General features: G+C 44.8%; 6 protein-coding genes and 1 long non-coding RNA gene across 16 annotated transcripts; 2 read left to right on the forward strand and 5 right to left on the reverse strand.

Annotated features, from left to right (window-relative positions):
* Positions 1-10834: 10834 nt before the first annotated feature.
* On the reverse strand, positions 10835-16276 carry LOC308581350. Its single transcript, XR_014004998.1, has 3 exons — positions 15432-16276; positions 11770-12031; positions 10835-11361 (listed from the first exon to the last, which is right to left on the reverse strand). It is a non-coding gene; the product is annotated as an uncharacterized lncRNA (long non-coding RNA).
* Positions 16277-19114: 2838 nt separating this feature from the next.
* On the forward strand, positions 19115-91512 carry LOC308581122 (C-type lectin domain family 2 member B-like). 3 transcript variants are annotated; one of them, XM_081183614.1, is made up of 7 exons: positions 19137-19331; positions 78728-78785; positions 83324-83593; positions 87344-87454; positions 88426-88616; positions 88718-88824; positions 90853-91512. In XM_081183614.1, the coding sequence occupies exons 3-7, from the start codon at positions 83449-83451 to the stop codon at positions 90962-90964; spliced, it is 666 nt and encodes a 221-aa protein (XP_081039740.1). In that variant the 5' UTR covers positions 19137-19331; positions 78728-78785; positions 83324-83448; the 3' UTR covers positions 90965-91512. The 3 variants fall into 3 exon arrangements, with proteins under 3 accessions (XP_081039739.1, XP_081039740.1, XP_081039741.1); XM_081183613.1 differs by lacking the exons at positions 78728-78785; positions 83324-83593; positions 87344-87454; ... (1 more) ...; positions 88718-88824; positions 90853-91512 and adding exons at positions 21536-22061; positions 25100-25213; positions 25955-26148; positions 26251-26357; positions 27652-29903 and having other exon boundaries at positions 19115-19331; XM_081183615.1 differs by lacking the exons at positions 19137-19331; positions 78728-78785 and adding an exon at positions 76642-76692.
* LOC308581248 (killer cell lectin-like receptor subfamily F member 1) lies at positions 27891-118408 on the reverse strand. 2 transcript variants are annotated; one of them, XM_081183778.1, is made up of 8 exons: positions 116188-118408; positions 107555-107644; positions 102903-103028; positions 100525-100607; positions 97386-97469; positions 96614-96723; positions 93261-94526; positions 30283-30455 (listed from the first exon to the last, which is right to left on the reverse strand). In XM_081183778.1, the coding sequence occupies exons 1-7, from the start codon at positions 116270-116272 to the stop codon at positions 94406-94408; spliced, it is 699 nt and encodes a 232-aa protein (XP_081039904.1). In that variant the 5' UTR covers positions 116273-118408; the 3' UTR covers positions 30283-30455; positions 93261-94405. The 2 variants fall into 2 exon arrangements, 1 of the variants encoding a protein (XP_081039904.1); XR_014004885.1 differs by lacking the exons at positions 96614-96723; positions 97386-97469; positions 100525-100607; ... (1 more) ...; positions 107555-107644; positions 116188-118408 and adding an exon at positions 27891-27998 and having other exon boundaries at positions 28067-30455; positions 93261-93947.
* On the reverse strand, positions 32381-43598 carry LOC308581133 (killer cell lectin-like receptor subfamily F member 1). The gene is made up of 6 exons (XM_081183631.1): positions 43202-43598; positions 38124-38213; positions 36716-36841; positions 34804-34958; positions 34004-34110; positions 32381-32591 (listed from the first exon to the last, which is right to left on the reverse strand). The coding sequence occupies exons 1-6, from the start codon at positions 43284-43286 to the stop codon at positions 32468-32470; spliced, it is 687 nt and encodes a 228-aa protein (XP_081039757.1). The 5' UTR covers positions 43287-43598; the 3' UTR covers positions 32381-32467.
* LOC308581134 (killer cell lectin-like receptor subfamily F member 1) lies at positions 45535-56386 on the reverse strand. The gene is made up of 6 exons (XM_081183632.1): positions 56036-56386; positions 51436-51525; positions 50025-50150; positions 48161-48315; positions 47288-47397; positions 45535-45743 (listed from the first exon to the last, which is right to left on the reverse strand). Exons 1-6 carry the CDS (start codon positions 56118-56120, stop codon positions 45623-45625), a joined length of 687 nt encoding a protein of 228 aa, XP_081039758.1. The 5' UTR covers positions 56121-56386; the 3' UTR covers positions 45535-45622.
* LOC308581065 (killer cell lectin-like receptor subfamily F member 1) lies at positions 57745-71983 on the reverse strand. Its single transcript, XM_081183518.1, has 6 exons — positions 71314-71983; positions 66335-66424; positions 64931-65056; positions 63080-63234; positions 60414-60523; positions 57745-58103 (listed from the first exon to the last, which is right to left on the reverse strand). Exons 1-6 carry the CDS (start codon positions 71588-71590, stop codon positions 57983-57985), a joined length of 879 nt encoding a protein of 292 aa, XP_081039644.1. The 5' UTR covers positions 71591-71983; the 3' UTR covers positions 57745-57982.
* Positions 118409-120564: 2156 nt separating the features above from the next.
* Positions 120565-136891, forward strand: LOC308581154 (C-type lectin domain family 2 member D-like). 7 transcript variants are annotated; one of them, XM_081183664.1, is made up of 9 exons: positions 120565-121836; positions 125409-125569; positions 127228-127284; positions 128106-128174; positions 130115-130207; positions 132048-132243; positions 133758-133861; positions 134257-134290; positions 134394-134510. In XM_081183664.1, exons 3-8 carry the CDS (start codon positions 127266-127268, stop codon positions 134274-134276), a joined length of 501 nt encoding a protein of 166 aa, XP_081039790.1. In that variant the 5' UTR covers positions 120565-121836; positions 125409-125569; positions 127228-127265; the 3' UTR covers positions 134277-134290; positions 134394-134510. The 7 variants fall into 7 exon arrangements, with proteins under 7 accessions (XP_081039790.1, XP_081039788.1, XP_081039789.1 ...); XM_081183662.1 differs by having other exon boundaries at positions 120592-121836; positions 132048-132232; positions 134394-136891; XM_081183663.1 differs by lacking the exon at positions 134257-134290 and having other exon boundaries at positions 120607-121836; positions 134394-136891.
* The last annotated feature ends 1611 nt before the right edge of the window (positions 136892-138502 follow it).

The following is a 138502-nucleotide window of genomic DNA, read 5'->3' on the forward strand; positions in this document are numbered from 1 at the left end:
CCACAGGACCTCTGTCTTCGATCCTTGGGGTCCTTCCAGCTCTACAATTCTGTGATTCTATGAGTGGGGAGGAGTAAAAGTTAAAGGTAAAGGACCCCCGGACAGTTAAGTCCAGTTAAAGGCGACTATGGGGTTGCGGCAGTCGTCTCACTTCCAGGCTGAGAGAGATGGTGTTTGTCCACAGACAGCTTTTCTAGGTCATGTGGCCAGCAGGACTAAACAGCTTCTGGCGCAACGAGACACTATGTCGGAAACCAAAGCTCAAATACCTTATAAGCTGTATTTTTGTTTGACTAATGAGACGGAATTACAGAAGGGTGCATGGCACGTAGGGATAGGGAAGAATTTCTGTTTTGTTTGCATTTTCATGAGAAACTACGCAAATTGCACTATTCAAAACAAAACAAAACTGTCTTTCAAAATTCGCACTTGTTTTTGAATTTTGCAATGCAGTTCTTCAGTACATGGAAACGCCATTTATCTTCCTGCCAAAGTGGTACCTATTTATCTGCTTGCACTGGCATAATTTCGAACTGCTGGGTTGGCAGGAGCTGGGACCGAGCAATGGGAGCTCACTCCATTGTGGGGATTCGAACCGCCAGCCTTCTGATTGGGAAGCCCAAGAGGCTCAGTGGTTTAGACCAGTGCGCCACATCCTACATCTGCCTATGCACGGGCTCTCTTGAAATGTAGGTGTTCGTCAGGGAAGGAGTTTTCCACCACAACGACTTTGCTTCTTTGTAATGCTGTATATAGGTTGGGCCCCCTGCCACACTATTACTATTTTATTTATTATTTTGAAATCATTTTTTTTTTAATTTTACAAATACAAAATTATAATAATCCAAATATATATCCATATGCAGAGACTTCCCCCCAACCCCGCTATGGAGTTCCATTTTGAACCTTTACAACTGCATATACTTCCAAACTTTTATATCAGTCCATATTGTCCATTGTAATTGTTACAATACAAGTGGAATAAAAATCCTGCTAGTGTTTCCATCTGCTTACAGTGGTCTCCTATATAACTTATAAAGTTTTCCCATTCTTTTATAAAGTTTTTGTCCTCTTGGTTCCTGAGTTTTACAGTCTGTTTGCCATTTCGGCATAGTCCAACAGCTTGGTTTGCTGTTCCTCTCTGGTAGGGACTCTGTCTTCTTTCCATCTCTGGGTTAGCAAGATCCTTCCTGCTGTTGTCGCATACATAAAAAGTATTTTGTTCTCCTTTGGAATCCTTTGGTGGACTTGTGAGGTAATAAAAGCTTTCTGGGAGATGATATATAATGAAATGAAGAAAATGTTTAAAATAACCTTTAAAAAACAACAACAACCAAAAGCGTTTTTATTAGGAATTGTAGGTACTGATAAGTCCACCACATATGATAAATGGTACCTTCTTTTTCTTTACATTTCCAGGAGGTATTTGAACTTGTTCTATACATTTTTGCACGGCACTATTTTCCCAATAGTGATGTATGGAAGTGAGAGCTGGACCATAAAGAAGGCTGATTGCCGAAGAATTGATGCTTTTGAATTATGGTGCTGGAGGAGACTCTTGAGAGTCCCAAGAAGATCAAACCTCTCCATTCTGAAGGAAATCAGCCCTGAGTGCTCACTGGAAGGACAGATCCTGAAGCTCAGCCTCTAATACTTTGGCGACCTCATGAGAAGAGAAGACTCCAGGGGTGCCGACTTATAAAAAATATTGGGGGGGGCCATACCGGGGTCCTGCCGCTGGTTCGCTCGGGTAGCCGGGAGAACGCAGTTCGAGGTGGCGGTGTTGAGGAGAGACCCTCGCTCAGGGCGCCACGAGACTTGGCGGCCGGCGGCCTATCTGGGGGGTTTTGCAGCGTATTTCGGCGGAGCGATTGGGGAGGAGGGGGCTTGTTGCCGGATTCTTCAACTGGGCCGGAGATCCGCTGCTGGGGGGTCCCTGGGCCGAGTTGTGAGCACGGCCTGCTGAAGGGAGATCCAGCCGATTGCGTGACGGGGACGGCCGGGGCTCTCCGGCTAGGGCGCGCGGCTGGCTGGCTGGCTGGCGAGGTAGCAGGTGGGGAGGAGGCGGGGGTCCTGATACAGTCGGGGGCAGAGGCAGACAGGGCCGAGGGGCGAAGAGGGCAGGCGGGGCACGGGGCGCTTGCTCAGGAGCTCAGCTAACCTGTCCCAAGAGACATAGCCTAAGTACTCCTTCCTTCCTTCCTTCCTGTTTTTCCCCCTCCCTCTTTCCACTGCTCCCCTCTTTCTTTCTTTCTTTCTTTCTTTCTTTCTTTCTTTCTTTCTTTCTTTCTTTCTTTCTTTTCCTTCCTTCCTTCCTTCCTTCCTTCCTTCCTTCCTTCCTTCCTTCGTCTCATTCCTTCTTATTTCATTCATTTTCTTCCTTTCCTCCAACCCTTCCTTCCTTCCCCCACCCCTCCTCCCTCTCCCTCTCTCAATCTCACCCCTATCCCTCCCTCCTTCCTTCTCGCCTTCCTCACAGATTCACACTCTCCCCCCCTCACCGCCCGCCCTACAGCCCAGCTGAAACTCTCGCTCACCCTCCAGCCGCAATTGATTTTATATCGCTATTCTCCCTTACTCCCCGCTGCTGCTGCCGCCTCTCCCCTCACCCCCCGCTTCCCCCCGCCCACCTCCCAGCACTCGCCTTTCCCTGTGGTGTGTGTGTGAGAGAGAGAAAGGGGGGAGAGGGATTGAGAAAGAAAGGGGGCACACACCCTTGTCGATGCCTTCTAGAAATCACATTCATAATAGGAACCAGAGAAGCCACACTGAGGCTGGCAGGTGGGCGCTTGTTAGGAGCACGCTGGGAAGGTTGTGTGTGTGTGTGTGTGTGTGTGTGTGTGTGTGTGTGTGTGTGTTTGGGGGTGGTGTTGGTGGAGGGGGGCGGACAGACCGTAGCTGGACGCCGTGACGTCAAGGTGAGAGGGAGGCTGAGCCGAGGAGCAGAGCCGCGCGATCGGCGGCAGCGCTCTGCTGGAGGGGCGCACGAGATTATTGGGGGGCGGAGCCCCACAAACGAATTTTTGAGGGGGCTCGGGCCCCCTCAGGCCCCATGGAGTCGGCGCCTATGGAAGACTCCCTGGAAAAGACCCTGATGTTGGGAAAGATGGAAGGCACAAGGAGAAGGGGACAACAGAGGACGAGATGGTTGGACGGTGTTCTCGAAGGAGAGACCATCACCCTCCAAGGGACACCGTTCTGCTGATGAACAGCTCTTACTGTCAGAAAGTTTTTTTCTGATGTTTAGTGTTGGAGCCTATGCTTTTTAACTTGTTCATACATGATCTAGAATTGGGGGTGAGCAGTGGTTGAGATAGACATGCTTGCTTGCTCAAGATTGCTGTTGTTGTTGGAAGATGTTGCTGGCATCCGTCTGTCTTGTAGGGTGGTGAGAAGGAAAAGGGGATTGTGGGGCACTCCAGAAAGACAATTCTAAACTGGGTGAATGAAACAGGCAGAAAAATGGCAAATGCAATTGTATGTGAGCAAGAGTATAAGCAATGCATGGAGGGACTATATATATATAGTTCTGTGCAAATGTGGACCCAGTGTGCAACAGCTGGGGGGGATCATTAGGACAGGAATTGAAAATAAAATTGCCCATATCATAACACCTTTATTCAACTCTTTGGTGTGGCCACACTTGGAATACTGCCCAGTTCTGCTTGCCCCATCTCACAAAGTATATTGTAGAGATGGAAACAAAAAATGATCAAGGGGCTTTTTTAGTTTGGGAAACAAAGTTAAGGCGAAAACATGAGAGAGGTGACTAAGATAATGAACTATGTGAAAACACTGCCCACAGAAAGGTGTGTCCCCCCCCCTCACTCATAAGGCTAGAAATTGGAGCAACCCAATGCAGACGAATGTTTGGAGATTCAGGGAAGAAAAACAGAAATACTTCTTCAAGCAGTGCATAGGGAAGCTGTGGCACTCACTCCCAGAGGATGCAGCGAAGACCACCAACTGGCATGGCTTTAAAAGAGGACTAGACAAATCCATGGAGGAGACAGCTACCAATGGCTACTGCCCATGATGGGTTTAGTCTCGTTCTGCTGCAAGAGGCAGCTATGCCTCTAAATGCCATTTGTTGAGAATCAGAAGTGGGGAGAGTGGCTGCTTACTGGCTGCCCATTGGCCTGCACTGTGAGAATCAGATGCATGGGGCACAAGACAAGGGTTCTTCGAGGTGAGAATCTTGCCCCTTTAATATATTATAGTTCTGCCCAAATGAGATATCCTAAGAGATATGGACTAGAGGCTCAAGAGATCTTTGTTGTTGTCCAGCTCGCATTAGAGGATGTTATTAAAGTGTTGGTGGTGACCTTTAAAGCCCTAAATGACCTCAGCCCAGTATACCTGAAGAAGTGTCTCCACCCCCATTGTTCAGCCCGGACACTGAGGTCCAGCTCCAAGGGCCTTTTGGCGGTTCCCTTGCTGCAAGAAGCGAGGTTGCAGGGAACCAGGCAGAGGGCCTTCTCCGTAGTGGCGCCTGTCCTGCGGAATGCCCTCCCATCAGATATCAAGGAAATAAACAACTATCTTACTTTTAGAAGACATTCCCTGTTTAGGGAAGTTTTTAATGTTTGAAATTTTATCATATTTTTAATATTCTGTTGAAAGCTGCCCAGAGCGGCTGGGAAACCCAGCCAGATGGGCGGGGTATAAATATATTATTGTTGTTGTTGTTTAGCCATTTAGTCGTGTCCGACTCTTCGTGACCCCATGGACCAGAGCACGCCAGGCACTCTTGTCTTCCACTGCCTACCAAAGTTTGGTCAAACTCATGCTGGTAGCTTCGAGAAGACTATCCAACCATCTCGACCTCTGTTGTCCTCTTCCCCTTGTGCCCTCAATCTTTTCTAACATCAGGGTCTTTTCCAGGGAGTCTTCTCTTCTCATGAGGTGGCCAAAGTATTTGAACCTCAGCTTCACGATCTGTCCTTCCAGTGAGCACTCAGGGCTGATTTCCTTAAGAATGGAGAGGTTTGATCTTCTTGCAGTCCATGGGACTCTCAAGAGTCTCCTCCAGCACCATAATTCAAAAGCATCAATTCTTTGGTGATCAGCCTTCTTTATGGTCCAGCTCTCACTTCCATCCATCACTACTGGGAAAACCATAGCTTTAACTATACAAACCTTTGTTGGCAAGGTGATGTCTCTGCTTTTTAAGATGCTGTCTAGGTTTGGCATTGCTTTTCTCCCAAGGAGCAGGCGTCTTTTAACTTTGTGACTGCTGTCAACATCTGCAGTGATCATGGAGCCGAGCCCAAGAAAGTAAAATCTCTCACTGCCTCCATTTCTTCCCCCTCTATTTTCCGGGAGGTGATGGGCCCAGTAGCCATTATCTTAGTTTTTTTGATGTTGAGCTTTATTATTATTATTATTATTATTATTATTATTATTATTATTATTACAGTGGTACCTTGGTTTACTAACTTAATCCGTTCCAGAAGTCTGTTCTTAAACCAAAGTGTTCTTAAACCAAGGCGTGCTTTCCCATAGCAGCAGGGGTTTCAGTTTACAAATGGAACATACTCGACTGGAAGCGAAACATGTTCTGCTTCCAAAGGCAAAGTTCACAAACCAAAACACCTACTTCCGGGTTTGCAGCATTCTTACCCCTTCTTCCCTAGAAAACAGGGGACACAAAACGTGCTTCACTTCAGGTGCCAAAATGTCGTGGGCTGGCCCTGCTGAGGGATGTAGCTACTACATTATGAAGATTTTTGTGCCCACTGTGCGGATGGTGGCATTATATAGTTTTAGTCACTAGGTGGCACTGGACATCATTGTATTTGGGTAAAACCCGGGAGATTCTTGTTCTGCATTTATTGATGAGAGAAATTAATTCTTGCCTAACTTCCAAACCAATGTGTTTGCTAAACTGATTTTTTTAAAAAGAAGCTTCCACCAAAAATTCACAAATATAAAACAGGGACAGTGTTGTTGTTTTCTTAGAAATACAAGAAAGAGGGATTTTAAAAATAGGGATTGTCAATTACTTTTGCCTAGTGCCATTGCAGAAATCTTCCCTCCCTCCCTTGACATGGGTCTGCTACTGGAAAGCCACTTCTGACGTAGAAAGTAGGTGGGGTTGCGGGCTTCACCCTCCCACCATGCGTGCAGGGGCTGGCTCTCAGCCTCTGCACGATTGAGGGAATCCCCGACACGTCATCCCGTGGCCAGCCAATCGGCTGGCCTGGGGGGCGTGGCCTGACCATTTAACACAGGGGATCTCCCTCTTTGCTGCTTCCAGCTGCTCCAGTTTGTCAGAGATCTTATCTCTGCGTTGCCTGCTCTGGAGCACGTGTGCCTGCTTGTTCTTTTCCCCTTTGCTTTTAGTTGCTGTACCTGCTGCTGCCGCTTGCCTTTTCCGGCTGCTGCTTTCCCCCTTAAGAGCTGCTGTTTGCTGCTGTGATTAGGTGCTTTGTCCTGCAGCCCTCTGCTGCAAGTCTCTTTTCTGGGCTTTGGAGCCCTCCCCTCGTTTCAGGAGCCTTCGCCTCGACCCTGAGTGCTTTGGAGCCGCCGCTTCCTAAGGTTTGGAATCGGTGTGGGGCTGACCAGGAGGGACTGCAGAACGAGTTGGGGAGTAATGTGTTGCAGCAGCTTAAGCTATTGGTGCCTGGGTCGCCCGAGGGCTCAGGGTTGTGCCGGCAAAAGCCTGTTTGCTGTTGCAAGGGGCAGCGCGGCATGTGGAGCTTTTACATTGGTCACTGTAGAACACGGTCAGGGAGCGCTGGGGTTGCTTTTGTGTACATTATTCTTGTTTGGGGGGGGGGTGAGGCAAGCAGGAATAGGGGTTGTTTTGGGGACTGAATTACCAGCCCGTTTATCAAGTTTCAGCCTAATTCCCCTCCCCCCCCCATGGCTCACGTGCTGCTGGTTGTTTATTGTTGTCAGGGTTACGGCTGCCTGGCCGCCACCATTTTGTTTTCACCACGTGGTCCAGCACGGGCAGCTATTTTAGGAGAGGCAGTTTCTGACTGCACAGCATAAAAATAAAATAAAATTAACAATAATAGTAATAATAAAAAAATTAATTATATCATTGCAATTTTAATGCCTTTACGCCTGGCACAGTTTACTTGAGTACATTAATTTATTATAAGTGATTTGGAGTTATTTGTTCATAAAGGCCGGTATTTGTTTTAGTATCTTTCACGTCCCCTTTTGGGGGGGAAAGGTAATACAACTCTGTTCAATATTGAGTTGTTTATAAACTTGAAGCAGCTGGGTTACCTCAGTCAGTAGAGCATGAGGCTCTTAATCTCAGAGTTGTGGGTTCGAGCCCCATATTGGGCAAAAGATTCCTGTCTTGCAGGTGCTGGACTAGATGACCCTTTTAAAATACGTAAATAATGAACAAATTCATCTTCCTTTCACAATCTAATTAACCTAATTTACTAGTTGCCTATGAATTCTTACCTATATTTTGCCTATAAGCAGTGTAAATGGTGCTGAATTAGGCTTGCTGGTTTATAGTGTATTCTAACAAACACACACACAACCTCCCCCCCCAAAAAAAAAGCAAAAAAGAAAGAATAAATAAATAAAGGGGAAATGGGGGGTGGTTTAGGAAGGGAAGGTGAAGGCCTGCGGTCTTTAACCTGCGCACCTGGTCGTAACCTAGTTTCATTGGCCATTGGGGATTACTGATTTTTGGATCTGATTTCTTTCCAAGTGTGGTCGGTTTGACCAATTTGCACAATTAAAGTTTGGAGTACAAGGATTACTGTTGTGGCTGATATAATGGCTTCCGAGAGAACCCAACAGGCGCAACCTTCTGTTCCTCCCCAAGAACTCCCCAATATAAGTGGGTCCTGTGTTCAAGATGGGTCAGGGAAGCCTCCTGTGCCCTGCAACCCACAGGCTTTGTCGCAGTTTTTTCTCTTCTTTTGAAACCTTTTACCAACAATTCAGGCCCATGGTCACTGCGTCTTCTTCCCAAATAGTGAGTACTCCTGATTGCATACCCGTTACTGCGCCAAGCAATGAGGAGCTCCCTTGCACTTTGGCCTCCTAATTTAGTGTTGCACATTCAGGTAGCAATCCATCTATGCGTCCTCACACACGATCATAGTCTACACGTCCCCGGGCTTCCACTGCCAGATCCTCAGGTGGTAGGGCTCATGCTTCCAATTATAACCTTTCTGCCTCTCCGTCTACCCCAGACTTCCCCAGTATTCTGCAGGAGTTACAACTTCAGCCTTTACCGCGGAAGGGGGCTCTGAAACATCATCATCGGAGGAAGAGATGCCGGGGCAACAGGAAGTTTAAATTCCCAATATTAAGAGATCTAAAGGAAAATAGTGCCCTCTTGCTAAACCCGCCCCCTTGTAGACATTCGAAAGACTGTCAAATCAACTATGCCGGCTTCTGCCTGGCTTTTTTACAAATAAGTCTTGACCTCATCATTGTTAATGGGGCACTCCCCGGGGACAGAGAAGGCGAGTACACATTCATAAATACAAATGGAGCCAGCACAGTAGACTACTGTCTCACTAACAGGAAGGCTTTCAAATCAATTAAAAAATTCAACATCAATAATAGGACTGAAAGCGATCACCTACCTCTAATCGTCTCCACTACTGGCCAAAACTCAATTCAGCGCTCTTACATAAAGCACGAGGGAAATAGATAATGCAAATGATCTAGGATTGCACAGAAAAAAATGGACACCTGAGATAGCAATTGCAGCTGAGAATAGATTGAATTCACAAACTGCAATTAAGATCAATTATAATTAATAATCTATCAATAGATTCCTCCCTGATGGCTTACAAAAATTATGCATTGCTTTGAAATAATTTGTTGGGTCTCTGGACCGTAATAAAGCTTGATTGATTGATTATTATTATGACCAGAATGTAATTGAAACTAATAAGATTTTGGAATGCAGAAAGAAAGAAAATCATCTAACTGTCAAATCTAGCACGCGGGGGGGGGGGCATGTTATCTAAATTATACAATTTGGCATTTGAAGTAATTGTATTATAAATTGGTATCATTATAATGAATGTAATTGAAAACTAATAAAATTTATTATAAAAAACAATCATCCTGTTCTGCTTCTTGAAGGCTTTGCCAACATCAGAAACTGCAGAAACTGGCTGCTGGATTGAACCCATAATAATAAATTTATTATTTATGCCCCACCCATCTGGCTGGGTATGCAAGATAGAATGGGCCTCATAGAAAGTGGAGAGAGAGAAGTTTTTCTCCCTCTCTCATAACCCCAGAACTCCACGGAAACATCCATGGAAGCTGAACATTGCAAAATTCAGGAGGAAACAAAGTTCATCGTCATCCAGCGCATGGTTAAAGTATGGCGCTCTTTCGCCAGAGGCAGTGATGATCCCCCACTTGGATGGCTTCAAAAGAGGGTGAGAAAGGTTCGTGGGGGAGAGGGCTATGGAGAGCGTCTAGCCATGAGGTCTGTGCTTTGCCTCCTTCTGAGTTTCTGGAAACTGCAGACGGGCAGAGAGCTCTTCTGAGTTTCCCACAGGCATCTGGGTGGCCCCTGTGAGAACAGGGTGCTGGACTCCATATGCCCATGGCCTGATCCAGCCGGGCTATTCTGATGTTCTTATATTCTTATGAAGCTCAGGTTAATAAACAGTCCTCATGCCGAGTCAAAGGGGAATTCAGGGAAAAGGAGAGGCAGGGAAGGAAATCCCTCCCCTTTTAGTTCTGGCTTGCCCTGTTGGCTTCAAACCAACTAACAGTAGTTTTAGTAGCATGTAGAAATAACTGAGACCAACTACTGCAATAACAATTCCAGGAAATCAGTTCCAATTCCAGAAATCCAGGAAATTTACTAGCAGCTGCTGCCAACGAGCCTGTATACGTAAATTTGGCGCTAGCTAAAAACATTATAATCTGCTTTATTGTTTTAACTTTTATACGTTTTAAGTGAGGGCTGTTCCCGTGCCCGCCTGCCCCCCCCCCGCCCCAGGTTTTATCTTTTTGTAAACCGCTCTCAGGGTTTTTATAATCAAGCGGTGTTTCAGCCCCTCCGTGATTTGCTTCCACACTTTTGGGACATTGGGGGAGCTGGTCCCGACCCCCTAAAAATATTTAGGGGGCCCAAAAGGATTTGGCTCCCAGGAGCAGCCCTCATGCCAAGCCAGAGGGGAAGGCGAGACAAAGAAAAATGAGGGGGGGGGGAGGAGGGAAATTCCACCCCTTTTGTTCTGGCTTGCCCTGTTGGCTTCAAACAAACTAACAGCAGTTCCAGAATAAACATTTGGCTTGCTGCAAGCAGGGCCAGATTTGGGTTTGATGAGCCCCTAAGCTACTGAAGGTAATGGGGCCCTTTGTCAACAACAAATTGTTGCAGTTTTTTGTGTTTAATATATGCTATATGGTAATTTATAGATAATAGGTATCCAAAGCCATTTGCACATAACAAAATATGTATTTTATCAAAGTACATCCAGTTCCCCCCCCCCTTTACATTTTTTGGGGCCCCCAAGACAGTGAGGCTCTAAGCTGTAGCCCTAACCCCGTGGTGAGTGCTGCCCGGCATTTTGTCACTCCCCTCAGTGGTGACACCCGGGGCGTCCTGCACCCACCACACATCCCTTCCTCCGCCCCTGCTCCTAGGCTGAGACAGGCTGGAAATTAGGCTGTACAAAAATGATAAGAGTTTTGAAGAGACCAAAGACTCAGCTACATTAGTCAAAACAATGTTTTGAATGTGTTATAAACATGCAACGCCAGAGAGCAGAAAGGATTTCAATGCGATTTTTACATAGTGGTTTTGTTTTTGGTTTTTTTGGAGACAAGGCAATTAAGAATAGACGTTAGAGATGTTTATAAAATTACAGTCTTTGTGCCAAGCTTGAGCGATTAGCATTAATAATTGTATTATAAATTGGTATTGTTATAATGAGGCTATTATTGGAATGTAATTGAAAACTAATAAAAATTTATAATTAAAAATAATAATCACATTATGGATTCAGAAATACATGATGCGTTCATAAGGCTGCCGAGAAACTAGTCCTACTTATCATAATCAGTTATAAGACTGGTTTCTCAGTATACTAGATGGTGGTATCATTACCACACAATGGTGAAAATCAGGAGAGGAGTTAATGTCAGGAGGGGTGTGTAATATTTTCCCTTCATTATCTCTACCAGCAACATGGGGTTGGGGGAGGCTTGCTTAAGTATTTATTCTCTCCTGTGTCATCATATGAAGCATTACCAAACAGAGTAAAAGCTGCTTTATGTTCACATGATGTTAGCATTGACAAGACTACCCACCTCAAAATTAAACAGATGTCTGGGAACAAAGATATCAAAACTAACATTGATGTACTCCAGGTGGTGTGTATAATCTGGTCAGCCCAGCTGAAAGAGATGAAAATAGAAGCATGATTTCAGAACCAGTTCATGCAATGATGCGTGATTTTCTTCCTGGGCTTGGATTGCAGGTGTTGAGAAATCAAAGATCAAACATAACACAACACAATAAAATATAAATTCATAAATATAAAATAGACAATCGGAGCAGATTGCAGCAATAGCTCAAGGGTTACCATAAAAAAATTACCCTGAGGCAAAGATCACAAGACGACCTGGCTGGTAGCCAGATTCTGTGGCTTCAGCATTTCCCTAGTAAGCTATTTGTGTTGAGAAACCTATGTTAGGGTTCCCATCTTCCGAGCTGCAAAAACCCAGACACATTCGGGGCATTCCCCCTCCCCTCCCCATCCCACATCTCTGTCCCCCGGCCCCTCCCTGCCCCACCTAACCTACCTTTCTCCAGTCATCCTCCTTCACAGCCCTCTGGGAGCGTTGGGAGAAGTGGTACAGCATGGCCTCTACCTGGCAGAAGTGGCACAGGCTGGGTGATTTGGTGGCTTGGAGGCTTGGTGCTGGCGGCAGAGTGGCGGCCCTGGCGGTGGTGGTGTTGCAGACCCTGCTGCGGCACTTCCAGGCAGTGCGTGAAGGGGGTGGAGAGTGGCAGGCCCTGAAGAGCGCCTGCCCTCTCCCACTCTTCAGTGGCATATGCCTGCCCCTCAAAAGAACCCCTAGATATATATGGTATATCCCTAAACCTGGACATTTCGTGTAGAATGCAAAGATCCGCCCAGATGGGCAGGTCGCCCCCCCCAAAAGAAGACATGTCCAGGAAATCCCAGACATAGGGCAACATTAACCTATGTCTGAAAGTAATAATAAATAATAATAACTTATTATTTATACCCCACCCATCTGGCTGGTTTCCCCAGCCACTCTGGGCGGCTCCCAACAGAATACTAAAAACACACTACAAGGTCAAACACTAAAAACTTCCCTAAATAGGGCTGCCTTCAGAAGTCTTCTAAAAGTCAGAAAGTGGTTTATTTCCTTGACATCTGACGGGAGGGCGTTCCACAGGGTGGGCGCCACTAAGACAGGATGTTGTCTTATGGAAAGAAAAGCCATCTTTGAATGGAGAAAGGAAGCAGAGCAGGAAGAAGAGGAGCCTACCTGCCCCAACCCTACCATTAGGCAGAGTGGTAGGAGGTCCATCTCGAACCTCTAGGAGAGCTGGGATTTGGTGTTTTCCAGAACCAGGTGGTTCCTGGATAGATCAATTAAATTTGTGTACCACACTCTATCTGCAGGTCTCAGGGCAGTTCACAGGATAAAATCATGATATAAAAACACAGAATATATAATCAAAATAAAAAAGAACAACTCAATATCCCCCACCCACCATCATCTCCTTACTAATTCTATGTAGACTCCTGTTCCTTCTTAATAATATATAATGAGTCACATTTCCTTCATTTATTCATTATTTCCCTTCTGAGGAAGAACAACTTACTGTATGCCAACCTCCTCATAAACCATTGGACCTGCCTTGCAGAAAAAGCATGAAAAATGGTGCAATATCATGAAGTGGGTTGTCTATTATTATTATTATTATTATTATTATTATTATTATTATTATTATTTATTTGTACCCCGCCCATCTGGCTGGGCCTCCCCAGCCACTCTGAGCGGCCTCCAACTGTCTAATTGGTGCTCCACCCAATCCAAGGTGATTTCTGGTGGCCTGTGAAACCCAAACCCTCCAAGTGTTTCTATTTTCCAGAGATGTCCCTGATTTAGAAAAGCTGATTCGATCCCAGAATGTCCCACTTTTCCTTAGGATGTCCCTATTTTCATTGGCGAGATATTGGAGGGTATGGAGTTGTTTGACCCCTGAGTCATATGAAGGCAATCCTGTATAGGGGAGGTGTTGTTGTTTTTTAAATGCTTAATATTTCTTCTTTTTAAAAATTATTTATTCATGTTGGAAGCTGCACAGAGTAGCTGGGGCAACTCTGTAAGATGTGTGGGGTATAAATAGTAAAATTATCATTATGGAATGGGACGTCCCTATTTTCATCAGAGAAATGTTGAAGGGTATGGAAACACACACCCCAATTTGGTTGTAGTTAAAAAATAAAATGAAATTGCCCAGAAAGTAGCAGAGTTGAGTGTCACTGCTGCAGAGAGGTCTCAGCCAATCTGAGGAGCAAGGGAAGAGGCTTATGTCCCTTCTTTTTAAAATAGGCATTTCCTCCTCCCCCCCACCCCGCATACCCCCTATGACCCCCCACTCCAAATCAGCTCTGGGGTGTCAAGAGAACACTAGAACATTGTGCATGGGGGAGGGGAGGGGAGATATTTCCATCTGGGGAGGGGGAATTCCATCTGAAAATGTTTGTGCTGATGGAATGATCAGCTTGACACATACCCAATTCTACCCACTGTGTTTCACCTATTATTATTATTATTATTATTATTATTATTATTATTATTATTATTATTATTATTAATTATATATTTATACCCCGCCCTCCCCAGCCAAGGCCGGGCTCAGAGCGACTTACAAGCAATAATAGAAACAGGTTGAATGATTACAACTTAAAAACAAAATTAAAATACAACATTAAAATATTGAAACATTAAAATATTAAAATGTAGCCTCATCCCAGGAGGAGAAGGAAAGGAAAAAAGAGAGGGAGGGAGGGAATCAAATTGGCTCCAAGCCAAAGGCCAGGGGGAACAACTCTGTCTTACAGGCCCTGCGGAAAGAAATCAGATCAACTTTTCAGGGCAGTGCTGAGCTGGAAGAACTACTCAGGTGCTACTCAAGCAAAAATGCTGCTAAGTATTCTTGTGAGTGTCTTGGAGAGTTTCCTATACGGAAAAACTGAAGGAAGGTGAAGACAGGTGACCTCACCTAGGCCCAAAGTCACCCCCCACCAAAGCAGGCTCAAAGCTTCTCAAAGCTTTTCAAAATCATTTTCTCAGCAGCTAAGCATCAGAAACATTCCGCTTGCTGTAACAAAGGTAGAGAACAGTCCACTGTTTCTCAGGTCTTTCTCATGCCTTCTGGCCTTGCTAAAGAACCACATTGCAACTTGCTTTCTGTCCGGGAACCATGCCAGAACAAGAGATTGAAACATATCTGAACACTCTGAAACCCCCTCACCCCCTTTCCTGCCAAGAGTCCACAATAGTCCCAAGACAGCTTTCTGTACATGCTCAGGAACCTCAACATGGGTCAGGACTCCTGAGGGAGGAGAAAGGAGGAGGGAACTGGAAAGGGGTATATATGCTTGTGCACATGACTGTGAATTCGTGCATGCTTTTTGTGACTTATCACACTTGCTCCTTCTACCAGTTCATGGATGGTAGAAATAAAAAGCCTTTTCTCCGAAACTATTCCTTGAGTGTCTGTTGACTCCCACTTCCCTTTCCCAGGCACAATATTTTTCCCACCCGAGGGCAAAGCCTCATAAGGCTACAAAACCATAGTGTTTTGTACTGACTTAAAAGCTTGGGTTAAAAGCTTGATGTTTACTGGTAATATTTATATTTGCTAAGATTAATGAGATCAAAACAGCTTTTTCAGGCTCCTGACCAAGGTTGAAGTTGTTTGTTCCATGTTGGGGCAGAGGTCAAGGGCCTCACGCAGCAGAATGAGCAGAAGCAAAAGTGATAAGACTAAAAGTAAAAGTGCGCTTTCCCATAGAAAGTACAGTGGTACCTTGGGTTACATACGCTTCAGGTTACAAACACTTCAGGTTACAGACTCCGCTAACCCAGAAATAGTACTTCAGGTTAAGAACTTTACCTCAGGATGAGAACAGAAATTGTGCCGTGGCGGCATGGCAGCAGCAGGAGGCCCCATTAGCTAAAGTGTTACCTCAGGTTAAGAACAGTTTCAGGTTAAGAACAGACCTCCAGAACAAATTAAGTTCTTAACCCAAGGTACGACTGTAGTTAGTACACATTGCCATTTAAGAGTTCGTGTCCCTTTAAGACCTTCAAGTTCAAAGGCAAAAATCTCCTTATTGCACCACTGCATGGAGCATGTCAATGTTTAACTTTTACTGTCATCCGTGTTCTCATAATGTTCAGCCTTATCAGCTCACCTTCAGACTGAGGGAAATAGAGGAATGATTGTTGTAGGGTCAGTTTTCTTTGTCCCCTTCCTCCAATCTGGTGTGGCTTTTCTGACTGATTGCTGCTCAGATACTGTTCCAGAGAACATTGTCCATTTTCCTCCACTCATCATAGTACAGCATAGTCTAGCTTAAAGAACAGTTTGATGTGCATAGAGGAGAGCCAGTTTCCAACGGGGGTGCAGAGACCTATAGGAGAGAAAACAGCAGCTGCCTCCCCAAAGTGCTCCATCACCCAGCCCTTGAAAGAACCTTGCTCTGTGCAGGTGGAAATGGGTGGGGAGGGGAAGGCAGAGAAATTGCAGATAATTGTTCTTCACTAGCCTCCATTGTCCTCTTTTGATTTATGTGTAAAAGTAAATATATCATTAATATTACACTCATGATGTGAGAGTGGTGTGACTAGTCTCTCTCAGCTGAAAAGATTCCCAGGTTTGGGCTGGGGCTGCAGACCAGTGAAGTGCTTCCAAATGGGGGTGATCACATGCAGATGGATCCCTCACATACATTTTTTAACTGTGTGGTCAAAACATTTCATAGGTATACCAATGTTTTCCATCTACACCAGTGGGTGGTTCAGGGTGAAATGTTATCATACTGTGGACTCTCACCCTTTCTGTCAACAACTATGTTTGCACAGTATTTGCATAGTAGTTTCCCAGTTAGATATTGTTGTGAGTTTAGCGGGGGACAGGGACAGGGAGGGGGCCTGCATGCCTGAGACCCTTCCTAGATCCAGCAAGGGCTGAAATCTAAAGGAGATTCAATTGCTGGAATAGCCAGCCAGCTTCTTGGCAATGGCCCTATAAGTATGGGTCATTTCCTGGATTCAGATATCTCTACCTTTGGCAGTGTAGATCCCAAGAAGAGAAGCAGAGGTGCCAGCTTGCGAGGGCAATGACATCACACACATAGTCTCCCAGCATCGCATGCATGACGTTAGGACATCGGGGGGGGGGGGGAGTTGAACGAAGCAGCTGCAAGGCTTCAATGGCCAGTGGCTCCTCCTGCCGCTGTCATTGTGTAGGCTGAGCCTAATCCATGCCAGGGAATCGTTGGCCCGCGTCCTCAGATCCAGAGAGAGAGCAAAAGAAAGCACCAGGAAAGATCCTTCTTTGGAGGAAAGCAGTTTATTCTCTGTGCACACAGAGACAGCCAGCAGAATATCTTCTGGAAGACTGGCTGCCCCGAAATACGCCTCTGCAGACTTTCTTATACCTTGAGAAAGCTCTCTCCCTCCTCCCCCAAACGCCCTCCAGAAACTTCCCCAATCAACTGGAAAGTTTTCAACTTATTTTTTTTATATGGCATGGCATGTCTATATTGCTAGCCCTCTAAGCAGCCCTCCCTATTTTCCCCTATACGTGTCTTTCTAAGCGTCCTGCATCCCCTCCTCCCGTCTCCTTCGTATGTGTCTTTTTTATCTTGCATTCCTAAAGTAGGAAAGCGAGGGGCCTCTTTTGCAGGTCTGGTTATTTCTAGCTTACAGTCTCCTTCATATGTGTCTGTCTTATCTTGCATTCCTAAAGTAGGAAAGCGAGGGGCCTCTTTTGCAGGTCTGGTTATTTCTAGCTCAGAAATTGACTTAGATCCAAGGTACAGAGAATATAGAAGATCCTTCTTAGGTACAAGGTACAAGGTATAGAAAGCAACCCTTCCCTCTCCCTTCAATTGAAGGGAGGCTGCTTTGACCCTCCTTCCCCTCCATGGCAGAAAGAGGAAGAGAAGGAGAGCCAGCCAGAGAGCAAAAAGAAATTCTTTGCGATTTTTACATAGCGTCAGCAGATGAGGAAGCCGCTCAGGCGCCTGGGGTGGCGCGGCCAGAACCAGGGCAGTCCACCCATAGGGGCGGGGCAAGGGCGGAGTGAACTGCCCATAAGTGTGGGGTGAGCCGCTATAGGGGCAGGGTGAGCTGCTATAGGGGCAGGATGAGGATGGGGATGGGGTGAGCTGCCCATAGGGGTGGGGTGAGCTGATATTGGGGCCGGGTTAAGGGCGGGGCAAGCTGCTATAGGGGCAGGGTGAAGGTGGGGTGAGCTGCCCATAGGGGTGGGGTGAGGGTGGGGTGAGCTGCTCATAGGGGTGGGGTGAGCCGCTATAGGGGCATGGTGAGGGTGGGGTGAGCTGCTCATAGGGGTGGGGTGAGCCGCTATAGGGGCATGGTGAGGGTGGGGTGAGCTGCCCATAGGGGCAAGGTGAGCCACTACAGGGGCAGGGTGAGAGTGGGGTGAGCCACTATAGGGGTGGGGTGAGCCGCTATAGGGGTGGGGTGAGCCGCTATGGGGCGGGGTGAGGGTGGGGTGAGCTGCCCATAGGGGCAGGGAGAGGGCGGGGCGAGTCTGCCTGCCTCCTCCCACTCAGCCTCCCCTACAGCTGTGGGAGAGGCAGCGGGCAGACCGTTTGAGGCAGTGTGGAGCCTGCGGGTGCCCAAGCCATCGTGTCTCTACAGGCCCCTTGGTGAGTGCCGCCCGGCATTTTGTCACCCCTCTCAGTGGTGACACCCGGGGTGACCCACACCCACCGCACCCCTCTTCCTCTGCCCCTGTATAGCATTTATTTCTTTTGGAGAAAAGGCAAGTAAGAATAGACATAAGAGATTGTTTTTTAAAAAAATCAGTGTTTGTGTTAGAGGCGAGGAGGACAATTCCACCCTTTTTAGTTCTGGCTTGCCCTGTTGGCTTCAATCAACTAACAGACATTACTGGAATCGGTTTTAGTTGCAGCTGCTGGAAAGCGGTCTGAATAAACAAGTTTGGTGCCAGCTAAAAACATTATTGTGTAGCTAAGTCTGCCAGTTGCTTTATAATTCTATAGAATTATAGAAACCAATGCTCTTTTTAATTTTCCACAGGCATTTTCCTGCCATTATAACACTTTTAATTTTCTTTTACTATAATACCTCCCTTGCTTCAAGCAAGCTTGTCACTTGTTAGTCTCAAACTCAGCAATCGCCAAGTTGCCAACTGGCACCAGGACTTCAGCAGCTGTTTCTCCTTCTGCACATTGAGGGTGATCACATTCCCCGCTGGGAGGTCCTGCCCTTTGTTTGTGGGGTTGATTTTAAATCATGCTAAAAATTGTTTTACACTTCGCGCCCAAGAATGTCTTCAGCCTCTGAGAGGGTTGCACTGTTCTCTGAAGCAGGGGAGAAGACCTTGGGCCAGGGGTCTGCAACCTTTAAGACAAAAAGAGCCACTTGGCCCCTTTTCCGAAGGAAAAAAAACTGGGAGCCGCAAAACTCGTCATTATAAAAATAACTTTTTTGTCACTTTTTTATTATTTCTTTGTTTGACCCCTCAGAATTACTCCTCCTCATAGAAATAAACGTTAAATTAACAAGTTACCTTTGTGTGTGTGTGTGTGTGTTTTTCACTCCCCTTCAAAACAGTGACCAGCGTACATGCCCCTTACAATGTAGCGGGCGGGCGGGAAGGTGACGTCGGGACAGTGCGTGACTAATGCACGCACTGTCCCCATGCGACGTCAGAGTCACAGTGGGGAGTGTCGGGGCGCACAATGCCCCTCCTCCCCTCGCTAGTATCCGCCCCGGAGCCACAGCAAAGGTATAAAAGAGCCACATGCGGTTCTGGAGCCGAGGATTGCAGACCCCTGCTTTGGGCAATTGAAACAATCTCTAGATTCAAGCTGGGGGGTGAGATTAAAGGCTGGGCGGGAGGAGCTGGAGTCAGAAACGGCTGACTAGTACTTCGCTGGCGATAACGAGGAAACGGGAGGGAGAGGAAGAGGCGATGAGTAGCAGGAACCAGTCGTTTTGAAAACAGTTTCTATTTTGCTTCTCGTGGGCTTGGTAGGCAACAGATACTTGTTCCTGCACTGCAGAACCTGACGCTGGATTGATTCTGCCAGAAGGTAAAAAGAATTCTATAATATACTGGAGGAGGGAGAAATATTGGGAGGGGGAGGAAAGGGAGAGGGTGAGATGGGGAGGGAGACTGGGGAAAGGAGAAGGAGAGGAGGAAGGGGGAGAGGGTTTGGGGCTGAAGAAAAAGCATTTCTAAAATAATATAAGCAGTGCTCTTTTTCTTAAAAAATATTTAGGGGTTCTCTCTCATTTTGACTCAAGAAAAGCACCAATTTAAAGCTGAAATCGGAAAAAATAAATACAGTTAACAGGACAGGACAGAGAAGACTTATTCCCAAAGGTGGCTTTTTATTTTTATTTTTTTAGGAAACCCAGAGGGGAAAGCACAAATCCTCAGACCAAAATTTGTGGTTCTGCCAAAATAGAAAAAATTATACAATGTATAGAGGGGGGATATGGGGAGGGGGAGGAAAGGGAGAGGGAGATTGGGGAAAGGAGGAGGGGAGGAGGAAGAGTTGACGGCTGAAGAAAAAACATTTCTACAATAATATAAGGACAGCTTTGTTTGATTGGGGAGACTCCTAGAATCCCTCTGGGGGTCGTGAGGGAGGAGAGGGGGAGAATGTTCCCTTGGGCAAGGAGAAATCCTGGTGCTGACAGAACGTTCTCTCGGCACTGCTAGGAATACAACCCAAAGTTCTCACCCCCTCATTCAATATAGTGGGGAATAAAAAAAATGGCTATACTGTTGTTCAGGCTTCAGAGAAAAGTGGAAGAAATTTGCAGAAATATGAGCCTCTCTGGATTAAGCCTGCCAAATTTTAGGCAGACCCGTTTGGAGGTTTTTGTGCCAGACACCTTTATTAAAGTGGGCCAGACCTCACTATTAAGTAGTGGGTGGACATAGCAGACGACACAGAGATTTCTCCAAGTGGTTCTTTATACAGTAGTAAGCTGGAACTGAACTGAACTCAAACAGCTCAGCCGTCCTGCTTTTATAGGCAGCCAGCTGTCAACAACACCCCAGAGTTTGCCACCTAAACTAACTGACGTGGACCTGAGTGAAAACTATATACACAATACCCCTGGTGGCCAGGGTGAGAACTTCAATACATATCACTCACCTGGAGCACTGTGTCCATTTCTGGGCACCACAATTTACGGAGGATGTTGACAAGCTGGAAGGTGTCCAGAGGAGAGCGACATTTCCTCATAAAGCTTGGAAACCAAGCTTAATGAGGCGCAGGAGCTGGGTATGTTTAGCCTGGGAAAGAGGAGACTGAGGGGAGCTAACAGTAGCCATCTGCTACTCTCTATTTCTCAATGCCAGGCCAGTGGGTGGTCCTATATTTGCATAGTAGCTTCCCAATTAGATATTGTTGTAAGTTTAGCGGAGGAGATGTGTGTGTGTGTGGGGGGGCTAGGCTGCATGCCTGAGACCCTGCTAATTCCTAGATGCAGCAAGGGCTAAAATCTTGGTAATGGCCCCTTAAGTGTGGGTCAGGAGCGTGGTGGAGTCAAGCGAGGGAGGAGATGGAAGAAAGACAGGCTCTGACTCTGAATCTGACAGGCTGCAGGAGGAAGCAGACCCAGCCCCCCCCTTTCCTACCAAGATATTGGTTTGAGCAAGCACAGAGAGTTTCCAAGAAGGGGGCGTAGATGCTAGGCAACCAGATAGGCAGAGGATTGACAGCTCTTCTCTGGAAAGCGTAGAATTTCCCGGCCCTCAATCCCGAAGAGCTGAAATGGTGAGATTGCAAAGGAAGTGGAAAAGGGGAAAACAGGTTTTCCTGTTGTCACTACAGTGATGACTCCGAGTAACTAACTGTATCCATTTCTGCACACCGCAATTTAAGGAGGATGTTGACAAACTGGAACGTGTGCAGAGGAGAGCGACATTTCCTCATAAGGCTTGGAAAAAAGGCTTCATGAGGAGGAGGAGGTGGGTAGGAGAAGGGGGGGGTATAATACGATAGCCATCTTCAACTATCTCAAGGGCTGCTCCCTTTCACTTGTCTCAATGCTCTCATTTCATCAAGTAAATGTAAAAACATTACTGTAATCATTTAGACTAAAAAGAAGCAATATTTCATATATGAATTTTCCAGCTCTGTAAATTAGTATACGTAAGACTACCTTTAGGACTACCTTTGTGGGGGGGGGATATACTAGTATGGAAGCAAAACTGCACCTTTTAAAGACTTCAAGAAGAGATTATTTATTTCTCCGCTCTGTAATTTTGTCTCCGCAGAGGAATCTTGGGACGTTGATGCTATGGCAAAAACTGATGTTGTGGTGAATTTTTTTCTGGCAAAAGCACAGAACTGATGCTTCAGACTCTGAAGAGGCTTTCATTTCATTAGAAATAAAAGGAGTCACGAAGACAAAACAGGGAAGTGGAAAACATATTAAGTACAGCTTGGCGGGACAAAGTATCTGATTAAAGCACACAATTAAGTGGTATTTAAAAAGGGTGTTTTCTCACCACATCACCTAGCCATACTGTGCTTGATTCTGCAATCCAGTGATCTGCTTTCAACATATCGCAAGAAACTGCAAAACTCTGTGTAACTCGAGCTGAGTAGCATTTACTGTAATGTCTCCTTTCTCCTGGGAGAAAGAAAATATGGGTTTCTCTGAAATGGAAAAGACACAGCAAAGGCTCCCCATGAATCCAGATGCAGCAGAGAATGGGGAATGTAGTGGAATCACAAGTAATGGAAGCACCAAACAAGCAAGAGAAGGCTTTTTTCTGAAACAGGGCCATTGTGTAGATGGTAAGTGAGTTCTGATGAGAAAGGCATGAGTTTGTCAAAAAAGGTATGGATTTGATGCTGGGATGAGAGCTGCAGAATGCAGGCCAACTAATCAAATTCATGGAGACGCTAATTTATTCAGGCAATTAAAAGCCATTGGAAATGGATGGGTACATAGACACTTGTGTGAAAACCGAGGAAGGCTTCTCCGACTCTTCTTAGTTCCTCTCTCAGATGGAACTATCCTTCCTCATGCAGGCATGCATAAGGAGAAGGGGGTGAGGCTGCCCTTGAGGGGAGAGATTCCTGGCTGTTCTTCCTGTTCCCCTTCCATGTACACCAAGAATGGAGAGATTGTTGCTCGCCAGATGTTGCTGGATTCCAACTTCCTTCCATCACTCTCTGCCAGCATCGCCAATGTAGACCAAAAACATCTGGAGGATCACAAGGTCCCCATTCCTGCTGCACACAGAGCTGGAGAGTAACTGATAAGCGAAGGGACCAGGAATCTGCAAGTGCAGGCGCATGATCCACAGCACTGACTAGCACAGCGGCACTTTAATGCTTTTGTTGTTGTATGGTGCCCATATGATTGGGTTGAATGGTATACATTACAGTAGACCATCCTGAAATTTATATTTTAGTGGGTGATTTATAATTTTTTAAAAAATAAATAAATAAAATTCTCAGCAAATTGAGAAGTAAACGATACTGTGCGAATCCCCTGGCAGAGAACCCTGTAAGACTGCCTGCACAACTTTGCGTTATGCAACAATATTTCAGAACTTATTGTTCAAAACATATTGGTTCCTCCTTCTTCCAGGAACCCAATCTGACCAAGCAAGTGTTGCCATGTTTACATGCTGGTGACATGGCATTAACTGGAAAAAAATTATCTGCTGAAAGCAGACACTCAGAGCTGCATATTGCTGATAAACCACTTTGCTGGCTAGTCCTTACATTTGGACCTGGTTTTCTTTATCTGTCAGTTATGTCATCCTCAGCATAGAATTAATATAGCAACCTTAGTACATCTGCTAATCCTGGTCCATAAACTACGAACTGCTATTTTGACTTATTTGGGTGAGGCAAGCTTGAAAATTCAATATCCCGTATTGAATGAATAAAGCTTCTTTTAGCACAGGAAAATGTTCTTTGGTTGAACCATTCATTTTAATGCATTTTGTTTTGCACATTAATGGATCTACCCATGATGTGTTGGAACCAGCCCTATGTTATACAGAAATGTGCAAGGGCTTAAACCCCTTAATGGTTTGTTTTACAATAAAGATTAAAATGGTTTCAGGTTAACCATTTTAATCTTTATTGTAAAACAAACCATTAAGGGCATACAGTTTAAGCCCTTGCACATTTCTGTATAACATAGGAAATGTAGGATAGAACATTGGGAAGCTACTATGTAGGATAGAAATTAAGTGGTTTCCAGCTGTAATGCTTTAAGAGAATATGAAAAAAGGCTTATAAATGGGTAAAAGCTTAATGGCAAGGATTTGCTGAACTAATAAATCTAAGTGGAATGCAAAAAAGGGAGGTATGAGGAGGTCCGGGGAAATAAGTTTAAGGAAAATAAGAAACGGAAAATTAATGTGTTTTTAATTGTTTTTATTTTGTATTTTTCTTTTTCTTTTTTCATTTTTATTGTAATATGTTAAAAAATCTTAATAAATATCTTATAAAAAATAAATAAAATGGTTTCAGGTTATTCGCTTGAGGTTGCTGCACTAGCCTGAGATGCGTGAACAAAATACAGTGGTGCCTCGCAAGATGAAATTAATCCGTTCCGCAAGTCTCTTCGTCTTGCGGTTTTTTCGTCTTGCGAAGCACGGCTATTAGTGGCTTAGCGGCTATTAGTGGCTTAGCGGCTTTAAGAAAAAGGAAACAAACTCGCAAGAACTTGTAAGAAGCAAGCCCATAGGGAAATTCGTCTTGCGGAACGACTCAAAAAACGCAAAACTCTTTCGTCTAGCGAGTTTTTCGTCTTGCGAGGCATTCGTCTTGCGGGGCACCACTGTATCCCATTCTGTTTTTACATAGGACAGAGATCTCCTGTCACTTCCATTCTACCAGCGACAAAAACTTTCAACTTCTGTTTTGAGGGCAATTCAGATGCTCTAAAAGGGATGGGTAACTGTGACCTTCAAGATGTTGTTGGACTACAATTCCCATTACCTGCGACCACTGGTGATGATGGCTGGGGCTGATGGGAGTCCAGCAACATCTGGGGGGCTGCAGGTTACTCACCCCTGCTCCAAAGCCCTGTGTACCCAGTTATAATATAGCAGTATATGACACTGCAGCTCCCTTGACTGGCACTGTTTTCTGGTAACAGTCTTGGCAGCCAGTGGATTTAACAAGGCTGCCACTATTAGGTAATTTACAGATGATCTTTATTAAATTTTTAGTTACATACTGTACATACACATGCATTATATTTCACATTTGTTCTTGCTCTCCCAAGATGACTTCCCTCCTTCCTTCCTCTGACTTTTTTATGTCCTCTTTGACTTTTTTTATTCAGGCCTATACGGTAAACATTATAGTGCATCACCTTGATAGTTTAGGAGATGGTGGCATGTGAATACTTTTTAATAAAATAAATAACTGGTGATTCACCAGCCATGCTCAGAGGCCTACCAGTTGGCTGACTTTGTGGTGGGAGGCACCAAGCCTATGAGTTTCATGGTGCTGCAGGTGAACTTGGTTTATCTCATACCCTTCCAACATCCCACTGACCAAAATTGGGATGTTTCTTTTTTTGGTCCCCAGATGACTTGCACGACCAAAAACTCAGACATTCTGGGATGCAATCAGAAGCCAGGATTGGCTTCTGTAATTCCAGGATGTCCCGCATAAATCAGGACTGTTGAGTGGTATGACATCTTGGTGTGATGCAAGCTTGAACTCACACCTTCAATGTGGGTGGACGACCCAGGCCTTGGTAGACTTGGAGCCCCCCAGATACTTTGGAGTTTCTAGAAGGACTTGTCCGGCATCTTGCTGAAACCAAGGAAACATTAACACTTTATTTCCCTCTGCAGGTTTGAGCAATAATGGAGAAAAGAAACTCGCTTTTAATGGAAAAAAAGTGAGCTTGATGCTTAATGGCATTCTGATTATTTCCATCATCATCATCAGCAGCATTGCTTTATCAAGTAAGTGAAGAGCCATTTTGCTGTAACTTCTGCCAGATTATCAACAGGCCACCTGCTCTCCCAGATCTCCTCTCCTCAGCAGCTAGAATAGCTTTATTGGCATTCAGTTGAGGCAGCCTGGAAGCAGTTGCGGATGGGGGCCCACATTCAGGCAAGGTAGACTTCATGTACTATAATAACAGACCAATATATACACACACAATACACACACAATTTCAAGTGATTTAAATTGTACAATACAATTCTAATCAAAGGCCTTTCTCAGGGAGAGTCAACTAGACCCTGGCTGTGTATTTCATGGATAGTCGATTGAGGTCGACTATCTATGGTTGAGCCACAAGAGAAGCTGCTCTTTGTCCTGCAACCTCCTGAGTTTGTGGGCAGAGATGGGCACAGGGCTGTCTGCCCTCCCTCCTACCCTCATTTCCCCACCCTTATCCAGCCTCGCCTGGAGATGATGGGGGTTGACCGGAGACCTCCTGCACACAGTTTTTGTGTGTGGTGTATTTGCAATTACGTTGTTATACTGTATTTTTATGTGATTGCTCTTATGATGCTTGAGATGTGTTCCCATTTTCTTTCTTGCAAGCTGCTTTGAGCAGGATTCCTTTTGTGGAAAGGCAGCACACAGATATAATGTTGATGAGTGGAGTACATTGCCTGACCTTTATTTTGGGTAGGACTATTTATAAGCTATGGATAGCAATCTGTCTCACTTTCTGATACCCTTCTTATCAATAGGGAGAAGTTGTGAAGTACTGCCTACCGCCCTACATTCTCCTTCCACTCCAACTGAGTACTGTCCGGAAGGCTGGATTGGCTACCAAAGGAAATGCTATTACTTTTCAGAGAGTGAAGGAAACTGGACTTCTAGCCAGAATTACTGTGCCTCTTTCGGTGCCTCTTTGGTCATGATTGACTCCCAAGAGGAGATGGTGAGTGGAAAGATACAGAGCAGAGTCTGAAGCCTTAAATGGAGTTGATTCTCCTCTTGGATGATGGTTGAAAATGTATTCACACTTCTTTTCTTTATTAAGAGCTTCTTGAGACGGTACAAAGGTCCTGATGACCACTGGATTGGTCTCCAAAGGGTGGATGACCAGAAGCCTTGGAAATGGATCAATGGCACGATTTTCAATAACTGGTGAGATCTCTCTCTCTCTCTCCCCCCCCCCCCTGGTTGTGTGTCAAGAAACAAATGCCAAAGTCCAGAAACTAAAAATTCAGCAGAACGAGCCATTTAAATGTCCAGGCTATGCAGAATGCTTTGCTTTTGAATATATATACTGTGTGTGTGTGTGTTTATTATACACAGAGCTCCGCCTTGCGGTGAGCAGCACACCTAGAAGTTCATTTTCAGTCACAGTGCAGCAAGAGTTTGATGTTTCCTTTCTAGGCCAGATTCTAAAGAAAATAATTTGGTGGGAAAGCTGCTTAGAAATATGAATATTTGTGTTATATGAATATGAATGCAATTGTCTTCTTTAGGTGAAAATTTGCTTCCAGGCCTTCCTGCACCCATGCTTGGCATTTCTTATTCTGCTTGGTCTTCTGCTGGTTCCCAGGGATATTTCTATGGATATTTTCTATGGAATGCGGTTAATGGGTTGAGGTTGAATTCCAACAACACAGAAGTACAGATTCGGGGGGGCAGGCATGTTTGGGGTATTCTTTGGTCCTGAATGGAGCAACTGTGCCCCTAAAGTACCAGCTGTGCAGCCTTGGAGTCATCTTAGACTCACAGTTGACCATGGAGGCGCACGTCAATTCTGCCAGCTCCATCTGGTACAATGACTGAGACCCTACCTGCCTGCAAGCTCTGGTTATCTCCCACTTGGACTGCTGCAATGCACTCTATGTGGGGCTACCTTTGAAGGTGACTCGGAAATTACAATTAATCCAGAATGCGGTAGCTAGACTGGTGACTGGAAGTGGCCACCAGGCCCATTTAACACCAGTCCTAAAGGATCCACATTGGCTCCCAATACGTTTCCAAGCACAATTCAAAGTGTTGGTGCTGCCCTTTAAAGCCCTAAACAGCCTCAGCCCAGTATATCTGAAGGAGCGTCTCCACCCCCATCGTTCAGCCCGGACACTGAGGTCCAGCGCTGAGGGCCTTCTGGCAGTTCCCTCACTGAGAGAAGTGAGGTTACAGGGAACCAGGCAGAGGGCCTTCTCGGTGGTGGTGCTCACCCTGTGGAATGCCCTCCCATCAGATGTCAAGAAAATAAAAGAATGTATAACTTTTAGAAGACTTCTGAAGGCAGCCTTGTATTGTGAGTTTTTATTGTTTGAAGTTTTACTATGTTTTATTATGTTTTTGATATTTTGTTGGGAGCCAGCCAGAGTGGATGGAACAACCCAGTCAGATGGGTGACATATAAATAATAAAAGTGCTGTTATTATTATTTCAACATATGTTCTGTTTGAAATTTTAGGTTTGAAATTTGGGGAGGAGGAGAATCTGCGTACATAAACCGTCAAGGTGTTGCCAGCTCCAGCAGGCTAAGTAAAGAACGCTGGATCTGCAGCAAATCAGTTCACAGATGAGAAAGGGCACTAGCTGTGCACTGAATATACCTCTGAATGAAAACTACATAAAAACTACATAAAACTACCACAAAACTACATAGAAATACTACAAAACTACATAAAACATTCAAAAACCCCTAAAACCTCTAAAACCCCATTTTAAAATACACTATATTACAGAGACCCCTTATGCTGCGTTTAGAACCAGAATTGCATTTGCGTAGAAACTGTTTCTCAGGCGGCTAGTCCTGACCTTTATAACTGTTTCTCAGGCGGCTAGTCCTGACCTTTATAACTGTTTCTCAGGCGGCTAGTCCTGACCTTTATAACTGTTTCTCAGGCGGCTTTCTCCCAGCGCAGAGCTGCCCAGCGTATTAGGCGACTGGGCTTATAAGACAACCCCCAAATTGCAGCTGCCCATTTTAACAAGAGCTTTCATCATCACCATTATTATTATTATTATTATTATTATTATTATTATTATTATTTAAAAGCATTTACTCTCAGATTGTGTATGCATGCTCAAGTAGGAAATTAGCTCTTTGTAGTTTTAACTTTAACTTTTGCAATGGTGCAAAAACGTGGTTACAAAGCATGGGTCCACATGGATCCTCAGGATCTTTGCATTGGGTCACCCCAAATTCACCATCAGAGCACATAGCATATCCATGGCTACAGCCTGCCCCCCAAAAATCACGCACCCACTGTTGCCTGGGGCTGCAATGGTGCAAAAACGTGATTACAAAGCATGGATCCACAGGGATTCTCAGGATTTTTGCATTGGGTCACCCCAAATTCACCATCAGATCACATGTCTGTGGCCACAGCATGAAGCACAAAAATGATACGTCCACTGTTTCATTCAGAATGTTTTTTCCCTTGTTTTCCTCCTCTAAAAACGATGTGCGTGTTATGGTCAGGTGTGTGTTATAGAGCGAAAAATACGGTATTATTATATGCACTCCTCCCAGAGTCTTGCTGGTTCAAGCCTATGTGTGTATTTTATCAGAGTGCAGTCCTTCCTTTGCTTTGGGAACGCCACACCCTGTTGAGAATCATCTAGTCCAAAGACTAAGGTACTTTCAAGAATGTATAACTTGCTGCTTAAATGGAACACTCAGGATGAGACAGTTAAATCAGCCATGATAAAATGGGCTCAGGATATTGGGTACAACATTATGTTTGAGGACTGGGAAAGGTTATGGACCACCGGTATGAAGTTCACGGCATGTAATGCCCTGAAAGAAAATATTATGAAAATGATATATAGGTGGTACATGACCCCAGTCAAGCTTGCAAAAATATATCACTTGTCTGATAATAAATGTTGGAAATGTAAGGAGGCTGAAGGGACATTCTTTCACCTCTGGTGGACATGTCCAAGAGTGAAGGCCTTCTGGGAAATGATCTACAATGAGTTAAAAAAGGTATTCAAATATACCTTCACTAAGAAACCAGAGGCCTTCCTCCTGGGCATTGTTGGCCAGAAAGTGTTAAAGAAGGACAGAACGTTTTTTATGTATGCAACTACAGCAGCAAGAATATATTGCAAAATATTGGAAGACACAAGATTTGCCCACACTGGAAGAATGGCAGACGCAATTGATGGACTATATGGAGTTGGCTGAAATGACTGGCAGAATCCGTGATTTGGGAGAAGAAACAATGTAAGAGGACTGGAAAAAGTTTAAGGACTATCTACAAAAACAATATAAATTATATGTATCCTAAGAAACTGCACGATTGGAAAAATACGGTTCCAGCAATTTAGTTGAAAGATACAGGAAACTAAGTGATGAGTAAGAAAAGGTTGAAATTTAAAGTAATATTATGTTTAAATTTAAGTTATAACTAATTGACAAAAACTATGTGAAGCCTAGAGACATAATATGTGAGAGGTATAAAATAAGAAATTGAAATAAGGTATCAAATTGCTGTCATTTGTTCTATTACAGAGAACGCAGGGAAGGGAGATGTGAGGAAGTCCAATTAGTTATATAAAGAAGTGTTATTAATAGTTATGTTTTTTCTCTCTACATTTTATGTTGGTGTAAGTGTATGTTTTTCTCTTTTGTCTGTTATTTGTTTGGTATGTATATGTTTGGTATGTTTTTTCTTGTATGTTTGAAAACTGAATAATTTTTTTTTTTTTTTTATTTTTAAAGAGAATCATCTAGTCCAACCCCTACAATGCAGGAATATGCAGCTGTCCCATCCTTTTTACATTTGCTCTCAGCCCTCATTCGCCCTCTTCCTGCTATTTAAATTTACACATCTCTCTCCCTCTCTCTCCCCCCCCCCACGGTTGCCTCGGATGCTAGTCCTACTCAGAGTAGACTCACTGAAATGAATTAAAAATCCAAACATTAATTTCAAAGGGTCTGCCCTAAGTAGGATTTAGTTGGCTGTAGCCTGTTATTATGGCCAAAGTATCTTACCCAAAAAGATCTGCACAAACCAATTTATATGAGTGCATTATTCTCAGGGTGGGGGGGACTCACAGAAATGACTTCAAAGCAATCCAGTACAATGGTGCATGTGGTTTACAGTGCTATATTCAATAAAAAACAAAGGCACTATGATTTACAATTGTAAGAAAAATATTGCATATTACATCCATAGCTGGGCTTTGTAATGCTAATTGGTAGGACACGAAGCAGCAAGAAACATCATAGTTGCATGGTGTTCACCCCAAACAATTGCAAGCTCCCTATAACTTCAAACAATACTGGGAGGGTGGGTGAACACCACAAGCTTCTGAGAGTGAGTGAACTACCATGAGGGGCCCAAGAGGGACCGTGGGAAGGAGGTGGTATTTCAGCTGTTTGTGGTCTGAGTCGCTTAGGACTTTAAAAACTAATGTGAGCATCTTGAATTGGATCCAGTAACAAACTGGCAACCAGTGAAGCTGTTTTAAAACACAGACTGTATGAGATCTATGCAGAACCAGTCAGAAATCTGGCTGCTGCATGTTGGACAAGAGAAGTTTCTGAGTTGTCTTCAAAGGCAGCCCCACATACAGTGCATTGCAATAATTCATTCTGGAAGCTATGGAGCACAGTGACCAAGTCATCACCATCCAAAAGGGACAATAGCCAGCATTCCAAGGGCAGATTGCCTCCCCACCTCCTGGACCTGAGACACCTATCTTTTCAGCATTCAGCTTTAATTTATTGGCCCCATCCAGCCCATCACCACCTGCAAGCACTAGTCTAACATCTCAACTGCTTCTCTTTATTCAGATGGAACAGAGAGACAGATCTGGGTGTCGTCTGCATATAGATATGCAACTTCCTGGACTCGGCCTTGTGCCTAGATGCCCAAGTCTCTGCCATGGCCAGAAGTGCATTTGCACAGTTAAATCTAGTGCACCAGCTGCACCCATTCCTTGATATGCCACCCCCCCCATCATTTTGCTCGGACACTGAGGTCCAGCTCCGAGGGCCTTCTGGTGGTTCCCTCCCTGTGAGAAGTGAAATTACAGGGAACCAGGCAGAGGGCCTTCTTGGCAGTGGCACCCGCCCTGTGGAACGCTCTCCCATCAGATGTCAAGGAGAAAAATGACTATACAATTTTTAGAAAACATCTGAATGGAGCCCTGTATAGGGAAGTGTCAGGGGTTTAGGTGCAGAGGCACGGGCAAGGGAGGAAACAGAGAGCGAAGGGGAGGAGACAGAGGAAAGGATGAGTGATGACGACGACCCGAGATCTCCCAGTCTTTCCAGTGAATCAGAGGATTCACAGAAAGGAGCACCAGTGGCCAGGGCATGGGGGGAGTCTAGGGAGGCACCCCAGGAAGATAGAGCCAGAGGAGACTCAGGGGGGAGCAGCTGGAAATCGGGACCAGCGTCACCGCCAGGAAGCAGGGAAGAGGAAAGGAGCCAGGGGGGAAGCGCTGGCAGCTCACCACAGGAGGGAGGGCAGGAGTCAGGAGTGGCCACACCTCCATCGGGGAGCGAAGAAACGGTTAAGAGGAAAGTGGAAGGTTGGGCGCGCGCGCCAAGTTCAAATGCAGAGGAAGGCGGCGCAGTGAGCAGCCCCGAAAGGGAACCAGGTCCTAAAGCCCGGCGCAAGGAGGCAGAAGGGTCCGGGTCAGCGTCAGAAGAATCCCGGAAGGAAGAAGCCCCGGGGGGTAGAGGGACCCAGAGGAGGACAGTCAGGAGGAAAAGGTGGAGCAAGGCTAGGATATTAAGTTGGTGCGCACGGGGCGGAGACTCAGACGGAGCCTCGCCGATCTAGCTAGTAGACGTAGAGTTGCAGACAGCAGCGTGAGAATGGAAACTGTAATTCAATAAAGACTTTTACTTAATGACCGCTGGCTAGCGTGATCCTCTGTGAGCTAGGATCTTGAAGCAGCTCTGACAGGAAGTTTTAAATGTTTGATGTTTTATGATGTTTTTATATGTGCTGGAAGACGCCGAGACTGCCTGGGAAAACCCAGCCAGATGGGTGGGGTATTATCATCATCATCATCATCATGCACTGTCAGATTATACAGCTGATCCTCAGTCGTGACTTAAAACCAAGCTTTTATTAGCCAAAATAAATTGACGTAGAATTCCATTTTAGGTTTGCTCTCTCTGGATTTCACAAAGAGGTATTTTGATGACAACAGAATAATACCTTTCCATAATCTTCTCAGTAACTCGGTGACATTTTTATTCTGTGTTCCTGGCAAATAACAAAAACCCACATAATTGTTATATTTATCAAACTAAAATATCACAGTAGGAGAGAGTCTTTCTGGCAAATCCACTGAAGTAGACGACGATTGCAGGGTTCAGAGCTGACACTTCGTTTTATTGCGGCACAAGAGTTTCCTTCAGCATAGTTTGGTTCTGGAAATCTGTGGAAGAAAAGGGTACATCTGAATATCAGGACTGAAGTCTGTTACAACTATTTTTTCATGTTCTTAATAGAAAGCATGAGTGTTCCCAAAATGTACAATAAGCTGGTTGTATGCATTTGAATCCTCCAAACATGGATGAGTAGCATCAAAGTGGAGAGAGGGAAGAAAGTCACGCTGAGCTTGATAGTGGGAGCAGCACTATCTTCCCCTTTTCCTGCACCAAGACTTTGGGGCCTGGGACAGAGGATTGCAGCTGTGGTTTATGTTCCAGCAGGGATCTGGAAATCAAAACAGCGGTGGAGTGTATGCCTGCGCCGCCCAGGGCACACTCCCGAGAGGGTGATGCATGGAGGGCGCCCTCCCGCGCCACAATTCAGTGTAGGAGAGGGTTGGGGAAGCTGCTGCCCACTCTCCTCCTGCTCTCCGCCGCCACGTCAGAAGTGACCAAGTGGCAGAGCAGTGCTGCCTCCCCCTCGCCTGCTCTCCTCCCCTGGGTCAGGCCTGACCAGGCACAAGCGCTGTAAGCAAGGAGCAGCTCCTTCTAGAGCGCAGCCAGGTTCTGATGAAGGAGCCTGCTGTGGGACGACTGTCTGCACCCCCTCTCCAAATTGTGCCCGGAGCAGTGGCACCTCCATGCTACGCCTCTGAATGAAAATGACCTACCAGTTTGCCACCTAGGAAGAATTAGTGAAATGGGGGCAATGGGGCAGATCTAGGAACTTGAGAGCAGGAGTTGGCTTTGCTTGTCCATATTTGGACCTCAGCACATTCCCAACTACATTAAACCCAAACCCAAACCGGACAGTTGGCAACCCCAAAATAAACGAGATGCTGGGGGGGGGGGGAGGCACCCATCATTAACTGCCAATAACTTTCCAGTTTTCCCTTTCTTCTCTCTTCTCTGATTTTCGTCGAAGGTCAGGCCAATATTTTTGGCCAGTTCTTTTTGACCACTTGTGTGTGTTAGGAGTGAAAGAAAGCCTTGAAAATAGAAACAGGGTGAAGTTTTTTTAAGAATTCCATGGAGAAGGGTGTTGTCACTGGTTATGACAAGGAGCATGAGGATTTTCTACTATTCTTTCACTTTGCATTTTTTTTTAAAAAGTGGGAAGGGTTACACCTCCACTACTTGCCACTGTGGTTCCATACAGCACTTATAAATAGTGGGAAATGTTCCATTCACACCCCTAAGGACCTTTCCTTCCCCCCAGGAACCAGTGTTCTGGAGAAAGGGGGGAACTTCAATTGAGACCATGAGTGGGGAGTGAGGTGGCCAGTGAATAAAAATAAAAATAGAACTACTCGCATGACTTCATGGTATAGAAACTTGCCATCCCAGACCTTTCCCAATTTCTCAAGAGTCAAAATTGTATGATTTTTTGCTTAGATTAAAAACAATAACAACTCACAGACTCTGATCAAGCTGGGAGCCTGTAATCCAAAACCATTTCTTCGATTTTAATAGTGAGAGTCCAATCCAGTATTTTGAATTTTTAGTAATGCTTTCTATGAAATCCTGCATGAGAGATAATGTGTATTTTATTTAAAAATATGTTAAATTATTTTCAAGTTGATAACTTCAGAATAAAGCTTACACTAAAGTAAAATAAAGTAGTAAAATGTGAAAGTTGATATTAATCATAAAGAAACATTCACCAAGAACAGTAATCAAATCAGCATTAAGCATTTATAATGCAGGCCTCCCCATTTACGCAGGGGTCACATTGCAAGGAACTGTGCATTGAAGTGAAATTGTGTATATGGGGAACACCATTGAAAAAGCCTCCAAACACGCTTTAAAGCATCCATGGGGAAAAGCTGCTGAAAGGCCGTGTGGAATGGGGGGGGGGCCAGGGGAACACCAGCTCCTCCTCTGCCACTGCTCCACCACCAACCTCACCTTCCTAAAGGGTCTTTCTAAATAAAAAGAGGACTTGGGCTACAGTTACAAGGATTTGCTTGCAACTGGTACTTTGGTTCTCACTAGTCAAGCTCCCCAAGGCCTTCTCTAGACACTGATTAACTGGTCATGGGTGGGAACGGGATGAAGCACTAAACAAGGCCCTGCACTCCACATGCTTCTCAAGCCACCAACCATGATATCATTGCAGAACTACTAAGCTAGAGTTAAGTTCAGTTGGATTCAGGCCTCCTTCAGAATTAACCTGCATGGGAATGCATTGCCTGAAATATGCAATTGTCCCCTTACCATCTCCTCCTTGTCTTGGATGACCAGCAGTTGAGAATCCCTTGTTGAACAGTCATGTTGGCTCTCATCCCAGGTTTTCATATTTTCAGATGGCCAGTAGCACTTGTCCCTGTGGAGCTGCCATTGCATAGGGCACACTTTGCAAGGGGAATTATCTGTGGAAGGAAAGACATTTAATGATTATGACTGGGCCTCCATTTTGATTGTGAAAAACATAAGTGCTCTGCAACGGTAAAGACCCAATGCCTCTAGGCTGAGTGAAGTTGTCCAGTAAATTGATGGTTTGCAAGGTGCTCTTTGAAACTCCTCAAAGTTGGGATCCAACAACTTTTTATGTTATTTTTCTTTTCTTTTCTTTTGAAGTGCACTTACATTTGCCACAGTTCTTTTGAAAGAAGAGCCCTGATCCAGATTACGCTCTCCATTTCCATCAGGTCTCAGGGCTGGCTTCTCACCCAAAAACATGCCCTCTGTTTGAGCCAGAAGGGGTTTTTTAGGGGAGAATGGGGGGAGGCGAGACAATAGCTGTCAGGTGGGGAGGTGATTTTTATGGGAAACAGGCGTGCAGCTTGACTCAGATTTGCTACTTTAAAGCTTCTTTTATAGTCATGATCCAATTCAGTCCTCCCTGCACACTCAAAATCCTTTTGAGTATAAAAAGATACAGAGATCAAAGTACAGATCTCTCACATCATGCTTAGTTTAGGCCTTTTGCAAATGCAAGTTCATTACTCGCCTAGTTTTTGCATCTGAATGAGTTCAGAGAGAGGAGACTGGAGCCCTCTCTAGAGGACAAGGGTGGAGATGGAGTTTACAAGACAAATTGCAGCCTTACATGTCCAAGTTGGTCTCCACAGTCTGTCTCATGGTAGCTCCGTGTTGACAATACTGTGGTGAGGTGGGGTTTTTTTTGGGGGGGGCTGTCAGTCTCCATAATAACCAAGTCCCTTCTAATTCTTGGGGTCCTGGATCCAGAAAAGGTTAAAATCTAATGGAGGATTCCATATATATATTAACTAGCCAGGTGAGTTAATAGCCTTAAATACTGTTCTTGGTATAACAAAGGAAGTGGCTTTGTGCCAGAGGGCAAATGTGTGGGTCTCCCTTCCCTCACCTGGCTCTTAGTGAGAAAGGCAATGGCCAGAGTTGAGTGTGAAGTTGGCTCCAGAATGAAGCCAAAAATGCTTGACCATTTAGGACCATAGGGAGCAGCCTTATTCTTAGGGAGATCATGGGGTTCATCTAGCTCAAATTTGTCTCCACTGACCAGCAGCAGTTTGAGACACCAGGTATGTAATCTGGGACTTTCTGCATCCAAGATCGGTGCTCTACCACCAAACTATGAGAACACCACCTGGAGTCATGTGTCCAGTTCTAGGTGCCACAATTGGAGAAGGATTTTGACAAGCTGGAATGTGTGCTGCCACACGGGAGATGGAGCAATCCTGTTTTCTCCTGCTCAGTAGGGTTGGACCTGAAACCATGGATTCAAGTTACAAGGAAAGAGACTCTGACTAATTATCAGGAAAAACGTTCTGACATTAGAAGCTGTTTTGACTAAATAAAGGGAAACTTTCTGATGGTAAGAGCGGTTTGACAGTGGAACGGTCTCCCGAGGGAGGTTGTGGACTCTCCTTCCCTGGAGGTTTTTAAGCAGAAGCTGGACGGCCTTCTGCCATGGATGCTTTAGCTGAGATTCCTGCATTTCAGAGGGTTGGACTAGATGACCCTTGGGGTCCCTTCCAACTCTACAATTCTATGAGTCTATGAAATGAATGAATTTCAATGAATGAAATTAATTTCTTTACAGAAGGTTTTATGCCTCAAAACAACATAGATGTGAACTGAAAGCAAGGACTTACAAACAATTGCTATGCTTAAAAGAGACAGCAGTACAATATATCAGTTCTACCTGAGGAATTATACTGATTTTGATTGCAGATGCTGTGTCTTAGGGAAGCCAGAAACTTGACTGTTGAGGCATTGCATCCACCATTGTTCAGTAGAATTTTTCCCTTGTCAGCTTCCAACTGTAAAGCTGTCCCCGCAAAACAAAGAAAGCCAGTTAAATGAGTAGGCATAATATTAAGGCACAAATTCAAAATTTAGAGGCCAAGGAATGAGAGAAGATGGATATGATAAGACAATGGTGACACACTTCTGCCATTTTATTCCTGTTACCATCTTTATCTGGGGCAGCAACTTGGTCTAACAAAGCCCCCAGCTCCCTTCTTCTGATATTCACCAGCAAACTATTATTAACATAACGGGGAAGAAGAGCTTATTATTCAGGCCTCAGATACCCGTTTTCACCTCAGCTTTGGGAGTTGTTTGCCTCACACCTCCCTCCCTCCCTGCCTTTCCCAACTGATATGACTTCTCCTCAGCTGTCAATCTACTCCCAATTGACAGCTAATCAGAATATGTGAACTACCAGGAAGACGATTGGGTATCCAATCTCTCCTTGGCTGAGTTTGCATACAACTGCACTCTTCATGCTTCCTCACAGCAGGCCCCCTTCTTTGCCAGTTATGGATACCATCCTCGCACCTTCCCATCCCCGACCGACTCCCTGTCAGTGCCGGCAGCAGAAGACTTCATAGAAGAACTGACAGGAATACAGAGTTTGCTAAGAGAGAGTTTTGGATTGTGCTAATGAAGCCTGTAAGAGATTGGCTGATGCACACAGAATACCTGGCACCGAGATTAAGGTGGGAGATCAGGTATGGCTCTTGACACGTGATTTGCCACAGAAAGGCAGGTGCAAGAAATTGGAGCCACAGAGGGTGGGCCCGTTTGAAGTTGTAGATCAGATCAACCCTGTGACTTTCTGGCTTCGATTGCCTGTATCCATGAAGATTCACCCCATCTTCCGCAGATCCGTTTTGTTGCCTGTTGTGCCTGCACACCCTTACCAGGCACCTAGACAAGCACCTCCGCCTCCCGTCATGGTAGAAGGAGAGGGGGAGTATGAAGTAGAACAAATTCTAGACTCCACAATGCGAAGAACCTTCAACACCTGATTTTGTGGAAGGGGTATGGCCCTGAAGAAAGTTCATGGGAGTACGCAGAACATGGCCATGCACCAGACTTGTAAAGGGTGCTCCATACACACCAACCCAGCCAACTGAAACCACTGGGGTGGGGGGAGAAGGAGGGCTCTGGAGAGGGGGCCAGACCAAATGTGCTGGAGCCAATGGAAGATGTGCTAACTGTTTATATTTAGACCATCATTCTGTATATGCTTTTATTGTATGGTAAACCACTTCAGGATGCCACATGGACAGCAATTCATAAATGAAATAATAAATAATACTCACCCAAGACTGTCACAGCCACCCCCAGGATGATGATCACAAAGCCACCTGCCCACAGGGTGATCCGGTACCAACAGGGAAGCCCGGAAGCATCTGTGAGGAGTGGGAAAACTTGAATGATGTGAGTCAGCAGTGCCTAGATTAGAATTTCCTGTAACTCATTGCAGGCTAACAAGCATCACAGGGAGAAGGCTAGGTGATTTGTTTTTGTTTTGTTTTTTTTGACAAAAAAAAACCATTCAGGAGGCAACAGGCAAATGGTATATGTTTAGTAAACTGCAAACATACCAAAATTTATTAGGGGATGGCTTGAAAAAAACAGTGTGCTAGGGAAAATTGCAAACAAAAAATGTGCACATTAGGAGAAATGTACCCTAAAACGTTGAATTGTCAGGAGGAGTTTAAAGGGTGTGTGGAAGTGGTGTAGGAATGTGGAGATCTGCCAGGCTAAACTTGTTTAATTTAGAAGGGCTTGTGAAGAAGTTCACAAAAGACAAAAATAAGAGTGGGCTTTGATGGAGCTGGCACGATAAGGAGAAAAGCTGATCTCCCATTCCACATGCAAGAAATGAGCAGTCTCTGTTGGAGCAATATTTTGTCATATAATCATCAAAGCATTGCCATTCTTTTTTTTGTTTTTGATTTGACTGCTGTCGTACGGAAGTTGTTAATTTAGCCAATTTAAAATATTCATTTAATTTGAGAATCCATTCTTCCTCAGTAGGTAGTTCTTTAGCTTTCCATTTAGATGCTATTACGATCCTAGCTGCAGTGGTCGCATAGAAGAAAATTCTTTTTTTCGATTTAGGTATTTATTTTCCAAAAAGGCCCAGTAGGTAAGCCTCTGGTTTTTTCGTTAATGGGATTTTAATCATTTTTTTCAACTCCTCATGTATTTCTGCCCGGAAGTACTTAATCGGGGTACAACTCCACCACATAAGTGTTGTTGTACCAGCTTCCTCGTTGCATTTCCAACAGAGGTTGCATTTCAGTTTATCGGTTTTTGCTAATTGGACTGCTGTTAAATACCACCTGTAGAACATTTTGATGAAATTTTCTTTTATTGTACTACAGGCGGTAAACCTTATATCTTCCTGCCAAAGTTTCTCCCATTGCTCTAAATATATTGTGTGGCCGAATTTTGCACCCATTTAATCATTGTCTCTTTCACTTCCTCGTCAATCATGTCCAAATCTAGCAAAAGGTTATATATTTTAGATAGTAATATTTCGTTGTTTTTTAATAATGTTTCATGCATTAATGAATTCCCTTTAGGAAAAAAGACATGCTAATATGCTTCAATTAAGAATGTAAATGCGTCAAAACAATAAATTATCAATGACATATGTATGTAGAGAAAATAAAAACAATCAGAATGCAACGATAAAGGTAAAATTGATTCTAGAGAAGATGAGTTAAGGGAAGTTAAGCAGGGTGGTGGGTTTCTTTTATTTTGTTTATGTTTTTTCTTTTTTGGATATTGTATAATGATTTAATGTTTCTTTTCTGTTATGTATTATTTCTCTTTTTTAAAATTAAATTGTATTATGGAAAATCTAAACAAAAATGCAAAAGAAAGAAAGAAAGAAAGAAAGAGAAATGAGCAGTCTCTGATACCAATGTACTGATAAACTTTGCACCCTGAAAATCTCATCATTGTTCGTAACCCCTTGACTATGCTCAGCTCGCTGTCATTGATTTTGTGCTCCTCTTGCTATATGGCCTGATTGAATATATATTGGAGCTTTCTGGTGTCTGTTGTGTGTGTCAGCTGTCAGCAGCATGCTTTGTCAAAAGGAGGGAAGAGAAAGAGAGCGAAGGAAATGAACCATCTTTTATTTTTGATGTTTTGTATTAGTTTGAATTTTAAAAATCTTCAGAAAACATTCATCCACTAATAGGAAGCAGGTTGAAATACTTTGAAATATTTTGCTATTTTTATTTAGAGGAAAAAGTGGATGTGTGACATTGATTTTTGTGTAGTGGAAACATAGAATTGTAGCATTGGAGGGACCCTGAGGAAGATCTAGTCCAATCTATGCAGTTCTAGCTTACAGGAACCAAACCTACAACCTAGGCAGTATATGCACCATGTTCTAACCAACTGGGCTATATATTCATAGGAAGTGTACCATCCAAAGTGGTTGGAAAAAATCAGGGCTATTTACAGATGTATCGGACAGCTGGTGAGCTTGGGAATATTTATATACATTCCCTAAATGGTCTAATTTCAGAAGTCTTGCAGCCAATAACTATGGAAATCTCATTCCAATACTGTAATCTACTTGCCTGATAAAACCACCTCCTTTTTTCATTTTGTAAATTGACATGTTTGTAGCTTTTGTTTGATATTATCACCATTAAAACGCACAATAAAAGAATTGCATCAAGACATAAAAATTCCGTTAAAACATGGCAGTAATTAAAACATGAGATTTATGCTGAGAAATCTGTGTAAACAGGGGCATCTTCAAAAGCCCGCAGAATGCCAATAGAGATGAATATGCTTGTATTTCATCATGGAGTGCCCTCCATATCGCTAGAGCTATCGGTGAAAGGAGCCCACCTCCCAGAAGCTAAGAATCAGGAAGCTGTGGCGAGACTAATTGGGCTTCATTTGTACTTTTAATGCCCTTACCTGCCAACGAAAGGGAAGTTGTTCTTTTAGGAAATCTGGTCCAGAGCTGTTTAGGGCTTTATACATAAGTAAGAAGACCTTAAAAATCTGGCTTGATCTCTAATGGGCAGCCAGTGCAAATCCCTTCCTACAGGCATGAGATGTGCCTGGTAAGACAGACATGGTCCAAATGGAAGTTACTCTGCCTGTCCAATTATTTAGTTGCCTACCAATATTGCTCATTAACCTGACAAAAAGAAATGGAGCACCAGATGCTAAAATACGAAGCATTCTCTTTAATCAGGAAGTGGACCTGAGGTGGAAAGAAGTTCTGCAGCAAAACCTTTGACCATTGCATTTGAAAACGTGTCCTGGGTTGCAGTGAAACAAAAGAGTCACCAGCCTTTGTTGGGCAGGCACAGTGGAGAACAGGTGTTAGCAGAGAAGAGGACAGGCAGGCGCTGTAGTTTTCACCATGAGTCGCCTCCGTGGCTCAGTAGGTGCATAGGAAAAGGATGTGGGTGGAGCAGGTGGTCAGGCAACATGCTCACACCTTTAAACTGTGCCTTGGCCAGGACATTGGGTGCAGCATCTACAGAAGTGTTTTTTCTTCGCTAGGCTGGGGGAAGGAGTGTGAAATGTTGCAGAAGAAGCAACAAGCAAAGACCCATCTATGTGCACGCTTCATGCTACATGCATGCTTTGAATTTGAATAAAAGCATATTATAACATCTTATTTTCCAAGCTAACTAGCATACCTAATTTTATTTGCATTGTCCTCAATTCTGCATCCTTATTTATAATTTTCATTTATATACGTTACAATAGTTCAACAATAATTCTAGCATATCAAACCTTGGCTTCCTTCGCTCTTTGTCTGCAGTTCTTTACATTTATTTTCATCATTTCCTGCATACTCCGAATTATCTTCACTTATTCTTTTATGCTCATATATATCTCATATATGTTCATATATGTTTAAAACAACAACAACAACAACTGCAGGGATTTACAATAATCTTGCCCATGTCATAATGTCTGTTTACAATTTATTTGTAAATATTCACTGAACCATTTCCATTCCTTTCTAAAAATCTTTAAGATAACAGATTTGTAAAAAAAAACACCAGAAGCTTTTCTTTTGGGAATTATAGGATTAGAACTACCTAAACAGTATAGAAATTTATTTATGTATGCAACTACAGCTGCCAGAATGTTATTTGCCCTCAAATGAAAAGAAGTTCAGAAGAGAGAAGACTGGCTACAGAAATTAATGGACTATACAGAAATGGCAAAACTCACCGTAATAATAAGAAATCAAGACAACAAACTTGTTATAAAAGAACAAATGACATCCTTGGTCCTGTTTCTGATTTTTTTGTTATTTTGGGGGGGGATACAAAATAACAAATACCACATGGACGGAAATTGTGCTGAGAATCATAGAGGTATTACTGGGTACATATATGCACTTGTTGATGATCAAAAATAACTCCAGGTTTCTTTACAAGGAATAAATTGAATATTGACACATTTCTGCTCTCATCATGTTTAAAACCATGCAGCCAGATCTTGATTTCATTTTTATGTGAACTTCAAATGACAACTCCCTCTCCCTTTACCTATTTAGAGACCCTTTACACTTGTGAAGCACTGATCATTTAAAAAGTCAGCTTTAACTTTGTGGGTTGCTTCCAACCATTTATTTATTTTTAATGAAAATTCATCCGCATTTACTTCAGATTTCTCCCACATTTTTATATGCAGTTTTCATGTATACAAATTTTTGCAAGCAATTTCCTCTGAATTTTTGTATATTATTTAAATGAGTGTCTGCACTTTTATAGACACCAGTATATGAATATTTGTGCCTATTTTGTGGCTGAAGAACTGCATTGCAAAATTCAAACACAAGTGCGAATTTTGAAAGACAGTTTTGTTTTGCTTCGAATAGTGCAATTTGGGTAGTTTCTCATGAAAATGCAAACAAAACTGAAATTCTTCCCCATCCCTACGTGCCATGCACCCTTCTGTATTTCTGTCTCGTTATTCAAACAAAAATCCTGCTTATAAGGGTATAAACGAATTTTCTACAAATAGGATACCGTATTTTTCGCTCTATAAGACGCACCAGACCACAAGACGCACCTAGTTTTTGGAAGAGGAAAACAAGGAAAAAAATATTCTGAATCTCAGAAGCCAGAACAGCAAGAGGGATCACTGTGCAGTGAAAGCAGCGATCCTTCTTGCTGTTCTGGCTTCTGGGATAGCTGTGCAGCCTGCATTCGCTCCATAAGATGCACACACATTTCCCCTTCCTTTCTAGGAGGGAAAAAGTGAGCCTTATAGAGCAAAAAATACGGTAAACCTAAAGGAAAAGGAAAATCATGTCTTTATGTCAACTGATACATTACAGTGGAATCAGACAAAAACTGGAAGATACGAAGGGGTCTGAACGGAGTACCTTGTTTCTGAGCCCCAGTGGCAGTTCCTGATGCAGCCCTCCTAGACTGGAAGTTCAAAGCAGTATAACCATCTTCGCCCTCCATTGGCAAGCAAAGGCTGCAGAGAAGCCTCTCAGGGCTGCAGGGCTGTCGAAGGAGCACTGAAGGTTTGCTGCTATAGCCTGAGTTGATGGCCAAAGATCTCTTTCCGGAGCAGCTCTTCTCTTCAACCACAATACATTCAACACATTCACAGGCTTATTAGGTGGTTAGGGCAGGTTCTTGTTTTTTTAAAAAACTTTTTTGTGAGTTGTTCAATTTGTATTGTTCAGCTTTTAGAATGGAGTTTGACTTTTGGAATGATGCCTAAAAAGGCCCCAGTTATGGATTATAGCTAAACCATATAGAGATGTGACTGAGGCTTGCATGAATGAGGCTGAATAGCTCAGTTGGTTAGAGCGTGGCCTCAAAATGCCAAGGTTGCAGGTTCAATCCCCCTATGACTAGATCCTTGGGGTCCTTCCAGCTCTATGATTCTATGAGTGGGGAGGAGTAGAAGTTAAAGGTAAAGGACCCCATGACGGTTAAGTCCAGTCAAAGGCGACTATGGGGCTGTGGCACTCAACTTGCTTCAGAACGAGGGAGCGGTGTTTGTCCACAGACAGCTTTCTGGGTCATGTGGCCAGCAAAACTAAACCTCCTCTGGTGCAACGGGACACCGTGTTTGAAACCAGAGTGTACAGAAACGCTATTTTCCATCACGCCACAATGGCACCTATTTATGTACTTGCACTGGTGTGCTTTCAAACTGCTGGGACAGAGCTACGTGAGCTCACTCCATCGTGGGGATTGAAACCACCAACCTTCTGGTTGGCAAGCCTAAGAGGCTCAGTGTTTCAGACCACAGCATCACATCCTACAGCTGCCTATGCAGGGGCTCTCTTGAAATGTAGGTCTTGGTCAGGGAAGGAGTTTGCCACTGCAATGACTTTGCTTCTTTGGAATGCTGTATATAGCATGCGCCCCCTGCCACACTTTTAGTATTATTATGCAATGTCTTGCTGGATATGAGCTGGTGGAAGACGAATCCCTCAAGGATCAGAATAGAATCATAGAATTGGAAGGGACCCAAGGGTCATCTTGTCCAACCCCCTGCAATGCACGGATCTCAACTAAAACACCCATGACAAATGGCTAGCCAACCTCTGCTTAGAAACTCCAAGGCAGGAGAGTCCACCACCTCCGTTCCACTGATGAACAGCTCTTACAGTCAAAAAGTTTTTTCCTGTGCTTTTAAACTTGTTCATAAATGATTTAGAATTGGGGGTGAGCAGTGGTTGAGATAGCCAGGCTTGCTTGCTCACGATTGCTGTGGTTGTTGGGGGGTGTTGCTGGCATCCGTCTGTCTTGCAGGGTAGTGAGAAGAAAAAGGGGATTGCTGGGCACTCCAGAAGGGCATTTCTATCCTGGGTGAATGAAACAGGCGGTAAAATGGCAAATGCAATTCTATGTGAGAAGGTGTATAAGCGATGCATGTTGGGACAAAATGGAAATGTTTCTTTTTCACATATACATGGGTGGGGTCTGGCGGTGACTCACCAGGAATGAGACCTTGGGCTTGCAGTGAGCAGTTCCGTGCAAATGTGGACCCAGTGTGCAACAGCTGGGGGGGGGTCATTAGACTGGAATTGAAAATAAAATTTCCCATATCATAACACCTTTATTCAACTCTTTGGTGTTGCCACACTTGGAATACTGCCCAGTTCTGCTTGCCCCATCTCACAAAGGATATTGTGGAGATGGAAAAGTTCTGAGACATTATTACTATTATTACTATTACATGGGTAGTGCTGTGGTCTAAACCACAGAGCCTAGGACTTGCTGATCAGAAGGTCGGCGGTTCGAATCCCCGCGACGGGGTGAGCTCCCGTTGCTCAGTCCCTGATCCTGCCAACCTAGCAGTTCGAAAGCACATCAAAGTGCAAGTAGATAAATAGGTACCGCTCCGGCGGGAAGGTAAACGGTGTGTCCATGCGCTGCTCTGGTTTGCCAGAAGCGGCTTAGTCATGCTGCCCACATAACCCGGAAGCTGTTGGCTGGCTCCCTCGGGCAATAAAGCGAGATGAGCGCCACAACCCCAGAGTCATCCGCAACTGGACCTAACGGTCAGGGGTCCCTTTACCTTTTACTATTATTTTGCAGTGTCAGATTATACAGCTGATCCTCAATCATGACTTAAAACCAATCTTTTAGTAGCCAAAATAAATTGACTTAGAATTCCATGTTAGGTGTACTGCCTCTGGATTTCACAAAGAGGTATTTTGATGACAACAGAATTATATCTTTACATAAGCTTCTCAGTCACTCTATGACATTTTTATTGTGCGTTCCTGGCAAATAACAAAAACCCACATAATTATTGCATTTATCAAACTAACATATCAGAGTAGGAGAGAGTCTTTCTGGCAAATCCACTGAAGTTCAGTACTGCAGCCTTCAGAGGTGACTTTATATTTTATTGTAGCACAAGAGTTTCCTTCAGCATAGTTTGGTTCTGGAAATCTGTGGAAGAAAAAGGTACATCTGAATATCAGGACAGAAGTCTGTTATAACTATTTTTTCATGTTCTTAATAGAAAGCATGAGTGTTTCCAAAATGTACAATAAGCTGGTTGTATGCATTTGAATCCTCCAAACATGGATGAGTAGCATCAAAGTGGAGAGAGTGAAGAAGGTCACGCATAGCTTGATAGTGGGAGCAGCACCATCTCCCCCTTTTCCTTTTGGGCCTGGGAAGGACCAGTGGCAGAGCATATGCCCGTGCTGCCTGAGGAGTCAGGGCATGGAGGGCGCCCTCCCATGCGCCACAGTTCAGGGTAGGAGAGGGGCAGGGAAGCTGCTGCCCATCCCCTCCTGCTCTCTGCCACCAGCTCAGGCCTGTCCCAGTGGCGGAGGCAGAGCTGCTGTGCCTGGGTGTGCCTTGCCGTGGCCGAGGAGGGCTGCTCTCTGCCGCCAGGTCAGCAGAGCTACAGGGCACAAGGTATGCCACAGGTGAGGAGGGTGGGCAGCAGCACTGCCGCTCCCTCGGCTGCAGCCCACTCACCTGCGTGACCCGGGGGCAGAGCTGCACAAGGCACAAGCGCCGCAACCAACACACAGCTCCTTCTGGCTCCCAGCCAGGATCCAGTGAAGGATCCACTGTGGGGCTCCTGTTTGCACCCCCTCTCAAAATTGCACTCAGGGCCACAGGACCCCCATGCTATGCCTCTGAATCAAAATGACCTACCAATTTGCCACCTAGGAAGAGTGAATTGGGGGGGAAGGGGCAGATATAGGAACTTGAGAGCAGAAGTTGGCTTGCTTATCCATATTTGGACCTCAGCATGTTCCCAGAGACAATAGGTGTGCAACATTCCCTGTTAGACTGTGACTCACCCCAACTACACTAAACAACCCCAAAGTGGTCAGTTGCCCACCCCGGATTAAATGGCATGCTAGGGTGGGGGGCACCCATCATTAACGGCCAATAACCTTCCAGTTCTCCCTTTCTTCTCTCTCCTCTGATTTTCCTCTAGGGAAAGGCCAGTATTTTTGGCCAGCTCTTTTTGACCATTTGTGTGTGTTAAGAGTGAAAGAAAGGCCTGAAAATAGAAACACGGTGAGGTTTTTTTAAAAAGGATTCCATGCAGAAGGGGTTTTTCCACTGATTATGACAAGGAGCGCGAGGATTTTCTACTATACTTTCACTTTGAATTCTTCCAAAACCTCACCAGCTGCTCTGTGCAAGTCTCTCCACAACAGCCTCCAGAATTCCTTGTATTATCAATGCGGGGGAGGCAGTGATTGAGATTGTGAGTGTTAGCCCACTAAAACTTTAGCTTATAAACAGGCAAGAGAAGCACTTACTTAAATGTTCAGTGCAAATTAAATGTGAAATTTGGCAACATCTCTAATATCAGTCCCTAGCTACCCCTTTCTCTACATGAGAATGCTGGCAACGTAATTGCAACCCGTGCAAAAACCAATGCCTCAATTGCACACCGAGATAATCTTAGCTCTAAAAATTGTGCGGTTTTTTTGCTTTGATTAAAAACAATAACAACTCACAGACTCTGATCAAGCTGGGAGCCTGTAATCCACATCCATTTCTTCTCCAATTGTAATAATGAGAGCCCAATCCAGTGTACTGAATGTTTTGTAATGTTTTTTATGAAATCCTGTATGAGAGATAATGTGTGTGTGTGTGTATATATAGAGAGAGAGAGAGAGAAAGAGAGAGAGAGAGAGAATTATTTCCAAGTTGATAAATTCAGAATAAAGCTTACATTAAAATAATATAAAGTAAGAAAATGTGAAAGTTGATAGTAATTATAATGAAACATTCACCAAGAACAGTAATCAAAGCAGCATTAAGCATTTATAATGCAGGCCTCCCCATTTACGCAGGGGTTACATTGCAAGGAACTGTGCATTGAAGTGAAATTGCGTATAGTGGGAACATCGTTGAAAAAGCTCCAAACACGCTTTAAAACATCCATGGGGAAAAGCCACTGAGAGCTGTGTGGAATGGGGGAAAAACAATGGGAACACCATTTATTTATTTCTAAATAAAATGAGGAACACCAGCTCCTCCTCTGCCACTGCTCCACCACCAACCTCAACTTCCTAAAGAGTCTTTCTAAATAAAAAGAGGACTTGGGCTACAGTTACAGGGATTTGCTTGCAACTTCTGCTTTGGTTCTCACTAATCAAGCTCCCCAAGGCCTTCTCTAGACACTGATGAGCTGGCCATGGGTGGGAATGGGATGAAGCACTAAACAAGGCCCTGCACTCCACATGCTTCTCAAGTCACCAACCATGATATCATTGCAGAGCTACTAAGCTAGAGTTAAGCTCAGTTGGACTCAGGCTTCCTTCAGAGTGGGAATGCATGGGAATGCATGGGAATGCATTGCCTGGAATATGCAATTGTCCCCTTACCAGCTCCTCCTTGTCTAGGATGACCAGCAGTTGAGAATCCCTTGTTGAACAGTCATGTTTGCTCTCATCCCAGGTTTTCATATTTTCTGATGGCCAGTAGCACTTGTCCCTGTGGAGCTGCCATTGTAAAGGGCACACTTTGCAAGTGGAATTATCTGTGGAAGGAAAAACACTTAATAATTATGACTGGGCCTCCATTTCGATTGTGAAAAACATAACTGCTCTGCAACGGTAAAGACCCAGTGTCTCTAGGCTGAGTGAAGTTGTCCAGTAAATTGATGGTTTGCAAGGAGCTCTTTGAAACTCCTCAAAGTTGGGGTCCAACAACTTTTTATGTTATTCACTCCCCCCCCTTTTTTTTTAGTGTACATACATTTGTCACAGTTCTTTTGAAGGAAGATCCCTGATCCAGATTACGCTCTCCATTTGCACCAGGTCTCAGGGCTGGCTTCTCACCCAAAAACATGCCCTCTATTTGAGCCAAAAGGTGCTTTTTAGGGAAGAATGGGGGGAAGCAAGACAATAGCTGTCAGGTGGGGAGGTGATTTTTATGGGAAACAGGCGTGTAGATTGATTCAGTTCGCCCCCTTTAAAGCTTCTTTTATAGTCCTGATCCAATTCAGTCCTCCCTGCACACTCAAAATCCTTTTGAATATAAAAAGATACAGAGATCAAAGTACAGATCTCTCACATCATGCCATCGCAAATGCAAGTTTTTTACTCGCCTAGTTTTTGCATCTGAATGAGTTCAGAGAGAGGAAACTGGAGCCCTCTAGAGGACAAAGATGGAGATGGAGTTTACAAGACAAATTGCAGCCTTACATGTCCATGTTGGTCTCCACAGTGTGTCTCATGGTAGTTCCATGTTGACAATACTGTGGTGAGGTGGGGGCTTTTTTGGGGGGGGGATGTCAGTCTCCATTATACCTGAGTCCCTTCTAATTCCTGGGGTCCTGGATCCAGAAAAGGTTAAAATCTAATGGAGGATTCCATATATATATTAACTAGCCAGGTGAGTTAATAGCCTTAAATACTGTTCTTGGTATAACAAAGGAAGTGGCTTTGTGCCAGAGGGCAAATGTGTGGGTCTCCCTTCCCTCACCTGGCTCTTAGTGAGAAAGGCAATGGCCAGAGTTGAGTGTGAAGTTGGCTCTAGAATGAAACCACTGATGCCTGATAATTCAGGACCATAGGGAGCGGCCCTATTCTTAGGGAGACCATGGGGTTCATGTAGCTCAAATTTGTCTCCACTGACCAGCAGCAGTTTGAGACACCAGGTATGGAATCTGGGACTTTCTGCATCCAAGATCGGTGCTCTGCCACCAAACTATGAGAACACCACCTGGAGTACCATGTCCAGTTCTAGGTGCCACAATTTGAGAAGGATTTTGACAAGCTGGAATGTGTGCTGCCACACGGGAGATGGAGCAAGCCTGTTTTTTCCTGCTCAGTAGGGTTGGACCTGAAACAATGGATTCAAGTTACAAGGAAAGAGAGAGACTCTGACTAATTATCAGGAAAAACGTTCTGACATTAGAAACTGTTTGACAGCGGAACGGTCTCCCGAGGGAGGTTGTGGACTCTCCTTCCCTGGAGGTTTTTAAGCAGAAGCTGGACGGCCATCTTGTCAGGGATGCTTTAGCTGAGATTCCTGCATTTCAGTGGGTTGGACTAGATGACCCTTGGGGTCCCTTCCAACTCTACAATTCTATGAGTCTTTGAAATGAATGAATTTCAATGAATGAAATTAATTTCTTTACAGAAGGTTTTATGCCTCAAAACAACATAGATGTGAACTGAAAGCAAGATCTTACATACAATTGCTATGCTTGAAAGAGACAGCAGTACAATATATCAATTCTACCTGAGGAACTGTACTGATTTTGATTGCAGAAGTTGTGTCTTAGGAAAGCCCGAAACTTGTCTGTTGAGGCATTGCATCCACCATTGTTCAGTAGAATTTTTCCCTTGTCAGCTTCCAACTGCAAAACTGTCCCCGCAAAACAAAGAAAGTCAGTTAAATGAGTAGGCATAATGTTAAGGGACAAATTCAAAATTTAGAGGCCAAGGAATGAGAGAAGAAGATGGATATGATAAGACAATGGTGACACACTTCTGCCATTTTATTCCTGTTACAATCTTTATCTGGGGCAGCAACTTGGTCTAACACAGCCACCAGCTCCCTTCTTCTGATATTCACCAGCAAACCATTATTAACATAACGGGGAAGAACAGCTTATTATTTAGGCCTCAGATACCCGTTTTCACCACAGCTTTGGGAGTTGTTTGCCTCACACCTCCCTCCCTCCCTGACTTTCCCAACTGACATTACTTCTCCTCAGCTGTCAATCTACTCCCAATTGACAGCTAATCAGAATATGTGAACTACCAGGAAGACGATTGGGTATCCAATCTCTCCTTGGCTGAGTTTGCATACAATTGCACTCTTCATGCTTCATCATAGCAGGCCCCCTTCTTTGCCAGTTATGGATACCATCCTCACACCTTCCCATCCCCGACCGACTCCCTGTCAGTGCCGGCAGCAGAAGACTTCATAGAAGAACTGACAGGAATACAGAGTTTGCTAAAAGAGAGTTTTGGATTGTGCTAATGAAGCCTGTAAGAGATTGGCTGATGCATACAGAATACCTGGCACCGAGATTAAGGTGGGAGATCAGGTATGGCTCTTGACACGTGATTTGCCACAGAAAGGCAGGTGCAAGAAATTGGAGCCACAGAGGGTGGGCCTGTTTGAAGTTGTAGATCAGATCAACCCTGTGACTTTCTGGCTTCGATTGCCTGTATCCATGAAGATTCACCCCATCTTCCGCAGATCAGTTTTGTTGCCTGTCGTGCCTGCACACCCGTACCAGGCACCTAAACAAGCACCTCAACCTCCCGTCATGGTAGAAGGAGAGGGGGAGTATGAAGTAGAACAAATTCTAGACTCCACAATGCGAAGAACTTTCAACACCTGATTTTGTGGAAGGGGTATGGCCCTGGTGAAAGCTCATGGGAGTACGCAGAACAAGGCCATGCACCAGACTTGTAAAGGGTGCTCCATGCACACCAACCCAGCCAACTGAAACCACTGGGGTGGGGGGAGGAGGAGGGCTCTGGAGAGGGGGGCAGACCAAATGGGCTGGAGCTAATGGAAGATGTGCTAACTGTTTTTATTTAGACCATCATTCTGTATATGCTTTTATTGTATGGTAAACCACTTTAGGATGCCCCCTGGACAGCAATTCATAAATGAAATAATAAATAATACTCACCCAAGACTGTCACAGCCACCCCCAGAATGATGATCACAAAGCCACCTGCCCACAGGGTGATCCGGTACCAACAGGGAAGCCCAGAAGCATCTGTGAGGAGTGGGAAAACTTGAATGATGTGAGTCAGCAGTGCCTAGATTAGAATTTCCTGTAACTCATTGTTCTCGAAGCTACCAGCATGAGTTTGACCAAACTGCTTGAGGCAGTGGAAGACAGGAGTGCCTGGCATGCTCTGGTCCATGGGGTCATGAAGAGTCAGACACGACTAAACAACAACAAATTGCAGGCTAACAAACATCACAGGGCAAAGGCTGGGTGATTTGTTTTGTTTTGTTTTTTTGACAAAAAAAAATCCCTTCAGGAGGCAACAGGCAAATGGTATATGTTTAGAAAACTGCCAACATACCAAAATGCACCGTATTAGGGGACGGCTCGAAAAAAAACAGTGTGCTAGGCAAAATTGCAAACAAAAAATGTGCACATTAGGAGAAATGTACACTAAAACGTTGAATTGTCAGGAGGAGTTTAAAGGGTGTGTGGAAGTGGTGTAGGAATGTGGAGATCTGCGAGGCTAAACTTGTGTAATTTAGAAGGGCTTATAAAGAAGTTCACAAAAGGGGTTGTAAAGAAGTTCACAAAAGGGCTTGTAAAGAAGTTCACAAAAGACAAAAATAAGAGTGAGCTTTGATGGAGCTGGCACGATAAGGAGAAAAGCTGATCTCCCATTCCACATGCAAGAAATGAGCAGTCTCTGTTGGAACAATATTTTGTCATATAATCATCAAAGCATTGCCATTCGTTTTTTAGTTTTTGATTTGACTGCTATCGTATAGGTGCTCTTAATTTAACCAATTTAAAATATTCATTTAATTTGAGAATCCATTCCTCCTTGGTAGGTAGTTCTTTAGCTTTCCATTTAGATGCTATTACTATCCTAGCTGCAGTGGTCGCATATAAGAAAATTCTTTTTTTCGATTTAGGATTTAGGTATTTATTTTCCAAAAAGGCCCAGTAGGTAAGCCTCTGGTTTTTTCGTTAATGGGATTCTAATCATTTTTTTCAACTCCTTATGTATTTCTCCCCAGAAGTACTTAATTGGGGTGCAACTCCACCACACAGGCATTGTTGTACCAGCTTCCTTGTTGCATTTCCAACAGAGGTTGCATTTCAGTTTATCGGTTTTTGCTAATTTGACTGGGGTTAAATACCACCTGTAGAACATTTGATGAAATTTTCTTTTATTGTACTACAGGCGGTAACCCTTATATCTTCCTGCCAAAGTTTCTATCATTGCTCTAAATATATTGTGTGGCCGAATTTTGCACCCATTTAATCATTGTCTCTTTCACTTCCTCGCCAATCATGTCCAAATCTAGCAAAAGGTTATATATTTTAGATAGTAATATTTAATTGTTTTTTTAATAATGTTTCATGCATTAATGAATTCTCTTTAGAAAAAAAGACATGCTAATATGCTTAGATTAAGAATGTAAATGCATCAAAACAGTAAATTATCAATGACATATGTATATATGTATGTATGTATGTATGTATGTAGAGAAAATAAAAACAATCAGAGTGCAACGATAAAGGTAAAATTGATTCTAGAGAAGACAAGTAGCGGTGGAGGGAAGTTAAACAGGGTGGTGGGTTTCTTTTATTTTGTTTACATTTTTCTTTTCTTTTTTGGATATTGCATAATGATTTAATGTTTCTTTTCTGTGACAACGGCCACGAGAGTTCTGGTAGCACAAGGATGGAAGACTGAAGAAACCCCAACTAAAGAATCATGGCAAGAAAAATTGATGGATTATGCAGAACTGGCAAAACTGACATACAAGCTACAGGACAAGGATAACTGTGACTTTAAAGATGAATGGGAACCCTTTACAAAGTATCTGAAGATGCAACAAAGTGAACTGGACTCCTTGGCTGGTTTTGAATAAACATTTTTATTGATAATAATCAGCTAAATAGTTTGAGGATCTATACATCTGTGTAACATGCAGAAAACAGCATTTTTAGAGAAATCAAAGACTGGAACTGAGGGAAGTCGGGGGATGGGTGCGCGTGGGTTCTGTGGGGGGAGGGAGGGAAAATGGGGGGGAGAAATAAGAATGATATGTTTCTGGATAATATGTTTTGTTTTGATTTTGAATAAAAAGTTATTTAAAATGTTTCTTTTCTGTTATGCATTATTTCTCTTTTTTATTAATTTGTATGACGGAAAATCTAAGCAAAAAGAGAAAAAAAGGAAAAGGAAAAGAAATGAGCCGTCTCTGATACCAATGTACTGATAAACTTTGCACCCTGAAAATCTCATCATGGTTCTGGATCTCCAGTCGTAACCCCTTGACTATGCTCAGTTCACTGTCATTGATTTTGTGCTCCTCTTGCTATATGGCCTGAGTGAATATATATTGGAGCTTTCTGGTGTCTGTAGTGTGTGTGTTTTTAATGCAGATTTTCTCCACTGCTGATGTGAGTGTCAGCTGTCAGCAGCATGCTTTGTCCGAAGCAGGGAAGAGAAATAGAGTGAAGGAAATAAACCATCTTTTATTTCTGATGTTTTGTATTAGTTTGAATTTTAAAAATCTTCAGAAAACATCCATTCACTGATAAAAAGCAGCCTTCCATATTGCTAGTGCTATCAATAAGCTGTGGCAAGACTAATTGGGCTTCATTGGTTGTTTTAATGCTCTTACCTGACAACAAAAGGCAAGTTGTTCTTTTAGGAAATCTGGTCCAGAGCTGTTTAGGGCTTTAGACCTAAGTAAGAAGACCTTAAAAATGTGGCTTGATGGGCAGCTACTGCAGATTCCTTACTATAGGCATGAGATGTGCCTGGTAAGACAGACATGGTCCAAATGGAAGTTACTCTGCCCGTTCAATTATTTAGTTGACTACCAATATTGCTCATTAACCTGACAAAAAGAAATGGAGTGTCAGATGCTAAAATACGAAGCATTCTCTTTAACCAGGAAGTGAACCTGAGGTGGAAAGAAGTTCTGTAGTTTTCACCATGAGTCGCCTCCGTGGCTCAGTAGGTGCATAGGAAAAGGATGTGGGTGGAGCAGGTGGTCAGGCAACATGCTCACACCTTTAAACTGTGCCTTGGCCAGGACATTGGGGGCAGCATCTACAGAAGTGTTTTTTCTTCACTAGGCTGGGGGAAGGAGTGTGAAATGTTGCAGAAGAAGCAATAAGCAAAGACCCATCTATGTGCACGCTACATGCTAAATGCATGCTTTGAATTTGAATAAGAGCATATTATAACATTTTATTTGCCAAGCTAACTGGCATATCTAATTTTATTTGCATTGTCCTCAATTCTGCATCCTTTTAAAAAAAATAATCTTATTTATAATTTTCATTTATATACGTTACAATAGTTCAACAATAATTATTACATAGGAAACCGCAGCTCCCTTCCCCCTCTTTATTTTCACCATTTCCTGCATACTCCAAATTATCTTCACTTATTCTTTTATGCTCATATATATCTCATATATGGTTTCTTTTTTTAAAAGAAATCTGCAATTATTTACAATAATCCTGCCCATGTCATAATGTCTGTTTATAATTTATTTGTAAATATTCACTGAACCATTTCCATTCCTTTCTCAAAATCTTTAAGATAACACATTTGTAAAAAACAAACCCAGAAGCTTTTCTTTTGGGAATTATAGGAATAGAACTACCTAAACAGTATAGAAATTTATTTATGTATGCAACTACAGCTGCAAGTACGTTATTTGCCCGCAAATGAAATGAAGTCCAGAAGAGAGAAAACTGGTTACAGAAATTAACGGACTATGCAGAAATGGCAAAACTGGAATAATAAGAAATCAAGACAACAAAGTTGTTATAAAAGAAGAAATGACACCCTTGGTCCTATTTCTGCTTTTTTTGTTATTTTTTTTGGGGGGATACAAAATAACAAATACCAAATGGAAGGAAATTGTGCTGAGATTCATAGAGGTATTACTGGGTACATAAATGCACTTGTTGATGATAAAAAATAACTCCAGGTTTCTTTACAAGGAATAAATTGAATATTGAAAAATTTCTGCTCTCATCATGTTTAAAAACATGCAGCCAGATCTTGATTTCATTTGTATGTGAACTTCAAATGACAACTCCCTCTCCCTTTACCTATTCAGAGACCCTTCACACTTGTGTAGCACTGCTCATTTAAAAAGTCAACTTTAACTTTGTGTGTTTCTTCCAACATTTTATTTATTTTCAATGAAAATTCATCCGCATTTCTTCAGATTTCTCCCACATTTTTATATGCAGTTTTATATGCAGTTTATACATGTGAATTTTGAAAGACAGTTTTGTTTTGTTTCGAATAGTGCAATTTAGGTAGTTTCTCATGAAAATGCAAACAAAATGGAAATTCTTCCCCATCCCTAGGTCCCATGCTCTCTTCTGTAATTCCGTCTCCTTATAAAAACAAAAATACTGCTTATAACGGTACAAACGAATTTTCTGCAAATAGGATAAATCTAAAGAAAATCATGTCCGTATGTCAACTGATATATTACAGTGGAATCAGACAAAAACTGGTAGATACGAAGGGGTCTGAACGGAGTACCTTGTTTCTGAGCCCCAGCGGCAGTTCCTGATGCAGCCCTCCTAGACTGGAAGTTCAAAGCAGTATAACCATCTTCGCCCTCCATTGGAAAGCAAAGGCTGCAGAGAAGCCTCTCAGGGCTGCAGGGCTGTCGAAGGAGCACTGGAGGTTTGCTGCTATAGCCTGAGTTGATGGCCAAACATCTCTTTCCGGAGCAGCTCTTCTCTTCAACCACAATACCAGTCACACATTCGCAGCCTTATTAGGTGGTTAGGGCAGGTTCTTCTTTTAAAAAAACATTTTTGTGAGTTGTTCAGTTTGTATTGTTCAGCTTTTAGAATGGACTTTGGCTTTTGGAAAGACGCTTAAGCCATCTCCAGTTATGGGTTATAGCTAAACCATATAGGGATGTGACTGAGGCTTCCATGAATGGGGCTGGATAGCTCAGTTGGTTGGAGCGTGGTGCTCATAATGCCAAGGTGGCAGGTTCAATCCCCATATGCGACAGCTGCATATTCCTGCATTGCAGGGGGTTGGACTAGATGATCCTTGGCGTACCTTCCAGCTCTACAACTCTATGATTCTATGAGTGGGGAGGCAGTGGTGGAGCAAGCTGATCCGGCACCTGGGGCGGTGGGTGTGCCCTGCATCCAGAGGTGGGGCCAGCCACTCATGGGGTGGCGCAAGCCAGGGCAAGATGATCCGTGGGGCATCTGAAGAGTCTGCCTGCCACTCAGCCACCCTACTGCTGAGGGTAGGAAACGGGCAGACCATTTGGGGCAGCATGGAGCCTGTGGGTGCCCACGCCATCGAGTCATTCCTAGGAGAGAAGTGTGGCTTGGGAGCGCTGCAGGCCCGGTGGTGAGGGCCGCCCAGCATTTTGTCACCCTCTCAGTGGTGACACCCAGGGCAGCCTGCCCCCACCACATCCGCCCCTGTGGGGAGTAAAGGTTCAAGTTAAAGGACCTCATGATAGTTAAGTCCAGTCAAAGGCGACTATGGGGCTGTGGAACTCAACTTCAGAACAAGGGAGCAGTGTTGGTCCACAGACAGCTTTCCGGGTCATGTGGCCAGCAGGAATAAACCTCTTCTGGTGCAATGCGACACTGTGACGGAAACCAGCGTGTACAGACTCACCAGGAATGAGACCTTGGGCTTGCAGTGAGCAGTTCCGTGCAAATGTGGACCCAGTGTGCAACAGCTGGGGGGGGGTGTCATTAGGACAGGAATTGAAAATAAAATTCCCCATATCATAACACCTTTATTCAACTCTTTGGTGTGGCCACATTTGGAATACTACCCAGTTCTGTTTGCCCCATCTCACAAAGGATATTGTGGAGATGGAAAAGTTCAGAGACATTATTACTATGGGTAGTGCTGTGGTCTAAACCACAGAGCCTAGGCCTTCTCAAGCAGAACATGAACGGTTAGAATCCCTGCGACGGGGTTAGCTCCCGTTGCTCAGTACCTGATCCTGCCAACCTAGCAGTTCGAAAGCACATCAAAGTGCAAGTAGATAAATAGGTACCGCTCCGGCGGGAAGGTAAACGGTGTGTCCATGCGCTGCTCTGATACGCCAGAAGCGGCTTAGTCATGCTGCCCACATAACCCGGAAGCTGTTGGCTGGCTCCCTCGGGCAATAAAGCGAGATGAGCGCCACAACCCCAGAGTCATCCGCAACTGGACCTAACGGTCAGGGGTCCCTTTACCTTTTACTATTATTTTGCAGTGTCAGATTATACAGCTGATCCTCAATCATGACTTAAAACCAATCTTTTAGTAGCCAAAATAAATTGACTTAGAATTCCATGTTAGGTGTACTGCCTCTGGATTTCACAAAGCGGTATTTTGATGACAACATAATTATATCTTTACATAAGTTTCTCAGCCACTCAATGACATTTTTATTGTGTGTTCCTGGCAAATAACAAAAACCCACATAATTATTGCATTTATCAAACTAAAATATCAGAGTAGGAGAGGGTCTTTCTGGCAAATCCACCGATATATAGCACTGCAAGGTTCAGAGGTGACTTTATATTTTATTGTAGCACAAGAGTTTCCTTCAGCATAGTTTGGTTCTGGAAATCTGTGGAAGAAAAAGGTACATCTGAATATCAGGACAGAAGTCTGTTATAACTATTTTTTCATGTTCTTAATAGAAAGCATGAGTGTTTCCAAAATGTACAATAAGCTGGTTGTATGCATTTGAATCCTCCAAACATGGATGAGTAGCATCAAAGTGGAGAGAGTGAGGAAAGTCATGCTGAGCTTGATAGTGGGAGCAGCACCATCTCCCCCTTTTCCTTTTGGGCCTGGGAAGGACCAGTGGCAGAGCATATGCCCGTGCTGCCTGAGGAGTCAGGGCATGGAGGGCGCCCTCCCATGCGCCACAGTTCAGGGTAGGAGAGGGGCAGGGAAGCTGCTGCCCATCCCCTCCTGCTCTCTGCCACCAGCTCAGGCCTGTCCCAGTGGCGGAGGCAGAGCTGCTGTGGCCGGGTGCGCCTCGCCTTGGCCGAGGAGGGCTGCTCTCCGTCGCCAGGTCAGCAGAGCTACAGGGCACAAGGTGTGCCACAGGTGAGGAGGATGGGCAGCAGCACTGCCGCTCCCTCAGCTGCAGCCCACTCACCTGCGTGACCCGGGGGCAGAGCTGCACAAGGCACAAGCGCCGCAACCAACACACAACTCCTTCTGGCACACAGCCAGGCTCCCATGAAGGATCCACTGTGGGGCGCCTGTTTGCACCCCCTCTCAAAATTGCACTCAGGGCCACAGGACCCCCATGCTATGCCTCTGAATCAAAATGACCTACCAATTTGCCACCTAGGAAGAGTGAATTGGGGGCGAAGGGGCAGATATAGGAACTTGAGAGCAGAAGTTGGCTTGCTTATCCATATTTGGACCTCAGCACGTTCCCAGAGACAATAGGTGTGCAACATTCCCTGTTAGACTGTGACTCATCCCAACTACACTAAACAACCCCAAACTGGTCAGTTGCCCACCCCGAATTAAGTGGGATGCTAGGGTGGGGGGCACCCATCATTAACGGCCAATAACCTTCCAGTTCTCCCTTTCTTCTCTCTCCTCTGATTTTCCTCTAGGGAGAGGCCAGTATTTTTGGCCAGCTCTTTTTGACCATTAGTGTGTGTTAAGAGTGAAAGAAGGGCCTGAAAATAGAAACAGGGTGAGGTTTTTTTAAAAGGATTCCATGCAGAAGGGGTTTTCCACTGATTATGACAAGGAGCGCGAGGATTTTTTTTTAAAAATAATAATAATAATATACCTTTATTGTCATTGCCCCCTCTCGGGGACAACGAAATTACTTGGCTGCTCCATCCACCCAGGTAGGGCACTCCACACAAAATCAAAACAACTATAAAAACACTAATTAAAACAATGCAGTATAATACAGCAAGGAAGATTAGATGACTTTCAAAGTCCAGGCTTCCCATTCAGGGCCGAGATCGCTCTGGAGAAGAAGCTGTTCTTAAGACGGCTCGTTCTTGTCTTCATCGTCCTGTATCTCCGTCCTGACGGCAGGAGCTCGAAGAGACAGTGACCAGGATGCGATGGATCTTTTACTATGTCCAGTGCCTTCCTATGGCACCTTGTGGCATAAATCTGCTCTAAGGTGGAGAGTGGGCAGCCAACAATGCTCTCTGCTGCCTTAACAACTCTGCACAACCCCAACCTGTTTCTACTATACTTTCACTTTGAATTCTTTCAAAAACTTCACCAGCTGCTCTGTGCAAGACTCTCCACAACAGCCTTCAGAATTCCTTGTATTATCAATGCTGGGGAGGAAGTGATTGAGATTGTGAGTGAAGTGGGAAGAGTTACTCATCCTCTCCCTGCCACTGTAGTTCCATGCAGCACTTATAAATAGGGGGAAATGATCCATTCATGCCCCTAAGGATTTTTCCTTTCCCCCAGGAACCAGTGCTGTGCAGCAAGGGGGGGCACTTCAGTTGAGACCATGAGTGGGGAGCGAGGCAGCCAGTGAATAAAAATAAAAATAGAACTACTCCCATGTCTTCATGGAATGGAAACTTGCCATCCCAGACCTTTTTCCAATTTCTAAGGAGCCAACTGAGGGAATCTTCTTGGCAGCCAATAGAAGAAGCGAAAAATATCTTTTACAAACTTTCTGTTAGCCCACTAAAACTTTAGCTTATAAACAGGCAAGAGAAGCACTTACTTAAATGTTCAGTACAAATTAAATGTGAAATTTGGCAACATCTCTAATATCAGTCCCTAGCTACCCCTTTCTCTACATGAGAATGCTGGCAACGTAATTGCAACCCGTGCAAAAACCAATGCCTCAATTGCACACCGAGATAATCTTAGCTCTAAAAATTGTGCGGTTTTTTTGCTTTGATTAAAAACAATAACAACTCACAGACTCTGATCAAGCTGGGAGCCTGTAATCCACATCCATTTCTTCTCAGATTTTAATAGTGAGAGCCCAATCCAGTGTATTGCATTTTTTGTAATGTTTTTTATGAAATCCTGTATGAGAGATAAAGTATTTATATATATATATATATATATATATATATATATATATATATATATATATATATATATATATGCTTTCGTAGATTTTCACGGGTACAGGAATGCAGGTTTTGGTGTCTTCGGGTGTCTTCCCGTGTAAGAGTTGGGGTGTCTAGGCGACGTTTCGACGAGGTCTCACTCGTCATCTTCAGGCTGGTGCTTTCGGCTTCTTGTTACTGGAACAGAGCAGGATCTCAGTGTTTGAGTTCCTATAAATACTGTTGAGGGGGTGTGGTGTATAGCCTCCAACGTTCTGGGCAGAGAGGAAGTTCCCAGGTTAGTGTGTCTTTTCTTCTTTTGTTCATTAATTACTTGAGGGATATCTTGAGTGATTTCTTGAGTGATATTCTGAGTACCACTTAGGAGGGTCATTAGGTGTGGATTAGTTGCTAAAGCTTTCGTGTCTTGACCTCTTGAGCTAGTGAAGAGTTTTTTCTGAGAAGATGGCTGTACTGCACTTAGTTGTGCTCTGGCTTGGCTTCGTGTATAGGGGCGAGCTGTGGTTTTGTGCCCTGTGCCAGCCAGATCTGTGTAGGGATTGCAGGGGGGTGCAGCATCCGGAGGTGCCACTATGGTTTGGCTACTGGATGGTGTCTGTAATTTATCTGTGGAGAGGGTCTGGGTTTGGGTCTGGTGTGGTTGATTGGAGATGGCGTTCTGTGTGCCTCTGGTTCTGGTGTCGGTTTTTGTGGGGAGGGCTATTTTCCAGATGTCTGGCAGGCGGGACGTATCGTCACGCTTGTTCATGTTGTGAGGGTGTTTCTCTATCTCGATGGCTTCCATGATTATTCTCTTGTGGTGGTGTTCCATGTTAAAGAGCAATTTGGAATCTGAAAAATTAATTTCGTGTCCTGTTTCTTTCATGTGTTGGTAAAGAGAGGAAGTTTTTTCTTCTTTTTTGACGGCATTCTTGTGTTCTGCGATACGTGCATTTATTCGTCTGTTTGTTTGTCCAATGTACGTGGCTGGGCAGACTTTGCAGGGTATTTCATAGACCCCTTGGTTTTCTAACTGGATTTTATCTTTGGGGTTTCTGAGGATATTGGCTATTTTTTGGTTGGTGCAAAAGGCTGTTTTGATATTGTGTTTATGGAGGATTTTGCTAATTTTATCTGTAGTGCCCTTGATATAAGGAAGGAGGGCCATGCCATTGTTTTCTTCTGTGTCTTGGTTTTTGGGGGGTGTTTCTTTTTGGATTAGCTTCGTAACCCTGTTTTGCTGGTATCCGTTGGCGATTAACACATTTGAAAGATTCTGTAACTCAGTTGTCAAGTGGTCTTTGTCAGCCAGACGTTTGGTTCTGGAGATGAGAGTCTTGGCTACGGAGTTTATTTGTGCAGGGTGGTGGTGTGATTGTGCATGTAAGTAGCGGTTGGTGTGTGTTTTTTTCCGGTAGATAGTGTGTCCTAGGGAGCCATCAGGTTTTTTGTAGATTAGGACGTCAAGGAAGGGAAGTTGGTTGTTGGCTTCTATTTCCATAGTGAATTGTATTTTGGGGTGTAGGCTGTTGAGATGTGTGAGGAAGCTATCTAGTTTTTTCTTCCCGTGTGGCCAAATTACAAAGGTGTCGTCAACATACCTGAGCCAAAGTTTGGGTTTGTGTTCTGACTTGTCTAAAGCATTGGTTTCAAAGTGTTCCATGTACAGATTTGCGATGACCGGTGAGAGGGGTGATCCCATAGGTGCTCCTTCTATCTGTTTGTATCTTTGTCCATTGTGGATGAAGTACGTGTTGGTTAGGCAGTGGTTGGTCAGGTCCAGGATGTATTCGGGGGGATTGTATTTGTTTTGAATGGCTGTCAAGGCTTCATTAATGGGCACTTGTGTGAAGAGAGATACAACATCGAAGCTCACAAGTAGGTCGTCGGGATGTAGGTTTTGCTTCTTTATTGTTTCTTTATTATTTCCAAGTTGATAAATTCAGAATAAAGCTTACATTAAAATAATATAAAGTAATAAAATGTGAAAGTTGATAGTAACTATAACGAAACATTCACCAAGAACAGTAATCAAAGCAGCATTAAGCATTTATAATGCAGGCCTCCCCCTTTACGCAGGGGTTACATTGCAAGGAACTGTGCATTGAAGTGAAATTGCGTATAGTGGGCACATCGTTGAAAACGCTCCAAACACGCTTTAAAGCATCCATGGGGAAAAGCCACTGAAAGCTGTGTGGGATGGGGGGGGGGGACAATGGGAACACCATTTATTTATTTCTAAATAAAAAGAGGACTTGGGCTACAGTTACAGGGATTTGCTTGCAACTGGTACTTTGGTTCTCACTAGTCAAGCTCCCCAAGACCTTCTCTAGACACTGATGAACTGGTCATGGGTGGGAACGGGATGAAGCACTAAACAAGGCCCTGCACTCCACATGCTTCTCAAGTCACCAACCATGTTATCATTGCAGAGCTACTAAGCTAGAGTTAAGCTCAGTTGGACTCAGGCTTCCTTCAGAATTAACCTGCATGGGAATGCATTACCTGAAATATGCAATTGTCCCCTTACCATCTCCTTTTTGTCTTGGAGGACCAGCAGTTGAGAATCCCTTGTTGAACAGTCATGTTGGCTCTCATTCCAGCTTTTAATATTTTGTGATGGCCAGTAGCACTTGTCCCTGTGGAGCTGCCATTGCACAGGGCACACTTTGCAAGGGGAATTATCTGTGGAAGGAAAGACACTTAATGATTATGACTGGGCCTCCATTTTGATTGTGAAAAACATAACTGCTCTGCAACGGTAAAGACCCAGTGCTTCTTGGCTGAGTGAAGTTGTCCAGTAAATTGAGGGTTTGCGAGGTGCTCTTTGAAACTCCTCAAAGTTGGGGTCCAACAACTTTTTATGTTATTCACCCCCCTTTTTAATGTACATACATTTGCCCCAGTTCTTTTGAAGGAAGATCCCAGATCCGGATTACACTCTCCATTTCCACCAGGTCTCAGGGCTGGCTTCTCACTCAAAAACATGCCCTCTGTTTGAGCCAGAAGGTGCTTTTTAGGGAAGAATGGGGGGAGGCAAGACAATAGCTGTCAGGTGGGCAGGTGATTTTCATGGGAAACAGGCGTGCAGCTTGATTCAGATTGGCCCCTTTAAAGCTTCTTATATAGTCCTGATCCAATTCACTCCTCCCTGCACACTCAAAATCCTTTTGAATATAAAAAGATACAGAGATCAAAGTACAGATCTCTCACATCATGCCATCGCAAATGCAAGTTCATTACTCGCCTAGTTTTTGCATCTGAATGAGTTCAGAGAGAGGAAACTGGAGCCCTCTAGAGGACAAAGATGGAGATGGAGTTTACAAGACAAATTGCAGCCTTACATGTCCATGTTGGTCTCCACAGTGTGTCTCATGGTAGTTCCGTGTTGACAATACTGTAGTGAGGTGGGGGCTTTTTTGGGGAGGGATGTCAGTCTCCATAATAACCAAGTCCCTTCTAATTCCTGGGGTCCTGGATCCAGAAAAGGTTAAAATCTAATGGAGGATTCCATATATATATTAACTAGCCAGGTGAGTTAATAGCCTTAAATACTGTTCTTGGTATAACAAAGGAAGTGGCTTTGTGCCAGAGGGCAAATGTGTGGGTCTCCCTTCCCTCACCTGGCTCTTAGTGAGAAAGGCAATGGCCAGAGTTGAGTGTGAAGTTGGCTCTAGAATGAAACCACTGATGCCTGATAATTCAGGACCATAGGGAGCGGCCCTATTCTTAGGGAGACCATGGGGTTCATGTAGCTCAAATTTGTCTCCACTGACCAGCAGCAGTTTGAGACACCAGGTATGGAATCTGGGACTTTCTGCATCCAAGATCGGTGCTCTGCCACCAAACTATGAGAACACCACCTGGAGTACCATGTCCAGTTCTAGGTGCCACAATTTGAGAAGGATTTTGACAAGCTGGAATGTGTGCTGCCACACGGGAGATGGAGCAAGCCTGTTTTTTCCTGCTCAGTAGGGTTGGACCTGAAACAATGGATTAAAGTTACAAGGAAAGAGACTCTGACTAATTATCAGGAAAAACTTTCTGACATTAGAAGCTGTTTGACAGTGGAACGGTCTCCCAAGGGAGGTTGTGGACTCTCCTTCCCTGGAGGTTTTTAAGCAGAAGCTGGACGGCCATCTTGTCAGGGATGCTTTAGCTGAGATTCCTGCATTTCAGTGGGTTGGACTAGATGACCCTTGGGGTCCCTTTCAACTCTACAATTCTATGAATCTATGAAATGAATGAATTTCAATGAATGAAATTAATTTCTTTACAGAAGGTTTTATGCCTCAAAACAACATAGATGTGAACTGAAAGCAAGATCTTACATACAATTGCTATGCTTGAAAGAGACAGAAGTATAATATATCAATTCTACCTGAGGAACTATACTGATTTTGATTGCAGAAGTTGTGTCTTAGGAAAGCCTGAAACTTGTCTGTTGAGGCATTGCATCCACCATTGTTCAGTACGATTTTTCCCTGTTCAGCTTCCAACTGCAAAGCTGCCCCCGCAAAACAAAGAAAGCCAGTTAAATGAGTAGGCATAACGTTAAGGCACAAAATCAAAATATAGAGGCCAAGGAATGAAAGAAGAAGATGGATATGATAAGACAATGGTGACACACTTCTGCCATTTTATTCCTGTTACCATCTTTATCTGGGGCAGCAACTTGGTCTAACACAGCCACCAGCTCCCTTCTTCTGATATTCACCAGCAAACTATTATTAACATAACGGGGAAGAACAGCTTATCATTCAGGCCTCAGGTACCCGTTTTCACCTCAGCTTTGGGAGTTGTTTGCCTCCCTCCCTCCCTGACTTTCCCAACTGACATTACTTCTCCTCAGCTGTCAATCTACTCCCAATTGACAGCTAATCAGAATATGTGAACTACCAGGAAGACGATTGGGTATCCAATCTCTCCTTGGCTGAGTTTGCATACAACTGCACTCTTCATGCTTCCTCACAGCAGGCCCCCTTCTTTGCCAGTTAATGATACCATCCTCGCACCTTCCCATCCCCGACCGACTCCCTGTCAGTGCCGGCAGCAGAAGACTTCATAGAAGAACTGTCAGGAATACAGAGTTTGATAAAAGAGAGTTTTGGATTGTGCTAAGGAAGCCTGTAAGAGATTGGCTGATGCAGACAGAATACCTGGCACCGAGATTAAGGTGGGAGATCAGGTATGGCTCTTGGCATGTGATTTGCCACAGAAAGGCAGGTGCAAGAAATTGGAGCCACAGAGGGTGGGCCCGTTTGAAGTTGTAGATCAGATCAACCCTGTGACTTTTTGGCTTCGATTGCCTGTATCCATGAAGATTCACCCCATCTTCCGCAGATCAGTTTTGTTGCCTGTCGTACCTGCACACCCTTACCAGGCACCTAGACAAGCACCTCCGCCTCCCGTCATGGTAGAAGGAGAGGGGGAGTATGAAGTAGAACAAATTCTAGACTCCACAATGCGAAGAACTTTCAACACCTGATTTTGTGGAAGGGGTATGGCCCTGGTGAAAGCTCATGGGAGTACGCAGAACAAGGCCATGCACCAGACTTGTAAAGGGTGCTCCATGCACACCAACCCAGCCAACTGAAACCACTGGGGTGGGGGGAGGAGGAGGGCTCTGGAGAGGGGGGCAGACCAAATGGGCTGGAGCTAATGGAAGATGTGCTAACTGTTTTTATTTAGACCATCATTCTGTATATGCTTTTATTGTATGGTAAACCACTTTAGGATGCCCCATGGACAGCAATTCATAAATGAAATAATAAGTAATACTAACCCAAGACTGTCACAGCCACCCCCAGGATGATGATCACAAAGCCACCTGCCCACAGGGTGATCCGGTACCAACAGGGAAACCCAGAAGCATCTGTGAGGAGAGGGAAAACTTGAATGATGTGAGTCAGCAGTGCCTAGAATAGAATTTCCTGTAACTCATTGTTCTCAAAGCTACCAGCATGAGTTTGACCAAACTGCAGGAGGCAGTGGAAGACAGGAGTGCCTGGCATGCTCTGGTCCATGGGGTCATGAAGAGTCAGACACGACTAAACAACAACAAATTGCAGGCTAACAAACATCACAGGGCAAAGGCTGGGTGATTTGTTTTGTTTTGTTTTTTTTGACAAAAAAAAATCCCTTCAGGAGGCAACAGGCAAATGGTATATGTTTAGTAAACTGCCAACATACCAAAATGCACTGTATTAGGGGATGGCTCAAAAAAACACACAGTGTGCTAGGCAAAATTGCAAACAAAAAATGTGCACATTAGGAGAAATGTACACTAAAACGTTGAATTGTCAGGAGGAGTTTAAAGGGGTGTGTGGAAGTGGTGTAGGAATGTGGAGATCTGCCAGGCTAAACTTGTGTAATTTAGAAGGGCTTGTGAAGAAGTTCACAAAAGGGCTTGTCATGAAAAATAAGAGTGAGCTTTGATGGAGCTGGCACGATAAGGAGAAAAGCTGATCTCCCATTCCACATGCAAGAAATGAGCAGTCTCTGTTGGAACAATATTTTGTCATATTGTGATGGCCTGGGAATCGGATTCAGAGGGTGAACTTGAGGAATCCCAGCCTGCACAGAAGTCCCCACCTCCAGGACCGGCTGAGCCGGGCAATCACTTGTGCCGGATCCTCACTTGTGCTGGATTCCCCAGCTGAATCTCCTCTGTCTCTGGAGGTGATTGAGGACCCATTGCCTGCAGGTGCTCCACTCTCAGCCCTGTCAGGGGAAGGTGAGGTTGCCTCTGGGTCTGGTAACCCTCCAGCCTTTCCTGAGCTGCAGAGGCTCAGGGCAGAGAGGCAGAGAGAACTAAGTTCCCGCAGGAGGAGTGCTCGCCTCCAGGCCAGGAGAGGCGAGTCACCTGTGGACTGGGGCCACCCTATGCCTCAGTGGAGATAAAAGCCAGCCAGCCCAGACCCAGGTTGCGGGAGCAACATTCTTGGTAAGCTGTTCCTGTCGGCACCCTGTCCTGCTCTTCTGCCAGAGTTCCTGACCTCACCTGACTCCTTGCCTTGGACCCAGCTACAGCTTTGATGGACAGCCCCCATACCACACCCTCGACCTTGGACTGGACTCGGACCATGCCGCACGGTAACCCCCCGGGACCAGGACACATATAATCATCAGAGCATTGCCATTCGTTTTTTAGCTTTTGATTTGACTGCTGTCGAATGGATGCTGTTAATTTAGCCAATTTTAAATATTCATTTAATTTGGGAATCCATTCCTCCTCGGTAGGTAGTTCTTTAGCTTTCCATTTAGATGCTATTACTATCCTAGCTGCAGTGGTCGCATATAAGAAAATTCTTTTTTTTCCATTTCGGTATTTATTTTCCTAAAAGGCCCAGTAGGTAAGCCTCTGGTTTTTTCGTTAATGGGATTTTAATCATTTTTTTTTCAACTCATGTATTTCTCCCCAGAAGTACTTACTCGGGGTGCAACTCCACCACACAGGCATTGTTGTACCAGCTTCCTTGTTGCATTTCCAACAAAGGTTGGATTTCATTTGATAGATTTTTGCTAATTTGACTGGGGTTAAATACCACCTGTAGAACATTTTGATGAAATTTTCTTTTATTGTACTACAGGCGGTAAACCTTATATCTTCCTGCCAAAGTTTCTATCATTGCTCTAAATATATTGTGTGGCCGAATTTTGCACCCATTTAATCATTGTCTTTTTCACTTCCTTGTCAATCATGTCCAAATCTAGCAAAAGGTTATATATTTTAGATAGTAATATTTAAGTGTTTTTTAAATAATGTTTCATGCATTAATGAATTCCCTTTAGAAAAAAAGACATGCTAATATGCTTCAATTAAGAATGTAAATGCATCAAAACAATAAATTATCAATGACATATGTATGTATGTATGTATGTATGTAGAGAAAATAAAAACAATCAGAGTGCAACGATAAAGGTAAAATTGATTCTAGAGAAGACAAGTAGCAGTGGAGGGAAGTTAAACAGGGTGGTGGGTTTCTTTTATTTTGTTTGTTTTTTTCTTTTCTTTTTTGGATATTGTATAATGATTTAATGTTTCTTTTCTGTTATGTATTATTTCTCTTTTTTAAAATTAAATTGTATTATGGAAAATCTAAACAAAAATACAAAAGAAAGAAAGAAAAAGAAAAAAATGAGCAGTCTCTGATACCAATGTACTGATAAACTTTGCACCCTGAAAATCTCATCATTGTTCGTAACCCCTTGACTATGCTCAGCTCGCTGTCATTGATTTTGTGCTCCTCTTGCTATATGGCCTGATTGAATATATATTGGAGCTTTCTGGTGTCTGTTGTGTGTGTCAGCTGTCAGCAGCATGCTTTGTCAAAACGAGGGAAGAGAAAGAGAGTGAAGGAAATAAACCATCTTTTATTTCTGATGTTTTGTATTAGTTTGAATTTTAAAAATCTTCAGAAAACATTCATCCACTAATAGGAAGCAGGTTGAAATACTTTGCTATTTTTATTTAGAGGAAAAAGTGGATGTATGACATTGATTTTTGTGTAGAAGAAACATAGAATTGTAGCATTGGAGAGACCCTGAGGAAGATCTAGTCCAATCTATGCAGTTCTAGCTTACAGGAACCAAACCTGCAATCTAGGCAGTATATGCACCATGTTCTAACCAACTGGGCTATATATTCATAGGAAGTGTACCATCCAAAGTGGTTGGGAAAAATCAGGGCTATTTACAGATGTATCTGACAGCTGGTGAGCTTGGGAATATTTATATACATTCCCTAAATGGTCTAATTTCAGAAGTCTTGCAGCCAATAGCTATGGAAATTTCATTCCAATACTGTAATCTATTTGCCTGATGAAACCACCTCCTTTTTTTCATTTTGTAAATTGACATGTTTGTAGCTTTCGTTTGATATTATCACCATTAAAACGCACAATAAAAGAATTGCATCAGGACATAAAAATTCCTTTAAAATATGGCAGTAATTAAAACATGAGATTTATGTTGAGAAATCTGTGTAAAGAAGGGCATCTTCAAAAGCCCGCAGAATGCCAATAGAGATGAATATGCTTGTATTTCATCACGGAGTGCCCTCCATATCGCTAGAGCTATCGGTGAAAGGAGCCCACCTCCCACAAGCCAAGAATCAGGAAGCTGTGGCAAGACTAATTGGGCTTCATTTGTACTTTTAATACCCTTACCTGCCAACGAAAGGGAAGTTGTTCTTTTAGGAAATCTGGTCCAGAGCTGTTTAGGGCTTTATACATAAGTAAGAAGACCTTAAAAATCTGGCTTGATATCTAATGGGCAGCCAGCGCAAATCCCTTCCTACAGGCATGAGATGTGCCAGGTAAGACAGGCATGGTCCAAATGGAAGTTACTCTGCCTGTCCAATTATTTAGTTGCCTACCAATATTGCTCATTAACCTGACAAAAAGAAATGGAGCACCAGATGCTAAAATACGAAGCATTCTCTTTAATCAGGAAGTGGACCTGAGGTGGAAAGAAGTTCTGCAGCAAAACCTTTGGCCATTGCATTTGAAAACGTGTCTTTTATGCTCATATATATCTCATTATTTTTTAAAAAAACAACAACAACTGCAGGGATTTACAATAATCTTGCCCATGTCTTAATGTCTGTTTACAATTTATTTGTAAATATTTACTGAACCATTTCCATTCCTTTCTAAAAATCTTTAAGATAATATATTTGTTTTTAAAAATCCCAGAAACTTTTCTTTTGGGAGTTATAGGATTAGAACTCACTAAACAGTATAGAAATTTATTTATGTATGCAACTACAGCTGCAAGAAGGTTATTTGCCGTCAAATGAAATGAAGTCCAGAAGAGAGAAAACTGGTTACAGAAATTAATGGACTATGCAGAAATGGCAAAACTCACCAGAATAATAAGAAATCAAGACAACAAACTTGTTATATAAAAAATAATAATGACATCCTTGGTCCTGTTTCTGCTTTTTTGTTATTGGGGGGGGGGGGTTTACAAAATAACAAATACCACATGGAAGGAAATTGTGCTGAGAATCATAGAGGTATTACTGGGTACATAAATGCACTTGTTGATGATCAGATATAACTCCAGGTTTCTTTACAAGGAATAAATTGAATATTGAAACATTTCTGCTCTCATCAAGTTTAAAAACATGCAGCCAGATCTTGATTTCATTTGTATGTGAATTTCAAATGAAAATTCCCTCTCCTTTTACCTGTTCAGAAACCCTTCACACTTGTGTGGCACTGATCATTTTAAAAGTCAACTTTAACTTTGAGGGTTGCTTCCAACATTTTTTTTTTAAAAATGAAAACTAATCAGCATTTACTTCAGATTTCTCCCACATTTTTATATGCAGTTTTCATGTATACACATTTTTGCAAGCGGTTTCCTCTGAATTTTTCTATATTATTTAAATGAGTGTCTGCACTTTTATAGACACCTGTATACGCATATTTGTGGCTGAAGAACTGCATTGCAAAATTCAAACACAAGTGCGAATTTTGAAAGACAGTTTTGTTTTGTTTCGAATAGTGCAATTTGGGTATTTTCTCATGTAAATGCAAACAAAACTGAAATTTTTCCCCATCCCTAGTTTCCATGCTCCCTTCTGTAATTCCATCTCCTTATAAAAACAAAAATACTGCTTATAAAGGTAGAAACGAACTTTCTACAAACAGGATGAATCTAAAGGAAAAGGAAAATCATGTCCATCTGTCAAGCAATATATTACAGTGGAATCAGACAAAAACTGGAAGATACGAAGGGGTCTGAACGGAGTACCTTGTTTCTGAGCCCCAGCGGCAGTTCCTGATGCAGCCCTCCTAGACTGGAAGTTCAAAGCAGTATAACCATCTTCCCCCTCCATTGGCAAGCAAAGGCTGCAGAGAAGCCTCTCAGGGCTGCAGGGCTGTTGAAGGAGCACTGAAGGTTTGCTGCTATAGCCTGAGTTGATGGCCAAAGATCTCTTTCCGGAGCAGCTCTTCTCTTCAACCACAATACATTCACACATTCGCAGCCTTATTAGGTGGTTAGGGCAGGTTCTTGTTTTAAAAAACATTTTGGTGAGTTGTTCAGTTTGTATTGTTCAGCTTTTTGTTTGGAGTTTGACTTTTGGAAGTCTCCAATTATAGATTATAGCTAAACCATGTAGAGATGTGACTGAGGCTTCCATGAATGAGGCTGGATAGCTCAGTTGGTTAGAGCGTGGTGCTCATAATGCCAAGGTTGCAGGTTCAATCCCCGTATGCGACAGCTGCATATTCCTGCATTGAAGGCGGTTGGACTAGATGATCCTTGGGGTACCTTCCAGCTCTACAATTCTATGATTCTCTGAGTGGGGAAGAGCAAAGGTAAAAAGTAAAGGACCCCTGGACGGTTAAGTCCAGTCAAAGTGTTATGTACTGAGTTGAATAGGATCCAAACAGCAGCAGTCTGATTGGTCCTAGAACAATAGGATCCAAATTGCAGCAGCCATGAGAAACTGAAACATAAAGTACAAAATTGGTTTCAGTATCATCAAATAATGGAGTTTTTCAAACAGGACAGGAAAATTGGCTTTCAGATGGAAAAATCAAAATTAGAGACGGAATTGTTAGAACCCAATACTAAGAATTTATCTAGAATGTATAACTTGTTGCTGAAATGGAATACACAGGACGAAACAGTCAAATCGGTTATGATTAAGTGGGCACAGGATGTTGGTCACAACATTATGTCAGCTGACTGGGAATGGTTATGGAACACCGGTATTAAATTCACGGCATGTAATGCCTTAAAGGAAAATATTATGAAAATGGTCTATAGGTGGTACATGACCCCAGTCAAGCTAGCAAAAAATTATCATTTGCCCGATAACAAATGTTGGAAATGTAAAGAGACTGAAGGTACCTTCTATCACCTTTGGTGGACATGCCCGAAGATTAAGGCTTTCTGGGAAATGATCTATAATGAAATGAAAAAGGTACTTAAATGTACTTTTCCCAAAAAACCAGAGGCCTTTCTCTTGGGCATTGTCGGCCAATTGGTGTCAAAGAGGGATAGAATTTTTTTTATGTACGCTACAACAGCAGCAAGAATACTCATCGCAAAGTATTGGAAGACACAAGATCTACCCACTCTGGAAGAATGGCAGATGAAAGTGATGGACTATATGACATTGGCCGAGACGACAGGCAGAATCCGTGACCAAGGAAAAGAGACGGCGGAAGAAGAATGGAGAAAATTCAAAAATTATCTTAAGGACTATTATAAACTTAATGAATGTTAGAGTGTTGTGGTTCTCAGAAACAAAGGGATACAGTGATATAAGGTCAGAATACAGAGATGACTAAGATGACAGAGGTTGGAAAGTAACAATTGGGAGTTGCTATAAAATTATGGACATTGGGATGCAGAAAGGGGGGGTATGGGGAAGTCCTAGAAAAGAGGTTTATGAAAAAATGTTATGAAATTATACATGTATGTTTGTCTTTTTAAGTGTTTATTTGTTTTCTAAAATTTTGTAAAACCAATAAAAATTTTATAAAAAAAACAACCAAATTGCAGCAGTCTGATTGGTCCTAGAACAATAGGATTCAGAATGCAGCAGTCTGATTGGTCCTAGAACAATGCAGCAGTATGATTGGTTGGCAGGAACCACCCAATCATGCTCCAGATATAAGTGAATCCACAACCTGATTGGCTTACAATAGAATTCCAGAATTAGTCAATCATGTGCAGCCCATTGTGTAAATAATGTATATAAAGCAGATACTTTGAGGGGACTTTCATTCATTCCTCCTCACCACTATGAGCTGAATAAAGAGCAAAAGAGCATGAAATCACTTTGTGACTCTGAGTATATTTCACAAAGGCAACTATGGGGCTGCGGCAGTCATCTCGCTTCCAGGCCAAGGGAGACGGTGTTTTTCCACAGACAGCTTTTCTAGGTCTTGTGGCCAGCAGGACTAAACAGCTTCTGGCGCAACGAGACACCATGTCGGAAACCAGAGTGCACGGAAACACCGTTTACCTTCCTGCTGCAGCAGTACCTATTTTTCTACCCATACTGGTGTGCTTTCAAACTGCTAGGTTGGCAGGAGCTGGGATGGAGCGATAGGAGCTCATTCCATCATGGGGATTTGTTCTTAAACCAAAGTGTTCTTAAACCAAGGTGTGCTTTCCCATAGCACCGGGGGTCTCAATTTACAAATGGAACACACTTGACCAGAAGTGGAATATGTTCCACTTCCAAAGGCGAAGTTCACAAACAAAAACACCTACTTCCGGGTTTGCAGCGTTCTTAATCCAAGTTGTTCATAGATGAAGTTGTTATTTAACCAAGGTACCACTGTATTGGGATGCGGGTGGCACTGTGGGTTAAACCACAGAGCCTAGGACTTGCCGATCAGAAGGTTGGCGGTTCGAATCCCCGCCACGGGGTGAGCTCCCGTTGCTCGGTCCCTGCTCCTGCCAACCTAGCAGTTTGAAAGCACGTCAAAGTGCAAATAGATAAATAGGTACCACTCCAGCGAGAAGGTAAACGGCGTTTCCGTGCGCTGCTCTGGTTCACCAGAAGTGGCTTAATCATGCTGGCCACATGAGCCGGAAGCTGTACGCCAGCTCCCTCGGCCAATAAAGCGAGATGAGCGCCGCAACCCCAGAGTCGGCCACAACTGGACCTAACGGTCAGGTCAGGTTTACCTTTCCCACTGTATTATTATGCATGTGTATTAGTCTACAGTGAAGATGCATCAAAACCCTACTCAGACATTAAATTTTTAGATGCTCGAGGGACAAGGCTGGCCAACCCATGGGACAAGGTGAAGCGATTGGCTCAGGCAGCAAGATCTACAATGGCAGCAGATCCTAATGTAGATATTATTCCCACCTTGTTCCTGATGTGGCTCCTCCCTAACCCCTTCTTCCCTGGAAGACAGGGGACACCACAATGTGCTTCACTTCAGGTGCCACAATGTCGTGGGCTGGCCCTGCTCAGGGATGTAGCTATGCTACATTCTGAAAGGTTTTTGTGCCCACTGTGTGGATGGTGTCATATAGTTTTAGTCACTAGGTGGCACTGGACATCATTGTACGGTATTTGGCTAAAACCGAGGAGATTTTTGTTCTGCATTTATTGACGAGAGATAATAATTCTTGTCTAATTTCCAAACCAATGTGTTTGCTAAACTGATTTTTTTAAAAAGAAGCTTCCACCAAAAATTCACAAATATAAAACAGGGACAGTGTTGTTGTTTTCTTAGAAATACAAGAAAGAGGGATTTTAAAAATAGGGATTGTCAATTACTTTTGCCTAGTGCCATTACAGAAATCAGGGGGTCTTCCCTCCCCCCCTTGACATGATTCTTCCTTCCCTGTTGCCTTATTCTGTTTTCTTTTAATTACTCTTGCTATTAAAGTTTGCTACTTCCAATGGAAAGGGGGGGGGGGAAGGTGGTCAGGAAATTCAATGCGTTTCCTGCTTTGAACCTGCAGCCTCAAGATAAGATGAACACAGCTTTAGCAAAGGACAAAATAACGCCCCTCTTTTCATTAAATCTTTCTTAATATATATTTTTTAAGTCCCGCTGGATCAGGCCAATAATAGCTCATCTAGTCCAGCATCCTGTTCTCACAGTGGCCAACTAGATGCCTCTGGCAAGCCTTGTGATTTCCAGAAACTGGCATTCAGAGGCTGCAGTGGAAACTGAACACAGCCATATAAGATTCAGGTAGGTAGCCATGTTCGTCTGACGCAGTCGAAATAAATAAATAAAAACATGAAAATGGTCCAGTAGCAATTACAGCCATATAAGTTTGTCTAAACTCCTTTGTAGCCATATGAGCTGATGGGTTCCTGCAGTGCTTTTTTTCGGGGGGGGGGGACACAGGGGCAAGCATACCCCTAAACATTTTGTGGATCTAAGTTTGGCCTCATTGAGGGGCAGTATTTCAATATGAGTAGGAAAATGACAGTACCCCTAAACATCCGTTTCTCCTGCCGCTTCGCTGAAGGGGCACTGAGCAGAGGGGGGGGGGAGATTTTTTTCCCTTGTTCTCCCCCTCTAAAACAAGGTGCGTTCTATGGTCTGGTGCATTGAAAAAATACGGTAAATAGCAGGGATCAATCGCCTTGAAAACTCTTTCTGTTTTGCTTCTTGTGGGCTTGGTCAGCAAAAAAAAAATAAATTAAAAAAAATTCAAGGGTACTCTCACTTTCCTACTCATATTGAAATACTGCCCCTCAACGAGGCCAAACAGATTCACAAAATGTTTAGGGGTATGTGTCCCCCTGTGTCCCCCTAGGGGGAAAAAGCACTGCTTATGAGTGTCCTGGAGAGTTTCCTGGATGGAAAAACCCTAGCACTTTTGTACTGACTCTTATTTAAAACAAAATAAAAAAAATCCTTCCAGTGGCACCTTAAGAGACCAACTACGTTTGTTATTGGTATGAGCTTTCGTGTGCATACACACTTCTTCAGATAGTAGTTAGTACACACTGCCATTTAAGAGCAGGTGTCCCATTAAGACTTCCAAGTCCAAAGGCAATAATCTCCTAACTGCACCACTGTTCGACCTTTTACAATCTTCCGTGCTCTTGTTAATGTTCAGTCTTATCAGCTCACCTTCAGATTGTGAGGGAAATAGATGGCTGATGGCTGTAGGGTCAGTTCCCTTTCTGGGTGGGGAGGGGATGGCAGAGAAACAGGAGGAGGAGCGGGGGTGGAGCTGAACGCAGCGGCCTCATGGCTTCAATGGCCAGCGGTTCCTACTGTCGCTATCATTGAAGGGAGGCTGCTTTGACCCTCCTTCCCCTCCCTGGCAGGAAGAGGACGAGAAGGAGAGCTAGCCAGAGAGAAAAAAAGAATTTCTATGCGATTTTTGCATAGCGTTATTTTCTTTTGAAGAAAAGGCAAGTAAGAATAGACATAAGAGGTGTTTATAAAATTACAGTCTTTGTTCCAAGCCAGAGGGGAAGGCAGGAGAGAGAAGAATGAAAGGAGAGGCGGGGAGGGAACTTCCACCCCTTTTAGTTCTGACTTGCCCAGTTGGCTTCCTGAACAGCAGTTCCAGAAAATAGGTTTTAGAAGCAGCTGCTGACACAGGTCTGTTTAAATAAGTTTGGCGCCAGCGAAAAGCATTGTGGTGTAGATAAGCCTACCAGTTGCTTAGAAAGTTGAGGTAATTATAATCTGCTTTAATATTTTTACTTTTGTATGTTTTAAATTAGGGTTGTGTTTTCCCCCTCAATTTTATTCTTTTATCTTTTTGTAAATCGCTCTGAGGGTTTTCACAATCAATTGTTGTACGAATTATATGATTCCCAGGTTGGGGAAGGCAGAGACTCTTCTGTGCATGAGTAGGTTAGGTTTGTTACTTTCAAAAAAATAATGAATTCTTACTGCTTTCTGCTACTTAACCATTTTTTATGGAGCAGATTTTGGGCACCTAAACGCTTGCCATCTTTTGTGAGACCTCGCCTCCAAAATATCAAGATCTTTCATCACTTTTTAAATCTCATTGTCTTTTGCATTCCTCCCTCAAGAGGCTCCATAAAATTATACAAACCAATTCTCTTTTTAACTTTCCACAGGCATTTTCCTGCCACTATAACACTTTTAATTTTCTTTTACTATAATACCTACCTTGCTACAAACAAGCTTGTCACTTGTTAGTCACAAACTCAGCAATTGCCAAGTTGCAGTGGCGTAGCGTGGGTTGTCAGCACCCGGGGCAAGGCAAGTAATTTGCGCCCCCTAACCCATGGATTTGCGCCCCCTAACCCTAACCCCCAGATGTTGCGCCAGGTGCGGCCGACCCCCCCTGCACCCCCCTGCTCCCATCCTCTCATAGCTGGAGGTGCCGGCGACTCAACCTGGGGGCCTTTTGCAAGGAAAGCAGCGCTCTCCCATGCAGCCACGAACTGTAGTAGACCGGCTCTTTTGAGAAGCAAGGCGGCCTCGGCTGAGGGACGTGGCTGGTCTCTGCAGGGGAAGGAAAGGAAGAGACCGCGGGGTCTTTTTCTTCCAGGCATCCGTCCAAGAAGGAGCGCCTGCCTCTGGTTTAAACCTCGCTCACCAGAAGAGTTGCAGATCCAGCCGGGGGGCGCGCGCTTTCCTGAGCGGGAAAGCAAATGCGGGGGAAAGTCTCCTGAGAGGCGCCCTCCCTGCTCTCAGAATGGCGGGATGATGAGAGGCGCCCTCTAAGGGACAAGAGACCCGGGAAATCCACCTCCCACTGAACTGAGCTGGGGTGGGGTGGGGGACTTAATTGGAAAGAGGATCGCAGCTTCCTCGAAGGGAGCCTTTGACTTTGAAGCTTGCTGCTGGCAGGGTGGCTTTTTGCGGTCGTCCGAATTTGGGGCGCAAATACTCGGCGGCTTCGCCCCCCAACCCCCGCAAAGATGCGTCTTGGGGGGCGCGCACGCGTTTCCACCTGTCTCTCTCCCTCGCCCCCTCCCCGGAGCGTTGCAGTGAGAAAGGGAGAGTCTCCTGCTCGGCTGCCGCTGTTTCTCTCCACGTGTCCGCCGCCAGAGGCAGCAGCGGCGGGCGGCCGTGCCTGTGCGAGCAAGTCTGGCGGCGGAATGGTGGCGAGGTGCTGCGGCTGCCGCCGGGCCCTGGCGGTGGTGCCTCCCGGCGCGCTCTGCCTGGGCGCGGCGCTCAGCGGGCTCTTCAGCTTCGGCTTCTTGGCCACGGCCCTGGTGCTACAGCCTGCGCCCGAGGCTCTTCGGAGACTCCGGAGGCGGCGAGCGCCCCCCCCCAGATGTTGCGCCCGGTGCGGCCGGCCCCCCCTGCACCCCCACGCTACGCCACTGACAAGTTGCCAACTGGCACCAGGACTTCAGCAGCTGTTTCTCCTTCTGCACATTGAGGGTGATCACATTCCCCACTGGGAGGTCCTGCCCTTTGTTTGTGGGACTGATTTTAAATCATGTTAAAAATTATTTTACACTTCGTGCCCAAGAATGTCTTCGGCCTCTGAGAGGGTTGCCCTGTTCTCTGAAGCAGGGCAGAAGACCTTGGGCAATTGAAACCATCTCTAGATTAAGGCTGGGGGGTGTGAGATTAAAGGCTGGGCGGGGCTGGAGTCAGAAACGGCTGACTAGTACTTCGCTGGCGATAACGAGGAAACAGGGGAGGGAGAGGAAGAGGCGATAAGTAGCAGGGACCAATCGCTTTGAAAACAGTTTCTATTTTGCTTCTTGTGGGCTTGGTAGGCAGCAGATACTTGTTCCTGCACTGCAGAACCTGGCGCTGGATTGATTCTGCCAGAAGGTAAAAAGAATTCTATAATATATTGGAGGAGGGAGAAATATTGGGAGGGGGAGGAAAGGGAGATGGGGAGGGAGACTGGGGAAAGGAGAAGGAGAGGAGGAAGGGGGAGAGGGTTTGGGGCTGAAGAAAAAACATTTCTAAAATAATATAAGCAGTGCTCTTTCTCTAAAAAAAATATTTAGGGGTTCTCTCTCATTTTGACTCAAGAAAAGCACCAATTTAAAGCTGAAATTGGGAAAAATAAATACAGTTAAAACAGGACAGGACAGAGAAGACTTATTCCCAAAGGTGGCTTTTTACCGTATTTTTCGCTCTATAACACGCACCTGACCATAACACGCACATCGTTTTTAGAGGAGGAAAACAAGGGAAAAAATATTCTGAATGAAACAGTGGACGTATCATTTTTGTGCTTCATGCTGTGGCCACAGACATGTGATCTGATGGTGAATTTGGGGTGACCCAATGCAAAAATCCTGAGAATCCCTGTGGATCCATGCTTTGTAACCACGTTTTTGCACCATTGCAGCCCCAGGCAACAGTGGGTGCGTGATTTTTTTGGGGGGGCAGGCTGTAGCCATGGACATGCTATGTGCTCTGATGGTGAATTTTGGCTGACCCAATGCAAAGATCCTGAGGATCCATGTGGACCCATACTTTTTAACCACGTTTTTGCACCATTGCAGCCCCAGGCAACAGTGGGTGCGTGATTTTTTTTTGGGGGGGGGACAGGCTGTAGCCATGGACATGCTATGTGCTCTGATGGTGAATTTTGGCTGACCCAATGCAAAGATCCTGAGGATCCATGTGGGTCCATGCTTTGTAACCACGTTTTTGCACCATTGCAGCCCCAGGCAACAGTGGGTGCGTGATTTTTTTTGGGGGGGGGACAGGCTGTAGCCATGGACATGCTATGTGCTCTGATGGTGAATTTTGGCTGACCCAATGCAAAGATCCTGAGGATCCATGTGGATCCATGCTTTGTAACCACGTTTTTGCACCATTGCAGCCCCAGGCAACAATGGGTGTGTGATTTTGGGGGGGCAGGCTGTAGCCATGGACATGCTGTGTGCTCTGATGGTGAATTTGGGGTGACCCAATGCAAAGATCCTGAGGATCCATGTGGATCCATGCTTTGTAACCACATTTTAAGTGGGGAGGGAAGGAAAAACACAGAAGGCTAAGAATGCAGGAGAGGGCTATAACGTGAGGAAAGGAAGGCAAAAGTTTCCCCCCACCCACCCACACAAGCCAGCCAGCGTGCTCTCGCTCTCTCTCTCTCTCTCTCTCTCTCTCTCTCTCTCTCTCTCTCTCTCTCCCCCTCCCTCTCCCTCCCACCAGCATGACAGAAGAAAGCATTTTAACTGCATTAAGAACTATTTAGCAGCGAAACCTAAGCTTTGCCATCCCTTAAGAGGTACAGACACTGTAATCTTTCAGATCGCATGAATTTACAGGCAAAACACTGTTTAAGGATTTCATCCTTTTAAATGGAAGAAAGCATATTTGAATGCTGTGTGTCTCCAAAAACAAAAAGCAGGAAGTCAAATCAGAATTTTAAGCCGAACCTGTAATCTCTCTTCCCTTCACAAACATTGTTCCCTCCGGAGCAGGGAGAGGATAGAAGGAGGGACGCTCCTTTCCTTTCCTCTCTTCTTGCCTGGAGGGGAGGGGCTTTCCCTGCTCTTTGTTCCGTTTGAGCAAACACAGTAACGAAACAGAGAGGGTGGGCAGTAAGACCCTGAGGCAGAATGCAGGAAAGCAACAGCTTCCTCTCTCACGGAGCTCCCTTCTCCCTGAAGCGCGGTTTGATTTTTGCCTCATTTTTCGGCTCCAGGGACCACACATTCGCTGCATAACACACACAGACATTTCCCCTTCCTTTTTAGGAGAAAAAATCTGGGTGTTATAGAGCGAAAAATACGGTATTTTTATTTTTTTTTAGGAAACCCAGAGGGGAAAGCACAAATCCTCAGACCAAAATTTGTAGTTCTGCCAAAATAGAAAAAATTATACAATGTATAGAGGGGGGGATATGGGGAGGGGGAGGAAAGGGAGAGGGAGATTGGGGAAAGGAGGAGGGGAGGAGGAAGAGTTGACGGCTGAAGAAAAAACATTTCTACAATAATATAAGGACGGCTTTGTTTGATTGGGGAGACTCCTAGAATCCCTTTGGGGGTCGTGAGGGAGGAGAGGGGGAGACCATAAAAAGAAACAATATTTCATATATGAATTTTCCAGCTCTGTAAATTAGTACAGTGGTGCCTCGCAAGACGAAATTAATTCGTTCCGCAAGTCTCTTCGTCTTGCGGTTTTTTCGTCTTGCGATGCACGGATTCCCATAGGAATGCATTGAAAATCAATTAATGCGTTCCTAGGGAAACCGCCTTCAGACCAGGTCCGGGGACAGTCTGTCCCCGGACCTCTTCTGAAGGCTGGGGGGGGGGACAAGGGCTTTTCTTCCCACCCCCAGCATTTTAAAAAACCCCGGGACAGCGGAGGACTTCTCCGCTGTCCGGGGCGATTTAAAAGCCCCTGGGAAGGCAGGCAGGGGGGACAAAGACTTTCGCCCCCTGCCCGCCTTCAGAAGGTGTCCCCGCCCCCCCGCCCCACTTCGGAACAGCTTTCCGAAGTGGGGCGGCTGGGGCAGGTGTCCCCGCCCCCCCGCCCCACTTCGGAACAGCTTTCCGAAGTGGGGCGGCTGGGGCAGGTGTCCCCGCCCCCCCTCCCCACTTCGGAACAGCTTTCCGAAGTGGGGCGGCTGGGGCAGGTGTCCCCGCCCCCCGCCCCACTTCGGAACAGCTTTCCGAAGTGGGGCGGCTGGGGCAGGTGTCCCCGCCCCCCGCCCCACTTCGGAACAGCTTTCCGAAGTGGGGCGGCTGGGGCAGGTGTCCCCGCCCCCCTCCCCACTTCGGAACAGCTTTCCGAAGTGGGGCGGCTGGGGCAGGTGTCCCCGCCCCCCCCGCCCCACTTCGGAACAGCTTTCCGAAGTGGGGCGGCTGGGGCAGGTGTCCCCGCCCCCCCTCCCCACTTCGGAACAGCTTTCCGAAGTGGGGCGGCTGGGGCAGGTGTCCCCGCCCCCCTCCCCACTTCGGAACAGCTTTCCGAAGTGGGGCGGCTGGGGCAGGTGTCCCCGCCCCCCCTCCCCACTTCGGAACAGCTTTCCGAAGTGGGGCGGCTGGGGCAGGTGTCCCCGCCCCCCCTCCCCACTTCGGAACAGCTTTCCGAAGTGGGGCGGCTGGGGCAGGTGTCCCCGCCCCCCCTTCGGAACAGCGTTTTAAAATGCTGGGGGTCGGGAGCGAAGCGCTGCCGACCCCCAGCATTTTAAAACCTTCCCGGGACACGGGGAGATTTTAAAATGCTGGGGTTCGGCAGCGCTTCGCTCCCGACCCCCAGCATTTTAAAACCTTCCCGGGACACGGGGAGATTTTAAAATGCTGGGGTTCGGCAGCGCTTCGCTCCCGACCCCCAGCATTTTAAAACCTTCCCGGGACAGGGGGAGATTTTAAAATGCTGGGGGTCGGCAGCTAACGCTTCGCTCCCGACCCCCAGCATTTTAAAATCTCCCCGGGACAGAGACTTCTCTGCTGTCCCTTGGAGATTTTAAAATGCTGGGGGTCGGCAGCGAACGCTTCGCTCCCGCCCGCCAGCATTTTAAGATCGCCCGGGGCAGGCGGGGGGGGGGGAAGGCAGGTGTGGGGGAGCAAAGACTTTTGCCCTCCGCCGGCCTTCAGAAGAGGTCCTCTTCTGAAGGCCGGCTGTGGGCGAAAGTCTTTGCTCCCGACCGCCAGCATTTCCCTATGGGCTTTCGTCTTGCGATGCAAGCCCATAGGGAAATTCGTCTTGCGAAGCGCCTCCAAAACAGAAAACCCTTTCGTCTTGCGGGTTTTCCGTCTTGCGAGGCATTCGTCTTGCGGGGTACCACTGTATATGTAAGACCACCTTTAGGGCTTTTGTGGGGAGACTAGATTACCGTATTTTTCGTCCTATAAGGCGCACCGGCCCATAGGACGCACCTCATTTTTTTGGGGGGGGGGGAAATGAATTAAAAAAAATATTCCCCCCCCAGCCCTGGCTGCCGCCCCAAGCCTTGCGCTCACCTGCCCGAAGCAGGGGAAGCCATCCAGAGGGCTCCCCGTGCTTCGGGGCGACAGGCTGCCGCCCCAAGCCTCGCGCACCCGGTGGGACCTCCTGCCGGGCGCGCAAGGCTTGCAGACACTCGCGGGGGCTGCAGGCTGCTGCCCGCAAGCCTTGTGAGCCCGCGGGTACTCCCACCGGGCTTGCAAGGCTTGCGGATAGCTTCCTGAAGCCTGGAGAGCAAGAGGGGTCGGTGCGCACTGATGCCTCTCGCTCTCCAGGCTTCAGCGAAAGCCTGCATTCGCCCCATAGGACGCACCCAGATTTCCCCTTCATTTTTGGAGGGGAAAAAGTGCGTCCTATGGGGCAAAAAATACAGTAATATGGAAGCAAAACTGCACCTTTTAAAGACTTCAAGAAGATATGATTAATTTTTCTGCTCTGTAATTTTGTCTCCACAGAGGAAGCTTGGGACATTGATGCTATGGCAAAAACTGATGTTGTGATGAATTTTTTTCTGGCAAAAGCACAGAACTGATGCTTCAGACTCTGAAGAGGCTTTCGTTTCATTGGGAAGAAATAAAAGATGGGTTTCTCTGAAACTGAAAAGACAGAGCAAAGCCTCTCCATGAATCCAGATGCAGCAGAGAATGGGGAATGTAGTGGAATCATAATTAATGGAAGCACCAAACAAGCAAGAAAACTCTTCTCTCCGAAACAGGGCCTTTTTGGTAAGTGAGTTCTGATGAGAAAGGCATGGGTTTGTCAGAAAAGTTATGGATTTGCTGCTGGGATGAGAGCTGCAGAATGCAGGCCAACTAATCAAATTCATGGAGACGCTAATTTATTCAGGCAATCAGAAGCCATTGGAAAAGGATGGGTACATAGACACTCGTGTGAAAATTGAGGAAGGCTTCTCAGACTCTTCTTAGTTCCTCTCTCAGATGGAACTATCCTTCCTCACACAGGCATGCATAAGGAGAAGTGGGTGAGGCTGCCCTTGAGGAGAGAGATTCCTGGCTGTTCTTCCTGTTCCCCTTCCATGTACACCAAGAATGGAGAGCTTGTCTCTCGCCAGATGTTGCTGGATTCAACTCCCTCCCATCACTCCCTGCCAGCATGGCCAGTGTAGACCAAAAACATCTGGAATATCACAAGGTCCCCATTCCTGCTGCACACAGACCTAGAGAGTCTCAGATAAGAAAGAGACCAGGAATCTGCAAGTGCAGGCGCATGGTCCACAGCATTTACTAGCACAGCGGCACTTTAATGCTTTTGTTGTATTTGATTGGGTTGAATGATATGCATTACAGTAGACCATGCTGAAATTTATATTTGAATGGGTGATGTATATTTTTTTAAAAAATAAATAAATAAAATTCTCAGCAAATTGAGAAGCAAACGATACTGTGTAAATCCCCTGGCTTCACAACTTTGCGTTATGCAACACTATTTCAGAACTTATCTTTCAAAACATATTGGTTCCTCCTTCTTCCAGGAACCCAATCTGACAAACCAAGTGTTGCCATGTTTACATACTGGTGACATGGCATTAACTGAAAAAAAATTATCTGTTGAAAGCAGCCTCTCAGAGCTGCATATTGCTGATGAACCACTTTGCTGGCTAGTCCTTACATTTGGACCTGGTTTTCTTTAACTGTCAGTTATGCCATCCTCAGCATAGAATTAATATAGCAACCTTAGTACATCTGCTAATCCTGGTCCGTGAACTACAAACTGCTATTTTGACTTATTTGGGTGAGACAAACTTGAAAATTCAATATCCTGCACTGAATGAATAAAGCTTCTTCTTGCACAGGAAAATGTTCTTTGGTTGAGCAATTCATTTTAATGCATTTTGTTTTGCACATTAATGGATCTATCCATGATGTGTTGGAACCAACCCTATGTTATACAGAAATGTGCAAGAGCTCAAACAGTATCCCCTTAATGGTTTGTTTTACAATCAAGATTAAAATGGTTTCAGGTTATTCGCTTGAGGTTGCTGCACTAGCCTGAGATGCGTGAACAAAATATCCCATTCTGTTTCTACATAGGACAGAGATCTCCTGTCACTTCCATGCTGCCAGCAACAAAAACTTCCAACTTCTGTTTTGAGGACAATTCAGATGCTCTAAAAGGGATGGGTAACTGTGACCTTTGAGGTGTTGTTGGACTACAATTCCCATTACCTGTGACCGCTGGCGATGATGGCTGGGGCTGATGGGAGTTAGAGTCCAGTAACATCTGGGGGGCTGCAGGTTACTCACCCCTGCTCCAAAGCCCTGTGTACACAGTTATAGTATAGCAGTATATGGCACTGCAGCTCCCTTGACTGGCGCTGTTTTCTGGTAACAATCTTGGCAGCCAGGGGATTTAACAAGGCTGCCACTATTAGGCAATTTACACTGACAAGCATAACTTCTGGAAGTCCACCTTAGCAGGACAGATGTTACAACAGCTGCATTGCCAGGAGGTAGGCTACTTACCTGTTCTGGATGGGATTACAATCCCTCTAAAAGAGCAAGTGCTCAGCTTATACAAACAGTGAAATTTCAAATTTCCCTGCTTGCACATGCGTACATACATTGGCTAACCGTTAATGATTCACACGACGGGTTGTGTTTCCCTCTGTCTTCTGGCATTGTCCGTGTGGCATTTGGCATGTATCACATTCCATTCAGTTCTTGCAGTCCCTTTCTACTTTTGCTCTTAAAAAGAAACTGGATTACTACAGTGCTCTATGTGGGGCTGCCCTCCAGCCCAGCTGTGAAGCTCCAGATTTTGTAGAATGCCTAGACCTCTGATGGAGGCAGATGATTGACAGTACGTGGCAGCTCTGCTAAAATGTTTGCAGCGGATGCACAAACTTGGCCCTCCAGCTGGATTGGGACCACAATCCCCATCATCCCTGACCACTGGTCCTGTTAGCTAGGGATGATGGGAGTTGTAGTCCCAAAACAGCTGGAGGGCTGAGTTTGCCTATGCCTGGTCTACATATACAAAGACCAGAAGAACTTTGGTCCAGGATACCTTAAGGGCCACCTGAGCCCTTATATCACAGCTTCATTATTAGGATCATCCACAGGAGCACATCTCAGAAGCCCATATAACCTCAGGTAGAAGTTGGGCATTTAGCACCACCAGTTCAAGCTGTGAAAGGCTCTTCCAGCAGAGACACATCCGGCATCTTCACTTTTGACTTCTAAGCATCTCTTGAAGATCTTTTCTTATGCCAACAAGGCTATACAGCTGTTTAAAATGTTGTTGATCTCCCAGTTATTTTCATGATTTATATATTTATTTTACTATTTCTTCTGGTGATTTTTGTTTTATTGTAAAAATATTATTGTGCAGCACCTTGATAGTTTAGGAGATGGTGGCATGTAAATACTTTTTAATAAAATAAATAACTGGTGACTCACCAGCCATTCGCAGAGGCCTACCAGTTGGCTGACTTTGTGGTGGGAGGTACTAAACCTATGAGCTTCATGATGCCACAGGTGAACTCAGTTCATCTCATACCCTTCCAACATCCCGCTGACCAAAATTGGGACATTTCTTTTTTGGTCCCCAGCTGACCTGCACCAGAGCACCGGACCAAAAAATGGGACATTCTGGGATGCAATCAGAAGCCAGGATTGGCTTCTGTAGTTCCAGGATGTCCCACATAAATCAGGACTGTTGAGTGGTATGACATCTTGGTGTGATGCAACCTTGTAACTCGCTCTACGTGGGGCTGCCCTTGAGACTGACCCAGAAACTCCAGCGGGTGCAGAATGCCGCGGCGAGACTCCTTACGGGGTCTTCGCTGCGGGATCACATTCATCCGGTGCTATACCAGCTGCACTGGCTCCCGGTGGAGTACAGGATCAGGTTTAAGGTGCTGGTTTTAACCTTCAAAGCCCTACACGGCCTAGGACCCTTGTATCTACGGGACCGCCTCTCCTGGTATGCCCCACAGAGGAACTTACGGTCCTCAAATAAAAACATCTTGAAGGTCCCAGGCCACAGAGAGGTTAGGCTGGCCTCAACTAGAGCCAGGGCTTTTTCGGCTGCGGCTCCAACCTGGTGGAACGCTCTGTCACAAGAGACTAGGGCCCTGCAGGACTTGACATCTTTCCGCAGGGCCTGCAAGACAGAGCTGTTCCACCAGGCCTTTGGTTGGGGCACAGCCTGACTCCCTCCTTTGGCAATCTTTACAATACTTTAGTTTATGGTTGCCATCAATTTTGATTTTAATTAATTCTTATGATGTTTTATAATGTTGCACTATTTTAGTGTTGTTAGCCGCCCTGAGCCCGGCTTCGGCTGGGGAGGGCGGGATATAAATAAAATTTATTATTATTATTATTATTATTGAACTCACACCTTCAATGTGGGTGGACGACCCAAGCCTGGGTAGACTTGGAGCCCCCCAGATATTTGTCTGGCATCTTGCTGAAACCAAGGAAACATTAACACTTTATTTCCCTCTGCAGGTTTGAGCAATAATGGAAAAAAGAAACTCACCATTACTGTAATAATTGTGAGCTTGGTGCTTAATGTCATTCTGATCATCATCATCATCATCAGAAGCACTGGTTTATCAAGTAAGTGAAGAGCCATTTTGCTGTAACTTCTGCCAGGTTATCAACAGGCCACCTGCTCTCACAAATCTCCTCTCCCCAGCAGCTAGAATAGCTTTATTGGCATTCATTTGAGGTAGCCTGGAAGCAGTTGTGGATGGGGGCCCACATAGGTAGACTTCGTGTACTGTAATAATAGACCAATATGCACACATAATACACACACAATTTCAAGTGATTTAAATTGTACGATACAATTCTAATCAAAGGCCTTTCTCAGGAAGAGTCAACTAGACCCCAGCTCTGTATTTCATGGCTAGTCAATTGAAGTTGACTATCTATGGCCCACCTAGCAGTTCGAAAGCACCCTTAAGTGCAAGTAGATAAATAGATACCGCTTTATAGCGGGAAGGTAAACGGCGTTTCCGTGTGCTGTGCTGGTTCGCCAGAGCAGCTTCGTCACGCTGGGCGCGTGACCCGGAAGTGTCTCTGGACAGCGCTGGCCCCCGGCCTCTTAAGTGAGATGGGCGCACAACCCTAGAGTCGGACACGACTGGCCCGTACGGGCAGGGGTACCTTCACCTTCATCTATGGATGAGCCACAAGAGAAGCTGCCCTATGTCCTGCAACCTCCTGAGTTTGTGGGCAGAGATGGGCACTGGGTTGTCTGCCCTCCCTCCTACCCTCATTTCCCCACCCTTATCCAGGCCCCCTGGAGATGATGGGGGTTGATCAGAGACCTGCACACAGTTTTTGTGTGTGGTGTATTTGCAATTATGTTGTTATACTGTATTTTTATGTGATTGTTCTTATGATGCTTGAGATGTGTTCCCATTTACTTTGTTGCAAGTTGCTTTGAGCAGGATTCCTTTTGTGGAAAGGCAGCACACAGATAAAATGTTGATGAGTGGAGTACATTGCCTGACCTTTATTTTGGGTAGGACTATTTATAAGCTATAGATAGTGATCTGTCTCACTTTCTGATACCCTTCTAGGGAGATGTTGTGAAGTATTGCCACCTGCCCTACCTTCTTCCACTCCTGCTGAGTGCTGTCCGGATGGCTGGATTGGCTACCGAAGGAAATGCTACTATTTTTCGGACAGTGACAGAAATTGGACTTCTAGCCAGAATTACTGTGCCTCTTTTGATGCCTCTTTGGTCGTGATTGACTCCCAAGAGGAGATGGTGAGTGGAAGGATACAGAGCAGAGTCTGCAGCCCCAAATGGAGTTGATTCTCCACTTGGATGAGGGTTGAAATGTATTCACACTTCTTTTCTTTATTAAGAGCTTCTTGAGACGACACAAAGGTCCTGCTGACCACTGGATTGGTCTCCAAAGGATGAATGACCAGGAGCCTTGGAAATGGATCGATGGCACCATTTTCAATAACAGGTGAGCATCCACAATGAAAATGTGTAATAAGCCCTTTAAAACAGTGTAACAGTTAAAATAGTTCGACTCAAGGAATGCTTACCCAAACAGATGTGTTTTGAGAAGCCACATATGCAGTGCTTTTAATATATATAGAAAATAAGGGGCCAGTATTCACCACAAAATTCTTATAGTAAGTGCCATGCTTTTAACATTTGCAAAAGAAAAAATGTGCAGGTACTGAGTACCCCCGAGTACTACTGGAAAAAAGACACTGCATATATTTCACAAGGGTTACAAATCTCCTGGTCCTAGCCCAGTGACCTGCAGTCAGTGGACTAGGGGGACGAGGCTAGTCCCCTAAATGTCCCCAGTAAATTAGAGTACCGTATTTTCGCTCTATAAGACGCACCAGACCACAAGACACACCTAGTTTTTGGAGGAGGAAAACAAGGAAAAAATATTCTGAATCTCAGAAGCCAGAACAGCAAGAGGGATCGCTGCGCAGTGAAAGCAGCAATCCCTCTTGCTCTTCTGGCTTCTGTGATATCTGCGCAGCCTGCATTCGCTCCATAAGATGCACACACATTTCCCCTTACTTTTTAGGAGGGAAAAAGTGAGTCTTATAGAGCAAAAAACACGGTAATTGAAGTATAAAAGCCTGGCACCTCCTTCCCAAAGCCTGGGAAACTTATACCTGTCTTAGAGAGGGAGACGTGATGCTGGACATCTCAGTGTCGCAACATCACTTGCGAGATGTTCCTCACCCCTGCTCCAATCACAAGCTGGCGCCACTTGCCCTAACTGTTCCCCTATGTAAAAATTCACTGCACAGCACTGTCAGAGGCACATTTGTAGTTTCACATTTGTTACTAGTGGCCTGCCTGAGTGTTGAGGAACTGACCAGAAGCCTTCTCGCTTATTATACACAGAGCTCCGCCTTGTGGTGAGCAGCACACCTAGAAGTTCATTTTCAGTCACGGTGCAGCGAGAGTTTGATGTTCTCTTTCTAGGCCAGATTCTAAAGAAAATATTTTGGTGGAAAAGCTGCCTAGAAATATGAATATTTGTATTATATGAATATGAATGCAATTGTCTTCTTCAGGTGAAAATTTGCTTCCAGGCCTCCCTGCACCTATGCCTGGTGTTTCTTCTTCTTCTTGGTCTTCTGCTGGTTCCCAGGGATATTTCTATGGATATTTTCTATGGAATGCGGTTAATGGGTTGAGGTTGAATTCCAACAACATAGAAGTACAGTTTCTGGTGGACAGGGCACAGGCATGTTTGGGGGATTCCCTGGTCCTGAATAGAGTTACTGGGCCCCTAAAGGACCAACTGTACAGCCTTGGGATCTTCTTGGACTCACATCTGTCCATGGAGGCGCAGGTCAATTCTGCTGGCTCCATCTGGTACACCGGCTGAGACCCTGCCTGCCTGCGCACTGTCTCACCAGAGTGCTGCATGCTCTGGTTATCTCCTGCTTGGACCTGCCTCATATAACTGATCACAAGATGCAGCACATGCACACCATTTGAGTGGCAGTGCCCATGAATTTTGGGGGCAGCCCCCTCAAATATTTTATGGGGGGGCCAAAGGGATCTCGGCACCTATGAGTTGGCCCCTAGGATGCTAACCTTTAAAGCTCTAAAGAGCTTTGGCCCTGTGTACCTGAAGGAGCATCTCCACCCCCATTGTTCAGCCCAGACACCGAGGTCCAGCTTTGAGGGCCTTCTGGCGGTTCCCTCACTGTGAGAAGTGAAGTTACAGGGAACCAGGCAGAGGGCCTTCTCGGTAGTGGCCCCTGCCCTGTGGAACACCCTCCCATCAGATGTCAAGGAGATGAAGAACTGTACAACCTTTAGAAGACTTCTGAAGGCAGCGCTGTATTGGGAGTTTTTAATGTTTGATGTTTTATTATGTTTTTAATATTTTGTTGGGGGCCGGCCAGAGGGGCTGGAACTACCCAGTCAGATGGTTGGCATATTAATAATAAATAATAATAAAATATTGTTATGATTATTTCAACATATGTTCTGTTTGATATTTTAGGTTTGAAATTCGGGGAGGAGGAAAATCTGCTTACATGAACCAGGAAGGTGTTGCCAGCTCCAGCAGCCATCGTGAAGAACCCTGGATCTGCAGCAAACCAGTTCACAGATGAGAAAGGAGAGTGGATGCAGGGCTGTAGCTATGGGGTGGTGAGGTGGGCCCCCGCCAGGGATGCAAGCAAGAGGGGTCTGTTCAAAATTGGCTCACCACCACTATCCTTTATAAGACCAGTGGTAACATTTGGCCCTGTAGAATTATTAACCACTCTCAGTTTTATCCATGGACTGCCATCTGTCTAGATTTTAATTTGCACTGAACTACAGTGGTACCTCGGGTTACATACACTTCAGGTTACAGACTCCACTAACCCAGAAATAGTACCTCAGGTTAAGAACTTTGCTTCAGGATGAGAACAGAAATCGCGCGGCGGCAGTGGTTGGCCGCATTAGCTAAAGTGGTGCTTCAGGTTAAGAACAGTTTCAGGTTAAGAACGGATCTCCAGAATGAATTAAGTTATTTACCCGAGGTACCACTGTGATTTTAAGATGTATTTTAATTAATTGTTTGCCTGTTCTTTGTATACTGTGTTAGTTTTATGATATTAGCCGCCCTGGCTCCGGACGGGGATGGTGGGTACAAATAAATATTTTATTGTTCTTACTCTTACTCTTATTCTTATTTTTATTCTCCCTGCCCACCAAATAAAGAAGATTGTTCTGTATTTAGCTCCCACAACGAGTGAGCAGAGCCAGTAGAAGTCCCTCTGCGCAGGCAACAAAGGCAGGGGGGCAGGCGCTCCGCCACTGTGGCCATAGGGCCCAGCAGGGTCCCTCTCAAGCACAGCAGCAGGAAGAGGAGGAAGGGGACGAGGGAGAAGTGGCTGGGCTTAGCCAGCACCCAGCGCCTTCAGCACATGGTGCCAGCGCGCTCTGCCTCCACGCAGCCTGGCTTGAGAGGCAGGGCTCAGCTGGGGAAGCCGAGAAGGGAGAGGAGGGGACGGCGACGGGGCAGAAGGTGGTGAGAGAAGCTCGCTCAGCAGCCGGCAGCAGTGGCAGTGCGTCTCCTCCCACCGGCCTCCTCAGCTCCCCTTCCCCCGCCCATGCCGGCAGAATAGGCAGGCTGTGTGGCTTCAGAGGAAGTGGGAAGGGAGAGTGGCAAGGCGTCCCCCGAATGGGCCTTGGTGGGAATTTGTAGGATGGTCGAGTGGTAAAGGAACTATGTGGGTCATCTAGTCCTTGCAGTGCTAGGAATCTTTTGCCCCCCCCCAAATCCCACAGTCCTGAGGCTGAGCACATATATATGCGCCTCCTTTCTTGTGTTCTGCTGCCCCCTCTTCTCCCCCAACAGCCTCTGCCCTGCCGGCCAGGCTTCTTTGCCTTTTAACCACGGCAGGACGGGCGGAAATTCCACAGGCAGAGTTTATCACTGCATAGTCTTGACGTGGGTGGGATGAGGGGGACGACACATTAAAAAAGCAAAGGGAGCCCTGTTGGTTCATTTTTATTTTAAAGCCTCCAAAATGCACAGTTAGGTAAATAACCTGTATTAGGACCAACCACAGTGTCACAAAATTGAGGCAAGCCTTGGAGTTATCCAGAATTCTTCCTTGTATTTTTGACTTTATAAAAGGTCTTTGTGCTATTCTGCTGTTGCCATGAAAAGAGTTTTCAGCTAAATCAGCATGCCAAGCAGCTCAGTATGACGCCTTCCAACAGCTGGGTACAAAAAGTGCAGAGAGTACTTATTAAAAAAAACACGTGCACCTGTTCAATCTTGCCTATACCTTAGGATCTGCTTTGGATACTCTGCTGGCTTGCCCACCTTGTGTCAAGAAAGGTGGCTACAGGGAGAGGTCTTTCTCTGTGGTAGTGTCACAGCTATGGGCCTAACTCCCAATGCACCAGGGGTGCAAGATCACCTAGCTACTGCTCTGAATTGTGCACTGAACAGATCTCTAACTGCCACTGATCACGCCTGTGGCATGAAACATCACACACATTTCATTTTATTGCCCATTTTATGCAAAAATGTGTGATAAGTATTTGGCTCCCTCATTGAAGGAGGGGATTTATCACACTGACTCTTCCAGGGTGCCTTATCTGCTGAACAATTGTAGGAATGACGTTGTGGAAAATGTGGCAAGATTTCTGAGTGACGCTATGAAGTTACATCACCATAGGTCCTATGAGATCCATAAAGAACCACAGCCAGAAATCTGGCTGCTGCATGTTGGACCAACAAAAGTTTCTGAGTTGTCATCTTCAAAGGCAGCCCCACATACAGTGCATTGCAATAATCCATTCTGAAAGCTATCAGAGCATGGAGTACAGTGGCCAAGTCATCACCATCCAAAAGAGATCATAGCTAGCACACCAAGGGCAGATTGTCCCACCTCCTGGACCTGAGACCTGGGACACACATCTTTTCAGGATTCAGCTTCTGTTTATTGGCCCACATCCAGCCCATCACCACCTTCAAGCGCTAGTCTAACATCTCAGCTGCTTCTCATTCAGATGGAACAGAAAGATAGATCTGGGTGTCATCTGCATATAGATATGCAACTTCCTGGACTCAGCCTTTTGCCTAGATGCCCAGGTCTCTGTGGTGGCCAGAAGTGCATTTGCACAGTTAAATCTAGTGCACCAGCTTGCCAGGGACTGTGCTGAGGAGGAATGGTGGGATCCCCCCTTCCCCTGCTCCTGAATCTTCCCAGAAGCAGGTGGACAGTATAGATTTGGAACAGTGGTTTGCAGAGGGACATAGTTCAGAAGGCAGAAGCTGGGAAATACTGGATGGGGAACAGCTAGCAGAAGAAGCACTGGGAGAAAGAGAGCTAACAGATTCACTGTCGCAGGAAAGTGTTCATCTGATCAGCCCGAGGTCAAGAAGAGCAGATAAGGTGGCAGCACAGAAAGCACAGTGGTTACGAGAACAGGTTGCAAGACATGGTAGTGACGTGGGTGACTAGGGAGGAAGTGGGAGGGACCCTTAATTGGGAGCACCTTCATTCCTAGGAATGGATTCTTTGTTCTCTCTCTGTGATCATTAAAGTTTCTAACTGCTAAGAAACTCCTTTTTCTTTGTTCTGTTTATCTACTGCCGGGGGGGGGGGAGGAGGAAGGCAATTCCCTGAAGCCTGACACAGCTGCACCCATTCCTTGAGATGTCTCCACCCCCATCATTTAGCTTGGACACTGAGATTCAGCTCTGAGGGCCTTCTGGCAGTTCCCTCCCTGTGAGAAGTGAAGTTACAGGGATCCAGCCAGAGGGCTTTCTCAGCAGTGGCACCCTTCCTGTTTATTATTATTTTGCATTGTCAAATTCTACAGCTGATCCTCAATTGTGACTTAAAACTAATCTTTTAGTAACCAAAATAAATTGACTTAGAATTCCATGTTAGGTGTGCTACCTCTGGAATTCAGAAAGCGGTATTTCGATGACCACAGAATAATACCTTTACATAATCTTCTTAGTCACTCAATGACATATTTATTGAGTGTTCCTGGCAAATAACAAAAACCCACATAATTATCGCATTTATCAAACTAAAATATCAGAGTAGGAGAGGGTCTTTCTGGCAAATCCACCTAAATACAGTACTGCAGAGTTCAGAGGTGACTTTATATTTTATTGCGGCACAAGAGTTTCCTTCAATATAGTTTGGTTCTGGAAATCTGTGGAAGAAAAAGGTACATCTGAATATCAGGACAGAAGTCTGTTACAATTATTTTTTTTAATGTTCTTAATAGAAAGCATGAGTGTTCCCAAAATGTATAATAAGCTGGTTGTATGCATTTGAATCCTCCAAACTTGCATGAGTAGCATCAAAGTGGAGAGAGTGAAGAAAATCATGCTGAGCTTGATAGTGGGAGCAGCACCATCTCCCCCTTTTCTTTTGGGGCCTGGGAAGGAGGATTGCAGCAGAGAGAGATGCTCCACCAGAGACTGGGGGATACTCTTTTTTGACCATTTGTGTGTGTTAAGAGAGAAAGAAAGCTCTGAAAATAGAAACAGGGTGAGGTTTTTTTTAAAAGAATTCAATGGAGAAGGGTGTTGTCTCTGGTTAGGACAAGGAGTGTGAGGATATTCTACCATTCTTTCACTTTTCAAAAACTTCACCAGCTGCTCTGTGCAAGACTCTCCATAACAGCCTCCGGAATTCCTTGTATTATCAATGCTGGGGAGGCAGTGATTGAGATTGTGAGCGAAGTGGGAAGAGTTACTCATCCACTCCCTGCCACTGTGGTTCCATACAGCACTTATAAATACAGTGGTACCTCGGGTTAAGAACTTAATTGTTTCCGGAGGTCCGTTCTTAACCTGAGGTACCCCTTTAGCTAATGGGGCCTCCCGCTGCTGCCGCATTGCCGGCATGAGATTTCTGTTCCCTTCCTGAGGTAAAGTTCTTAACCCGAGGTACTACTTCCTGGTTAGCAGAGTCTGTAACCCGAAGTGTTTGTAGAAGAAGAAGAAGAAGAAGAAGAAGAAGAAGAAGAAGAAGAAGAAGAAGAGTTTCGATTTGATATCCCACTTTATCACTACCCGAAGGAGTCTCAAAGCGGCTAACATTCTCCTTTCCCTTCCTCCCCCACAACAAACACTCTGTGAGGTGAGTGGGGCTGAGAGACTTCACAGAAGTGTGACTGGCCCAAGGTCACCCAGCAGCTGCATGTGGAGGAGCGGGGAAGCGAACCCGGTTCAGCAGATTACGAGTCCACCGCTCTAACTCGCTCTACGCGGGGCTGCCCTTGAAGCTGTCCCAGAAACTCCAGCGGGTACAGAATGCTGCAGCGAGGCTCCTCACAGGGTCTCTGCCATGGGAGCATATTCATCCAGTGCTTTTCAAGCTGCACTGGCTCCCGGTGGAGTACAGGGTCAGATTTAAGGTGCTGCTTTTGACCTTTAAAGCCCTTCACGGCCTAGGACCCTCGTACCTACGGGACCGCCTCGCCTGGTATGCCCCACAGAGAGCCTCAAGGTCCATAAATAACAACACCCTAGTGGTCCCAGGCCCTAAGGAAGTTAGATTGGCTTCAACCAGAGCCAGGGCCTTTTCAACACTGGCTCCGGCCTGGTGCAACGCTCTGTCTCATGAGACCAGGGCCCTGCAGGATCTGATCTCTTTCCGCAGGGCCTGTAAGACAGAGTTGTTCCGCCTGGCCTTTGGATTGGAGCCAATTTGATTCCCTCCGCCCCCTTTTTCTTTTTTCTTTTCCTTCTCCTGCAATGAGGCTCCATTTTAATATTTTAATGTTCCATTATTTTAATGTTGTATTTTATTTTTGTTTTTAAGTTGTAATCACTCATCTTGTTTTTATTATTGCTTGTAAGCCGCTCTGAGCCCGGCCTTGGCTGGGGAGGGCGGGGTATAAATAAAAAATTATTATTATTATTATTATTACACCACACTGGCTCTCTTTGTAACCCAAGGTGCCACTTTAAGGGGAAATGTTCCATTCCTGCCCCAAAGGATTTTTCCTTCCCCCCAAGAACCAGTGCTGTGGAGCAAGTGGGGCACTTCAATTGAGACCATGAGTGGGGAGCGAGGCGGCCAGAGAATAAAAATAGAACAACCCCCATGTCATCATGGAATGGAAACTTGCCCCCCCCCCCAGACCTTTCCCGATTTCTCAGGAGTCAGCTGAGGGAATCTTCTCAGCAGCCAGTAGAAGAAGCAAAAACAAAAAACAAAAACTCTTTTGCATATCTTTTCTCTTAGCCTACTAAAACTTTGCTTTGATTAAAAACAATAACAACTCACAGACTCTGATCAAGCTGGGAGCCTGTAATCCACATCCATTTCTTCTCCAATTTTAATTGTGAGAGTCCAATCCAGTAATTTGATTCTTTTGTAATGCTTTTTATGAAATCCTGTATGAGAGAGAAATTATATATATATGTTCAAGTTGATAACTTCAGAATAAATCTTACACTAAAATAAAATAAAATAAAGTAGTAAAATGTGAAAGTTGATATTAATTATAATGAACATTCACCAAGAACAGGAATCAAAGCAGCATTAAGCATTTATAATACAGGCCTCCCCATTTACGCAGGGGTTACGTTGCTAGGCACTCTGCGTTGAAGTGAAATTGCGTATAGTGGGAACACCATTGAAAAAGCCTCCAAACACGCTTTAAAGCATCTATGGGGAAACCCGCTGAAAGGCCATGTGGAATGGGGGGAAACAAGGGGAACACCAGCTCCTCCTCTGCCACTGCTCCACCACCAACCTCACCTTCCTAAAGAGTCTTTCTAAATAAAAAAAGGACTTGGGATTTGCTTGCAGCCGGTACTTTGGTTCTCACTAGTCCAGCTCCCCAAGGCCTTCTCTAGACACTGATGAACTGGCCATGGGTGGGAATGGGATGAACCACTAAACAAGGCCCTGCATTCCACATGCTTCTCAAGTCACCAACCATGATATCATTGCAGAGCTACTAAGCTAGAGTTAAGCTCAGTTGGACTCAGGCTTCCTTCAGAATTAACCTGCGTGCGAATGCATTGCCTGAAATATGCAATTGTCCCTTTACCAGCTCATTCTTGTCTTGGATGACCAGCAGTTGAGAATCCCTTGTTGAACAGTCATGTTGGCTCTCATTCCAGGTTTTAATATTGTTGGAGTTGGAACTTAACTGGTTAAGTTGTTCCCATGATGCCTCACCATTCTGACGTCAATTTTAGAAGCTTGGGAGGAGCTTCTGGGCAAAGTTTGCCAGTCCCACTTCGAACTTTGTGGGGAACAGACGCAGGGCTGTAATGGCTGCTAATAGCCCTGGAAAAACCTGAGAAATGTTGGAATAAATGCTGTATATAGACAAACCTGGACTCAGTGTGAGTTTGTCTGGAAGTCAAGCAACGTGACAGTTTACAACGCTGTGCGAAACTCTGCTGACAGTGACGAAGAAGTGGAAGCGTGCCGGGCAGCAATAAACTGCTAATCGAGGTGTGTAAATCAATTAGCGGGGGTCACGGCTGATAAATTACGTCACAGGTTATGGGGTCCATAAATTACCGCTTGTAAAACTGTCGCGGGAGCTGTAAAAACTCTGCGGTGTCGAGCAGAGGCTTTGGTCTGCTGTGTCGGCAAACAAGCAAGCGGCAGCTGCAAGACGCAGAGAAGTGCCTGCGTTGCTGTGGAGCCAGGTTGCAGAGAACAGCTGAGGTATCGTTTCTCCACGGAGCTGAGGAGCCGGAGGAGCTGGTGCGTTTGTGAGTACAGCTTGGGGGCCCCTTGGGAGAACGGAAGAGGATGGCAGGCTGCCAGGTCTTGGAAGACTGTGGGAGGCTCACTTTAAGAAGTTGGGCAACCTGGCTGCTGATCTGAAGTCTACTGTTCTGGGTGCCAGGAAGCCAGAGGCCGTTCAGCGCTCCAGGGTGTTTGTGAGGCTGGAGGCGGAAAGCAAGGGCCGGGAGATGGCTGCTTCAGAACAGAAAGACAAGATGGCGCTGATCACCTACGTGGCAGCCGGTGCACAGCTGGGAAAGGCTGTGGGCCCCAGAGGGGGGGCAAAGGGACTATTGGCATTTGGAAATGCCCTGCTGTGTTTGCTATGGAGCTTCAGCAGGAGGCCAGAGCCCTGGAGAAGGAATACAAAAGCCTACAGATGGCTGGAGCCCCTGTCCCTGATGCTTTAGCCACAAGGAGTGCTGCTGAGCAGGTCGGGGGGGGGCGGAAGGTTTCCAAAGGCACGTTCAAAGTTTTCCACTGTACGTGCTGGAATGAAGTGGAGATTCAGGGGGGGCGAGGCTGGTGGGAGGCGCCGTTTCGGAAGGAGGAAGGCCAAGCCAGCTGGGAGAAGCCCCAGGCAGTGTTTTTCCACTGGAGTTCAACGTCTGCGTGGCAGTTGCCCCCACCGGAGCAGAGAGACAAGACAGGATGTTTGCAAGGTCAAACTGTTGAATTCTCATGGGAACCAGTCGGGTTTCCATGGCAACTGGTCTGGAAAAACAACCAGGCGTGACACTAAGGCTGGTGAACGCGCCAGGTGCCAGCAAGAGACTCGTGGGACAAGGTCAGAGCAGAGTGTTGTTATTGGCTCTGCTGCTGATTGCAATTTGATTCCAGAGACATCTGCTGGGAAGCTGCGGAAATGCAGGGCTGTTTTGACAGGGATGACTGTTAGGTTCACAGACGGAACACAAAAAAGGCAGTCTGTGGTGATGGCTAACGTGTTTTTTCTCTACTTCACAGGAGGAGGAAAAGTTCTACGTTGTGCCGGGACTGAAGTGTTGTCTTTTATATGTATCAGCTCTAAAGAAGCAGGGATACAATGCTCGTTTTGAAAATGACACCTGTTTCATTTTCAGAGGAGGGAGACAACGGGTCAACATGCAGAGGGAGAACAACGTCTTTGTTCTGGAGTCACCTCTGGAGGGTTGTGGGAATGCTGGTAAAGCACAGGTGCAGTGTGCTAAGGCACAGGTGCAGTGTGCTGAGGTTCCCAGTCATGTGCAAAAGTTGCACAGGTGCACAAAAGAAGGGTGTAAAATCACACAAGGTGGGAGGAGGTCCCAAGGGTGCAGGGCATGCACAGGTGCAAAGGTGCTTGGTTTTCCCGGGTTTGGGAGGGTAACCAAAGAGCCCTTTGAGCTGGTTCTCACAGATCCGTCAGGACCCAAGAGGTCTGAGAGTCTGGGTGGGGCCAGGTATGTGCTGTCGCTGACAGGTAACCACAGCCAGGTTGGCTGGTGTTTCTCTCTCAAATCACAGGGGGAGGTGGCGCAACTGATCAAGGATTGGGTTGCGGGGGTGGAACAAAGTTTCTCCACCAGGGTGCAAGGGTTCAAGAGCGACCAGGGGTCACAGTTTACTGGGTCTGCTCTGGAGAAGTTTTTCAAGGAAAAGGAAATACGTCACCAGGTGACGGGTGCAAAGTCTTCTCAAGGGAGAAGGGAGGCTGTGGCTGAACCCAGTGAAAGGGACAAGGTCCAGAATCAGGGTTCAGATCCCGGTGATGGGGACCAGGTCCAGGGTCAGGGTTCAGGGCAGGTTTGGGCATCTCCAAGGGTTGTGAAAGGAGTGTCCAGGTGTGAGGCTTCATCTCCGGTAATGGAGAAAGCTCACGGCAGGGTTGTCAAGTCAGAGGGGGAAACGTCTGACGGAGAAGACACAACTGCTGGCCCTAATGGGTCAGTAGGGTATCAGGTCACAGGTGCGTGGAAAAGTGTCGCACAGTGTGATTCTGGGAGTACTGAAGGGGTTCAACAGGTGCCTGGGAAAGATGCCGGGAAGGGGCACAAGGCAAAGGGGAAGGTGTTGAACTCAAAGGGTCTTGTCAGAATGGGATGCAAGGGGGGGTGTTGGAGTTGGAACTTAACTGGTTAAGTTGTTCCCATGATGCCTCACCATTCTGACGTCAATTTTAGAAGCTTGGGAGGAGCTTCTGGGCAAAGTTTGCCAGTCCCACTTCGAACTTTGTGGGGAACAGACGCAGGGCTGTAATGGCTGCTAATAGCCCTGGAAAAACCTGAGAAATGTTGGAATAAATGCTGTATATAGACAAACCTGGACTCAGTGTGAGTTTGTCTGGAAGTCAAGCAACGTGACAGTTTACAACGCTGTGCGAAACTCTGCTGACAGTGACGAAGAAGTGGAAGCGTGCCGGGCAGCAATAAACTGCTAATCGAGGTGTGTAAATCAATTAGCGGGGGTCACGGCTGATAAATTACGTCACAAATATAGTCTGATGGCCAGTAGCACTTGTCCCTGTGGAGCTGCCATTGTACAGGGCACACTTTGCAAGGTGAATTAACTGTGGAAAGAAAGACACTTAATGATTATGACTGGGCCTCCATTTCAATTGTGAAAAAGTGAAGCTGAGTGAAGCTGCCCAAACTCCAAATTCCAAACTCTGAAGCTCCTCAGAGTTGGGGTCCAACAACTTTTTATGTTATTCATATTTTTTAAAAAAGTGTACTTAAATTTGCCACATTTCTTTTGAAGGAGAAGCCCTGATCCAGATCACGCTCTCCATTTCTATCAGGACTCAGTGCTGGCTTCCCACCCAAAAACATGCCCTCTGTTTGAGCCAGAAGGTGCTTTTTAGGGGTGCGGCGGGTGGGTGGAGATGAGACAACAGCTGTCAGGTGGGGAGGAGATTTTTGTATGGAAAACAGGCGTGCAGCTTCACATTGGCCCCCTTTAAAGCTTCTTTTAAAGTATAGTCCTGATCCAATTCAGTCCTCCTCACACACTCAAAATGCTTTTGAGTATAAAAAGATACAGAGATCAAAGTACAGATCTCTCACATCATGCCATCGCAAATGCAACTTTATTACTCGCCTAGTTTTTCCATCTGAATGGAAGCGGGAGGACCTGCTCCCTGATTGGCCAGGAGGAGCATCAGTGTAACAATAGCGAATTTTCATTCGCTATTGTCACACAATTTTCATTCGCTATTGTCACACAATGGGCGGGCTTGGGAGGGTGCAATGCTCTGCGCCTCGGCCGCCCGCCACAGTGAAATGATTTGAAGTTCCTCGAGCGGCCCAGTGCTGATTGATCCATGGACCGGCACCGGTCCGCGGCCCGGGGGTTGGGGAACACTGCTCTAGAGGACAAAGATGGAGATGGAGTTTACCAGACAAATTGCTGAAAGTGAATTGACCAAGTCTGCTCAAAGACTGCTTTGCCACTTGAGACACGATTCCTCCCACTCCATTCCTCCTAGTACAGAAGCTGACTTGCCAGGTAGCTGAATCTTATTTTTGTAGCAGCAACAGGATTATACCCTCCATTACAGCTAAGCATGGGCATAGCCAAGGGGGCGGGCGGGGGGGGGAGCTGCCTCCCCAATCAATAAAAACCAATAAAAATACATAGCTAACTGAGGTTCTGTCCCCCTAACAAAAGGCCTGCCCCCTAACAAAAAATCCAGCTATGCCCAAGCACCTAAGGACAGAAGGCTAGTTATAGGGCTACAAGACAAGAGACAAGGCACACACAGTTCTGCTCTCAGGTAGAAGGGGGTTCAGGAGGGTTGGGAGAAACAACTGGAGGTGCCTCCATCATCACACTGCAGCCTACATGTCCAAGTTGCTCTCCACAGTCTGTCTCATGGTAGGTCCTAGTTGACAATACTGTGGTGAAGTAGGTTTTTTGGAGGGGGCCTGTCAGTCTCCATGATGCCTGAGTCCCTTCTAATTCCTGGGGTCTTGGATCCAGCAAGGCTCAAAATCTAATGGAGGATTCCATTGTTGAACTAGCCAGGTGAGTTAATGGCCTTAAATACTGTCCTTGGTATAACAAAGGAAGTGGATTTGTGCCAGTGGGCAAATGGGTAGGTCTCACCTTCCTCCCCTGACTCTTAGTGAGAAAGGCCAGAGTTGAGTGTGAAGTTAGCTGTAGAATGAAACCACCAATGCTTGACCATTTAGGACCATAGGGAGTGGCCTTATTCTGAGGGACACCATTGGGTTCATCTAGCTCAATTTTGTCTACACTGACCAGTAGCAGTTTGAGACACCAGGTATATCTGCGACTTTCTGCATCCAAGATCGGTGCTCTACCACCAAACTATGAAAACACCACCTGGAATAATGTATCCAATTCTAGGTGCCACAATTTGAGAAGGATTTTGACAAGCTGGAATGTGTGCTGCCACACGGGAGATGGAGCAAGCCTGTTTTTTCCTGCTCAGTAGGGTTGGACCTGAAACAATGGATTAAAGTTGCAAGGAAAGAAACTCTGACTAATTATCAGGAAAAACTTTCTGACAGTAGAAGCTGTTTGACAGTGGAACGGTCTCTCATGGGAGGTTGTGGACTCTCCTTCCCTGGAGGTTTTTAAGCAGAGGCTGGATGGCCATCTGTCATGGATGCTTTAGCTGAGATTCCTGCATTGCAGGGGGTTGGACTAGATGACCCTTAGGGTCCCTTCCAACTCTACAATTCTATGAGTCTATGAAATGAATGAATTTCAATGAATGAAATGAGTTTCTTTACAGTAGGTTTTATGCCTCAAAGCAACATAGATGTGAACTGAAAGCAAGATCTTACATACAATTACTATGCTTGAAAGAGACAGCAGTACAATATATCAGCTCTACCTGAGGAATTATACTGATTTTGATTGCAGATGCTGTTTCTTAGGGAAGCCCGAAACTTGTCTGTTGAGGCATTGCATCCACCATTGTTCAGTAGAATTTTTCCCTTTTCAGCTTCCAACTGCAAAGCTGCCTCCGCAAAACAAAGAAAGTCAGTTAAATGAGTAGGCATAATGTTAAGGCACAAATTCAAAATTTAGAGGCCAAGGAATTTTTTTCTGTTACCATCTTTATCTGGGGCAGCAACTTGGTCTAACACAGCCACCAGCTCCCTTCTTCTGATATTCACCAGCAAACCATTATTAACATAAGGGGGAAGAACAGCTTATTATTCGGGCCTCAGATACCCATTTTTACCTCAGCTTGGGGAGGTGTTTGCCTCACACCTCCCTCCCTTGCTCCCTGACCTTCCCAACTGGCATTACTTCTCCTCAAAAATCTACTCCCAATTGACAGCTAATCATAATATGCGTGTGATGTAAGCGATTGGCTGATGCACACACACTACCTGGCACAGAGATTACGGCGGCCGATCAGGTATGGCTGTTGACATGTGATTTGCTACAGAAAGGAAGGTGCAAGAAATTGGAGCCACAGAGGGTGGGCCTGTTTGAAGTTGTAGATCAGATCAACCCTGTGACTTTCTGGCTTCGATTGCCTGTATCCATGAAAATTCACCCCATCTTCCACAAATCAGTTTTGCTGCCTGTCATGCCTGCACACCCTTACCAGGCACCTAGACAAGTACCTCAGCCTCCCGTCAGGGTAGAAGGAAAGGGGGAGTATGAAGTAGAACAAATTCTAGACTCCAGGATGCGAAGAAAGAAGTTGCAATACCTGATATTGTGGAAGGGGTCATATAATTAATATTTTGGAATATCTGACTGCCAGGAATGAGAAACAAGCGATATTAATGTTTGTGGATGCTGAAAAGGCATTTGATAAGGTAGTATGGGATTTTATGCTGAAAAATTTGGAGTATGTGGAAGTGGGGAAAGAGTTTTTCAATGGAATCAAGGCAATATATACAGAGCAGAAAGCTAAACTGATAGTAAACAATGTAGTTACGGAAGATATAAAGATATCTAAAGGAACAAGACAGGGTTGTCCGCTCTCGCCATTGCTATTTATAATGGTCTTAGAGGTCTTTTTGAATCTGATTAGACAAAACAGATCAATTAAAGGGGTGACGGTAGGTCAGAAGCCTTTGCCGATGATCTGGTTATAACGATGGAAGAACCAATGGAAAGTGTTAAAGAAGTATTGAAGGAGATTGAACAATTTGGAAACGTGGCCGGGTTTAGATTGAATAAGAAAAAGACTAAAATAATGGCTAAAAATATGGAGCATAATACGATAGAAATAATGCAACAACAGACAGAGATAGAGGTGGTGAAGAAAGTAAAATACTTGGGAATTTGGTTAACTCCTAAAAATATCGACCTGTTCAAGAATAATTATGTACAGGTTTGGAAGGGAATAAGGAATGACCTGGATGTGTGAGGCAGAATGAAACTGTCTTTTTGGGGCAGAATTTCCACGATAAAGATGAGCGTGCTTCCAAAGATGTTATTTTTATTTCAGACTATCCCCATTATCAAGGGGATAGGGATCTTTAAGGACTGGCAAAGAGTGATTTCAAGGTATATATGGCAGGGTAAGAAGCCAAGAATAAAATTTAAATTATTAACAGATGTGAAAGAAAAAGGAGGCTTCGCCCTGCCAGATATGAAATTATATTACGAAGCAGCATGTCTATGTTGGTTAAAGAACGGGTTAAACTAGAAAATATGGAATTACTAGACCTTGAAGGTTTTGATAACAGATTTGGTTGGCATGCTTACCTATGGTGTGACAAGAAGAAAGTTCATAAAAGCTTTGGGAACCACATTTTCAGGAATTCGCTAATAGAAGTATGAGACAGGTATAAAAGTCTTTTGGAACCGAGAGTTCCACATTGGCTTTCCCCGTTGGAGGTTATGTGTGTAAAGAAAATTAATATGAGAGGTAAATGGGCTACGTATGGGGAAATGGTAACTAAAGAAGGAGGAAAATGGAAATTAAAACCATATGAACAAGCTAAAGATCATGTGTATGATTGGTTGCATTATTTTCAGGTAAACGAAATGTTTAAAAAAGATATAAAAGAAAGTGGTTATGCAGAAAAAGACTCTAAGTTCCAAATAGATATAATAAATAATGAATATAAAATTTTGTCAAAAATGTATAAGATATTGTTGGAATGGTACACGAAAGATGAAGAGGTTAAATCGGTAATGATACAATGGGCCAAAGATTTTGGATATAATATTCAATTTGAAGACTGGGAAAAATTGTGGAAAGAAAATTTAAAATTTACTGCATGCACGGCGTTGAAGGAAAATGTTATGAAAATGTTTTATAGATGGTACATTACACCAGTAAATCTTGCAAAAATGTATAAAACATGCAATAAGTGTTGCAAATGTAAAGAAAAAGAGGGAACATTTTACCATGTGTGGTGGGAATGTAAGAAAGTGAGGAGTTTTTGGGAAGCGATATATAATGAATTGAAAAAGATGTTAAAATACACTTTTGTTAAGAAACCAGAAGTTTTTCTCTTAGGGATTACAGGAAATGAAATAAGAAGAAAAGACTGGAAACTCTTCCAGTATGCAGTTACAGCAGCGAGAATTTTATTGGCCCAGAAATGGAAACAAGAGGAAGTACCGACGATACAAGAATGGAGATCGAAATTAATGCACTATGCGGAACTGGACAAATTGACTGGGAAAATAAGATATGTTCGAAACCAGAAGTTCATCGAAGATTGGGGAAAGTTTGTAGATTATCTGAAAAATGTATGTGATGTGCAAACAACGCTAGTGGGGTTTCAAGAAGAACTGTAAAGGTTTGAGATGTATTGTTAAAAAGAAATAGAAGGGGGAGGGAAGACAAATGGCAATACAATGAAGGGAATGCGTACTGAAGAGTAAACACGGATGATTACCAGAGAAGCAGAAGGAAGTAAAAAAAGATTAATTTGTTAAAACATGGAGAAAATTGTATAATTGTGTTAGAAAATTAATAAAAGTGTAAAGGAAAAAAATGATATTGTGGAAGGGGTATGGCCCTGAAGAAAGCTCATGGGAGTACGAAGAACATGGCCATGTGCCAGACTTGTAAAGGGTGCTCCATACACACCAACCCAGCCAACTGAAACCACTGGGGTCGGAGGAGGAGGAGGGCTCGGGGGGGGATGCCAGAGACTGTGCAGAGGAGGAATGGTGGAGACTGTCTCCCCAGCCTGAACCTTCAAGAGAAGAAGGAGACCATTCTGAATTACATCAAGGGGTTGGAGAAGAAGAAGAAGAAGAGTTTGGATTTGATATCCCGCCTTTCACTCCCCTTCAGGAGTCTCAAAGCGGCTAACATTCTCCTTTCCCTTCCTCCCCCACAACAAACACTCTGTGAGGTGAGTGGAGGGAGATCACACCTCAGAGGCAGATGAGGGGGAAAGCTGGGAAATAATGGGAGAGGAAGAAGAGGAAGCAGCAGCATGGGGGTGACAGCTGACAGACTCAGAAAGCATTCCGGACCCCCACTTTCCCAGAACACGGTGGGCCTTGAAAGTAGGAGAGCCGAGACAAAAGGCACTTTTCAGAATCCATAGCGATGACTCGTGAGAAGTGGGGGTTTCACTCAGAGCAACGCCATTACTCCAAGAGGCTGCATTTCCAAGCCTCTCTCTGTGAATATTGAATAAATAGCAGTGACAAGAACTTTTCTTGCCTTATCTGTTCCTGGCACCCTACCTTGGGGGTTGGATCCTCTGAAGGCTGACAATTGCTAAGGAAAATAGACAAAAATAACTCTCCACAATGTTGGAGAAACTGGGGGAATGATGGAATGCTTATACATATCTATGGGAATGCCCACAGATTAAAAACTTTTGGTTAAAAAATTTCAGGATAGGGAACAAAATACATCTCAATTGATTGCTTTAGATCCCAAATGGTTCTACTTTCAATATTTGTGGATGAAGCACACACAGTTTAATAACAAGAACACCACATATATGGAATCAATTCAAATCCAATACAAATACCGACTGGGACATTAGAAGATTATATATTTACAAGTACAGTTGTACCTTGGTTTTTGAGCAGCCTAGTTCTTGAACGTTTTGTCTCCTGAACACCGCAAACCTGGAAGTGAGTGTTCTGGTTTACGAACTATTTTTGGAAGCCGAATGCCCAACGGGGCTTGCGCGGCTTCCAATTGGCTGCAGGAACTTCCTGCAGCTAATCAGAAGCCATGCTTTGGCTTCCAAACATTTTGGAAGTCGAACGGACTGTAGTCTTATTTTTAATGTGTGAGAATATGCTCTGATTTTCCCATTTTAAATTCCTTGAGGGATTTTATCCCACTGCCCAGTAAGTTGCTGGATGTTTCTACTGAATCTTGGAGACTCAGGGGTTGATAGGAGTCTCATCTTCTGCTGCTGTTCTGGGAGCTTCCATACTGCACCAGACCAAATGGGCTGGAGCTAATGGAAGATGTGCTAACTGTTTTTATTTAGACCATCATTCTGTATATGCTTTTATTGTATGGTAAACCACTTCAGGATGCCACATGGACAGCAATTCATAAATGAAATAATAAATAATACTTACCCAAGACTGTCACAGCCACACCCAGGATGATGATCACAAAGCCTCCTGTCCACAGGGTGATCTGGTACCAACAGGGAAGCCTGGAAGCATCTGTGAGGAGAGGGAAAACTCGCATGATGTGAGTCAGCAGTGCCTAGACTAGAATTTCCTGTAACTAATTGCAGGCTAACAAACATCACAGGGAGAAGGCTAGGTGATTTGTTTTTGTTTTGTTTTTTGACAAAAAAAATCCATTCAGGAGGCAACAGGCAAATGGTATATGTTTAGTTAATAATAATAATAATAATAATAATAATAATAATAATAATAATAATAATAATAATAATAATAATAATAATTTATTATTTATACCCTGCCCATCTGGCTGGGCCTCCCCAGCCACTCTGGGCGGCTTCCATAAAAACCAAAAATACAATAAAATATCACACGTTAAAAACTTCCCAGAACAGGGCTGCCTTAAGATGTCTCCTGAATGTCAGGTAGTTGTTTATCGCTTTGACATCTGCTGGAAGGGCGTTCCACAGGGCGGACGCCACTACCGAGAAGGCCCTCTGCCTGGTTCCCTGTAGCTTTGCTTCTCGCAATGAGGGAACCGCCAGAAGGCCCTCGGCGCTGGACCTCAGCGTCTGTGCAGAATGATGGGGGTGCAGACGCTCCTTCAGGTATACTGGACCGAGGCCGTTTAGGGCTTTAAAGGTCAGCACCAACACTTTGAATTGTGCTCGGAAACGTACTGGGAGCCAATGCAGGTCTTTCAAGACCGGTGTTATATGGTCTCGGCGGCCGCTCCCAGTCACCAGTCTAGCTGCCGCATTCTGGATTAGTTGTAGTTTCCGAGTCACCTTCAAAGGTAGCCCCATGTAGAGTGCATTGGAGTAGTCCAAGCGGGAGATAACCAGAGCATGCACCACTCTGGCGAGACAGTCCGCAGGCAGATAGGGTCTCAGCCTACGTACCAGATGGAGCTGGTAAACAGCTGCCCTGGACACAGATTTGACCTGTGCCTCCATGGACAGCTGTGAGTCCAAAATGACTCCCAGGCTGCGCACCTGGTCCTTCAGGGGCACAGTTACCCCATTCAGGACCAGGGAATCCTCCACACCTGCCCGCCTCCTGTCCCCCAAAAACAGTACTTCTGTCTTGTCAGGATTCAACCTCAGTCTGTTAGCTGCCATCCATCCTCCAACCGCCTCCAGACACTCACACAGGACCTTCACCGCCTTCACTGGTTCTGATTTAAAAGAGAGGTAGAGCTGGGTATCATCCACATACTGATGAACACCCAGCCCAAACCTCCTGATGATCTCTCCCAGCGGCCGCATGTAAATGTTGAAAAGCATGGGGGAGAGGACAGAACCCTGAGGCACCCCACAAGTGAGAGCCCAGGGGTCTGAACACTCATCCCCCCCCACCACTTTCTGAACACGGCCCAGGAGGAAGGAGCGGAACCACTGTATAACAGTGCCCCCAGCTCCCAGCCCCTCAAGACGGTCCAGAAGGATGCTATGGTCGATGGTATCAAACGCCGCTGAGAGATCCAGCAGAACTAGGAAACAGCTCTCACCTTTGTCCCTAGCCCGCCGGAGATCATCTACCAGTGCGACCAAGGCAGTTTCAGTCCCATGATGAGGCCTGAATCCCGACTGGAAGGGATCCAAATGGTCCGCTTCTTCCAGGCATGCCTGGAGTTGTTCGGCAACCGCTCGCTCAATCACCTTGCCCAGGAATGGAAGATTTGAGACTGGGCGATAGTTGGCCATCGTGGCCGCATCTAAAGATGGTTTTTTAAGAAGCGGTTTAATAACCGCCTCTTTCAGCGGGTCTGGGAAGGCTCCCTCACGGAGGGAAGCATTCACCACCCCACGAAGCCCATCGCCCAGTCCTTCCCGGCTAGCTTTTATAAGCCAGGATGGGCAAGGATCCAGGAGACAGGTGGTTGGTTTCACTCGTCCAAGCAGCCTGTCCACATCCTCGGAGGTAACAGATTGGAATTGATCCCACTTAACTTGACTAGACAGAACTCTAGCACTCTCCCGCCCTGGCCCTGCTCCCACGGTGGAGTCTACTTCTTCCCGAATCTGAGCGATTTTATCTGCAAAAAACTTTGCAAAATCATTGCAGGAGAACATGTGGCCCGTACTGGGCCCCGATGTTGCAGGTGGTTCCGCTAAATTGTGAACCACCTGAAAAAGTCTCCTGCTGCTGTTTTCTGCAGATGCAATAGAGGCGGTGAAGAAATTCTTCTTCGCCGTCGCTATCGCCACTTGGTAGGCTCGACGTTGAGCTCTAACCTGTGTCCGGTCAGATTCGGAATGAGTTATCCGCCACCGGCGCTCTAGCCGTCTCAACGATTGTTTCATTGCCCTCAGATCTGTGGAAAACCACGGGGCTGTCCGGGCTCCATGCAATCGGAGAGGGCGCTTCGGAGACAAACAGTCAATAGCCCTGGTTAACTCCACATTCCAGCGGGCCACCAGGGAATCAGCTGAAAGGCCATCAACATGGGATAAAGCATCCCTTACCACTCTCTGGAAACCATTTGGATCCATTAAGTGGCGGGGGCGGACCATCCAAATTGGTCCCACCTCCCTGCAGAGGGGAAGGGTTGCACCAGTCCAGTTGCACCAGGAAGTGATCTGACCATGGCACTTCTTTCGTTTCGTAAACTGCCAACATACCAAAATGCACTGTATTAGGGGATGGCTCGAAAAAAACAGTGTGCTAGGGAAAATTGCAAACAAAAAATGTGCACATTGGGAGAAATGCACACTAAAACATTGACTTGTCAGGAGGAGTTTAAAGGGTGTGTGGAAGTGGTGTAGGAATGTGGAGATCTGCCAGGCTAAATGAGCAGTCTCTGATACCAATATACTGATAAACTTTGCACCCTGAAAATCTCATCATTGTTCGTAACCCCTTGACTATGCTCAGCTCGCTGTCATTGATTTTGTGCTCCTCTTGCTATATGGCCTGATTGAATATATACTGGAGCTTTCTGGTGTCTGTTGTGTGTGTGTCAGCTGTCAGCAGCATGCTTTGTCCGAAGCAGGGAAGAGAAATAGAGCGAAGGAAATGAACCATCTTTTATTTCTGATGTTTTGTATTAGTTTGAATTTTAAAAATCTTCAGAAAACATTCATCCACTAATAGGAAGCAGGTTGAAATACTTTGCTATTTTTATTTAGAGAAAAAGTGGATGTGTGACATTGATTTTTGTGTAGAGGAAACATAGAACTGTAGCACTGGAGAGACCCTGAGGAAGATCTAGTCCAATCTATGCAGTTCTAGCTTGTTGTTGTTGTTTAGTCGTTTAGTCGTGTCCGACTCTTCGTGACCCCATGGACCAGAGCACGCCAGGCACTTCTGTCCTCCACTGCCTCCCGCAGTTTGATCAAACTCATGCTAGTAGCTTCAAGAACACCATCCAACCATCTCATTCTCTGTCGTCCCCTTCGCCTTCTGCCCTCCATCTTTCCCAACATCAGGGTCTTTTCCAGGGAGTCTTCTCTTCTCATGAGGTGGCCAAAGTATTGGAGCCTCAGCTTCACGATCTGTCCTTCCAGTGAGCGCTCAGGGCTGATTTCCTTCAGAATGGAGAGGTTTGATCTTCTTGCAGTCCATGGGACTCTCAAGAGTCTCCTCCAGCACCATAATTCAAAAGCATCAATTCTTCGGCGATCAGCCTTCAGTTCTAGCTTACAGGAACCAAACCTGCAACCTAGGCAGTATATGCACCATGTTCTAACCAACTGAGCTATATATTCACAGAAAGTGTACCATCCAAAGTGGTTGAAAAAAATCAGGGCTATTTACAGATGTATCTGACAGCTGGTGAGCTTGGGAATATTTATATACATTCCCTAAATGGTCTAATTTCAGAAGTCTTGCAGCCAGTAGCTATGGAAATTTCATTCCAATACTCAAAATAAAAAAATTCCTTCCAGTAGCACCTTAAAGACCAACTAAGTTAGTTCTTGGTATGAGCTTTCGTGTGCATGCACACTTCTTCAGATACACTGAAACAGAAGTTGCCAGATCCTTCTATATAGTGAGAAGGTGGGGAGGGGTATTACTCAGAAGGGTGGTGGGAATGGGAGATGGGCAGATAGCTGAGATAATAATAATAATAATAATAATTTATTATTTATACCCCGCCCATCTGGCTGGGTTTCCCCAGCCACTCTGGGCGGCTTCCAAAAGAATATTAAAATACAATGATACATCAAACATTAAAAGCTTCCCTAAACAGGGCTGCCTTCAGATGTCTTCTAAAAGTCTGGTAGTTGTTGTTCTCTTTGACATCTGGTGGGAGGGCGTTCCACAGGGAGGGCGCCACTACTGAGAAGGCCCTCTGCCTGGTTCCCTGTAACTTGGCTTCTCGTAGTGAGGGAACCGCCAGAAGGCCCTCGGTGCTGGACCTCAGTGTCCGGGTAGAACGATGGAGGTGGAGACGCTCCTTCAGGTATACTGGACCGAGGCCGTTTAGGGCTTTAAAGGTCAGCACCAACACTTTGAATTGTGCTCGGAAACGTACTGGGAGCCAATGTAGGTCTTTCAAGACCGGTGTTATATGGTCTCGGCGGCCGCCCCCAGTCACCAGTCTGGCTGCTGCATTCTGGATTAGTTGTAGTTTCCGGGTCACCTTCAAAGGTAGCCCCACGTAGAGCGCATTGCAGTAGTCCAAGCGGGAGATAACCAGAGCATGCACCACTCTGGCAAGGCAGTCCGCGGGCAGATAGGGTCTCAGCCTACGTACCAGATGGAGCTGGTACACAGCTGCCCTGGACACGGATTTAACCTGTGCCTCCATGGACAGCTGTGAGTCCAAAATGACTCCCAGGCTGCGCACCTGGTCCTTCAGGGGCACGGTTACCCCATTCAGGACCAGGGAATCCCCCACACCTGCCCGCCTCCTGTCCCCCAGAAACAGTACTTCTGTCTTGTCAGGATTCAATCTCAATCTGTTTGCCGCCATCCATCCTCCAACCGCCTCCAGACACTCACACAGGACCGTCACCGCCTTCACTGGTTCTGATTTGAAAGAGAGGTAGAGCTGGGTATCATCCGCATACTGATGAACACCCAGCCCAAACCCCCTGATGATCTCTCCCAGCGGCTGCATGTAGATGTTGAAAAGCATGGGGGAGAGGACAGAACCCTGAGGCACCCCACAAGTGAGAGCCCAGGGGTCTGAACACTCATCCCCCACCACCACTTTCTGAACACGGCCCAGGAGGAAGGAGCGGAACCACTGTATGACAGTGCCCCCAGCTCCCAGCCCCTCAAGACGGTCCAGAAGGATGTTATGGTCGATGGTATCAAACGCCGCTGAGAGATCCAGCAGAACTAGGAAACAGCTCTCACCTTTGTCCCTAGCCCGCCGGAGATCATCAACCAGTGCGACCAAGGCAGTTTCAGTCCCGTGATGAGGCCTGAATCCCGATTGCAAGGGATCCAAATGGTCCGCTTCTTCCAGGCGTGCCTGGAGTTGTTCAGCAACCACTCGCTCACCCCTGTTGACGACTCTGTCACCCCTGTTGACGACTCTTAACGACTGTAATAGGTCTTACAGGAAAAGGCAAGGGGTGAGAAGGTGAGAAGTTACCAAGAACTAACTTAGTTGGTCTTTAAGGTGCTACTGGAAGGAATTTTCTTATTTTGACTATGGCAGACCAACACGGCTACCTATCTGTAACTCATTCCAATACTGTAATCTATTTGCCTGATAAAACTACCTCCTTTTTTCATTTTGTAAATTGACATGTTTGTAGCTTTCGTTTGATATTATCGCCATTAAAACGCACAATAAAACAATCACATCAAGACATAAAAATTCCTTTAAAACATGGCAGTAATTAAAACATGAGATTTATGCTGAGAAATCTGTGTAAACAGGGGCATCTTCAAAAGCCCGCAGAATGCCAATAGAGATGAATATGCTTGTATTTCATCATGGAGTGCCCTCCATATCGCTAGAGCTATCAGTGAAAGGAGCCCACCTCCCACAAGCTAAGAATCAGGAAGCTGTGGCAAGACTAATTGGGCTTCATTTGTACTTTTAATACCCTTACCTGCCAACGAAAGGGAAGTTGTTCTTTTAGGAAATCTGGTCCAGAGCTGTTTAGGGCTTTATACATAAGTAAAGGTAAAGGTAAAGGTACCCCTGCCCGAACGGGCCAGTCTTGACAGACTCTGGGGTTTGTGCGCCCATCTCACATCTATAGGCCGGGGGCCAGCGCTGTCCGGAGACACTTCCGGGTCACGTGGCCAGCGTGACAAAGCTGCATCTGGCGAGCCAGCGCAGCACACGGAACGCCGTTTACCTTCCCGCTGGTAAGCGGTACCTATTTATCTACTTGCACCCGGGGGTGCTTTCGAACTGCTAGGTTGGCAGGCGCTGGGACCGAGCAGCGGGAGCGCACCCCGCCGCGGGATTCGAACCGCCGACCTTTCGATCGGCAAGCCCTAGGCGCTGAGGCTTTTACCCACAGCGCCACCCGCGTCCCTTATACATAAGTAAGAAGACCTTAAAAATCTGGCTTGATATCTAATGGGCAGCCAGTGCAAATCCCTTCCTACAGGCATGAGATGTGCCTGGTAAGACAGACATGGTCCAAATGGAAGTTACTCTGCCTGTCCAATTATTTAGCTGCCTACCAATATTGCTCATTAACCTGACAAAAAGAAATGGAGCACCAGATGCTAAAATACGAAGCATTCTCTTTAATCAGGAAGTGGACCTGAGGTGGAAAGAAGTTCTGCAGCAAAACCTTTGACCATTGCATTTGAAAACGTGTCCTGGGTTGCAGTGAAACAAAAGAGTCACCAGCCTTTGTTGGGCAGGCCCAGTGGGGAACAGGTGTTAGCAGAGAAAAAGAACAGGCAGGCGCTGTAGTTTTCACCATGAGTCGCCTCCGTGGCTCAGTAGGTGCATAGGAAAAGGATGTGGGTGGAGCGGGTGGTCAGGCAACATGCTCACACCTTTAAACTGTGCCTTGGCCAGGACATTGGGGGCAGCATCTACAGAAGTGTTTTTTCTTCGCTAGGCTGGGGGAAGGAGTGTGAAATGTTGCAGAAAAAGCAACAAGCAAAGACCCATCTATGCGCACGCTTCATGCTATATGTATGCTTTGAATTTGAATAAGAGCATATTATAACATCTTATTTTCCAAGCTAACTAGCATACCTAATTTTATTTGCATTGTCCTCAATTCTGCATCCTTATTTATAATTTTCATTTATATACGTCACAATAGTTCAACAATAATTCTAGCATATCAAACCTCGGCTTCCTTCACTCTTTTTCTGCGGTTCTTTACATTTATTTTCATCATTTCCTGCATACTCCGAATTATCTTCACTTATTCTTTTATGCTCATATATATCTCATATATGTTTAAAACAACAACAACAACAACAACAACTGCAGGGATTTACAATAATCTTGCCCATGTCTTACAATTTATTTGTAAATATTCACTGAACCATTTCCACTCCTTTCAAAAAATCTTTAAGATAACAGATTTGTAAAAATCTTTAAGATAACAGATTTGTAAAAAAAAAACACCAGAAGCTTTTCTTTTGGGAATTATAGGATTAGAACTACCTAAACAGTATAGAAATTTATTTATGTATGCAACTACAGCTGCCAGAATGTTATTTGCCCTCAAATGAAAAGAAGTTCAGAAGAGAGAAGACTGGCTACAGAAATTAATGGACTATACAGAAATGGCAAAACTCACCGTAATAATAAGAAATCAAGACAACAAACTTGTTATAAAAGAACAAATGACATCCTTGGTCCTGTTTCTGATTTTTTTTGTTATTTTTTTTTGGGGGGGATACAAAATAACAAATACCACATGGACGGACATTGTGCTGAGAATCATAGAGGTATTACTGGGTACATATATGCACTTGTTGATGATCAGAAATAACTCCAGGTTTCTTTACAAGGAATAAATTGAATATTGAAACATTTCTGCTCGCATCATGTTTAAAAACATGCAGCCAGATCTTGATTTCATTTTTATGTGAACTTCAAATGACAACTCCCTCTCCCTTTACTTATTCAGAGACCCTTCACACTGATCATTTAAAAAGTCAGCTTTAACTTTGTGGGTTGCTTCCAACCATTTATTTATTTTTAATGAAAATTCATCCGCATTTACTTCAATTTCTCCCACATTTTTATATGCAGTTTTCATGTATACACATTTTTGCAAGCAATTTCCTCTGAATTTTTGTATATTATTTAAATGAGTGTCTGCACATTTATAGACACCAGTATATGCATATTTGTGCATATTTTGTGGCTGAGGAACTGCATTGCAAAATTCAAGCACAAGTGTGAATTTTGAAAGACAGTTTTGTTTTGTTTCAAATAGTGCAATTTGGGTAGTTTTTCATGAAAATGCAAACAAAATGGAAATTCTTCCCCATCCCTAGGTGCCATGCACCCTTCTGTATTTCCGTCTCGTTATTCAAACAAAAATACTGCTTATAAGGGTACAAACGAATTTTCTACAAATAGGATAAATCTAAAGGAAAAGGAATATGTCCGTCTGTCAACCGATACATTACAGTGGAATCAGACAAAAACTGGAAGATACGAAGGGGTCTGAACGGAGTACCTTGTTTCTGAGCCCCAGCGGCAGTTCCTGATGCAGCCCTCCTAGACTGGAAGTTCAAAGCAGTATAACCATCTTCGCCCTCCATTGGCAAGCAAAGGCTGCAGAGAAGCCTCTCAGGGCTGCAGGGCTGTCGAAGGAGCACTGGAGGTTTGCTGCTATAGCCTGAGTTGATGGCCAAAGATCTCTTTCCGGAGCAGCTCTTCTCTTCAACCACAATACCAGTCACACGTTCACAGCCGTATTAGGTGGTTAGGGCAGGTTCTTCTTTAAAAAAAAACATTTTTGTGAGTTGTTCAGTTTGTATTTTTCAGCTTTTAGAATGGAGTTTGACTTTTGGAAAGATGCCTAAAACACGCCCCAGTTATGGATTATAGCTAAACCATATAGAGATGTGACTGAGGCTTCCAGTAATGAGGCTGGATAGCTCAGTTGGTTAGAGCGTGGTGTCTAGATCCTTGGGGTACCTTCCAGCTCTACAATTCTATGATTCTCTGAGTGGGGAGGAGTAAAGGTAAAGGACCCCTGGACAGTTAAGTCCAGTCAAAGGCGACTATGGGGTTGTGGCGCTCATGTCGCTTCCAGGCCGAGGGAGATGGCGTTTGTCCATAGACAGCTTTTCTAGGTCTTGTGGCCAGCAGGACTAAACAGCTTCTGGTGCAACGTGACACCATGCCAGAAACCAGAGCACACGGAAATGCCATTTACCTTCCTGCCAAAGTGGTACCTATTTATCTGCTTGCACTGGCATGATTTCGAACTGCTGGGTTGGCAGGAGCTGGGACCGAGCAATGGGAGCTCACTCCATTGGGGGATTCGAACCTCCAACCTTCTGATTGGCAAGCCCAAGAGGCTCAGTGGTTCAGACACAGCGCCACATCCTACATCTGCCTATGCAGGGGCTCTCTTGAAATGTAGGTGTTGGTCAGGGAAGGAGTTTTCCACCACAATGACTTTCCTTCTTTGGAATGCTGTATATAGGTTGGGCCCCCTGCCACACTATTAGTATTTTATTTATTATTTTGAAATATTTATTTATTATTTTACAAATACAAAATTATAATAATCCGAATATATATCCATATGCAGAGATTCCTCTGAATCTCGTGATCCCCCCCCCCCGGGGCTCCATTTTGAACCTTTACAACTGCATATACTTCCAAAGTATAACTTTTATATCAGTCCATATTGTCCGTGGTAATTGTTACATCACAAGTGGAATCAAAATCCTGTCAGTATTTCCATCTGCTTACTGTGGTCTCCCAAATACCTTAAAAAAATTTCCCATTCTTTTATAAAGTTTTTGTCCTCTTGGTTCCTGAGTTTTCCAGTCTGCTTTGCCATTTCCGCATAGTCCAACAGCTTGGTTTGCAGTTCCTCTCTGGTAGGGACTCTGTCTTCTTTCCATCTCTGGGCTGGAAGGACAGATCCTGAAGCTGAAGCTCCAAAACTTTGGCCACCTCATGAGAAGAGAAGACTCCCTGGAAAAGACCCTGATGCTGGGAAAGATGGAGGGCACAAGGAGAAGGGGACGACAGAGGACGAGATGGTTGGACAGTGTTCTCGAAGCTACCAACATGAGTTTGACCAAACTGCGGGAGGCAGTGGAAGACAGGAGTGCCTGGCGTGCTCTGGTCCATGGGGTCACGAAGAGTCAGACATGATTAAACAACAAATTAGTATTATTACCCAGTCATGCTGGATATGAGCTGTTGGAAGACAAATCCCCCAAGGATCAGTATAGAATAATAGAATCATAGAATTGTGGAGTTGGAAGGGACCCTAAGGGTCATCTAGCCCAACCCCCTGCATTGCAGAAATCTCAACTAAAGCATCCCTGACAGACGGCCATCCTACCTCTGCTTAAAAACCACCAAGGAAGGAGAGACCATCACCTTCCAAGGGACACCGTTCTGCTGATGAACAGCTCTTACTGTCAGAAAGTTCTTTTCTGATGCTTAGCGTTGGAGCCTGTGCTTTTTAACTTGTTCATACATGATCTAGAATTGGGGGTGAGCAGTGGTTGAGATAGACATGCTTACTTGCTCAAGATTGCTGTTGTTGTTGGAAGATGTTGCTGGCATCCGTCTGTCTCATAGGGTGGTGAGAAGGAAAAGGGGATTGCTGGGCACTCCAGAAGGGCATATCTAAACTGGGTGAATGAAACAGGCAGTAAAATGGCAAATGCAATTGTATGTGAGCAAGAGTATAAGCAATGCATGTAGGCACAATATATATATATATATATATATATATATATATATATATATATATATATCCCTTTTTCACATATACATGAATGGCGTCTTGTGGCTTGAGAGCAGTACATGTGAAAAGGATCTAGGAGTCTTGGTTGACCACAAACTTGACATGAGCCAACAGTGTGACGCGGCAGCTAAAAAAGCCAATGCAATCCTGGGCTGCATCAATAGGAGTATAGCATCTAGATCAAGGGAAGTAATAGTGCCACTGTATTCTGCTCTGGTCAGACCACACCTGGAGTACTGTGTCCAGTTCTGGGCACCACAATTCAAGGAGGACACTGACAAACTGGAACGTGTCCAGAGGAGGGCAACCAAAATGGTCAAAGGCCTGGAAACGATGCCTTATGAGGAACGGCTAAGGGAGCTGGGCATGTTTAGCCTGGAGAAGAGGAGGTTAAGGGGTGATATGATAGCCATGTTCAAATATATAAAAGGATGTCACATAGAGGAGGGAGAAAGGTTGTTTTCTGCTGCTCCAGAGAAGCGGACACGGAGCAATGGATCCAAACTACAAGAAAGAAGATTCCACCTAAACATTAGGAAGAACTTCCTGACAGTAAGAGCTGTTCGACAGTGGAATTTGCTGCCAAGGAGTGTGGTGGAGTCTCCTACTTTGGAGGTCTTTAAGCAGAGGCTTGACAACCATATGTCAGGAGTGCTCTGATGGTGTTTCCTGCTTGGCAGGGGGTTGGACTCGATGGCCCTTGTGGTCTCTTCCAACTCTATGATTCTATGATTCTATGATTCACCAGGAATGAGACCTTGGGCTTGCAGTGGGCAATTCCGTGCAAATGTGGACCCAGTGTGCAACAGCTGGGGGGGGATCATTAGGACAGGAATTGAAAATAAAATTGCCCATATCATAACTCCTTTATTCAACTCTTTGGTGTGGCCACACTTGGAATACTGCCCAGTTCTGCTTGCCCCATCTCACAAAGGATATTGTGGAGATGGAAACGTTCAGAGACAGGAAGAAAAAATGATCAAGGGGCTGAAGCCAAGTTCCTTTTCTGAGGAGAAGTTATGATGTTTGGAGCTTTTTTAGTTTGGGAAACAAAGTTAAGGTGAAAACATGAGAGAGGTGACTAAGATAATGAACTATGTGAAAACACTGACCACTCACTCATAAGGCTAGAAATTGGAGCAACCCAATGAAGACGAATGTTTGGAGATTCAGGGAAGAAAAAAGGAAATACTTCTTCAAGCAGTGCATAGGGAAGCTGTGGCACTCACTCCCAGAGGATGCAGGGAAGACCACCAAGTGGGATGGCTTTAAAAGAGGATTAGACCAATCCATGGAGGAGGCAGCTACCAATGGCTACTGCCCATGATGGGTTTAGTCTCGTTCTGCTTCCAGAGGCAGTATGCCTCTAAATACCATTTGCTGAGAATCAGAAGTGGGGAGAGTGGCTGCTTACTGGCTTCCCATAGGCCTGCACTGTGAGAATCAGATGCATGGAGCACAAGACAAGGGTTCTTCCAGGTGAGAATCTTGCCCCTTTAATATATTATTGTTGTTGTTTAGTCGTTTAGTCATGTCCGACTCTTCGTGACCCCATGACCCAGAGCACGCCAGGCACTCTTGTCTTCCACTGCCTCCCGCAGTTTGGTCAAACTCATGCTGGTAGCTTCAAGAACACTGTCCAACCATCTCGTCCTCTGTTGTCCCCTTCTCCTTGTGCCCTCCATCTTTCCCAACATCAGGGTCTTTTCCAGGGAGTCTTCTCTTCTCATGAGGTGGCCAAAGTATTGGAGTCTCAGCTTCACGATCTGTCCTTCCAGTGAGCACTCAGGGCTGATTTCCTTAAGAATGGAGAGGTTTGATCTTCTTGCAGTCCAGGGGGGAAGGAAGTCAGGAAATTCAAAGTCGCCACACAATGCATTTTGGCCAATTCACCCTTGTTAACATAGAGCCATGATTGTGGTCCTGTAACCAGTAATGCTGTAAAATATTTGGCTGGAGTGTATAATGGCTATTTGGAAGGATTGAACAGATTCTTCCTTCCCTGTTGCCTTATTCTGTTTTCTTTTAATTACTCTTGTTATTAAAGTTTGCTACTTCCAATGGAAAGGGGGGGGGGAAGGTGGTCAGGAAATTCAGTGTGTTTCCTGCTTTGAACCTGCAGCCTCAAGATAAGATAAACACAGCTTTAGCGAAGGACAAAAGAACACCCCTCTCTTCCTTAAGATTTTTTTTTTTAAGTCCCGCTGGATCAGGCCAATAATAGCTCATCTAGTCCAGCATCCTGTTCTCACAGTGGCCAACTAGATGCCTCTGGCAAGCCTTGTGATTTCCAGAAACTGGCATTCAGAGGCTGCAGTGGAAACTGAACACAGCCATATAAGATTCAGGTAGGTAGCCGTGTTCGTCTGACGCAGTCGAAATAAATAAATAAAAACATGAAAATGGTCCAGTAGCAATTACAGCCATATAAGTTTGTCTAAACTCCTTTGTAGCCATATGAGCTGATGGGTTCCTGCAGTGCTTTTTTTGGGGGGGGACGACGCATACCCCTAAACATTTTGTGGATCTAAGTTTGGCCTCATTGAGGGGCAGTATTTCAATATGAGTAGGAAAATGACAGTACCCCTAAACATTTTTTTAAAAGGAAAAAAAACACCTGGTTTCTGCACGCGCTTCACTCATTTCTGAGCCACGGATGCATCTGATCTCAATAGACAAAAAGGATAGCAAATACATATAAATATATTTATATGTATTTGTTTAAAGCAAAATAAAAGTATATAATAATAATAAAAAAGGATAGCAAAAAGGAAATAGCAACGCCTTCCCACAAAGTGGAATCGCTGACCACGGAGCCAAAGAATTCGAAGCATTTCTGGGAGTCAAGATTAACAAGGCATTTTTGCAGACATGAGCTTTTGCGCGTTTCAGCTCCTTTCCTCAGAACAAAAGCAGGTTGTTTAAGTAGGCGTGGAAACTGGAGGAAAGCTAGGCGTGGAATAGGAGCTTCCCAAATGCCTTGCCTAGTTTGCATGTTAGCAAATAAGCATGAGAACCGGCTCTCTTTGGAGAAGGACTGGCCTGTTAGTCCCAGACATCTGGAGGGGGCGGGCTGCTCCCATCCCGGGGAGGAGCAAAGGAAATTGAAGTTGCCTCCTATCGCCTTATCTGCTGCTTGTTTTCCTGCTGTTTTGCTCCGGGCGCCGGAGAAGCGTCACGTGGGCTCGATCATTTTCTGCCTCCTGCTTCGTCATGGTAAGTGTTTTTGCCATGACGCTTCTCAGTGTCGCAGTTTGCTGTTAACGGATCGAACATGGCAGCTGGAACCCTGGAGAGCCACTGAACTTAGGTGACTCATCACAAGGTCCTGCCTCTCACTCTTCAGCGCTCAGGCGAGGTATACTCAAAAGAGATTCCTCCGGGGTAAGCTGCTGCTGTCACTTTCCCTCCAGTCCTCCTCGCTCGGTCGTGTTTGTCGCCTGAGATCACTAGCATCAGAATCCCTTCTTCGGGGGATCGTATATCGCTATTCAGCAGACGTCTGAGGCGCGCCCTGGCGTACAGGGAGCTGGAGACAAAGAAAAGGGGCGTGTCAGATGAAGGGGGCTGCGCAGGAAGGGAGAAAGTAAGGGATCAGATGGAATCCAGAACCTGTAGATTCTGTAGAATCTGCTTGCTCTTCCGGACAACCTATTTCTTGAGCTTTCATCCTGTTTTACTGGCACAAAGCTCACCCGTGTGCTCTGATTTGTTGGTGGGCGGGCTTTGTGACAGCAAGCATTCAACAAGCATGTGGTTGTGGGGTGTTTATATGTCTTCTGGTTTCCTTTCTAGAGACCATGATTTATTATTAGCTAGGCACCTTATTAGTCTCTTGTTCCCTAAAAGCTCTGTAAGCAACTCACATCAAAGAACATCTACATGTATACATTAAACCATGTAAAAAAAAAACAAAATGAGAAAAATTACATTAAACGTTAACATTCCATACAGTATCAGTGATGCAGTATAATACTGTATCTAAACATTAAAACAAAATGATGTTCCCACCCAAAAGTATTAATCCCCACCCCCACCCCACAACAAGGCTCACTGCTGCAAATCTATGTGTGGGGTGGGGGTGGGTGGGGATTAAGGCTTCCTCCAGGGATGATCTGGTGGCTCTCCTCACCTTGCTGAGAGAGCAAGAAGCGAGGGTCAATGTTTACCTGTTCTGCAGCTGTCCCTACCAGCTCTGGGAGTCCCATTGCCTCTGTCCTGCCTGCAATTGGCAGCCATGGCAGGCAGGAGCAATAACTGTCCCCTGCCCTTTCCTGGATGACGGGGGGTGGTACTGGGTGCTGCTCAGCTGCCCAAGGCTGGTGGCAACTGGCAATAGCTGCTCTCGGCCCCCGCTCATTTTTTTTTAGAATTGCATTTAGGCACTCCATGTGATCTGGACGCTTGCTTTTGCCAGAAACTGCTAGCGCATACTCTGGAAAAGTTCTTTGCCTTTTGATCTTAAAGTATTGAGGGCGCAATCACATCTGCGGGATTTTCTCCACACCCATGAAGGCTAGAGATTCCCTTTAGGAAAATAAAATCTGACAGCCTAAACATGGATTCTGTGCAGGGACAGGGGCAAATATAGTATAGACTACCAAGGGTTGCAAGGGACGCGGGTGGCGCTGTGGGTTAAGCCACAGAGCCTATGACTTGCCGATCAGAAGGTCGGCGGTTCGAATCCCCACGACGGGGTGAGCTCCTGTTGCTCGGTTCCTGCTCCTGCCAGCCTAGCAGTTCGAAAGCACGTCAAAGTGCAAGTAGATAAATAGGTACCGCTCCAGCGGGAAGGTAAACGGCGTTTCCGTGCGCTGCTCTGGTTTGCCAGAAGCGGCTTAGTCAAGCTGGCCACATGACCCGGAAGCTGTACGCTGGCTCCTTCGGTCAATAAAGCGAGATGAGTGCCACAACCCCAGAGTCAGTCACGACTGGACCTAATGGTCAGGGGTCCCTTTACCTTTACCAAGGGTTGCAGGGTTCCCCCAAACAACCTGTTTAATGAGCATTCATCCTGACCTGCTTCCACAGAACTTCAAGAGGTAGTTAGATTACATCTGGTCTTTACTGACTATTTGTTCTGATTTGCTCATTGGGTGATTACACTGGCAGAAGGACTCCTCGTGCCTTTCTCCTGATTTGATTGTGGAGTGTTTAATTGTCTTCCCACACTTTGTCCACCGTATATCATAGAATCATAGAATCATAGAGTTGGAAGAGACCACAAGGGCCATCGAGTCCAACCCCCTGCCAAGCAGGAAACACCATCAGAGCACTCCTGACATATGGTTGTCAAGCCTCTGCTTAAAGACCTCCAAAGTAGGAGACTCCACCACACTCCTTGGCAGCAAATTCCACTGTCAAACAGCTCTTACTGTCAGGAAGTTCTTCCTAATGTTTAGGTGGAATCTTCTTTCTTGTAGTTTGGATCCATTGCTCCGTGTCCGCTTCTCTGGAGCAACAGAAAACAACCTTTCTCCCTCCTCTATATGACATCCTTTTATATATTTGAACATGGCTATCATATCACCCCTTAACCTCCTCTTCTCCAGGCTAAACATGCCCAGCTCCCTTAGCCGTTCCTCATAAGGCATCGTTTCCAGGCCTTTGACCATTTTGGTTGCCCTCCTCTGGACACGTTCCAGTTTGTCAGTGTCCTTCTTGAATTGTGGTGCCCAGAACTGGACACAGTACTCCAGGTGAGGTCTGACCAGAGCAGAATACAGTGGCACTATTACTTCCCTTGATCTAGATGCTATACTCCTATTGATGCAGCCCAGAATTGCATTGGCTTTTTTAGCTGCCGCGTCACACTGTTGGCTCATGTCAAGTTTGTGGTCGACCAAGACTCCTAGATCCTTTTCACATGTACTGCTCTCAAGCCAGGTGTTCCCCATCTTGTATTTGTGCCTCTCATTTTTTTTGCCCAAGTGCAATACTTTACATTTCTCCCTGTTCATCTTGTTTGTTTTTGCCCAGTTCTCTAATCTGTCAAGGTCGTTTTGAAGTGTGATCCTGTCCTCTGGGGTGTTAGCCACCCCTCCCAGTTTGGTGTCATCTGCAAATTTGATCTAAAAAAAATAATATAAAATTTATATGTTTTAGTTCAGTTCACTGTCACTTTCCTAACTGCAAAAAGTCCATTTTTAAAAAGTGGATTTGTTCTGATAGCCTGACAGAAGGCTTTAATTCACTTTTAAGTGCTCAATTCTAACTTGAACCCGTCCTTCAACATACTGGCAGCCTGGAGGGAGTTAGAATGTATTTATTACATGAGGGCCTAGGAGCCAACTCCTAGACCTACACTCAACAGCTGCTGCCACCACAAAAGCCTTTGGAGAAGATACTTCAGTTTTATTATTGCCAACATATTGTTTTCTGTGACCACACAAAAGGAGACTGTTTACTCAACAGAGAAAACATAATGACTTCAGCGCCAGAAAGAAAAGTGGAGGAGGGAATGGAATGGAAAGCATTCTAGAAAGGATATTTCTTCATGCACAATGGACGAGAGCCTTAAGAAAACAATAAAAACTTGTAAGCATGCAAGGATTTCTGCCCACATCTCAGGGCCTTTCACTCCCCCCCCCCCACCAGTAACTTTTTCATGTAGGGCAGGCATAGGCAAACTTGGCCCTTCAGAAGTTTTGGGACTACAACTCCCATGATCCCTAGCTAACAGGACCAGTGGTCAGGGATGATGGGAACTGTAGTTCCAAAAACATCTGGAGGGCTGAGTTTCCCTATGCCTGATTTAGGGAGTGTTTTTGAACCCTCCCCTCCCCCTCTGCTCAACCATTTTGGATTCTAGATATACAAAATGATTGATTTATTCCTTTCCAACCTATTTCCAAAGAGGGTGGGAAGTATATGTTAAATGTTTTTAGATGCTTTCAATTGTTCTTCGGTGTTTTCAAGACCGTTTTCAGCGTTTTCATTTTGTTCTTTCGTTGTAGCTTTTGTATGCACAATGAACCTGGTTCAAACTATGGCGTCTCCAGTTAAAAAGACTTATGGCGGTGCTGGGAAAGACCTTCGTGTGATACCTCGGTGAGCTGCTGCCAGTCAGATCCTGCAGAACTGGAGTGCAAGGACCAAAGGCAACATACAGTCAAAGGCAAGGATCGGCAACCTTTCAAAGCTGCCTCTGTGGCCACATTCTGCCAGTGGTCATCTATTGGGGCGAGCACCCCTTTCCCTCTCTCTTTTTGTCCTCCTCTTTTTCCTTCCTTTTATATATATAAAAGGTAAAGTGTGCATAAAAATGCATATATTAAAGAATATAACTTATAATGTTTTATACTAGGAAAAATTGCTTAGCAAAAATGCACATTAGGCAACATTGCATATTTTGTCGTATATTAGGAGAAATCAGCAATAAAATACAGGTACTTTTCATGCAGACTTTTTTTAAAATCACAAACTGACATGGAGAACTGAAGAGTAGAAAAGTGAGAAACTAAGAGAAACCCAAACTGGCAGGTGGGTTGTGCCAGGATGCTGAAAATGGCAGCATATCTTAAAAAGCTGTGTTGCAACACTGGAAACATGAGGGAGGTTATTCGAAATACAGGATTTGCCTGAGGAGTCTAGTTAAATAACTTCATTCACCTTAAGTCTCTAAAGTCACTTTAACAACAAGTGCCTAAACAACAAGGGTGTCTCTGGACCTTAAATTGAGGCTCATAAAACAAAAAATAATATTTAGAATATACTGGACCCCATTACATTTGTTTAAAAAAGGGCCATCTAAGGTATCTAACTGTTGGGGATGCAATAGGGATAATGCTTCTCTAAAACACTTTTTTTTTTCATTGTCCTATATTGAAAGATTTTGGTAGAAGGTAACTGAAACGATCAGCAGAACTGTATGGAACCACCTTACATTTACAGAGCAAAATATCCTTTTGAATTATATGCCCAGCGCATGGTACCTTACAAAAGGACAATACTAGTGGACTCTCTGTGCCCTTAGCACAGCAAAAAGTCTGATACTGATGAATTGGAAAAATAAAAATGCGGCTCCCTTCTACGATTGAAGACTTATACAAACTCGCAACATGTAAACATCTTTCATATAAATGCAGACTTGCCATGGACAAATTCAATGATATTTGGAATCCATTCTTACAAATACTGTAATAGGTTAAGATCTGAAGTACAATACCAACTTTGTAAAGTATACAGTTTTGGGTCGTCCCCCTCTTCCCCCTTTACTTTCCCTTCTACACGGGTTCTGTTTCTCTTTTTCTTTTTCTCTCTTTTATTTACCTATCACCATGTTTAAAAAGATAAAGGACCCCTGACAGTTAAGTCCAGTCGCAAATGACTCTGGGGTTGCGGTGCTCATCTCACTTTACTGGCTGAGGGAGCTGATGTTTGTCCACAGTCAGTTTTTCCAGGTCATGTGACCAGCATGACTAAGTCGCTTCTGGTGAAACCAGAGCAGCACACAGAAATGCCGTTTACCTTCATGCCAGATCGGTACCTACTGAGCTACTTGCACTTTGATGTGTTTTCAAACTGCTAAATTGGCAGGAGCAGGGACCGAGCAACGGGAGCTCACCCCGTCGTGGGGATTCGAACCGCCAACCTTCCAACTGGCAAGCCCTAGGCTCAGTGGTTTACACCACAGCACCACCCGCATCCCATGTTTAGTGCACATATAATTATGTACTTTTTAGCTTTCAATAAATATGTTTGGTTAAAAAAACCAAAACCCAAGTTGATTGATTAACACTGCTGGTAACAGGGACCTCTTTGTCTTCCCTGAAGGTTGAGAGCTGCTGTACTCAGCATGGAAAGATCCCAAGATGGCAGAAGATATCACAGGTGAGGCATAATAATCTTGTTTGTTTCACACAGTGGAGAACTAGAGGTGGCAGGGGAAAATCTTGAGGGCAAACCTCTCTCACTGACCCAAGGGATGAAACTCTTTCTATCCCAGAATGTTTTATCGGAGAGAGGATTAATTCTGGGTGTGGTGAAAAAGATACTTCCTTTCAGATACATTTGATGCCCCAGTAGCTCTCTGTTACAATTTATTTACAGTCATAACTTGGTTGTCGAATGCCTTGGAACGCGTACATTTCAGCTCCCGAACGATCAAAAACCGGAAGTGAGTGTTCAAGTTTTTGAACAATTTTCGGAAGCTGAATATCCGACGTGGCTTCTGATTGGCTTCAGGGAGCTCCTGCAGCCAATCAGAAGCCGTGCTTTGGTTTCCAAATATTTTGGAAGTCGAACGGACGTCCGGAACAGATTCCGTTCAACTTCCAAGGTACGACTGTATATTGTATAGAAACTCCCCAAGATTGCTTTGAGAACTTAATTGAGCCATTTCCCAAGAACCTATGACCATCTGAGACCCACTCGGACCTCCTGAAACTTCTCAACACAGGTAGTAAAATCCCTGAGTCAAGTCATAAAATCTGGGAGTCTTTGCTGTTCTTAGGCACCAGGTCATTTTCTGAACTGGCCCCAAACCTACCACAGTATACTGAATTTTGGTCCTATTCTAGAAACGCTTCCATCCCAGCTGGCACCTGGAGTTTTGTCCTAATTCAATTACAAAAGGTGTGGGGGATTTCATATGTGGTGCCACAGATGAGAAGATAACACTGGTTCTTGATGACTTATGCTTACTTTTACAGATAGAGCCACTGTCAACAGTGAACTGATGACTCCTGAGATACCTGCTGCAAGGGAAGCAGGGAATGCTGGTAGATGTATTTTCTGATTGTATATATGCTGTGCTTTTCCTCTGAAGAGGCCTGGCCTGATTTCTTCAGCATGGGGCTGAGGGAAAGTCCTCTTGCTTGACATGCGGGAGAGTCCCTGCCAGTTTGCAGAAACTATACCAGCTTAGATGGAACTGTGGTCTGGCAGTCAAAGAGAAATGTGGGGGTTGACAACTCACCATTGCTAAGAAGTAGCACAAAGAAAGAACAGGCAGACTTCATTAGTGGTGCATTGGGTTGGGTTGGAGCTGCAGAGCTTCTCTTCTGACACCGATGTTGCTTCTTCCTCGCGCAGGGCTTCTGCTGACAGAACTTGTTGGGTGAATTCCACCACCATCCCTGATATTTAAAGCATTTTAAAATTGCATGCCTTTCCCCAAAGAATCCTGGAAACTGTACTTTATCCTCTCGTACAGCTGCAATTCTCAGCATGCTACAGTTCCCAGGATTATTTAGGGGAACCCGTGTGTTTTAAATGAATGGTATGCATGTGACCTGTTTCAGTCTTCCATCTTTTGGGAAATCCTCTTCTGGGAATCACCTCTTTCTCCACAGAGGAAAGCGAAGGGGGAGGGAGGAAGATAGATTGCCTGAGCCTCCATAATCACATGCCCCGCTCTTGATTTCTCCCCCTAGGGACAGGCCTGAGAGGAAAAACTACCCAAATAAAGATGACCTTGTGTGCTCCTTTAATGCATTAACATTTGTTTGTTTATATTTTCATTTATAACAAATAAACATTTTTTAAAAACCAAACAATTCTCACATATCAAACTTCAATTTCCCTCTCTCTCTTTCAGTGGTTCCATAAATTTGCCGTTTTTTTCTTTTTCAGCATATCCCAGTTAACAGGTCTCCTATAAAAATCTGGTTTTTTTTCTCATTTGGCGCATATACGCCAATTAAAAATATTTTTTCTCCCTGTGGTGTTATCTGCTTTACGTATTCTTCCTTGTTTGTCTTTAAATAGTTACTTGGAGTCCAACTCTGCTTTATATACATTACAACTCCTCTTTTTCCCCTTCTTCTTATGTCAGAGGTTACAAAGTCCTTCCCCAGCCTTTTATGAATCAAAATCCTTCTGTTTCTTAGCAATATGCGTTTCTTTGAAGCAGATTACGTCCAAATGTAACTTCTTCGCTACATGCTCAATTTTACTTCATTTTGTTTTGTTATTAAGTCAATTTACATTCCAAGTTAAGATTTTTAATGCCATCTTGTTTTTATTTATTTTTCTTTCACTTTGACCTCTGTTGAGTCTACCTCTTCCTGTTCTGTTCCAGTCCAAATGCCCTTTCTCCTGCTAGCTCTTTCCCATATTTTCTCCAGAATTTATCTGCTTCTGTGGATCCTGATACCTTTGTTTTCTCCCTTTATACATAAAAGATACTCCCTCTGGGTTGCCCAACGTTAGGGGATTTTGTTGTATCTCAGTGCATCCATCAAATACTTATACTTTACTCTTTTTTTTAAGCAGTCTCATTTGTAGTCCAATGTTCTAGGACAGTAATGTTCTTGGACTACAAATCCCATCATCCCTGACCTTTGGCCATGTGGTCTGATGGGATTTGAAGTCCAACAACCACCAGAGCACATGATGTTTTGGAATGGCTGCCTTAGAATACATCTCATGGAAATCAGGCAGCTAAGGCAGGCATACCCTAAAGTCGTGGTTTGGAATGAATTTGCAGTGCCTTGTCTTGAATGTCAAATTCTCACAGAATTGTAGCAACAAACAGACTGATTTGTTTGCTTTTGTGATCATCATTCACTTGGGTCCCCAAATGTTGTTGAACTACAACTCCCATCATCTCTAGCCAGCAAGGCCAGAGCTCAGGGATGATGGGAGCTGTAGTCCAACAACATCTGGGGACCCAAGGTTGAGAAACACTGCCTCAGACCCTTTCCCTTCTGTTTTTCAGTTTTCATCCCAAAGTGCATTAAAGACAAAAAATATACATTAGCAGTTGTTGCCGTCATCACAGCTTTGGTCATTACTATAATCGCATTGGCTGGTGAGTAGAGAAAACTTTGTGCTTTAACCCTGACATAATTATTTATGATTTATTGCTTCTTTCTGCCTTTGACTTGTAGATTCATTCCCTCACCGAACTGCATTTCCTGCCTCATAATGATCCAATACAGTGGTACCTCGGGTTACAAACACTTCAGGTTACAGACTCAGCTAACCCAGAAGTAGTACCTCTGGTTAAGAACTTTACCTCAGAATGAAAACAGAAATCGTGTGGCGGCAGCGGGAGGCCCCATTAGCTAAATTGGTACCTCAGGTTAAGAATGGACCTCCGGAACAAATTAAGTTAGTAACCAAGGTACCACTGTATAGATTTTTGCTTTAGAGTACATTCTCGGGCTGCCGTTGAATTGAAGTAGGCTTTTCGTGTCTGCACTTCAGTAAGCACCATCGTGAGAATGGATTTCCCAGCCCTTATGTGCAGCTATTTATTTATTTTAAAAACTCTTCTAACAGGGTCAGTGCTGGATTTTACGTATAAGCTAAACAAGCTATAGCTTAGGGGCCCACTCTCTTGGGGACCCAAAAAGAATTTAAAGGGGGGGGGGGAACTGGATGTACATTTCCAAAATATAAGATAAAAAACAAATAAAATAAAACCTACATACAGCAACAGTGTTTTGTGTTGTGTATGGACCTATGAGGTCCATAAATTACCATACAGCATATATTCAACACAAAAAAACAGCGACAATTTGTTGTTGACAAAGGATAGCTGGACATATAAAGGGCTCCATTACCTTCAGTAGCTTAGGGCCTCATCAAACCTAAATGCAGCCCTGAACAGGGTATTCAGCTGCGTTCTGGAAATTTTGATGAAAAACACTAACCCTACTCTTGTAAAGTCGAGGAAGTAAAGGAGAGGAAAATGGCTCCCTAATGATATCTGATTCAATGTTCTTTGAGATTTATGTGCTGTCTCCAAAGCACTGAAACATCCTGCTCCATAAAAGTCATCAAAACAGGCAACAGATGAACTCTGCATTTTCTCGAGCTCTGCTCTCCGCAACATAGCAAAAATTAGGTTAAAACAAACTGATTAAAAATCAGTTAAAACTAAAGTTATAAATGAGGGGTCTGCTTTACTGCAAGACATGCTATATGCTTGAAAGATTAAATATTAACTGAGAATAGTGAGCTAGATGGTTTGACTCGGTGCCAGGCAGCTTCCTGTGATATTTTTATCCTATTTTTCCGCTCATAAATTTGTATTTGCAAATTTGTATTTAACAGGAAGGATTCGAGATTGCCAGGACCAGAGGTTTACCGAAGACTGGACTAAATTTATAGAGTATTTGAAAAGTATTTGCAACGATCAGATTACGTTTGTAGGATTACAAGAAGTTCTGTGAGGAGTAATTTAAGAAATATTGTAAAAATGGAAAGGGAGAAATGATTTGTTAGAAAAGGTAAAGGCAATATTAGGTTAGGAATTGCAGGAGAAATAAGGATTATCAGAGGTGCTGAAGGAAGTCCAAATACAGTAAGGATATATGTGTAATAACTTGTGTGGTATGTCTTTAAAATTAATAAAAAATATTTAAATAAAATAAATTTGTATTTGCACTAAGCAATGTGAACCACAGCAGTACAAATGTATAATCTTTTAGTACGGGCACGAAATCTACCTGCCCAATAAACAAACATAGCAGTAGTTGTTTAAAAAAGAAAGAAAGAAAAGATCATGGCTTTTCCAAAAGAACCCTGGGAATTATAGTTCACTGCTACCCATACTACAATTCCCAAATGTTTCCCAGCATCTGTCCTCAGTGTTACAGAATCATTGTGAGCTCTTACACTTGGGCAAATTGTTTCATTTCCAGTTAAAAAGCCTCAGCCCTGTCCGCTGTGTCCTCCCCCTGTCGATGCTGCCTGCCCAGATCGCTGGGTTGGGTACCTAGGGAAATGCTATTATAAATCAGAAGACAAAAGGAACTGGAGCGACAGTGAATCTAGATGTTCCTTCCTTGGTGCCTCTTTGGCTGTGATTGATACCAAGCCGGATCTGGTAAGGAACAAGTATGTATCCTCACTTGTGGGCTCATCGCCGGAAGCAAACAAGTACAGTGGTACCCCGCAAGACGAACGCCTCACGAGACGAAAAACTCGCAAAACAAAACGTTTTTTTGTTTTCGAGTTGCCTCGCAAGACGAATTTCCCTATGGGCTTGCTTCGCAAAACGAAGCTTGCCCCGGGGACAGCGGGTCTTCTCTTTTGAAGCAAGGGGCGGCGGGGAGAAGCGATCTTCTCCCCACAGCCCCAGGTCCGGGGACAGCGGGAAGCGCTTCCCGCTGCCCCCGGACCTCTTTTGAAGCAAGGGGCTGCGGGGAGATCGCTTCTCCCGGTGCTCCGAAGCCGGGCGGGGGGGAGGGAAGACCTGCCCCCACCGCCCGGCTTCGGAATGCTGCTCCGAAGCGGGGCGGGGGGGGCGGGAAGACCTGCCCCAGCCGCCCCGCTTCGGAACGCTGCTCCGAAGCGGGGCGGGGGGGGGCGGGAAGACCTGCCCCAGCCGCCCCGCTTCGGAACGCTGCTCAGAAGCGGGGCGGGGGGGCGGGAACACCTTCTGAAGGTGGGCGGGGGGCGAAAGTCTTTGTCCCCCCTGCCTGCCTTCCCAGGGGCTTTTAAATCACCCCGGACAGCGGAGAAGTCCTCCGCTGTCCCGGGGCGATTTTAAAATGCCGCCCGCCAGCATTTTAAGATCGCCCGGACAGCGGAGAAGTCCTCCGCTGTCCCGGGGTTTTTTAAAATGCTGGGGGTGGGAAGAAAAGCCCTTGTCCCCCCCCCCCCAGCCTTCAGAAGAGGTCCGGGGACAAACTGTCCCCGGACCTGGTCTGAAGGCGGTTTCCCTAGGAACGCATTAATTGATTTTCAATGCATTCCTATGGGAAACCGTGCATCGCAAGACGAAAAACTCGCAAGACGAAGAGACTTGCGGAACGAATTAATTTCGTCTTGCAAGGCACCACTGTACAGCTCCACCTGTAACTTATATTCTGGGTTTAATAATAATAATAATAATAATAATAATAATAATAATAATAATAATATACTAAATTTACAACAGGGTTCATGACACTTCGCAGAGCAACATAAGCAAAGTGCCCCAAGGAATTTGCAATCTTATCTCTGCGGCAGTGGGGAAGACAGCAGAAGGAGAGGTGGAAAGGGAGCAAGGAGTGGTGAATGGCAGTAAGAGATGATGTCAGGAACAGGAGGGAGGGAGGGGCATGGTGGTGGGGAGAGCAATGTGTAGCTGCCCCAACAGAGCCAGTCTGGCACCCTCGCTGCTGCCCTTGCACCCTGCCAGCCTCCCTGCAGCCTCAGCCCTCACCCTCTCGATAAATGGCAAGGACACACATCCTAGGAAGTGGACATTGTAGTTCTGTTGTACCAGACAAGCTGCTACGGAACGGAAGGTCCCCTTTTTGCAGTATACCAGATACGATGATGCTGATAAAGATGAGATTTAAGTATTGAGTCCTAGAAGGTGGTAGAGGTATATAAACCACTGCTTGCCATTCCTTTCCTGCTAGGATTTTTTGTGGGATTTTACTCGTCCCTCTCATCATTGGATTGGTCTTTCAAGAGAAGCAGAACAGCCCTGGAAATGGCCCAATGGGACAGAGTTTGGAAACCAGTGAGTGAATTCCACCCCCTCTTTGCCTGTGAATACGTGCCTGCTTTGGGTTTGGATTGTAAAAGTTGTCTTTTGCATTAGTTTCCATAGCTTATATACAGTATCCACAATTCACTGTGTGGAGCTGTAGCTGGAGACACCTTTTTATTCTGAATTACCATGCAGGAATAGAGAATATGTGGACTTAGGAGCGGGGATGAGTTTTGTTTAAATTAGTAGGTCAGAGTATTGCTTTGGTTATTGGATAGAGCTTTGCTAATATTTCCTGCTGCTGTTTATGCAGCCAGTGTCTTGTTTCCTCCCCATAAGTTGTAAGTTATGTGAAATATTGACATATTATATGATCCTCCCCCCCCCCCCCGTGGTATAATGTACGGGTATATATTTTTCTTTAGTGTCACTTGGAGACCTTTGAGTGATAAGCAACTAGTAAGTTGAATAAATTAACAGATATTTGCTGTCATGTTTAACTCCAGCCCTGCAGATGTTGCTTTAATGAAGAACAATATCTGCTTCTTGTTGTCTATTTCAGATTTACAGTGCGAGGAGAAGGCTTTTGCGCTTACATAAATGACCTTGGGGTCAGCAGCACCAAGTGCTCTGTGGTGAAGAACTTTGTCTGCAGCCTGGCGGATGCTTGCACCAAGAGGAAACAAAACTTGTGATCCTCATTTGTGTAAGGCGAGCACTACTGGCTCTTTAGAGTCTCACTGGCAGAACCACTCTTTCTGCAGCTAGTTCCAGATATAATGCTCCATTTCGTTATCTGCCTATAAGAGAGATTTATCAAGAATAGCGGCAACTGTCTTGTCACTGCGTTTGAACCTCACCTATGCCATAAACTCACAAGATGGCCTCAGACTACCATTGCCTTATCAGCCAGGGGCTGTTGGACTCCCAGCAGCCTCTGCCAGCACGACCCGTGGCATGGGATTATGGGAGTTGTAGTCCAAAGCACCTGAAGCTTGTTGTATGGATGAACTGAGGCCTGAAAGGCACAGTTCCCAAGTCAATCACCAGCTGAGAAGCTGCCCTCCATCTTGTCTGAGGAATAAACTGTGAGCAGGACACCCAGCAATCTGAGGCTGTGTGGACGCTTGCCCAATACACAGTGCTTTGGCCAAGACCCAAACATGCTTGCCAGACCTACTTGAAAAGGAAGAATTACAGGAGACGTGTAAATGATTGCTGACCCGGGCAAATGTAGTCCCTGCAAGCCTTGAATCGCCACCGTCCCATGGTCTTGATGTGCTCAGGGTCCATGTCCCAGGCAGCAGCGGTTGTGGCGGCCCCAATGTGGAACAACTGACCAGAGAAGTGACTGGGGTTGCGCCGCATGCAAAAACAACTTTTCTCAAAACTGCAGTGAATTGGCGCCTGGACACGGGCTGTGTGTTAGTGTGAATAAGGAGCCCCCCCCAGTGGGCTGGCCTGACCTTCAGGAACCTCCTCGTGTCGCAGACTGGGCGAGGGTCGCTGCGGGGGGAAGGGTCCAGAATCAGGAAGGTGCCTCAACACAACTGATCAGTTTTGGGGGAACGTATTCTGAATTGGAGGGAGCCCACGTGGAAGCAACAAGCCTGCATGGGATGATGCAGCCGTACCCCCAGTGCGCACGCCAATACGCAGAGCCCCGAAGAATGCCAAAGAATATGCGGCCCAGAATAACTTCACCTCAAAACTGGACCAGGATACACTGTGCAACTTGCACCAAATAAGCCGCCATGTCTCAAAAAGTAATAGGCTTTCTAGCATCTGGCAATGAGGAGTGCCTACGGAACCACCCCTCAATGAGCTTTTTCATGTGAAAATTATTATAAGGGTCGGGCAGCCAAAGAAAACATTGGCTGAAATAAGAAATAGCGGCCTGTGAAGGGTCATGGTCATAATGGCCAAGCCTTTCTGCTCGAGGAAGACCAGGTATTGTAGCACATCAGACTTGGCTGCTGGGTGCCTGTGAGAGGAGTCATGCCTGGCCCTGAATGCTTCAAATGTGGACCAAGCTCTTATATAGGCCCTTATCTTGTCCAATTGCCCATAGCTCTTCTGGGAAAGTATCTAGTAGCTGGGCAGCCTTGGGCACCAGGTCGCGGAAACTTTCCATCCAGAAGTGAGATAAAGCATCCGCAATGTCATTGTTAAGACCAGGAACAAATTTAGCTGAAAACGTGATGTTACGTTGAAGGCATTCTAACACAAAAAGGCGACACAACCTGCTGACGCAATGTGATTTGCGCCGGGTCACAACCATCTGTTTTTTTGGACCAACTCATTGCTCCATCTGCACTTCAGGATTTCCCCCTGAAGCTGTGACCACCGTCGCCGCCTAGAAAACATTTCAACAAGCTGAATGCAAGAGGGTCTTATTTATTCCCTTCACCTCTGTTTGACTTTTCACATTCCTTATCGCACTGGTATTTACTTTCCAAGTAAGCACGTTCAGGCCTTATCACTTTCTTGCAGAGGGAACTCCAAGCTAGCGTTGCTTCAAAGAACAGTTGCCACCTTGTGGTTTGAACTTGCCAGTGCTGGTCTCAAGTGTGACTTTAAGGGTTAGGGGCAGGTCATTAATACGTGGGGACCAAAAAACTCTTTAATATGAATGTTAAAAACTGCTGTGTAAAGATGTTTATAGAATCAGGTGAATGTGGGGTTGTTGTTGTTTTTTCCAGTCTTGGCAATGATTCCAAACCAGAAGTGAGCAGAACCAAAGTCAAAAGTAGGCAAGGCCATTCCTTCTTATTTTCATCCATTCCTTATCTCTTATACACACACACTACATAACTAATTTTTCGCAGTAGCTCCCTATCTGTGGAATACCTTCCCTAAGGAGTCTCACTTGTTGCTGGGCAAAAACTTTGGTTTTCTCCTGGACACAATGATTAAATGCTTTTATTCTGTGTTTTAATATTTTTATACATTTTTTGCCTTAATGTTGCTCAGGTCTAACTCGTTTGCCTTAAGGTAAGAAAGATTAGTGCAATTCCCACACACCCCTTCATGAAATAACTCATGAGAGGGGTCATATGTGTAAGAAAAACACCCCTCCCTTCAGCGTCTGTTCTGTTATGTTCCGTTAAGAATGTCAGTTAACATGGACCAACTGCCGCCTCTTGATTCTTGCCTCAGTGATTAAAAACCCATCTAGTTGCAAGCGGTGGTTTTTAAAAAGTGCAAAAGTGTGTTACATTTCTGTAACTATCTGACACATTTCGTTGAACTCTGCTAAGAATATTTTGTTGTTGTTGTTGTTGTTGTTGTTGTTGTTGTTGTTGTTGTTGTTGCTTTGTTTAATAATAAAAAAGGTGGCAGCACCACCACACAGAAAAAAAATCTCCGGTTTTATGTGTTGGCATTAAGCAAAGGTTAAAAGATTGTTTAGGACTCTTGACTAATCCCCAATAGTTAAGTGGCTGGATTAACTTCGTCCCTAAAACACTGGGTTGCCCGGGTGGACTCCTAATAACGTAAAGCCCAATCAGAGGCCTGCTTAACTTCACACAGAGAACTATGTCAACACCTTTGGACCACTCTCCAAGCAACCCAGGAACAGAACGGAAGCGAAGTTTGTTGCTTGGTTTGGAATCCCCCGCTCTCTGCAACCGCTTGGAAGATATTTGGCAAGATCTCTTTTTCCATGATATTTTGCTCAACAACTCTGGGCAATCCTCCCCCCAAAAAGCTCAAAAACTCTGGGCAATCTCCCCCAATTTTCATCATCATCATCACTTTTAATTTGTATACCATCTTTCTATCTTACAATACCCAAGACGGTTTACAGGCTGAAGAAACAAAGAATGTACACCTTATAACAATCTAATGCAATACACAAATGTGATACTAAAACATAACTTTAAAATAAGCAACCTACATCAAATAAAGTAACATACAACAATCATTAGAATAGTATAGAATAATATTAAATATCAGCATATAAAAACAGAAAACTACTCTTAACAATTACAATAAATAATTTCAAAACTACAATCAATAAAACAACGGCAAGCCACAGGGCATAAAATAATACAAATTGAGAAGCAGAGACTGGAGGGTGGGGCAAGGCATTTTCTTTATTTTGAGTCCCCCCAAATAGGGGGCATCTTATACATGGGGGCGTGTTATACACGGAAAAGTACGTTTTTCTTTTTCTTTTTAGTAGCTTTTATTTCTCTACTTTTTGCTAGTTTCTGAAGAATGAAATACAGTGGTACCTTGGGTTACAGACACTTCAGGTTACAGACTCCGCTAACCCAGAAATAGTACCTTGGGTTAAGAACTTTGCTTCAGGATGAGAACGGAAATCGAGTGGCGGCAGCAGGAGGCCCCATTAGCTGAAGTGGTACCTCAGGTTTAGAACAGATTCAGGTTAAGAACGGACCTCCGGAACAAATTAAGTTCTTGCCTGCAGGGTTCTTGCTGCAAATCTAAAGCAATCAACACCTTCTTCTCCCTCCGCCTACAACCACATCCTCCCCCAACAAGACCATTATGTAGAAGACGCCGTCTCCAGTATTAACAACAGGGCTTGTCTATTTCCCTGTTAACATGTGCTAACCACTGCGGCCTATGGCCTTTCTGCCTGTCCACCAAAGGTGTCTGACTCATTTGTTCCACTGCAAACAGCATCTCCACTGCTTTTGC

This window comes from Podarcis bocagei (assembly GCF_964188305.1).
Source record: "Podarcis bocagei genome assembly, chromosome: 2".
In the NCBI taxonomy this organism is placed as follows: Eukaryota; Metazoa; Chordata; class Lepidosauria; order Squamata; family Lacertidae; genus Podarcis; species Podarcis bocagei.

Excerpts from the sequence above, each read along its gene's own strand:
- LOC308581134 (XM_081183632.1), bottom strand. The coding sequence starts at position 56,120 with ATGGAGGGCGAAGATGGTTATACTGCTTTGAACTTCCAGTCTAGGAGG. Across the intron at positions 48,316-50,024 it reads AAATCAGTACAGTTCCTCAG|ATAATTCCACTTGCAAAGTG; the intron begins GTAGAATTGATA and ends TTCCTTCCACAG. Across the intron at positions 47,398-48,160 it reads TCCTAGACAAGGAGGAGCTG|GATTTCATAAAAAACATTAC; the intron begins GTAAGGGGACAA and ends TCTCTCATACAG.
- LOC308581122 (XM_081183613.1), top strand. The coding sequence starts at position 21,881 with ATGTCTCCTTTCTCCTGGGAGAAAGAAAATATGGGTTTCTCTGAAATG. Across the intron at positions 22,062-25,099 it reads ACAGGGCCATTGTGTAGATG|GTTTGAGCAATAATGGAGAA; the intron begins GTAAGTGAGTTC and ends TTCCCTCTGCAG. Across the intron at positions 26,149-26,250 it reads TTGACTCCCAAGAGGAGATG|AGCTTCTTGAGACGGTACAA; the intron begins GTGAGTGGAAAG and ends TTCTTTATTAAG.
- LOC308581065 (XM_081183518.1), bottom strand. The coding sequence starts at position 71,590 with ATGTTTTTTAAAACAAGAACCTGCCCTAACCACCTAATAAGGCTGCGA. Across the intron at positions 66,425-71,313 it reads CGCTGGGGCTCAGAAACAAG|ATGCTTCTGGGTTTCCCTGT; the intron begins GTACTCCGTTCA and ends CTCTCCTCACAG. Across the intron at positions 60,524-63,079 it reads TCCAAGACAAAAAGGAGATG|GATTTCATAAAAAACATTAC; the intron begins GTAAGGGGACAA and ends TCTCTCATACAG.
- LOC308581248 (XM_081183778.1), bottom strand. The coding sequence starts at position 116,272 with ATGGAGGGCGAAGATGGTTATACTGCTTTGAACTTCCAGTCTAGGAGG. Across the intron at positions 107,645-116,187 it reads CGCTGGGGCTCAGAAACAAG|ATGCTTCCAGGCTTCCCTGT; the intron begins GTACTCCGTTCA and ends CTCTCCTCACAG. Across the intron at positions 103,029-107,554 it reads TGTGGCTGTGACAGTCTTGG|CTTTGCAGTTGGAAGCTGAA; the intron begins GTAAGTATTATT and ends TTGCGGAGGCAG.
- LOC308581133 (XM_081183631.1), bottom strand. The coding sequence starts at position 43,286 with ATGGAGGGCGAAGATGGTTATACTGCTTTGAACTTCCAGTCTAGGAGG. Across the intron at positions 38,214-43,201 it reads CACTGGGGCTCAGAAACAAG|ATGCTTCCGGGCTTCCCTGT; the intron begins GTACTCCGTTCA and ends CACTCCTCACAG. Across the intron at positions 34,959-36,715 it reads AAATCAGTATAATTCCTCAG|ATAATTCCCCTTGCAAAGTG; the intron begins GTAGAACTGATA and ends TTCCTTCCACAG.
- LOC308581154 (XM_081183658.1), top strand. Across the intron at positions 128,175-130,114 it reads AAGGGAAGCAGGGAATGCTG|TTTTCATCCCAAAGTGCATT; the intron begins GTAGATGTATTT and ends TCTGTTTTTCAG. Across the intron at positions 130,208-132,047 it reads TACTATAATCGCATTGGCTG|TTAAAAAGCCTCAGCCCTGT; the intron begins GTGAGTAGAGAA and ends TTTCATTTCCAG.